This window comes from Lucilia cuprina, chromosome 2 (assembly GCF_022045245.1).
Source record: "Lucilia cuprina isolate Lc7/37 chromosome 2, ASM2204524v1, whole genome shotgun sequence".
In the NCBI taxonomy this organism is placed as follows: domain Eukaryota; kingdom Metazoa; phylum Arthropoda; class Insecta; order Diptera; family Calliphoridae; genus Lucilia; species Lucilia cuprina.
The window spans coordinates 5,022,691-5,153,494 of record NC_060950.1 but is presented as its reverse complement, the minus strand read 5'-3'; the positions used below and the strand labels follow the sequence as shown (position 1 = coordinate 5,153,494).

At 28.3% G+C, this 130,804-nt stretch overlaps 5 protein-coding genes and 1 long non-coding RNA gene across 11 annotated transcripts in view; 3 read left to right on the top strand and 3 right to left on the bottom strand.

The window, feature by feature from the left end:
* LOC111683226 overlaps positions 1–7,371 on the top strand; it is a 16,238-nt gene extending 8,867 nt beyond the window's left edge. The window contains exon 2 of the long non-coding RNA XR_006941573.1: positions 6,527–7,371. This is a non-coding gene — a long non-coding RNA (uncharacterized LOC111683226). The remainder of the gene's footprint in view (positions 1–6,526) is intronic.
* Positions 7,372–9,119: 1,748 nt separating this feature from the next.
* Positions 9,120–15,892, top strand: LOC111676658. Of its 2 annotated transcripts, XM_023437621.2 has the most exons (3): positions 9,120–9,491; positions 11,260–11,331; positions 15,409–15,892. In XM_023437621.2, the coding sequence occupies exons 1-3, from the start codon at positions 9,204–9,206 to the stop codon at positions 15,838–15,840; spliced, it is 792 nt and encodes a 263-aa protein (XP_023293389.2). In that variant the 5' UTR covers positions 9,120–9,203; the 3' UTR covers positions 15,841–15,892. The 2 variants fall into 2 exon arrangements, with proteins under 2 accessions (XP_023293389.2, XP_046810283.1); XM_046954327.1 differs by lacking the exon at positions 11,260–11,331.
* On the top strand, positions 15,857–31,737 carry LOC111676657 (carbohydrate sulfotransferase 11). The gene is made up of 3 exons (XM_023437620.2): positions 15,857–16,602; positions 30,805–31,273; positions 31,344–31,737. The coding sequence occupies exons 1-3, from the start codon at positions 16,111–16,113 to the stop codon at positions 31,571–31,573; spliced, it is 1,191 nt and encodes a 396-aa protein (XP_023293388.2). The 5' UTR covers positions 15,857–16,110; the 3' UTR covers positions 31,574–31,737.
* Positions 31,738–35,025: 3,288 nt separating this feature from the next.
* On the bottom strand, positions 35,026–35,854 carry LOC111676664 (electron transfer flavoprotein regulatory factor 1). Its single transcript, XM_023437628.2, has 2 exons — positions 35,646–35,854; positions 35,026–35,533 (listed from the first exon to the last, which is right to left on the bottom strand). Exons 1-2 carry the CDS (start codon positions 35,685–35,687, stop codon positions 35,321–35,323), a joined length of 255 nt encoding a protein of 84 aa, XP_023293396.1. The 5' UTR covers positions 35,688–35,854; the 3' UTR covers positions 35,026–35,320.
* Positions 35,855–38,360: 2,506 nt separating this feature from the next.
* Positions 38,361–39,150, bottom strand: LOC111676668 (CCAAT/enhancer-binding protein gamma). The gene is made up of 2 exons (XM_023437631.2): positions 38,898–39,150; positions 38,361–38,823 (listed from the first exon to the last, which is right to left on the bottom strand). Exons 1-2 carry the CDS (start codon positions 38,997–38,999, stop codon positions 38,581–38,583), a joined length of 345 nt encoding a protein of 114 aa, XP_023293399.2. The 5' UTR covers positions 39,000–39,150; the 3' UTR covers positions 38,361–38,580.
* A 10,626-nt stretch (positions 39,151–49,776) lies between these two features.
* On the bottom strand, positions 49,777–101,809 carry LOC111676669 (synaptotagmin 1). Of its 5 annotated transcripts, XM_023437632.2 has the most exons (9): positions 101,707–101,809; positions 76,925–77,156; positions 76,594–76,853; positions 76,441–76,536; positions 74,119–74,313; positions 73,823–73,999; positions 61,769–61,883; positions 58,283–58,416; positions 49,777–51,046 (listed from the first exon to the last, which is right to left on the bottom strand). In XM_023437632.2, exons 2-9 carry the CDS (start codon positions 77,142–77,144, stop codon positions 50,840–50,842), a joined length of 1,404 nt encoding a protein of 467 aa, XP_023293400.2. In that variant the 5' UTR covers positions 77,145–77,156; positions 101,707–101,809; the 3' UTR covers positions 49,777–50,839. The 5 variants fall into 5 exon arrangements, with proteins under 5 accessions (XP_023293400.2, XP_046810447.1, XP_023293403.2 ...); XM_046954491.1 differs by lacking the exon at positions 101,707–101,809 and having other exon boundaries at positions 61,769–61,880; XM_023437635.2 differs by lacking the exon at positions 101,707–101,809 and having other exon boundaries at positions 61,769–61,877.
* Between the last annotated feature and the right edge of the window lie 28,995 nt (positions 101,810–130,804).

The window sequence follows — 130,804 nt, the reverse complement described above, 5'->3', positions numbered from 1 at the left end:
AGATAGATAGATAGGTAGATAGATAGATAGATAGATAGATAGATAGATAGATAGATAGATAGATAGATAGATAGATAGATAGATAGATAGATAGATAAATAGATAGATTGATAGATAAATAGATAGATAGATAGATAGATAGATAGATAGATAGATAGATAGATGGATAGATGTGTATAGAAGGAAAGCATGTATATAGAATATGTATGTACACAGAGGAAAAACCCTGTGGAAAGGTACCAAAATTGATTCATCGTCAATAGTAAGCTTTCAACGTTTATTAACAACATAGTGTTGTCGTACTTCGACAACGGATGTTATTGGAAAATTACAAACCCTTTTATTGTTTTTTCCCTCTGTGTATGAATTTAATTATACAAGATTTGATGGGCACTAACGGCTGTTGCCTTCAAATTATGTAGAACTTTTTGTTTTTCTGCAATTTACAATAAAACCACGAAACAAATTTAGTACATTATTTTAATGATTTCTTGTGATTATATATTTTTTTCTACTAAAAAACAAAAAAAATCTCCACTTATTTTGAAAATAATTACTATATGGTCACATAAGAAAAAAAAAAAAACAACTCGTAAAAACCTTAAAATTAAAAACAAGACAACAACGCTTTTAAACACTCGAAAAAAAGTGTTTTATTTAAAAATAGATTTTAAGCAAAATAAAAAAAAAACATCAAGTATGCATTTGCTTTACGTTAATTTTGTGTCGATCATTGTAGACGACAAAACACAAAAAATAGAAGAAAAAATCGTAAATATTTAAAAAAAAAACAAAATACGTACATATATACTAAAGAAAGTCCCTAAATAGAAGAGAACGACATACTGAAGAGTATACGTTTAGCATCTTGTTGTATTTTTTATGAGTTTTTCCTTAATCTTTAATGATTTTTAGACAAAACGAATTACCCTACATAATCTAGGCAAGAATTATATTAGGCCATAGATTAGTTAATAAGAGACCAAAGACTAACCAACAGACTGTTAAATAGCCAAACTAAGCCTTAGACTAGCCAATAGTTAGGTTACCAATAGTGAAGTGTATATAAAAGTGGGCATAGCCGATTATTAAGCTCTTACTTATTTTACCCTACACCACTATAGTGGGGAGGGTACGTTTGTGCTGATGTTCGTAACATACAAAAATATTGGTCCAATATCCACCTTAAAGTATACTGATCGATTCAAAATAATTTTTTGAGTCGATTAAGACATGTATGTCAGTCCGTCTGTCCGGCTGGCTGGCTGTCCATGTAAACCTTGTGCGCAAGGTACAGGCCGCAATTTTCAAGAAAATTTGATGAAATTTTGACCAAGCATGTTTTTTGGCACAGGGACGAAGCCTATTGAAAATGTTTGAAATCGGTTCATTATTTCACCTAGCCCCCATACAACCGTATCTCCCGATTTGAACTTTTTATGCCATAATTACGTCAAATATTCTATTATCTCTCTAAAAATTGGCACAAATACGTTTTATATAAGTATAAATGACACTGCAGATTTTCGTAAGGATCGGCCCTTATTTGAGCCTAGCCCCCATACAAACCCCCCTTCAAAAAATGTCTTAAACGTCTAAAATTGACTTGTAACCATTTGTATCGCTATGAAACTCAACAAAACTAACTGTTATTTAAAAATATATCCTTTTCCCAAATTTACCGAGGATCGGCCCATATTTGACCTATATAAAGCCTCATTTAGAAATTTTAGTTTTTTTTATCAATAAATTGCTTAAATATTTTGAAATTATGGTAATATTCAACATAAAAGTTTCTTTATGAAAAATAAAAATTTTAAAAATATACTTATGGTGTAGGGTATTATATGGTCGGCCATGACCGACTATACTTTCCTACTTGTCTTTTTTATATGTTTTCGTTTAAAGTCAATTGCGCGTCATTGCTTCGGATTTAGGAGGCAAACTACTTAAGTATACTTTTTGCTATATTTTTGTTGTTTTTTCACAACAAAAACAAAATAGATTATATAAATGCATAGGATTACGTATATTTATTTGTATATATGTATGTATCTTTTTTTTGTTGTTGCAGAATTTTCAGAGGAAAAATAAAAGCAATCAACAAAATACAGATACTAACAAACTCATTAATTTCTACATATGTGTGTATGTACATGTTGTGTATCTTGTTTTTCTATCTATATAGACAATTTTTTCATGTTTGGATGTTTGTTTATAATTTAACAACTTCTGCGCATTTTTTTTAAATTTTGTTTTCAATGTAGTCCGTCCGTCGAACTGTCTGTTGTCGTTTTTTTTTTTTTTTTTAATTTTTCTATGTTTGAATGTCTGTATTATTTGTTCTTGTCATTGTTTTTATTATTTTTTGCTTATAAGATCTTTTAGTAAGTGTTGTTGTTTTATTTTAATTTAGTATCGTTGTTAATTTTCTTACTTAAATTTCGATAGTGTTCATCTCGTATTCTATTCGAACTATAATTTTTAAGTGTCAATATTTAGATATTTTAGGGGAAATTACATTTTAAACCTAAAACACGGTTTTATTTATAATAATTTTAAGAGTTTTTTGTTGACAAATTGTTTAACAAAGCTCTATAATATTTTAGGGCGGGTTTCTTACTCCTCAGTTAAACTAGTCTATACATGCTGTAAGATTAAATTCGGAACAAATTTAGGCGGACTTTAACCGATGATTGTGTTTTTCAGTTTTATATTAAAGCTCAGTTAACTTTGTTAGTATTGTCAACATTTCACTCAAAAACATAAACAATGAACAGCTGTTTTTTTTTTTGCAAACATTACTTTTGTAAAATGGAAAATTTTGGAAAAATGTTAAATAAACATTTGAAACAATAATAAATAAAATAAAACAAATCAGAAAATTGCGATTTACTTAAAATATTAAGTTTTTGTTCTTCCGGAATCATTGTTTTATTGTTTTTGTTAATTGTGTTTTCTCGCTTATAACTTGAGTTTAATTGGACAATTACACTCAGATAACCAAGATAATATGTAACTTTACTAAAAAACCCGAAACATATATTAAACCTGGTTTAATCAAAGAATGAAGATTATCTTTATCAGAAAAACTCGCCCTTTGATTTGCAATTTAAAATTTGTTGGTTATACCGACTATGAAAAGAGATATTGCTTTTGCCTTTGTAACTCCTTGGAAAATTGGTTGTAGACCCACATAAGTACATTTACACTTGGACCTTATCCTATTCTAAAACTTCCGTCCATCTATGTACCTACTGATGTATACACATACATACATATATTCTAGTTCTTTATGGGTCTGTTGAAATCACCATAAAGTTAAATAAAGACTTTATCAATGTCCAAGACAATCAAGCTACATATGTCCTTCCATTTACATATTTAAATCATCATGGAATCTAAATTCTTGGCCAGTGGAATAGATCCGTCAGTCTGTTACAGTATATTTCAAACTGAAGGAGTTAAAGGAATATTTTTTTATTCACTTTATCTTATCCTGTCTATTGTAATCAGAATGGGGTCCATAAGTACATATATGCTTCACAGAATAGATTTTTTTGTCTGTTGAAATCTCGATATAGTCCAAAAAAAATAGTTTATAGTGCAACAGTTGCTCATCTTCAATACATAGAGCCCATACAATGTCCTATGAATCGGCCCATAATAGATCCTATCTGCCATATAACTAAACTTATAGAATAAATTTTTACTTTCAAATATGACAGTAGAAAAGTACCGAAATTGATACAATCCGTTGACAAAATTGAGCTTACCATGTTTGTTAATATTTCGACAACGGATGTTTATTAAATTTTGACATTTTGACAATGCATCATTGTGATTGAAACAACACAGTGTTGTTATTTCAACAAAGATTTGTTATCATTTTGTTGAAATTTCGACAACGCATTGTTGTCATTGCGATGATATTTCGACCACGCATCGTTATCATTTACAGCACAGCGTTTTCACCTTGGGTTAAGTCTACATATAGGGACATACATACGTCAAAATTATTAATAGTAGATAATTATTGAAATATTTAGTTTCAATTCTTCTTACGCATAATTCAAAATTTTGAAAAACTTTCATATTAAAAGTTCAAATTAAAATAACATCTGCATCATCTACATTTCCTGCTTTATAACACATACACACACACACACATTTTGCACCTGTTGTCGCTTTTCAAATTATTAGTAAAAATAATATTTTTATTTCTCCAGGGCAAATATTCCTACGGCGTATGATCGATTCTGTCATACTAACACAAACAAATTATAATTTTTAGAAATTTCTTTAAAAAAATCCTATTTGTTATTTTGTTTTAATCAAAACAAAATTTTTTAAAACACTTTTTTCATTTAAATTTCAAGTGAAATTTTTAAATCAACCAAAATTTTAAAATACAGTTGTTTGTCATTTTTTTCTTAAATCCAAATAGACGTTGTTGAAAATTTATACACTTATGCACATGATATTTATAATTCTTCTTCTTCATTTTGGGGAAATCTTCATGTTGATGATATATATATACATTTTTTTTGTATAGTCAGAGTTGGGTATTATGTAAAACATATTATTTATTATTAGTTGTAGACATGTTGTTGATAGAAAACAAATGTTGTCATTAAAATGTGTGACATTCCAAGGTGTGAATATTATAATAAATATACTTTACATTAAAAGAGGAATATTAATATGTTAAAAATATCTTTAGTATAGATGTGTTCTAATTTATGTATAACAGTTCAGAATCTTCTTTTAGTATCCGATCTACATAAATAATCAACTACTTTGATATAAAGTGAGGTATTGCCCAACAATTTATGGATTTAAAACTATTAAGTAATATACAGCTCTGTTATTTTTTTTTTTTTTATTTGTATAAGTTTTTATAGAAAAAGTACACATTTATTAAAATGTGCATCTGTTTTATCATATTTCTTTCATGTGTGCAGATCTTTTCTTAAATAAAAAATATTTTTTATTTTGCAATTAAAATTTTTCAGTCACTTTACAGTTCTGAAGAAATAAAAAGCACATTGTTGGGTTTTAAAATCTGTAATAGTATACGATAACATAATATAATGGTGAAATAGATAGATAGATAGATAGATAGATAGATAGATAGATAGATAGATAGATAGATAGATAGATAGATAGATAGATAGATAGATAGATAGATACCCGCCCTTAGTATACCAATCGTCTTAGTATCATTTTCTGAGTTGATTAAGCTATGTCCGTCCGTCTGGCTAGCTGTCCATGTAAACCTTGCCGCAATTTTCAAGATAATTTGATGAAATTTGGCACACACGCTTCTTTTAGGATGAAGCCTATTGAAAATGGTTAAAATCGGTCCATTATTTCGACCAGCCCCCATACAACCCTTTAGCCTTTGGGCTAATAATTAATTTAAATGATATGTCAACAAAAGTCGACAAAACTTAGTTTTATAAAACTTTAAATGACATACAAAATATTCCATTCAGAAAATGACTTAAAGGTCAAAAATCACATACAAACACTAATAACACTTTTAAATTTTACATAAATAACTTTGATGTGGACTTCCCAGCAGTTCGACAAAGAGTTAATGCATACGAAAAATACAGTAATTTCCACTAATAGTTAACCACCTGGATGATCGTAATTCGTATGTTTTGGGTCATTCATCACGAATGTACCCTTTGTAATCGAGAATGAAGACAGTCGTCACTTTAGTGTCCTCTTTGTAAGCGGAAGCGGAGACAGTCGTCTCTTTACTGTCCTCAAGTAAACTAGAGATTATACTCTTAAAAGTAGTTTTTTTGTACTTCCGAAAGTAATTATTTTACCCATCTTTTGGAGAAATGATTATTACTTTCTACTAATATGCCACCATCTGGTTGACTCAAACTTATATCTTTCGGGTCAATAGTCACATTATTGTCCCATAGTATTCTAGAGAGTAGACACTTGAAATTTTTAAATTTTAGTACCATTAATATCTTACCACCTGGCTGACTCCAATTCGTATGTTTTTAATCTTTCGTCACAAATAAACTCTCTGTAAACGAGAATGAAAACAGTCGTCTCTTTAGTGTCCCCTTTGTAAGCGAGAGCAGAGGCAATCGTCTCTTTACTGTCTTTTTGTAGGGTGTAGAGTGACGATTGACTTCCTCGTAGGACAAGCCCATGTTAAAATGGTTGGTCACCTAGGTAGTCAGGTGACTAAGGGCCACCACAAGTGGTAGGTTAAGTGGTCAGTTCGGGAATGTCCCGTCGAACTGCAGGGTTAACTTCCCCTACCAACATCAATAAGGACAGGACCTACTCTCCTTTGAGCCCTCTTGCAAAAGAGTAAAAATATTCTGAATTTAAGTTAAACAATATATCAAATGCTTTATTTTTTTATATACTGACTGGTGTAGGGTATCATATTCATTCTTGTTTAATTAATAAATTTGTTTTTAATTAAACAACTAAATAAATCCCTTTCTTATTATAATGTTTCTTTACATTTTTCTTTTTATTGCAGTTTTGAACCAACCCCTACTCACAGAGGCAAAGGATAAATAACAACACTCAAACATATATACAAAAGGAATACATAACAACAAAAGCTAATAAATCCTGCCAATCGTCATATATGTACGCTTTGTGGTTTTGTTTTCATAAAATAAAATAAAATAAAATAACAGTATATATATATACATATGTATTTGGGCATATAAAAGAGCTTCACTTATTGGCCTGACCAACCAATAAGAGAAGAGTAGAAAACAAAAGCTCAAACCACCACCGGAAATGCAATGCACTAGAAAAACTCATACACATACAGGAGAATTACAACAGCAGTCGTTTACTAATGAAGTATGAAAGAGAATGAAAGAGATGGATTAAATATTGTAGGAAAGAGAAGTCTTGTGTAAAGAAAGTTTGTTCTTTTTTTAAATATTAACAAAAAACAAACAAATAATACTCATACGCCTTCGTAAACGGCGGAAAAGGAAGAATAACGTTTTTTACTGCATTGTGTTTCTGTGTTTCTAAAAAAAAACAGTTTTTTCATTGGTCTGAAGTACAATAAAGGATTTATTTTTAGCTACCAATGATATTCAAATTACAAAGAAATAAATCCTTAACTACTTGAGACTAAAATGTAAATGTTTTTATAGCTTTTTAAAAAAGAAGCCAAAAATACATTTAACAAACTGTTAAGCTAGTTTTTGGCAAGATTTTAGCTTTTGAAGATAAAGCTTAACCTAAACAAAAAGTAATATTTTACAAAGGAAAAAGAATTATTTTGAAAATAATCACAAAGGCTGAAAGCATTATTTATATCATGATTTAAACATAAATTAACTAAATTTTATTTTATAATATATAAAAAACTAAAAAGAAATGTAAATATATATATAAATTAATCTTTATATATTATATAATTTAGCCTAAAATGTAGTTTTATGGTTTAAAGTAGTTTTTAATTATTTTAAATTTAAATAAAATTTAATAACGAAAAAACAATTGCAGTTCTAGTAGCCTTAATATCAGCTTCAAATTAACATCTTTTTAAGCTTTATTAAGGATTTAAGGAAAATTTACTTGTTAAACATCTTGCTGGTAAATTTTCTTTTTTTTATAAAATATTATTAATTATACATTTTATTATTAGAAATTTATATTTAAAATAATAATATTCATTGCATCTTATTATAAAAAAATTAACATTAAACTAAATTATAAACTTATTAAACATAATTCTTATAAGAATCATCACATAAAAAAATCTTATAAAAATGTGTAAAAGAAGAAAAAAATTTAAATAAAATTAATAAAAACTGTTTAGCTCACTGCGGAACCAAAAAAAGGATTTTTTTATTTTAAGAAATAAGAGTTAAAAAAACAACAACAAAATCACCGAATAGTATAGTTCTCAAAATTTCTTAATCGAATAAAGTTTTTGAGATATCGTAAAGTTAAAAAACAAGTCAGATTTATATATTCGACTGAGCCGAATCTTATATACCCTTCACCAGTTTTTATTTATTTTGTATCTATGCACACATGTCACATACATACACACAAACAAATATAAACTATAGCAGAAAGAAATATTGACCGTTGTACTGCACTACCACCGTCAAACTGAATTACTGCCCTCAAACAAATATGAGCTGTATTACCAACATATTACTTGTTGAGGAAATTTTTAGAGGTAGTCTCAGATTTTTACCCATATCTCAGTTATTTATGGACCAATTTTGCTGATTTTCAATAGGAAACTTCTCGAAAGCATGTTTGGCAGAATTATTGACGATTTGGATCTCGAAAATATCTGGAGTCTTCAGAAAATTGATTTCAACAGACGGACAGACAGACAGACGGAAATGGCTTAATCGACTCCGCTATCTATAAGGATCCAGAATATATATACTTTATAGGGTCGGAAAATTATATTAACTTAAAGTGAAGACGCGTAGTGTGGACCTCCGGCTTTATAATAGTGCGAAGACACCTATTTATAAAATATTTTATCTCAAATAGACTTAAAAATAGGTTTTTTTATAAGTTTTATTCGATAAATAATGATATTTTAACTTAAAAATACCATAAATTGATAAAAAGCGAGTTTTTATACCGCCAAACACTTTAGAGGGGAGAGTATATGTTGGCTTTGTACAACTGTTTATACAGACGACATAAACAATTTCATAAAGTTGTGCTATAAAGTCTTAAAAATTACCAAAAAACGCGGATATTCGAAAATATATGACACTGTATTCCCACTCACATTTAGTGTTGTATGATTGGATCGAAGTATGTCGTTTTTTTTTTTCAAAAATTGTGTTTTAAAATTTTGTAAGATATACAACGACACAAAGCTACGACATCGGTTGTTAATTGAATATGTCATAGAATATGATGTATTGGAAAAATTCTGTACAACTTTTAATCCAAATTATATAATATAAAGTAATTTTAAATTCTATTCAGCGAATAATAATAAAACTTCACTCGGCAACCCTTCAAGTAGTGTGTTCAGTGAAAAAACACGAATCTATTGTGAATGATTTAAAAAATACAACAGCTGTTGCAAAAAAAAACAAAGAAAATTTGTTTACATTTTTTCAAAACAGCAAGCAAATGAACGCTACAATTTTAATTTATCAAGCTTTTTTATTATATTTTAAAATAAATTAAACTTAAGAAAAATGTCACAACATTTGAAAATGTCTCACGAACTCAAAAAGAAACATGTGCCCATAAATTTGGCACGTAAAGCCCAACGAGAACGACGCATACGAAATGGTGGCATTGGTAGAAATCGCAAAAGGAATCGAATGAAACGTTTGCGTAAAAAGAAAAAACAGAATTTTGAACTCAGCGAACTAGAGACATTGGTGAGTGCTACGGAAAATCATTTAAAGGAGATACTGGCGAATGATGAACAATTGTCGGATATACCTTATGATGTTACGCCAGAGGAGTTGCAAGGAGAGGTAATTTGTTGAGAATCTTAGCAGAATATATTAAAATTAATTATATTAAAAAAGTCGTTTTTGGATTTTCCATATTCGGCAAATGTTAGAATCAAAGAATAAGCGCCCTATAGCATACATTTACTCGAAGACTTCAATCGTTTATGGTGACTTCCTTTACACAAATAAAGATATAAAGATATGGTATAGGTTTGGGGAGGAATTTAATAAAGTCATTTGAATGTACATGTTACTTTGATAAATTACGACAGCTATATAGAATCTTTTAGTTTCTCTATTTTGCCACCAATGGGCATGACAATATAACGTAATGCACAGAATGACTATTGAGACAGGTTCCATGTTGAATACAATCATTGTGTTGATGATTATCCTAAATATATACTAGAACCCCTGTACAGAGTAATAAGCCCAAGGTTTAAGAAACAGATGCCATTATGTACGCACTATATCACAATGACACGGGGACTCCACAGGCAACTGTATCGATGAAGAGTTGTCAAAAACAGATTCACTATTACCCGACTCACCATAGACCCCACGTATGGAGTATGAAAAGGATTCATAAAAAATATGTTCTATAAACTTTCACAGATAAGATGAAGGAATGAACTAACTTTTAACGGCAATTAGATCTCCGCTCCGAAAGGACCCGAATCTCAATCGACCAAAGATTGTCAACTCAAGCAGCAGCTGTATCAAGCGGAAGTTTTTCCCCCAGGGAAAAAAATCCAGTTACAGCCCACCTGTTACAACTAAATTGTATTCAAATGAGAAAGATATGACCAAAGCTTGATCTACTGAAAGAAATCCGTTTAGACCTCAGCAGAATTGCTATAATTTTGTCATCAAGATGAGTAATAAAAGGAATCAATTGAACATATTCTATGCCACTGTTTTGCTTAAGGTCACATTATTTTCTGGAGGACACTTGCGAGTTATCTAAAATAAGACTAGAGGCTTAACGTCTTTTAACGCATTTTGTTTGATAAAACAAACTCACCTTCCCTCCTCTAATTTCATAACCCTCTCACTCCGTCAGACCCAACCTCCAAACTTCATCCTTCAGCCTTTCCTTTCTTAGACTTCCTATCTCCATACTTTTTACCATTTTTCTTTTTTAATCTCATAAATCATAAAGGCAACAAAAGGATTCAGGTGCACGTCTTTCGCTGCCTGCTAAACCAACTAACAACAGGACCTTTAAAGGTCTTAATCATAAAATAGGTATCTTTCTATGGCCTTAACCAGGATGTACATCATAAACAAAATGTTATTTTATAAACGATTTCTAAATCAAAATTCTTATGTAAATTTTGTTTTATAAACCTTTTATAAAATAATACGTTGATTATGAATAAGGGAGTAAATTTTTACTAAAATACCATTTTTTCACAAAAAGTTAATAAATTGCCAAAAAAAATTCACCATAAATAATTTCTCTAATTTTGCTAATTGAATATTATATTAGATAAAACAAACTACATATATGTGGTTTGATTATAAAATAGTATTTAATTCAACAATGCATAATGCGTAAAATTCATTCAATTTCATTGGAAAATTTCCATTATTTAAAACCATAACATTTGCGTCATTAGCATGGTGCCAGCATATAAATCACAAAAAAATATATTCTTCATTTACAAAGTAACAATTTGACAAATAAAAACTTTTTCTTTCAAACAAAAGTCTCTCTTATTACTTTAAAGAGAAACTATTTGTATAGGTTTAACGCTAACAACTAATACAACAATATTCTTTTTAGCTGGCTTTGGCTCAAGGTGGTGGCACCACTATCTATATAGAACGTGATGGCCTCTCAACATTAACAGTGGTAGTGAGTATTAATTAAAAAAAAGAAAAAACAAATCTAATGTTTATTTAATATTTTCTAATAGACTTTTGATTGATTACTGATTCCATTTTAAATATTGTTCTCTGTAGGTTTTCTGTTATTGTAAAACTTTTAAATAAATACTTTAACAGCAAATTTTATTTAAATAATGATGAAGTAAACATTTTATTTGCTAAATGCAAATATTAAAACTAAAGAAAATAAAATAAACTTTATTTTAAATAAACATCTAATCGAATGTCAGTCAGTTCAGCTGTCAAGTTCAATATTGTAATTAATACAATACCTTGGGAGTAATTATAATGAGAAAACAAAATTAGCACTTAATTCTTATTGAAAACGGGGAAAATTTCTTAATTCTAAAAAAACTTAAATATATTATCTTCACCGTTATTTTTATGTGACGTATATAACATCAAATGTTTGAAAATTTGTTAAATTTTTTATTTATAAAAAAAATATTTGCAAATTGTTTAAGAAAACATTAAATCTCAAACAAATAAATAAATTTTGTTAAATTATGTCAGTGGGTTAATAACATTTAATGAATGCTAATAATCACTTAATATAATTTAGTTAAAAAAAAATTCTAAAAGAAAATAAAAGTTTGTCACATTTCTTAAAAAATCATTATTTAATTTAATTGGATCATTAATTATTCACACTTTTATTGCAATTTTTTTTATAATTAGACATATGCCTTTGTTAATTATTGCTGTTTTTTTCTTTCTTATAAATGTCATTTAATCTTTTAAGCTAGGGGCGCATTTTTTTGCGAAATTTAATACATGCTTTTGATTATTAAGTAGCTAAGCTGTTTAATGTGTATGAAAATTAAGATTAAAAAAAAAAAACAATAAAATAATATTTATGTGACGTCTAGACTTAAAGTGTTCTAAATTTATATTTTTATCAGCAAAAAGAATTTAGTATAAAAAAAAAGCACAGTAACACAATTTTAAAAAATTCCATCGAAAATATCCTAAATAGCTCTAATGCTACAAAGACAGGAATATTTAGAAAATATTTTCAAAAATGTTATATCCAAAATTTTTATATTTAAAAATATTATAGAGATAATTTTAACAAATATTGGGATATTTGAAAGATCTAAAACAAGGGCTTTAACTAAGACTAATATTATTTTTTAAAGAGTCCCTATGATTTAAATATAATTTTACAGTTTTAAAATTTTTTCGAACATGTCGAATTTTCCAAATTTTTCCAAAATTTTATATTCAAAAATATTTTCAAAATTTTTTTTATTCAAAAATATTATAGAGATAATTTTAACAAATATCTCAAAAAATATCTAAAACAAGGGCTTTAAATAAGACTAAAATTATATTTTCAAAGGGACTCTGATTTATTTATAATTTAATAGTTTTAAGATTTCGAACATATCATCGAATTTTTGTAATTTTTCCAAATACTGGAAATTAGCCTCAAATAAAACGGAAATTTTATTTATTTAGGAGACTAGTATTATATTTTTAAAAGCTCCTAAGATTAAGAAAATAATTTAAAAGCTTTAATTCACAATCGATGTCGTATGGTTGTAGTGTTGTATGTCAAAGAAATTTTTCAAATTAAATTAAAAAAAAAAACAAATCAATAATAAAAAAAAGTTACGACATACTACGATACAACCATATAACACTAATTGTAAATTGTACAAATATGTTTTCGAACATACGTTCAAATTTTTAAAAATTTTCTAAATGCTGGAAAATGTAAGAAATTGGACTAAAATGCAACTGAAATTTAATTTGAGAAATTCCAAAAAAAATTTTTCGAATTTCAAATTTTCAAAAAAAATGCAAAATTTAAGACATTTTCCTCAAATAAAATTAAAAGTTTTAAAATTGTACAAAAATTGTTTAAAAAAAATTTCGAATTTTAAAAACATTTGAATTTAAAAAATTTTTCTAAGTATCAGATAAATGTTTGATATTTAAAGATAATTTAAAAGTTTTAAAAATTTTCAAAAAAAAAATTAGTTTTTAAAAAAATTGAATTTAAAAAAATGTATTTTTAAAAATTTTGAGGAGCGCACAACAGGCCCGATAGAGGCCTAGGTGTATTTCTTCGGATTTGATGTGTATACATCCTCCTTTCAAACTAACTAACTAACTAAAAATTTTGAAAATATTAGATAAATATTAGAAATTGGTTTCAAATTAAACAAGTATATCTTTTCAAGAATCCTTGTAATTTTATGAAATTTTTTACAGTTTTTGTATATTTTCGAACATAAGTTCGAATTTTCGAAAACTTTTAAAAATTAAGGAAATGTATCACTTTTAAATGTCCCCTTCAGAAAATGACTGCTCATTAATGGCATAAAAATACGAGTGTAGCGATGAAATTCGACACAAATAAATTTAATACGAACCAAATTCTGTCTACCAAATTTTATGAGGATCGACCCATAATTGAACCTACCCCTCTATATAATCTTGTATTTTTTAGTTTTTCAAACTTAAGCTCAAATTTTCGAAAATTTCAATTTTATATTCTCGGGGCAGATTTTCATTATTTTTTCATCTAGAAACCAACTTCCAAAATAGATTTTTTGCTTTACATTTCATAAAAATCAGATTTTGAAAAAAAAAATAATATTATTGACTTAAAATTCAACATTGCACTTAAAAATCGCAGTTTCACTATTTTTTTTATTAAAATTCGATTTTTTTTTTAATGTTTTATCTTTTAATAAAAATCCGAAATAATTGAAAAAAATCGAAATTTCACTTAGGTGTAGGGTTCACCTAATTGCAGTCCCGTTGTGTTACCCAGCGGTCGTAGGAGTTCATTTGATTCTTAGTCTTTACTTCCAAATTTAAACAAAATTTAAGATATTCTTTAGGCATATCCCTCATCCTTATCCAAACAAAATAAAGCTGCAATGTCATTGTTCTCTGCTTTCTTTGAATGATGGACAAAAGCAGAGAATGTGATTTATTGTTTCCTCTTCCTCCTCATTATTACAACTTCTACAGTAGTCGTTATATTCGAGACCCATTCCCGTTTTGACTGATGGCAGCATTCTTACTGTTCCCTGTGAAAGCTTTATATTAAGCTTGATCTTAAATCATCGTGTAGAGGCCATATTGAGCTCGTATTGAGACAGGAGGTTTCACTGAACTATCTGATTTGAGCCATCACTTATAGTTCAGTCTGAATCAAAACCTTACAGTTAATAAGAGAGACACCAGTAAAATCGAGATAAGATTTTATCTTCGGGTCATTCCAGTATGTAGATGCGGCTGTCGGGAATTGTCTAGATGTCGTAAAAACACCCGTTAGATTTTAGATCTCAGCTTCCTAATTTAAACTCTTATTGGAGTCGTCGGTGAAAACATTTGTAATACCATCAGTTAAGTATGACTCGTGTACTGAATTCTTATTGGGAAATCGGATGTGAAATCTTCTGTCAAAATGAGGTTTTGCAACGCAATAGTCTACAGTAAGATGTGTGCCCTATACCTCTACTATCAGACCACGAACCACACACGTTTAGTTTGATTACAGAATTAAGGCAAAAATTTCACTTAATACAGTTAAAAACAAACGGATTTTCATTAAATAGTAACAAATAGTAGTTTTGAAGTTATTCGCATTGACAAATGTGCCCCTATGGCTATGATCCCCCTTCTACCATACTTGGAAAGAACTATCGGTCACAGTTGAACTATTACAACAACAACAAACGAATTCTCCAACCTATTGAAATTGTTTATAATATATTGATTAATAATAATTTAGTAACCGAAATTATTATATTTCAAATATGTTTCTAAATAATTTGTAATATTAGGGTTTCTACCGGATATAACGCAACTAACTATAACGTTCTTATATTGCTGATAAACCCTTATTTCTAATTAAATTAAATAATAATCTTTAATAATTTGTAGCATAAAGTTTATCAAACTTTTAGATATACATAATAAAATTCCCCCAATATTTATTTCATACCACTGTTATAAAAACAAGAATATAATTAATTCTATTCTCTTCTCATTTCTTAACCTCATCAATACCTTATTTATATAGCTCCCACAAGAAAACCCCACAATTGCTCAATTGAAAAGAGCCATTGAGGCACAAGCACGTGTACAACAGAAACGAGAGTTAAGAGAACGTTATGAAGAGCGTATACGACGTAGAGGTCTGAGCGGAACAGCCGAAACGATCGTTGAAGAGCATAAACATAAACAAGTTAATAAATCAACAAAAAATAACCTAGGAAAGCCGCAATACGCAACCGGGGAGTTAGTTTGTTCGGCAACACACAACGGACACCAACATCGACCAAATGTTAGTTGGCGTTTCCTATGGCGTGCTTATATTTTATTTAATATCGCAACGCAAACGTTTGTTGAAGATAAAAACGGGCGCAAGTTATTGAAAGAATGCGGCATAGAAAATGCACAAACACTCAAGTTTTATAAACGGGACAAATATTTCGGAAAGAAACGTCAGTGATTGAATTAGTTTCCTATAATAATTAAATTAAATAATTTATTATAAAAAAAAATAAACAAAAACCAATGTTTTTTAAAGATTCACTAAAATCTAAGAAATTTAATAATAATCATCATTCCATGTGCCAATTAATTATAATTTTATTAAAAACCAAAACTAAAAAAAGAAAAGAACCTCTACAGCTATCTAAACGAAAAATCAATTATAACCAACAACGAGATTTAAACGACATTCCGTTCACTTTTAAACCCAGATGATATACGATAGATAATGACGATTTTCAATAAACTGTCATATTTACCTTCAGCCACTACAATCAATTTCAAGTCTAGTACAGCAGCTTATAATAAACTTTTATCAACTGCTTCGTTTTACTCCGCTTCCCCAACATTGTCGTCATCTCTAACGTCGGCATATGCGTCTGCGTCTTCGTCATCAACATTAACATCGTCGCCAACAAGAAAAATGTTCTTTATTCGTCAATCATTGTTAATTTCTTTGGTTGTTTTATTCTTTTTGTGTGCTTTACAAATTGACCTCATTCGTGGAGCATTCGAAGATGGCAACAACAACAATGTTAAAATCACTAAACACAGTTTGGAATTAACACAAACGCTCAACATGCAGAGACAGGAGTATTTGCAAAAACAATGCAATACCCTGGGCTATAGTATGCTGGATATAAACGATCTAACCGATGAACAAATGGATCATATGATTATTGATCAAGAGCATAAACTACTATATTGTTATGTGCCAAAGGTAAGTGCCAAATGATGCGTTTAATAAACTGTTAAGATGTTTCGTTGTTGTGTGAGTGTGTGTTTCTGTGAAAACTTTTAGAGCATTCTTGGTATAAATTAAATAAAAGCAAAAGTTTATTGAACTCAATACTAAATTTGTATGATTTGTTTTTTTTTTTTTTTCTATTTTTCGTTGCGTCTGTCTGTTATTCACTTTTAGTTTTAGTTAAAAGAATTTATTTTACATTTTTTTGCTGCCTTTTGTTATTTAACTTTCTTACTTATCAAATTGCAAAATCTCGTTTTTTTTTTGTTATTTGTGGTCACTTTTTGGTATCGTATTTTTGGAATTTTATTTTTTTGATTTTGCTTTCGTCAATACATATTTATGACACATGTTGTGTCGTTGCGGTTTTTTATTGAAAATAAAATAAAGTATTGTTTTAAACATCCATCTTATTTAAACATTTTGTGCCAAATTTGAACGAGTAAAGCATGTTTTTTTTTTTTAATTTCGCATAGTTTATTTTAAAAGTTGCCTCAAACAATAAACAAAATGTATTAAATAACGAAATATATGTTTATGTTATGTTTGAAATTGTTTAAATAATGTGTTTTAATTAACATATTTGTTATTCAATCGTAGGAAACTATTAATATTGGAAAAAGGCAAATGTTTTTAAAATAATTTTCTACAGTTTTTGTATAAAAATTCAATTGGGTATATATAGTCCCGCCAAATAGACTATTCTATAGTCCAATCTATAGCCGATTCTATAGCTCATCCTGTTCACTATTCTATAGTCCAGATTATAGACTGTTCAAAAGTCTAGACTGTAGACTATTCTATAGACCAGACTACATACTTCTCTGTAGTCCAGAATATAGACTATTCTATAGTTCAGACTGTAGACTAGTCTATAGTCGAGACTATAGACCTTTCTATAGTTCAGACTGTAGACCTTTCTATAGTGCAGACTATAGACTATTCTATAGTGCAGACTATAGACTATTCTATAGTGCAGACTATAGACTATTCTATAGTCCAGACTATAGACTATTCCATAGTCCAAACTATAGACTATTCTATAGTCCAGACTATAGACTATTCTATAGTCCAGACTATAGACTATTCTATAGTCCAGACTATAGACTATTCTATAGTCCAGACTATAGACTATTCTATAGTCCAGACTGTAGACTATTCTATAGTCCAGACTATAGACTATTCTATAGTCCAGACTATAGACTGTTCTATAGTCCAGAATATAGACAATTCTATAGTCCAGACTATAGACTATTCTATAGTCCAGACTATAGACTATTCTATAGTCCAGACTATAGACTATTCTATAGTCCAGACTATAGACTATTTTATAGTCCAGACTATAGACTATTCTACTATCCAGACTATACACTATTCTATAGTCCAGACTATAGATTATTCTATAATTCAGACTATAGACTATTCTACTATCCAGACTAAGTCTAGACTATAGTTCAATCTAAAGATTGTATTGTTCAAACCTTATACTTTCTACAGAGAAAGCTATATTCGTAATTCTGGTCTATACTGCATCTATACTGTAATTTATTCTATGGTCTACATTTCAGAAGAGACTATGTTTTAGTGATTTTTTCAAGCGATCCCCGAAATCTAAATTACTGGGTCACATAAGTATGTTATTAAAAACATATCTTTCCTTGGATCTTAAACACATGATTAGTTTTGTAATCATATTACTCACTCATCTTTAAAACAGTTAAACAATTTTTTGTCAATCAATCAACACACACACAAAAAAATATCGATTAACAGTTTAAGGAACCAAAGGTTATTTGTTAAACACGCCAACTTCTAAGATATTTTTTGTTGAATATTTGAAAAAAAATATATACTTGAAAGAAATTGTTACGTATCAATACGTATCTAAAAACCATATCAATCAAAAGATAAACATAAAAATCAAACAAAAAGTTAAATGTTTATTTCCAAAAAAATATATATATATATATATATTTTTTTGCAAATGCCCAAAAAAAGAAAATAATTTAAAACACATTTAACAAATTCAAATTAATCATATAATTGAATATTTCCAATTATAAAAGGTGTGAAAAGTTTTATGTATAATTGGCCCACAAATAATCCGCAAAAGGTTGTCTATCTCAGCTAAATAAACAACATTTAGTTTAATTTAAAGTATTTATATGTTAGTATAAACATAAATAAATAAAAAAAAATTGTGTACTTTATACTACAAATACAATTGTTTAGTACTTAAATATTTAAGTAGAATAGTTTGTCTTAAAATAACAAACGGTATTGATTGATCTTGAAGAAGTAGTTGTTCTTGTTATTTATTGTTTCTAGTATTTATAATCTATTTAATTTTCAAGACACAATTGACTCATAATTTTAAATAAACGATTATTTGGTAGTTTCTTAATTAGAAACCATTTTTATGTTTTGATAAATATTTTTATCTATATATATAAAATTCTAACGTTACTGACTGACTGACTGACTGACTGACTGATTGACTGATTCATCATCGCAGAGCCTAAACGGTTAAAGCTAAAGAGCTGAAATTTGGACAGGGGGTTGGTCTCCCACCAAATAGATCCACTAAGACGGGATTTTCGGAAATTCGAATGTTTAGGGGGTAATAAAGGGTAAAAACGGGTAAAATCGGTAACCTTATATCTCCTAAACTAGAAAAGATACATAAATAGTTTAAAGCTTATCGTCGTTCATTTAAAAAATAAGCGGACAGGTGTCTGGTACTTTTTTCAATTTCGGCCCCTTTAGGGAATAAACGGGTAAAAACTGTATTTTGGTACTTTTTTGCACCCCATGTATCTTTTAAACCAGTGAACATTCAAACAATATTTTTGACTCCTTCATAACTTGACGAAAATATAAAAATATAAATTTAGTACTTTTTGGTTATTCGGATGTTTAAGGGGTGAAAATTGTACCTATTTTTGGTACTTTTTTCATAAAACATTGATTTTGGTTTATTAACTTATACATATAAATACGTAATAACGGGCTTCCACTACGATGTTGCAACATTTTGGAATAGAATTTTTATTTCGTTAATGAAATTAAGCATGTAGAGCCCGGAGTAAATGAGAATCTATAAAAGGGGACTTTTTGGTACATTTTCGTTCTTCAAAAGGTACTTTTTGGATTTTTGTATAATATTGAACCTAGAAACATGAAATTAAGCATGTAGAGCCCGGAGTAAATGAGAATATATAAAAGAAGAATTTTTGGTACTGTTTCGTTCTACAAAGGTACTTTTTATGAGAATCTATAAAAGGGGACTTTTTGGTATTTTTTCGTTCTTCAAAAGGTACTTTTTGAATTTCCTATAATATTGAACCTAGAAACATGAAATTAAGTATGTAGAGGATGGATTAAGTGAGAAACTATAAAAGGGGACTTTTGGTACTTTTTCGTTCTTCAAATGGTACTTTTTGGATTTTTGTATAATATTGAACCTAGAAACATGAAATTAAGCATGTAGAGCCCGGAGTAAATGAGAATCTATAAAAGGGGACTTTTTGGTACTTTTTCGTTCTTCAAAAGGTACTTTTTGAATTTCCTATAATATTGAAGCTAGAAACATGAAATTAAGTATGTAGAGCCCGGAGTAAATGAGAATCTATAAAAGGGGACTTTTTGGTACTTTTTCGTTCTTCAAAAGGTACTTTTTGAATTTCCTATAATATTGAAGCTAGAAATATGAAATTAAGTATGTAGAGCCCGGAGTAAATGAGAATCTATAAAAGGGGACTTTTTGGTACTTTTTCGTTCTTCAAAAGGTACTTTTTGAATTTCCTATAATATTGAACCTAGAAACATGAAATTAAGTATGTAGAGGATGGATTAAGTGAGAACCTATAAAAGGGACTTTTGGTACTTTTTCGTTCTTCAAATGGTACTTTTTGGATTTTTGTATAATATTGAACCTAGAAACATGAAATTAAGCATGTAGAGCCCGGAGTAAATGAGAATCTATAAAAGGGGACTTTTTGGTACTTTTTCGTTCTTCAAAAGGTACTTTTTGAATTTCCTATAATATTGAACCTAGAAACATGAAATTAAGTATGTAGAGCCCGGAGTAAATGAGAATCTATAAAAGGGGACTTTTTGGTACTTTTTCGTTCTTCAAAAGGTACTTTTTGAATTTCCTATAATATTGAACCTAGAAACATGAAATTAAGTATGTAGAGGATGGATTAAGTGAGAACCTATAAAAGGGACTTTTGGTACTTTTTCGTTCTTCAAAAGGTACTTTTTGGATTTTTGTATAATATTGAACCTAGAAACATGAAATTAAGCATGTAGAGCCCAGAGTAAATGAGAATCTATAAAAGGAGACTTTTTGGTACTGTTTCGTTCTACAAAAGATACTTTTTGAGTTTTCTATAAAATTTAACCTAGAAACATGAAACTAAGCATGTAGAGCCCGGAGTAAATGAGAATCTATAAAAGGGGACTTTTCGTTCATCAAAAGGTACTTTTTGAATTTTTTATAATATTGAACCTAGAAACATGAAATTAAGTATGTAGAGCCTGGATTAAGTGCGAACATATAAAAGGGGACTTTTTGGTACATTTTCGTTCTTCAAAAGGTACTTTTTGGATTTTTGTATAATATTGAACCTAGAAACATGAAATTAAGCATGTAGAGCCCGGAGTAAATGAGAATATATAAAAGAAGAATTTTTGGTACTGTTTCGTTCTACAAAAGGTACTTTTTATGAGAATCTATAAAAGGGGACTTTTTGGTATTTTTTCGTTCTTCAAAAGGTACTTTTTGAATTTCCTATAATATTGAACCTAGAAACATGAAATTAAGTATGTAGAGCCCGGAGTAAATGAGAATCTATAAAAGGGGACTTTTTGGTACTTTTTCGTTCTTCAAAAGGTACTTTTTGAATTTCCTATAATATTGAACCTAGAAACATGAAATTAAGTATGTAGAGGATGGATTAAGTGAGAACCTATAAAAGGGGACTTTTGGTACTTTTTCGTTCTTCAAAAGGTACTTTTTGGATTTTTGTATAATATTGAACCTAGAAACGTGAAATTAAGCATGTAGAGCCCGGATTAAGTGAGGACCTATAAAAGGGGACTTTTTGGTACTTTTCCATTCTTTAAAAGGTACATTTTGAATTTTCTATAATATTGAACCTAGAAACATGAAATTAAGCGTTTAGAGCCTAGATTAAGTGAGAAACTATAAAAGGGCACTTTTTGGTATTTTTTCGGTCTTCAAAAGGTACTTTTTGTGTTTTTTATAATATTGATCCTAGAAACATGAAATTAAGCATGTAGAGCACGTAGAAAATGAGAATCTGTAAAAGCGGACTTTTTGGTACTTTTTCGTTCTACAAAAGGTACTTTTTGAGTTTTCTATAAAATTTAACCTAGAAAAATGAAATTAAGCATGTAGACCCCGGAGTAAATGAGAATCTATAAAGGGGACTTTTTGGTACTTTTTTCGTTCTTTAGAAACATGAAATTAAGTATGTAGAGCATGGATTAAGTGAGAACATATAAAAGGGAACTTTTTGAAACCTTTTCGTTCTTCAAAAGGTACTTTTTGGATTTTTGTATCATATTGAACCTAGAAACGTGAAATTAAGCATGTAGAGGATGGATTAAGTGAGAACCTATAAAAGGGGATTTTTGGTACTTTTCCGTTCTACAAAAGGTACAATTTGAATTTTCTATAATATTGAACCTAGAAACATGAAATTAAGTGTTTAGAGCCTGGATTAAGTGAGAACCTATTAAAGGGCACTTTTTCGTTCTTCAAAAGGTACTTTTTGTGTTTTTTATAATATTGATCCTAGAAACATGAAATTAAGCATGTAGAGCACGTAGAAAGTGAGAATCTGTAAAAGCGGACTTTTTGGTACTTTTTCGTTCTACAAAAGGTACTTTTTGAGTTTTCTATAAAATTTAACCTAGAAAAATGAAATTAAGCATGTAGACCCCGGAGTAAATGAGAATCTATAAAGGGGACTTATTGGTACTTTTTCGTTCTTCAAAAGGTACTTTTTGAATTTCCTATAATATTGAACCTAGAAACATGAAATTAAGTATGTAGAGCCCGGAGCAAATGAGAATCTATAAAAGGGGAATTTTTGGTACTTTTTCGTTCTTCAAAAGGTACTATAATATCGAACCTAGAAACATGAAATTAAGTATGTAGAGGATGGATTAAGTGAGAACCTATAAAAGGGGACTTTTGGTACCTTTTCGTTCTTCAAAAGGTACTTTTTGGATTTTTGTATAATATTGAACCTAGAAACATGAAATTAAGCATGTAGAGCCCGGAGTAAATGAAAATCTATAAAAGGAGACTTTTTGGTACTGTTTCGTTCTACAAAAGGTACTTTTTGAGTTTTCTATAAAATTTAACCTAGATACATGAAATTAAGCATGAAGAGCCCGGAGTAAATGATAATCAATAAAATAGGACTTTTTGGTACTTTTTCGTTCTTCAAAAGGTACTTTTTGAATTTCCTACAATATTGAACCTAGAAACATGAAATTAAGTATGTAGAGCCCGGAGTAAATGAAAATCTATAAAAGGGGACTTTTTGGTACTTTTTCGTTCTTCAAAAGGTACTTTTTTAATTTCCTACAATATTGAACCTAGAAACATGAAATTAAGTATGTAGAGGATGGATTAAGTGAGAACCTATAAAAGGGGACTTTTGGTACTTTTTCGTTCTTCAAAAGATACTTTTTGGATTTTTGTATATTATTGAACCTAGAAACATGAAATTAAGCATGTAGAGCCCGGAGTAAAAAAATCTATAAAAAGGAGACTTTTTGGTACTGTTTCGTTCTACAAAAGGTACTTTTTAAATTTTCTATAAAATTTTTGTGTTTTTTATAATATTGATCCTAGAAACATGAAATTAAGCATGTGGAGCCCGGAGTTAATTAGAATCTTTAAAAGCAATCAGGGACTTGAGGAAATGAAAATAGTGAGAACCTATAAAAGGGGACTTTTGGTACTTTTTCGTTCTTCAAAAGGTACTTTTTGGATTTTTGTATAATATTGAACCTAGGAACGTGAAATTAAGCATGTAGAGCCCGGATTAAGTGAGGACCTATAAAAGGGGACTTTTTGGTACTTTTCCGTTCTTTAAAAGGTACATTTTGAATTTTCTGTAATATTGAAACTAGAAACATGAAATTAAGCGTTTAGAGCCTGGATTAAGTGAGAACCTATAAAGGGTACTTTTTCGTTCTTCAAAAGGTACTTTTTGTGTTTTTTATAATATTGATCCTAGAAACATGAAATTAAGCGTGTGGAGCCCGGAGTTAATTAGAAACTTTAAAAGCAATCAGGGACTTGAGTAAATGAAAATTTAAACTGGAATATTTTCTGGTACTTTTTGAACTTAGGAACATAAAATTAAATAAAATAGGTCCTTTGGTACTTTTTCGTACTTCACTGGTACTGGTACTTTTAGAGCTTTCTAAAATATTGAATATATAAACATAAAATTAAACACGAAAATTGAAAAAGCATACTCTGGTACTTTTTTGTTCTTTTACTAATACTTTTCGAATTTTCTATAATATTGAACCTAAAAACATTAAATTGGACATGTAGCTTCCTGATTGTATAAAAATCTTTATGGTTTTTTTTTTTGGTTTCTGGTTGAAAATTAAACATGCGTCATCCTGATTTAATGAAAATATATAAAAAGGCACTGTCTGGTACTTTTTCGTTCTTCAACTGTTTTTTCTAATTTTCTGTAATATTGAGAGTAGAATCATAAAATCAAACTTAAAGAGTTCTCTAAAAGGGGAATTTTTGATATTGCAGATATATTTTATTCCATTACGATGAGGGTAGCGAAGCACACTGGGTATAGCTAGTATTAAATAAAGTTTTTCCATTCTGTTTTGAAAACAAAAAAAAACTAAATTTATTTAATCTTATCACATATTAAAACATTTTTTTTTTTCAATAAAACCGCTGGTGAAAATTAATTGATAATAGAAATAGAATTTATTACTAACTATACTGCCTGGTGCCAAACATGAGCAGATAGATGATCCTCTCTTTAAAATACTATTTAATAGGGATTTATAGTATTTGTGTAAATTCTATTTGTTGTCTATGTTATCATTCAAAGTGATAATATGTTAAATCATTTGATTTATTTTGTTATTGCTTTAAAATGTCTAATCTGGAATTTTTATTGCGATTTTTCCCACTTCTAGTTAAAGTAATTAAATGAAATATAAATCAAGAGTTAAGAGTTATTTGCGTAATTTAATCTGTCTTATTAAGAGATAATAGTTTTCTTTTCTTTTTTTTTTTGATAATAGGTTTAATTTAATTGCGTCTTATTAAATGTATTTTACGTATTCGGTTTTTTTGATTCCCTAATTAAATAACTCGATATAATCTAAAATAAATTCGATATAAAGTTATTATTAAAAATGGACTATATAATTGAATAGTTTGAAATAGAATAGGCTGGATTATAAAATATATTTTATTCTGAACTATATGTAAACAAGATCGAAATATACAATAGACCATAGTCACCATTATATAAAAGTTTATTTTTTGGACTATAAAATAGTATATAGATTCGTCTATAGTCTGGAATATATATAGGACTATAGAATAGTCTATAGTCTGAACTATAGAATAGTCTATAGTCTGAACTATAGAATAGTCTATAGTCTGGACTATAGAATAGTCTATAGTCTGGACTATAGAATAGTCTATAGTCTGGACTATAGAATAGTCTATAGTCTGGACTATAGAATAGTCTATAGTCTGGACTATAGAATAGTCTATAGTCTGGACTATACAATAGTCTATAGTCTGGACTATAGAATAGTCTGGACTAAAGAATAGTCTATAGTCTGGACTATAGAATAGGCTATAGTCTGGACTATAGAATAGTCTATAGCCTGGACTAATAAATAGTCTATAGTCTGGACTAAAGAATAGTCTATAGTCTGGACTAAAGAATAGTCTATAGTCTGGACTAAAGAATAGTCTATAGTTTGGACTAAAGAATAGTCTATAGTTTAGACTATAGAATTGTCTACAGTCTAGACTATAGAATAGTCTATAGTCTGGACTATATAATTGTCTATAGTCTGGACTGTTGAATAGCCTATAGTTTGAACTGTAGAATATTCTATTGTTTGAACTAAAGATAAGTATATAAACTGAACTAAGGTTATTTGTCTAGAATTATAGTCGAAACTTTAGAATGACTCAAGTCTGGCGTATAAAATATATTATAATTTGTACTCAGCTAATTGGAAAAAGCAACTCAATATCAGGCTTTACATTTATGTATTATAGCATCTTTAATTTTAAACAAATAAAAAAACAATCGTTAAGTATTTATTACACATTAATGGCATGTTCAGTACATATATGTAAAATATTGGAAGATACTAAACCACTGTTTACTAGTATTACAACTACAAATATTATCTGCAATAATTAAATTGTTTTTCTATTTTACAAAATCTTAGTAACTTGTTTATTGCTTTTGTATTGCAAACAATTTGCAACAAGTGCTAATTGTTTTGTATTTCTACTAAGATCAGAAAGTTCATTGAAATTTCCAGTCGTTATCGAAGGAAAATTATTGAAACTATTTATATATAAAATGATTTTTTTTTTTAAATGCAGCTGTTATTTTGAAATGTTGGAAAAAATGTAAATTTTCTTATAGTATTTGTTTGTTTTCTAGAGCAAAACAATAAAATTTTATTACATATTTCATTTTAATTGCAGTAGATTAAAAACAAATTAAAAAAATCAATTGCGAGTTGTTTCTTGTTATTTTAGTTTTTTGATAAATTACACATTTGATAAATATTCTTAAAGCATTTTTGTAAATTATTACAAAGATATCCTTTAGTGCTCTTAGATATTAAGAGATTAAGCTTTAAGTCAACTCTTCATATTTTATATTCAATTAAGAGAAAAAACCAAAAAAAAATTAATTTAATTTCCTTTAACTTAAATTTTTTAGTTAATAACTTTTCGAGGAATAGCTGAGATTATTATTATTTCAATTAAAGTCTCCACAAATAAAAACTTAATGTAAAATAGTCATATTCATTTAAATAATAAAATAAACAGGTTATGAAAAACTCGTACGATTATTACAAAATTTGTTTACGATGAACTTTAAACACAAAAAAAAATAAAAATAAAGAAATAACAGCAAAATGAAATTACTTAAGCGAGTGAATAATATAACTAAAAGTAATTAAATCTAGTAATTTAAAAAGCAGAGATCTTGACCATTAAACATTTGTAGTCATCACTAGAGTACAGCGATTTCGAAACAATATTAAGTTACATTTACTAAAAATATTAAAATTTTAACTTAAAATACTCACAGGTCTCTTAATTCTATTGATCATTTAAAGTGTCTCGAATATAAATTCTCTTTTGTATTTTTTTACACAATAAAAAAAACCATAATTGGCATACAATACAATACAAAGAAATAAAATATGTTTTGAATGCAAAATCTCGAGCATTCAGCAAGGTGAAATCTTTATGTTCTTTTATAAATATGTTCATAGACATTTTTTACGCGGAACAAGTGACAAGAAAACAAGTTCAAAAATCTAAATAAAGTGAATGAATAGAATGCAATGATATATCTTGATCACTTAAAGTGAATTGTATCACAATTATTATTATTATTTTTGTTATGCCGGGGTGTTTGTAACATTAAACGTCTGTGTGTCAACTCTACAGTACAAATAATAGACGACGGATATGATTAAGTTTAAGTCTATGAGAAATTTGTTAGTTTGTTTTCAGTGTAAATCTATTAGCACGATTTCTGTTCATTCAAAGAAATATTTATATTATGACACACGTGTTAAAAAATAGTACTATAATAGTACTATAATGTTTAGTTAGAATCATTACTTTTCAATTGAATGTTTCATAAAATTTATTTAACCATGTTTTTTTTTCTTATCAAATTGTCATAGATTTTCTTTGGGAGATATTAAAGCAAAACATTTGTTAGTTTTTGCACGTAATTTGACAAATTTTACGATATGCTTATAAAAACATTTGTAATTAATCATAGATTTTTTTGGGGATTTTTTTTTCATAATGTTAATGTTTTCTAAATTTTGCAAAAAAGGTATGCAAAACATTTCATAACACCTTGAGATAAAAAATAGTTATTTAAGCTATATCTTACAGTTATCCCTTACCAGAAAAAGATTACAAATATTAAAATTTACGTTCACAATGCTGGAGTACTCCACACTTTAGCAAACTGTATTTCTTTCTTTTTCATACCAATATAATTTCAAATTTGACTATTTCGTTTTCCAAAGTTAAACAATTTCTACTCCAGAGTGCAGATTATTTTCACTCTGGAGTTAACATAAAAATCTTAAAGCTAACATGACAAATGTTAATTTAAAAGAAAACAGTTTGCCAAAAATAATAGAAATTATTTTTAATTTTTTAAAAAAGAGATGATGCCTATTTTGCAGGAATAGGATATGATATTTTGCAGAAAAGGGGTTCGGTTGAGCTGAAGGAACTTAGATACATACAGAGGACAATTTGAACACTATTTTCGAGGGACGGGTTGCAAAGGAATAGTGCTGGACAGATCAGGCATTGTTTACGGCAAACTGTTCTTGGAGGAACATGGAGTAATTGGGAAATTTTCAAAACTGGGAAATGCCAAAAAAAACTTTGGAGAAAATGAGCAGTGGATTCTATTCCTTAAATTGTAAAATGCTATAGAAATGTGTTTGTGTAATAAGTGATTAGTGGTTAGACTGTTAGATATTAACAAAAAACTCTAAACATCTTTATATGCTTCATCTAGTTTTCACTTTAACAAATATGAACTTGACCTTTTTGCATTTGTTAAAAATTATATACATTTGTTTATTTTTTGCTATAAAATGTTTACATTTGGTAAAAAAATATACAAAATTTAAAATAGTTTTTAGATTTGTTATTGAAAATCCAAATTTCGTTAGAAATTTAGCTCAATTATAATTGTTTTTTACTAAATCTAGATTTCTTGAGAAATTCAGTTCATTTATATTTTTTTTTACTAAAAATGTGTTTAAACATTTAGTGAAATTCTAAAGAAAAGCAAGCTATACCGAATCTTATAAACAATTTATACCTTACCAAGATCTTGGTAACAAACAGGCAAAGAAAGCTAAAAGGTGTGTCTTTCTGGGCATTACAGCTACACTACAGTTGGTCTTGGATATCCTACTATATTTGTTCGCTATTGAACATTAGGTAGCGAGGAACCTTTTTAGGCTTAATAAGGTTTTTTTCTATTGGTTATGTCAGACCTTTATCACAAAGGGCATGTTCATCTAAATGCGAATAAGTATTATCTAGTTTTATATTAAAAACAACAAATAAATTTGACAAATTTTTATTTTTTAATAATACAAAAGAAGAAAGAAATGTTCGTTCGCATTTAGACGAACATTCAAAAAATATACCAAAAGCCTGATTTTTCAATAATAGAGAACAGATCTCTTGATTTAAATCAAAACTGTGCAATTTTGCAATAATAAATTCCAAACTCTCAATTCCCTAGTTCAATTTCCTAATAAAATGAGTGTTTTAAATCTGTCTTAGCAAACTCTGGTAAAAAGAAACTTCGCAAAAGATCTAAGACAGTTAAAAGGGACGTTAAAAACAAAATACCATCTAAAGCCGGCATTACACGATCACAAAAGTAATATGATCAGTCAAAAATTTGTGTAGAAGTGTACGGATGGGTTCGTCTAAACACAATATGTAATTAAAACAATCACACATTAAGAGAAAATACGGATGGAAAATTTGACAGTCGTATGGCTTCAATCATTTTTAAAAATGATTCAAAAAACAAGCAGGTCGTATTAGATCAGGGATGTATTTTTATATTAACACATACGAAAACAGTGAAACAGCTGTTTCCATCTTACTTTGTTATTGTTTTTTTACTAATCGTGTAAACCAGAGAAGATCAAAATTGCCATTACATAGCACGCGTGATAGGGTAAGAAATTGCTAATCACCACTTGTGGAAGCAAGGTCTGTGTGCGGCGTTTTTAAAATACACACAGAAATACAACAAAAACATGTGAGAAAAGTTGATAGTTTTTATATATAGACTTTGGATATACGCTGGCTGTCAAAATCCATAATAAATATTTAACATTTAGCATATACTTTATAGTTTGTAGTCATTTTATTAGTATACTTTAAATTTAAATTGAATTTTATTCTCTGCTGCTTTACCAACACAAATAAAACTATGATAGTCTATGGTAGTATGTGTTTGAGCAACACTGGTGTAAACACTAAAAATATAAATCTTACGACTTTTATTTTCTTTTTTGTTAAACGAATGAAATTTCATTTTACTTTTTCATTAGACTTTACGTACGTAGAGTGTTATCGTGTGAAGTGCCCTTAAGATATATCACCATAGTTATTTTACACTGTTATAACAACTGAAATATGCCGAATTCGAATTCGCCAAACATAAATATATCTATTAATAAATAGATATATTTATGTTTTCAAGATTTAACGAAAACTTAATTTGATGGTGAAATTTAAAATTTTTACATTAGAAGAGTATAAACCACAGACAAAATAATTTATTAGATAATAAACAACAAATTGCTGTAGGTCAAGTTTTGTAGCACATGAAAGCTAACAATAAAATTAACCGCATTCAGAAACCACTGTATTTTACAGCATATTAAATTTTATATTCTTAAAAAATGTGTAGGTATTTAATTCTTCAAAATTCTCACAATAAATTATGATTTTGTTTATTTTAACGCTTGCATAAATACACATAAAAATCCCTACATGATATTTTAGTTAAGCTAAACAAAAGAAAACTTTTATTGTAAATAAATAATAACTCAAATAAATTGGGTCATAAAAATATTCCAACAATCACTGTTATTATCTTTTGAAGCACACACTAAAGAAACTGGAAACTGCATAAACATACACTTACAGATAAACAAACTAATGATAATAGTTGTATTAATGACCATGATGTATGCATACATACAAACATATATCATTAAATTGCAATGAATAATTTCCTAGTGAAAACAAACTTATTAATTTCTCTTTTCTTTTTTCATTTATTTGAAAACTAGGTGGCCTGTACAAATTGGAAACGTGTTTTGATGATACTTAATGGCAGCTGGAGAAATGGTACTGATCCTTTGCAAATACCCGGCTCATTGGCCCACTCAACAGGCATGTTTGATAAATTTAGTTCATTAAATGAAACGGAAAAACAAGAAGTTCTTTCGGATTATACCAGATTCGTATTTGTAAGACATCCTTTTGAAAGATTATTATCGGCTTATCGCAATAAATTAGAGGGTGATACCGCCAGTGCTCGTTATTTCCAGAGAAGGGTGGGAAAACAAATTGTAAAAGCATTTCGTGTAGATGCTAGCAATCATTCTTTGGAATTTGGAAATGATGTATCATTTGCAGAATTTGTACAATATCTACTAACACCAGAAGTTAGTTTAAGTAATCAATCATCATACAATGAACATTGGGAACCCATTTCAAAACTATGTAATCCTTGTGTCATGAAATATAATGTAATAGGTGAGCTTTGCAAATTTTAAAAACAAAATTTTGAAAACCTTTTTATCTCTTTTTTTTTCTTTGTTTTTAGGCAAATATGAAACCTTATTGGATGATTCTGCATTGGCTCTCTACTTAACCGGTGCCGAGAATATGACATTTCCCACCGGCCATAAACCCTCGAATACTCGTGCTCATTTACGAGAATATTTTGATCCTCTACCCATAAGTGCCATTCGCCATTTGTACGAAGTTTACGCCGATGATTTTAAACTATTCGATTATGGTTTAGATGATGTTTTAGGTTTCGAATTTGGTTAATGAAAGCTTTTAATTGTAAATCAACCTAGTGTTTAATTGAAGTTTAATGAAATTATTTTTATATTTAAGTTTTAATTTCTTTAAAGTACATTCACGTTTAGTGTTAATAATTAGTTTTTAAAATTATTTATACATGACACTTTTTTTTCTAATTTCATTTCTTATTTTGTTTTAATAAGTTTGTGATGTATTGTTAGTGCTTTATTTTAAATTTAATTAATAAGTGTTTATATTCTTAATTAAAATAATTGGTAAAATTTAATGTACATTTTTTTAAATATAAGTATAGGGTAAAGCAATAAAAAAGTTTTATATCATGTTTATAAAATTGATGAATAATTTTATTGACAATTAGGTGAACAAACATGGCTGATGGAATTCAGTTGAATATTATTTATATAATAGTGTTTTTATACCCTACACCACTATAGTGGGAAGGGGATTATACGTTTGTGCTGATGTTTGTAACATACAAAAATATTGGTCCAATACCCACTTTAAAGTATACCGATCGATTCAGAATCATTTTTTGAGTCGATTAAAACATGTCCGTCCGTCTGTCCGGCTGGCTGTCCATGTAAACCTTGTGCGCAAGGTACAGGCCGCAATTCATGATAATTTGATGAAATTTGGACCAAGCATGTTTTTTGGCACAAGGACGAAGCCTATTGAAAATGGTTGAAATCGGTCCATTATTTCACCTAGCCCCCATACAACCGTACCTCCCGATTTGAACTTTTTATGCCATAATTACGTCAAATATTCTATTATCTCTCTAAAAATTGGTACAAATAAGTTTTATATAAGTATAAATGACACTGCAGATTTTCGTAAGGGTTGGCCCTTATTTGACCCTAGCCCCCATACAAACCCCACCTTCAAAAAATGTCTTAAACGTCTAAAATTGACTTGTAACCATTTGTATCGCTATGAAACTCAACAAAACTAACTGTTATTTAAAAATGTACCTTTTCCCAAATTTACCGAGGATCGGCCCATATTTGACCTATATAAAGCCTCATTTAGAAATTTTGGTTTTTTTATCAATAAATTGCTTAAATATTTTGGAATAATATTCAACATAAAAATTTCTTTATAAAAAGTAAAAATTTTAAAAAATATACTCATGGTGTAGGGTATTTTATGGTCGGCCATGCCCGACTATACTTTCCTACTTGTTTATTGTTAATTTTTGAAAATACAAAAACAATTTATATGATAAATGAAGTGCAGTGATTGGAAGGGATTTACAAAATAACCTCCATAGGGGGCTGTTCTATTTTAGTTTTAGTTTAGATCTAGTTTAGTTGTAGTTCAGTTCTAGTTAAGTTTTAGTTCTTTTTCTTGTTCAGTTCTAGTTCAAGATCATTTCAGGTTCACTTAAGCTTCCTAAATGAAGATTGTAGGATTCTCTTAAAATGTAATGTACTCACCTCTTATATATAGATTTACTGATCACTTTCACTCATGAAATGTTTCACTTAATATATTTAATAGTTTATATTACACAAAATAAAAATGTTTTTTTACAATACAATTCACAGTAACATATTTAGCGGTACTTTAAGGAATGCAAAGTGTTGCCATGTCGACGTCAAAAGTGTTGACAACATTATTATCTAAATAGAATGTAGAAAACAAGAATATATAACGAAGTTAAATTAATGAAAACCAAAATTTTCAATTGTTATGAAAAGGGCAAGGATTTTCATGCACTATAAAATTAAAAATATTCGCTTATAATATGCACTGTAAAATAGGAAAATATGCACTAAAATTTAAAAAATATGCACCAAAAAATATTTCCTTGTGAAGGTATATATTAATAAATATTCAGATCTTATGTTTTTGACAACAAATATATAGGTTTTTAAGGACTGCTTTATGTACTATAACGGAACCACGACCTCGACAAATATAAAAAATAAGAAACAACTTTAAATAGTATATATTTAGTTTCTGAAAGTGAAATTTGTGGAATGAATGTATTTTTGTGTAAATTATATTTCTTTCGAACTTTATCGCTTGGTAACGTTTTTAAGTAAATTATGGACATGAGAGAGATGTAAGAACAACATTTTATCAAGTTATAGTTTTATCTGAACGCACAGATGGACAGACATAGAAATAGATACTGATCCGATACTTTATGGACAAATATTTTGGAAGTTACAATTAGTAGCACTAACTCAAAATACCTTCCGCACTATTGTGGTTTTAAAAATTATAAATAAAACTATGAACCTGTTCCTTTAATTGCGAACGAACAAGTATTTACTACTTTTATATTGACAACAACAAATAAATTCGAAAAATTGTTATTGTTTTCAATATAAAATGAGAAATATATAAATGTTCGTTCGCATTTAGAGGAACAGGCAGTATGTAAAATTGTATATCATAGAACCTAGTATTGTTGAATTAAAATTTGTTGATATTTTTTATTTAAAAAAAATCTAAATATGAAAATATCAAATTTTAGGTAAAAATGTTAAATACACAGAAAACAAAATAATTTGTTTTAGAAAATTTAAAAAATATTCAAAATATACTATAAAAAAAGTTGGAAATATGCAATTTAAAGCAAAATATGCAATTTATGCATTTATAACAAAATATGCAACAACAAATCAATGTCATTTTGTAGCAAATTCTTTGATTCGAAAAGAAAACTAGTTAAAAGTTATTTCAAGTTACTGACTACAAACATGCGTAGAAATCCTGGTTATGAAAAAAATATCACATGAGCAAAATAAAAGGCAAAACAATTCAATCCCCAAATATCTTGTAAATAATATATTACAATTAAACATGTTAAACGAGAAATCAAGAAGATCGTTACCAAACAAAAATTAATTAAATCATCATCATTTGTTAATGATTAGAAAATTTAGTAAAATTTTATCTTTATAGAAAGTTTAAATTTTTTTAATATGAAAAGGAAATATAATTGGCTTAATTTTTTGTTAACAGTCAGGAGATTCCCAATTAAATCTACTATTAAAGAATTACAATTTTTAAAAGTGAATTAATTTTTACTAAAAAAAAAACGAAAAAGAACGATTCACTTAATTAAAACGATTTTTTACGAAAAATGCTAAAATACACATTAAATAATTTTTCACCAACAATTCGGCAAAAAACTTAAAATATTTGCACAATATATAAAAGCCTATTTATTTTTGATTTGAATTTTTAATATTTTATTGTTTTTATTTTTTTTTGTAATTTTATGTTTAATATACCGGAAATATGTAATAAAGGAAGCACGTTCTAATAATTTTAACTAGGTTTGTTCTAAAATATGTCCATATTTTTATTTAGGCGTTTTTCTAACTTCTATTCTCCAGGTGGCAATCTTTAAATTCTATTCACAATAAATTGAACATATGATAAGAAAACCAAAAAAATATTCTTATGACCATGATGAAATTAAACAAAAATGTTGCATGTTTTTTTAATTTTGTTCCATGATGGAAGATTTTAATGGCCCAAATATTGGCGACTAAAAATTGTTAATTATAAGACACTCTAAAAATCTAAACAATATGTATGTATGTATGTATGTGTGAGTCAACAAAAAGTTGGTGTGTGGGTTGAAGAGTAAAATAACAAATTTAGATGAATAAAATGCAATAATTTTTTTTGTCCAGTTATTGGCTGCAACAAACAAGTCTTTTCCGCATTTCTTTTCATTGACCTTGGCCTTGAATTCGAGTTTAGTAAGCAGGCTGCCAGCATTTAAAATTAATCTTGTGAATAACGTTGTTTTAATGTACGATATTTCTTTAGTGAAACTAAAGCCTCCACTTCTTTGGCCACATAGCGTCCCTGGGCGAGTAAAGCCTTTACTTTTTTGGGATCAGTTTCATCTTTGTTCTTTAGAAAGGCATCTCTAACTTGCTGCCGGAATTTCTGGGGTCCATTAACCCCAGGATATTCACGTCCCAAATATTGCAGCTGCAAACAAAATGGTCAAAAAGTCAATTTTAAGTAAATTTTGTAACAATCAGGTTTCGCAAGTCTCATGACTCATGCGACCGGAGGCAACACTTTTTTTCATTTAACTTACATGTTTATATAGTTGTATAACTTTCGAGCGCAGCTCTGACATTACACGTATATATTCTTAAAAATTAACACTGGCAATTGATAGAAATCTATTTATAATTTTCGGTTATTTTTTTTCTCGTTATATTAGGCAAAATAAATTGCGTATTTCGTTTCCTGAACACAAAATATAAGTATGTACTTCTCTTATTTTTTTTGCTTCTAAAATAAAATCAAAACAATAGTCGAAATGTCATAAGGGCAAAGCAATCACAATAACATTTATACAATTCACAATAACTAGAAATCTTATTAGAAAGTCTGGTAACTTGAAAAGTAACAATGAGCGCCATTTCCTTAGTTTTTCGAGTTATTTGTAATTGGTTTCATGTAGTGTTAATAATTTTATTAATATAACGGGTTTATTTAATTTATTGTGCAAATTAATTATTGTAAAAAGTTCTCTAAGAATATCTGATGTAAAACTTCTACTTCGGTCGTTTATAATTTCGGTTTTTACTAGACATTCTAATAAGAAAGGACTGTAAATTAAAAAGCAATGAGCGCTATTTCCTTAGTTTTATCGAGTTACTTGTAATGAGTTTCGTGTAGTGTTATTAATATATATAAAATGACGAGTTTATTGAATTCATTGAGGAACTAAATTGTTGCAAAATATTCCCTAAGAATTGTTTATGTAAAACTTCTCGGACGTTTATTATTTCAGGTTTAAGGCTGTTGTAGCCGGCAAAGGGAAAAGTTGTTGTGAATTTATTAAAAAAAATATAAAGTGCATAAAAAATAAATGAAAGTTGTAAAAAATATAAATAAAAAATAAAATTTCATTAAATACATATTGCTATATGTATATTTTAAAAAGTGCTAAAAAATGTTGTGTTTTTATAAAAAAAATATGTCTACCTATTATACCCTATAGCAATATATGGAGAGGATTGAATCATAACCATGTAAGTTTTCTAATTTAAAAAAAAAAATTTAAAAACAATTGTCTATAGCGTAGTTGGAGGTTTACTTAATCGTTTAGTATAGTTCATGGACTAGTCTATGGTATATAATATAGTTTAGTCTATATCATGTTATAAGTTTATAGTCCATATATTCTAGTTCATAATCTGGTCTATACGCCTGGCAAATAGTAAACTTTATAATATAGTTTTGATTATATGTATATAAGACTAAAGTCTAGTTCTGATTTTTACTCTTTTCTATTATTTTTATAGTCTAGCATTTGAAGTCTTTTGATAAAAGTGTAGTCCATGATGTTGTTGCTTTTGTAGCAGCTTAAACTATACAATTTTTAATTCGGGGGTTCTGAATGTAGGCCCAAACCAAGAAATTGGGCTATTTCAATTGGGTTAGTCCATAAATCCTTTGGGATAAGTGAAGTAGGGTGGGCTGGACAGTTGAATATGTCGTGGGTATCATGGGGACTCTGTCCACATGCTGGACATATATTGGGGAAGGCACGGTCTATGTGGGACCTGTAGGCATTGAGCCTGTTGCTCCAACCCGATCTCAGTTGTGCCAGTGAAACTCTTGCTTTCCGCGGCAGGTTCTTCGCAATTTCTGCTATAGGCGTTGGGCGAGCTCTGTATAAATGTCGTTCAAAGATGCTTTATAAGAATCCCGATCTAAGGGAACATGCTCATACATTCGTATGCTCTCCTTGTATACACGAAGGTCCTTTCTCACATGCCTTGGAGGGAGCATCCAACTGTGGGTATCATGGGGACTCTGTCCACATGCTGGACATATATTGGGGAAGGCACGGTCTATGTGGGACCTGTAGGCATTGAGCCTGTTGCTCCAACCCGATCTCAGTTGTGCCAGTGAAACTCTTGTTTTCCGCGGCAGGTTCTTCGCAATTTCTGCTATAGGCGTTGGGCGAGCTCTGTATAAATGTCGTTCAAAGATGCTTTATAAGAATTCCGATCTAAGGGAACATGCTCATACATTCGTATGCTCTCCTTGTATACACGAAGGTCCTTTCTCACATGCCTTGGAGGGAGCATCCAACTGTGTGATGTCAAAGTTGGAATGACTCCTCCGGTGACATCCCAGGAGGAATTCTATAGTCAGCATGACATTATGTTCCTTGATTGTGAGGAATTTTGTTTCCTCCGTTAGAGTACTAAGGGCAGCATTTTGGCAGCTTTTAATATTTCTCCCTTGGGTATCACTCAGCGAAGGAGACTATACTGCAGCAGCATAATTGACCACTGACCGGCCAATTGCTTTATAGCTAGCCAACAAGGTTTCTTTGTATATTCGCCAAGTGCTGCCGGTTAGCGCTTTGAGGCTGTCAAAGGTGAGCCCCAAAATCTTTGGGTGGTTCACAGTCGATATTTGGTTTCCATCGACTACGGCGCCAAGGTTCATGTTTACCTCCTTCGTCTAGTTCATGGTAGTCTTTAGTGATGGCTATAGCTTATGCTGTTTATTTAGCAGGATTTTTATTTATAGTGTATCAAATAACATTTAATTTAAAAAATATATCAGATTCTATATTTTTTGATTCTTATTAATCTGTATATTATAACAACAAATTGCTATTAAGAAAATACATATTTAATTCCATTCTACATACATATGCATGTGTATTAGGATGACCCAAAATGGAAATCGTTCAAGGTCACCAGCTGACCAAATATCAGTTTTGGTAGAAACATCAGTATTCTATCTTTTCTCCACACAAACAAAATTCAAACAGCTTTCATAAGAATAAAAAAATCTCAGAGTTTATTGTTGCAGTTAAGTCAAATTAATTGTTGTCTATTTCTGTATTTGGTCGAGAATGACATATAAATTATAAAAACGACGATCTAGTTAATAAAAATATTTAATAAATTTTAGTAATTGTTATAATTTTACATCTTAAATTATAAATGTTTCTTCTTATTCGTCAATTTCAGTAAGTTTGTTTTATTCTAACGTTTTTACACTGGTGCAATATCTTTATTCTCTTCTTCGTCTGAATCCTGTTCAAGTATCTGTTGAATAACTTCACTATGTTTAGATGAATCGACTTTGTGCAAAAGTGCATTTTTTAAATATTCAATATTAGATTTAACCTCAACGATAGTGGCTTCCAACTCCTTGTTCTTTATACGTAAATTGTTGACATTATCTTTACGTACTTGGGCAGTTTGTTTAGATTTTTCACGGGTTTTCTTTACGGCCTAAAATGGAACGGGAATAATAGATTGCATTTATATTTATTGATAAAGATTTTTGTGTGTATGTATGTATTTACGTCGTTGTTTCGTTTTCTTTTCAATTGATAGGCTTCTGTGTCTTTATCAGTGTCATCGGATTGGGGGCTTTGGAGACCACTAGCTTTTCTCCTGGCTGGCATGATTATTGATTTTTTATGTTTATTAATTGATAAGAGAAACTTGTTGTTAGTTTATTGTTTATAGAAATTTGTTTTCAACGTATTTTTAACTTTCCTTATTTTTGTTTTTAATTTCTACTTTAATTTTTTTGGTGTTTTTGTGATGAAATTGTAATAAGAACTTGTAGTCAAAACAAAAAAGATTACGTCAAAACATTGCAATGAAATCATTCATAATAAGACATTAGCTATTGTGATTGATTATTGTTGGTAAATTATATAGGTGAAACAAAAAGTCGACTTTCCGACTTTTACAAATTTTAATATTGTGAACTTTTCAAACCCTATTATGAAAATTTCGTCTTATTCAGCATTTATTTTTATAAATAATTTTCATCAATTATCTTATAAGAAAATCAAATTTTAAAATAGTCTGCTACTACTTAGGGTTCTATAGTTGAAACGAAAATTCGACTTTTTGCATTTTATGAAAAGTCGATTTTTCGACTTCTAGACTTTTTTTTGACTTTTTGAATTTTTTCGACTTCTTTCGAGTTTTATCGTCAAGTTTAGAGTTTTTACTTCTTTCCACTCATTTAACATTTTCGACCTTTTGACTTTTTTGAGTATTCGAATTTTTTCGAGTTTTTCCGACTATTTTAGAGTTTTTGACTTTTTCCATTATTTAAAGTTTTCGACTATTTTTGAATTTTTTTCTACAATTTTCGAGTTTTTGACTTTTTCCGACTTTTTGACTTTTTTCGACCTTTTCCGACTTTTTATTTATTTTTGACTTTTTTCTACTATCATCTTCGATTGTTCGATTATTCGACAGTCGATTTATAGAACCCTACTACTTGTTTCGGACAATAGTCTTTTATTCAAAATTCGAGTTATAGATCCAAAACCCAAACAAAAATAAATCAAAATCGGCTGAAGCCAAAAACTTAGATATTTTCAATAAAAATCGCTTATATATCCAAAAATTTAAAATCGGCCATAGATTCTTATATAACGCTGCTATTGACTACATCTCTATGATCACTCATATTTTCAAAAACCGATTTCTGTATAAAATTAATGATCAGTGATCATTCGATAACCTAAAATCGGCTGTAGATTTTTAAATTACGCCCCTATTGAGTAAATCTCTGTGATCACTTATATTTTCTATCATAATCCGATTACATTGAAATTTCCATTTTTCTCACCCCTTGGATCCGTGCCTGATGGTGGGACTACCAATCAAAACTTATTTAAGATTTTCCTATAGGAAGGTGTAGGTCGGAATGGTAGTTCTTGGACGAGGCTCTCTAAGACATAAGCCGTAATTGGTTATAGCTTTATAAATATTTCAAGGCTAAATAATTCCTCCTTAAGCCGCCTTTACACGATCAAACATGTAATATGATCTGTCAAAATTTTGTGTAGAAGAGTAGGGATGGGATGGTTTAAACGCAATATGTAATGAAACCATCACACATTGAGAGAATACGGATGAAAAATTTGAGAGTCGTATGGCTCTGTTCATTTTTTGAAATGATTTAAAAAACGACCAGGTCGCATTAGATCAGGATGTGTTTTTATATAAACTCATACAAAAAAAGTGAAACAGCTGTTTCCATCATACTTTGTTATTGTTTTATACTGTCAAATTTCCCATTTGTATTCTCTCTCAATGTGTGATGGTTTCATTACATATTGCGTTTAGACGATCCCATCCGTACTCCACTACACAAATTTTTGATAGATCATATAACTTGCGTGATCGTGTAAAGGTGGTTTAACTTTTTCATTAGACTTTAAGTGTGATCGTGGTATCATACTGAAAAGGAACAAACTTAAAATGAAACCCAATTATCAGATAAATGTAAGTTCTTAAATAATGTCCTTACCCACTTTATGGAATTTGTATCACGTACTACCACCCTAAACATTTACTTACCTCCATTTTTACTTTCCGAAATACAAAATTTGTTTGTCAGAGTGTATGTTTTTTCAGAAATATTTAGTTTCAAACATATTTTTATTTTAACTTATATAAATTTTGTATTTCATTTAACTACAGATGTCTGTTGGTTTCTTCTTCTTCTTCATCATCATCATCATCTTGTTTTTGTTGTTATTATTTTTAAGTTCTCATATAATTATTTTTTTTTTGTTAAATTTATTTTTAAATCATTTTACTTAAATTCATTTATTAATTTTTTCTTTAATCATTTAAATAAAATGTTTGTTGTTCTTTTTGCTGTTTGAATACAATTTAATAATTATATTTTTCTTTAATCAATTTATTTAATTTTCTTATTTTTTTTTAATCTTTAAGAAATATGAATAATATATTTTTTTTGTTTATTTATTTTTTTTAACATTTAACAGTTTTTCGTTCTTGTTTTCTTTTTTGTTGCATTTTTTTTAATAATAAATAATTTGTTAAATATAATGAATATATACGGGGGAATTGTTTTTTTTTGTTTTTTTATTTATACTTAAAAAATATATTTGTAAAATTTATACAAAGAACAACAAAAAAATCATTATTTAGTTATTTTTTTATTTTGCTTTTTAAATTTTTTATTTTAATAATCTCAAAAGGTAAATTTTATTTAGGAATAAAGGGGGAAGGGGTGGTTTTGTAAGAAAGTTACAGAAATTACAAACTGTAGCTTTTTTATTTCCAGTAGTTGATTAATTTTATAAAAGTTTTTGTATTTTCGGGGAACCTATTGTAATATTTATATCAACAAAACTTATAACAATAAATAGTTAAACCAACCAATCCATGTTTACGAGTTAATTTTAAACTAAATTTTGTTTTTTTTTTTTTGAAAATGTTATTGAGTGAAAATTGTTTTTCCCCTTAAAGGCTTCGTTTAGCTCTAGGATTTATTTTTTTTAGTTTAGGTTGGTTTGTCTTAAGCCTTTTAAAGGTTATGTTTTATCGTTAATAATATTATTACTTTTGAAACTTGGTGCAATTCTATTTTATTTAACTTATTTTAGGATTTGTTTTTTTTCCAATTTCATTTCTTATTTTTCTTCATACTATGTGGTGCTGATGATTATGTATAAATGATTTCTTCATACGAGATTATACGACAAATATTGTTGTAGATTTGATTAATTTAGTTTGGTAAAAAGGGAATTGTATAATTTAGTTTTTGTTTTTTGTTATTTAATTAGTATATTGTGAATATTTTTGTTGCTGTTGTTTCATTTTCCAATAAATCCATGCATATTGTTGTCATTATTATTATCGTTTTCTTACTATAAATCTAAACCATATAAAACACTTACAATACAATCAATCATTTTTCTATGTCGTACAGAGTTCTTGTGCAGTTGTGCTATATAATTTTACTATATATATATGTATATATTTTTATTATTATTAAGGCCTGAAATCTATTTACATACAAATAATTTATTTCACAATTGAGCTTTATTCTGAAATTGAGAATAGCACGTAGATAGCAAGTAGCAATAAACATTGCAAATGTTTCTTTAGTTTCAACATAAAAAAAACATTCGTTTTTGACTTTGAATGTTTAGTTAAAAAGGAGCATGTAAGTTAGATTAGAGGCAATGAAATACATAGCGTCTGTTGTGATCTCCTTTACCACAGCCTTTGCTGGTAATCAAACACACGATCTCCATATTGACAGACTACAACGCCACCAACTAACTTACGGAGGTATGTATTTGCCAAAAGCAAATTCAATATTTTTTAGTAATAAAATAAGTTTATAAAACTGAAAGACCACTTTTGAAATCTAAAATAGCTTTAAACTATAATGCATTGATCCTCAATATCTTGAGAAATATAATTTTACTAAATCCTCAAATTCTATAAAATCGGATAATCGAAATAAGTATCATGTTACTATTATGAAGATTTTAATTACTAAGAGATCGGAGCATTTCTCCCTAAATAATATGCTTCTAAGAAAGATTGCCACGAAATATTGATTCAAAATTTAAAATAAAACTGATACTGAGCTATCAGTATTCAGTTCTCTACAGATCAGCTAAGTCTTAATGATCTTGTGTTTTTTTTTGGAATTACTAAACATGACGTTACTGTGCAGTACGATCAAATGTAGATTTAAAAATAAGTTTCCAATTTAGTGATCGGTGATCATTGAATAAACCTAAAATTGGCTGTAGATCCTATATAATTGTATCACCAGGGCAGGTTTTGTGTTAATTTCATTATAATGAAAAATTTCTATTAGATTTTAACTAATACGAGATCGAAGCACTTGTCCCTAAATATGCTTCAATTCGTTTTATTAAAACAAAACTGATAGTTTAGTTCTTTACAGATCAGCTAAGACTTTATGATCTTGTGTTATTTTTTTTGAATTATTGTAGAGGACGTTACTATACAGTACGATCAAATGTAGATTTAAAAATTAGTTTCCTATTTAGTGATCGGTGATCATTCAATAACCTAAAATCGGCTGTAGATCCTGTAAAATTATATCACCGGGGCAGGTTTTATGTTATCTTTTAGATTTTGACTAATAAGAGATCGACGCACTTGTTCCTAAACAAAGCACGTCGATTCGGTTTATTAAAACATATCCTCATAAGTGATACTTCGAATGATCTCCACAAAATTTTGATTTAAACAATTAAGCTGAAAGTTCATTTCTTTAAAGATCAGTAAGTAAGTCTTAATGATCTTGTGTTTTTTTTCTTTTAATTTTTGAACGGAGAGAGAGAGAGTAGAGATTTGTTTCGTATGCTTCGAAAGATCGCCACAAATTTTTGATTAAAGCAAATATCTAAAACAATGCAGCAATTAAATCTTGTATTCATTATGATCTACTGATCAATACCAAGAAAAGGAGATATGGTACTCATACAAAAAAAAAATGTTATAAATAAAGAAGACAATGATTTAAGCGATACAAAACTTGATCACTAACTCACATGATGTTACTGTAGAGTACGATCTACAGATCAATACGAGTTAAAGGAGATATATTTCGCCTAATCCAAAAAAGTCGAAGTTTAAGAGATGAGAAACTTGATCTTTATGTTTTTATATGTATTTCATTAATTAATTGAAGACAGTTGTTTCATTTCGGTTCAAATGTTTGTTAGTGATGCTTCGTTAGATCGCCATGAAATATTGATAAAAACAAAAATTCAAAAACTAAGCAGCAACTATCAGTCCAGTTCTTTGTAGAGCAGCTAAGTCTTAGTGATCTCGTATACTTTCCTTTGGGAACATTGAACTTGAGCAATATCTACTTGTAGAGCAGTATCCACTGATCGATACGAGTAAAAAGAGAACTAAATCTAAAGAAATATTAAACATGACCTTAGAGAATCGTAAATTGATCTTTATGTTTTGATATCTCATAAACTTGTTAAAGAGTGTTGAGAGTTACTTTTTCGGTTTATTAAAATAAATTCTCGTTAGTGACACTTCAAACGATCGCCAGGAAATATTGTCTAAAACAAAAATTCAAAAATTAAGCTCCAACTGATAGTTTAGTTTTTTTTATAGACCAGTTAAGTCATAATGATCTTGTGTTTTTATGGATTAATTGAACATGATCTTAGGGTAAAGTACGATCTATTTCAAGGGCTAATTTGGCTAGTCGTTTGCTAAGGATATCACAAGCGATCTTTGATATATAAGATCAAATCAGTGTCTATTGAATATCAATTTTTTTTGTTAGATATTTCAATAACATAGAGTTGAAGCACCAAGATATTGATGATTACAAAGTGATTTGAAATGCGCGTTAAAACCTTTTTAAATCACTTTCTATTAATAGGCAATCTGGACATTTGAACTCCCTTATTAAGTAACATGCTTTAGTAGGGAGCTTCAAAATAATATTTTAACTTATATTAAACATCAAATTGTTTAAACTTTAAAATGACCTTTTAATATTTTATTGAGTGCTTTGTTTTCCTACTATTTTGTTCTACAACATTTTGTATGATTTTATCCCAATGTCTTCCTTTTACAATATCCTTTGGAAAGTTGACAATGTCATCATCAGGTTATACTTTATTATATTTATAAAAAATTTTCAATATCAAGGATATTTAAGGGCTGAGTATAAATAAAGTTTATTTAAATATGTTTTGTTTTAATTAAATTAATGAAATGTTTGGTCATTTTGAGGGAATTGTTTCCTATTTATTGATATATAATAATTTTCCTAAATGTGTTAGAAAGAGAGAGAGAGAGAGAGTGAGAAGAGAGGTACTTAAGTTTTTATGTATTTTGTGTAATTTATTGTTGTTAATTTTCTTTTGTATTTAACAAATGATATGAGAACTTAAATTTTTGTTTGTTTGTTAAGTTTTTTTGTTAGTTAGTTAATTAAATAAAATAATAAAAAAACAGCATAAACAATTTGAATAGTTTTATTTTTTTTTGTTAAATATAAGTTCATTTATTTTTTGTTTCTTTATAATTTTTTGGTTTTTAATATATATATAATTCAATTTAAATCATCAACATTGTATTACTTAGATTTTGTTTTTTTTGGGGTTTTAAGTATAGTTTTTTTAGTTATAGATTAAATGGAATTTTAATAATGTTTATATGTATATGTGTATAGTTTTTGTTTGTAATAATATGTGTGAATGCATTGTGTGTGAATTTTGAGTTTTGCCTTAAAACTGTCAACAACAATTGCTAAGAAATGCTTAAGAAAATTTCCTTTTTTTTAATTCTCTTAAAATGTCCTTTTCTTAAAACTTTTAGCTTTTAGCTGTTAGGACAGTGTTAGGGCTTTGTTGTTGCAATATTTGAAAGTTGTTATATTACATGTTTTATTTTATACTTAAGTTTTTTTTTTGTTTTATTATACTGGTAACTGTTTAACAAACTAAAAAGAAAATCATTTAAAGGAATTTAAAATTTGTATTTTATATTTTACATATTTTTGTTTAAAGTTTCATTTAGTTGTTTTTTTACTTAATTTAGTTGCATTTTCTGTGTGGCCTTTTTTAAGATTTTTTTTATTTCATTGAATTCTTTTTTTATACAGGACAAAAAACATCTACATAATAATAATAATTATAAAGTTGATTTTTTTTTTGGTTTTTAATTTTTATTAAAAAGAAAAAATAAAATATTGTTTAGGGTTTTCTGTTTTATATTAAATTATTTCCTTTACTAATTTTGAGGTTTTTTTATATATATTATAATTTTAGCTAATTAATTATTTATATTATTATTAATATTATGCACATTTATAATATATTTTGTTGTTTTTTTGGTTTTTGTAAGATTTGTTAATAGTTTTTTTTCATTATTATTATTATTTTATTATAGGTATGCTAGTTAAGTTAATTTATATTATTTATATTTTTATTTATATTGTTATAATATGCATATAATATATAATATAAATAAGTAAGTAATAACTATTATTGTTCTTAATAATTTCTTTAAATATTTGTTATTTATTTTTTTAATTATTATATTATTTTTATGTATATATGTATGTATATGTATTTTAAATTATATAAAATTATAATTTTTTTTTTTTGTTTTCAGGAAGTGTTCTATAAATAAATAACCAAAAAAAAAACAATTAATTTTTGTTCTTAATAAAAAATCAGTTGGTTGATTAATCGCAAGGAAGTATCAGATTTAAGCATAATATTATGTAGAAATTTTCAAATTGTTATCTTTTGATGAAAAGCAACAACACACTTATATAGAAATCCTGTTGAATAGAACTGAGATCCGTTGCAAATTATAAGTTGAGTTCCTGTTTGTTGTAAATTATATGATAAACTTATAAATAATGCTATAATTATAAACTAATTACAAATTATTTAATTAAATTAATTATTTAATTAGTTGTTCTTGTTAGAAAGTAAAACTCATGATATATGTATAATTTCCATTTTTTTGAAATCACTAGGTGTTAAAGTTAAACTTTTTTTAGTATTTGCTTTTAAGTATTTAATTATCATTTTTTTTCAATAAATTTGTTTATTATTATTATTTTATTTACGGTTTGCGTTTATGTATTTAAAACCCTATAGCTAGATTGTAAGTAGTTAGATTAAGTCCGTATATATATTTTTATAAATTCTGTCTGTTAGTTAATGTCGTTTTAAAAGACCAGCTTTTAAAATAGAATATCTTTACATATGTAATAAGAATCGGACAAAAGCTATTGGAAAATTCTAAAATTCACTGAAAATATTTCATAATCAGAACAAATTTTTCTACACATGTCCTTCAGTTGAAAGTTTCAACTCCGTTAAGGCCAAGTTCTTTTTAAACTTATCAAATATAATTACTGCTCATTTATATGTAATTTATACGAATTCCCAAACGCCATAGGGTTTTACATAGTCGATGTAGACCGACCAACAAATTTTCATTGTTTTTTTTTTTTATTTTATATAAATTAGATAAAGTTACATTTGTTTGTTAAATATATAAGTACTCATTAAAAATATAATAAGTTTAAATAATTTACATAACAGTATTTTCCTGGTTATTATTTATTTTTTTTATTAGGGACAAGGTTTTGAAGAATTTAATTTTTTTGCAATGTATATTTATACTTAATATGTTCGTCTGCTTTATTATTAATCTTAGTTAATATGTGTATTATTTTATTTGTATAAACATTAACAATAACATTTTTTTAATAAAAATTTTAAACAGACTTTTATATTAAATAAAAAGAAAATTAAAAAAAAAAAATAAACAAAGTAAAAATTATAAAGTCGGTTAAGGCCGATCTTATGATACCCTACACCAGTGATTGTGCTAATAAAAGGGATTTCCTAATAGAGGGGTTATAAAGCCCAAAAACTTTGGTAGTGGTATTTACATACGTCTTCCTTAAAGTGAAATGAGGACCTCTTGAACATTTAACATATATATGAGCTCACAAGCTCTATTCGGAGATACGAGCCTATGCGATATAATGGACCAATCTTAACAATTCTTCGTTCTAAAATATATATTCCAAATTTTATCAAATTATCTTGAAAATTTCTACCTTTAGCGTGCGCACAAGGTTTACTGACAGATCGACTTAGAAAATCGATTTAGGATCGTTTGGAAAACTTTAAGGCCAATATTTTTGGTCTTACTGTAGTGGTGGTCATTTGTTAGAATCAAGAGAGAGAGAGTACTATCAATTGTGTTATTCGGAAAAAGTGTTCGGCAATATGATCAGAAATCGGACAAAATATAACTTTCCACTTACCAACCAACTGGTTGACTCATAGCGAAGACAATTCACATTTTTGTGTATCCATGTTAATGATTACTTTACTATCCTCAAGTAATCTAGAAAGTAGACGCATTAAACTTGAAAATTGCAACCAGTAGCGTGCGCACAAGGTTTACAAAGAGACACACGGACGGAAGAATTCCGTACCGATTGGTATACTTTAAGATGAGTGTAAAACCACAAAATAGTACAATCAATTATATTATTCGGAAAGAGTACTCAGCTAATGTTTAACCAAACGGTTGACTCATTTATCACGAGTGTACAATGAAACAATTCACATTTAAGTGAACTTAAGTTAATGGTCACTTTACTATACACAAGTAATCTAGAAAGTAGGTACATGAAACATGAAAATTTCAAACCTGTTGCGTGCGCACAAGGTTTAAATGGAAACACAGACAGAAGGACATTACTAAATCGATTCAGACAGTGATTCTGTAACAATTTGTATAAGACGGACGGAGGGACATTGCTATATCGATTCAGACAGTGACTGGTAGACTTTAAGGAGGGTGTAAGACCAAAACTCTCAGAATTTAGACAAACATTACTTTCCTCTAATGTTCAACCAACTAGTGGAGTCATTTATCACGAATGTACTCATTGTAATGCAGAGCGAAGACAATTCACATTTTAGTGCAACTCCAAGTTAATGGTCACTTGCTATACACAAGTAGTATATGAAGTAGGCACATTAAACTTCAAAATTGAGACAAATAGTGTGCGCACAAGGTTTACATGGACAGAGGAACGGAAACACGTACATAGACAAATCATCTCAGAAAGTAATTCTGAGCTGATTGGTACACTTTATGGATGCTACAAACATTAACACAAATACATTATAGTGGTATAGGGTATTATTAACAGAGAAAAAAATTCAATACAAATAGTTCTTTAAGTAGTCTTGCAACAAAATCTGAATAATCTTGTGATGCACAAGGATCAATCGTATTGTTTTCATTATTTTACAAAATGTATTTCAATTTTCGAACTATATAGCTATTGAATTTTTTTCACTGTATTTTGAGAAACCAATAAAAATGATTTACGAATTCAAAAAAACGAGCTTTTTGTTATAATATTTTATAATGTAAAAAATTTAAGCTTTTGTCTTAAATAACTTTTATAACTTAAACTTTTGCTGGGTTATTCATAATAAGTTGACAAAGGTTTATAGAACAAAAAATGTTTTTTGTATTAACATTTTTTTATAAACCTTACATAAATTATTATGAATAAGGCCTTTGATCTTCTATAAATTTACAATTACAAAACAATTTAGGAAAAAAAATTTACAAAATTAATATTAATATTAAAATTCAAAAATTTTTAATAATATTTAACATTTTTTATATAGTTTTTCTAGACATTGTTGTTTTAGTTTTTTTTCTTGTGATGTTTTTTTTTAAGTTTAAGTTAAGAGTTTTTTTTTTTAATTTCTTTTATATGGTTTTGACTAAAATTTAACAACTTTGAAATTGGTTTTCAATATAGATAGATAATCAATATTAATTTAAATTTGTTTAAAATAGTTTTTTTGTCTTTTCTTTTATAATTATATAGAGAGATCTGTAAAGGAAAAGCTGTTAATATTTTTTTTTAAATTTTACTTTACGTTTAAGACAAGTTGTTGTTGTTTTTTTTTTTTTGCTAATAATATTTCAATGAAAAGTATACTGAAAATATTATATTGTCTTTGAAATTTTGTGGGGTTTTTATTTAAGATTTTTTTTTTAAAAAATAAAAAAAGAATATTTTAAATTATAAAGTGAATATTGTAAATACTTGCGGCGCGGCTGGAAAATATTCAAACTTATATTTTTTTCTTTCTTTTGAATACTCGTAGATAAGTACAAATATTTTACAGTTTCTTCTTTTATTTTTTTTTTAATATTTTCTGTTGTCTGTTGTAGTATCTTGTATATATTTGATTGTATTTCGTTATTTTGTTTTATTTTTTTTCTTTTTAATGAATGGTGGCCATCTTTTTTTTTTTGAAACTTTTTGTTTTGTTTTGTCATGTTATGCTAAATGTATGTACGTATGAGTAACATAGACTAATGTAAATATGTATATTTTATTTAAATTTATTTTGTTATTAATAATTATAACTACTATAAGATGCTGGTACTATTTGTTGTTTCTTTTGTTTTGTTGTTGCTGTTGTTGTTGTTGTTTATTGATGACGGTTTTGATGTGTGATTTATATAGTTTGCTGTTTGTTGTATTGAACATTATTTGTTTGGCGTGAAAAGCGAGACAAACGAAATGAAAAAATAAATTGATTGATATCCTTAAATTGTAAGAAAGTAAGTTATTTAGTTATGTGTGTGTTTGTGGATGTATGTTGATATATATTATTATGCGTATAAAATTTGTGAAATAGCAAACCTTTTTTCATGTTGTATTTTTTTGGTTTCTTGCTTACTTTATTATAATTAACTCTTTAAGTAATAATATCAATCAATTTTTTTTCTCATTCTCATTCTCTCGACTAAACTTCACGTTTTCATTTGCATTTCCCATGAATATTTGTGTGGTTTGTTTTTGCTGTTGTTGTTCTTGTTGTTGTTGTTGATGTTGTTGTTAGTTTAGTTTAGTTAAAACTTCTTACTTCATATTTTTAAGAATTTCATCAGTTTCCTCAGGATCTTTCAGAGTATGCCACTGTGCAATAGGTCGTCGGGGTGAGGCCAACATATCAGACCAATGTCGCAATTCAGTGCCGGTGGCCATACAGCCAAGTATACAACGTCCAATGGGCTCAGAAGTACCAATACGATCATAATCCACGACAGTGATAACCAAACAGATTTTCTTTTTGTAAAAAATTAAATATACAGAGCAAAATGTTAGTTATCAAAGTTTATGGATTAGTTTAGCAAAATAATATAAATCAGTATTTTATTTTTGGTTTTTTTTTAGATTTCTGTTGTAGATTTTATTTCTGTTGAACGTTTATTTCACTGGTTTAAGAGTGTTGTAGTGGTTCTGGTTTTATTATTTATTTATTGAAGAATAGTCTGTTGAATATAGTTACATTTATATAAAGATATTTATTGAAGGTAAAGTATTTCTAATTCCTCTGTGGTGTTTAACAAAAAAAATATATATATATAGAGGTAAATAAATATATATTTATGTACATACATACTCGGGATTTTGGTGCCAAGTTTTTTTTTTTATAATAATAACACTTAATAAAATTAAAATATATTGTTTTAAATTAAATATAAATAAAATCGAAATGTGTGATGAGTAATATCAAGTGTTTTAAAAGTGATAAACAATATGATCATTCCATGGGCGATGTAAACCGATTGTACAAATTGTCCACAAAATGTTCTGGACAGCATGCCAAAGCAGTTCCAATATTCTAATTGAAGATAACCTTTTGAGGACTACTGGAAGTACTCGTACTTGTAAGAATGTAAAAAGTACTATCAATTATTTTAATCGGAAAGTGCGTTCGACAATATGACCAAAAATTCGACAATGCATTACTTTTCAATAAAGTTTAACCAACTGGTGGACTCATTTATCACGAATGTACTCTTTATAATGCAGATCGAAGACTATCCTCAAGTAATCTAGAAAGTAGGTACAAGAAACTTAAGTTTAAGAAGAAGTATCTTCCTCTTGTGTCTCTACTCTAAAGGGACTATAAACAGGTGTTATCATGTGACTTCTAGGCATTAATTGAAATCATTAGTTTCGTGGTCGAACCTTTGGATATATCTTATCTGATATGATGGAAAACTGTAGTACACTGTCTCCATTTGTAATCAAAGCTATGTACTTCCTTTTAAGAAAAACAAATCTTTCCCCATTTTGGTGTTATTGATCATCAAGCATTCACTATCGTATACCATGCCAGAAAATTTCCTACATGCTGGAAGATTGCTAATGTCACGCCTTAAAAATGATCACATAATTGCAATTTGTTCTGCACTGCCCAAAGTTATGGAAAGTATGGTAAATTTCCATCTTGTCAAATATCAAGAGACCAAAAATTTACGTAACGAACGCCAGTAGTGCATTCGTAGAGGTCGCTCTACAGGAGACCTTCCGGCCTTTGTTTCAGAGAAATAGTATCATTCCATTCACTATTTTGGAGAAAGTAAAGCGGCGGCTTTAGATATTTCCAAGGCGTTTAATAGAGTGTGGCATGGTATCGGTAATAACTTCACTCAATTTATTTCGAACTTTCTTAGTGATCGCACTATACGACTTTTTAAAGATTGGATCTCATCAAACGAGTTTAAGATTAATTCAGGAGTACCGCAAGACTCCTGTTGTTGTTTTTTAACACATAAACGTATGGCAGGTATTGTTAGTCCATCTATAATAAGGGGCGGTATAAATATTAAGGAATCAGAAACTCTTGATGTTCTGGGCATGAAAATGCAGTGCTATGTCCGATTGACTAAACACATTTTCCAACTGTCGAAAAAAGCTTTTAAGTGTCTCTTCACTATAACTAATCTTCTTACTATTTATATCCGACCGAAAATGGGATACAACTGCCATGTATGGACCGGAGCTTCGAAGTCTATTTTGGAGCTACTCGACCGCATACAAGAGAAGGCGAAGGTTATCGTTATCGATGACAGTAGGGTATCCAACTCTATTGATTCACTGGAGAACCGTCGTAACGTGTGGTGTATTTCACTGTTCTATCGATACTATAATGGAATGTGTTCCTCTGAAATAAGGAAACATGTTCCCGATACTCGTATATTTTTATGTGGCACACGACTGTCTTCAAGAACACACCCATTTGTGATCGATTGGCCAAAGGACCGCACAACACATTACAGGGAAGATTCATTCTTCAGACGCACTGTTCGTATGTGGAACAAACTTCCTATAGAAGTAATCCCCGCCACTTTCTTTTGGAAGAGGTTTAAATCAAACCTTAATGGCGGAGTTTAATAGTTTCATTTATTAAAGATTTAATAAACAAATGTTTATACGACATTTGTTCTATAAACCTTTCATAAATGATGATGAATAAGATGCTATGATTTTACAACTTACAACTTTAACACTTGATATTACTCAAAATAAAAATTTAAAAATTGCATGAAATTTAAGAAATAAAAATTGTGTAAAAGAAAATCAAATTGAGAAGAAAATGTTTTAAAAAATAAAAGCTAAACAACTACTTAAGGGCGTTTCTTAAATACAGCCGCATACATATACATAATTATTTATAATGTTGATTGTTTTTTTTTTAATATTAAATAGATAAATTATTAAATATAAATGTTTACTCTAAGTGAAAGTGAGTGTAATTTAGAGTAATGATTAGTGGTGATTGATATTTTTATTATTGATTTTATTAGGTACACAGCATTAAAAACAATATACAATATGAATCTTGAATTAAAACGGTGTATGTATAAGGTGGCAAGTATAAGTTTTAGCAGTGTAGTGGTATAAAATTTTGAAGGATATACTTTAACATGCAGATAATTCAAATTGTTTTTTGTTTAGACAACTAATGAGATATAATAGGTTTATGTTGTGTTTATAGTAGGTTTGTGTTTTAGGTGTTTAAAGGAAAGTTTTGAAGGTGAAACTAAAACGAATGAACTGAGTTGAGTGTGTATGTTTTGAAGTATTAAGGAGTAATAAATTTGATGTATTTTTGAGAGAGAGAGAGATAGATTTTTTTTTTCAATAAAATGAACAATTTTCTTTAACTTCTAAATTTTTTCGAAATTTTGAAAAGAATATTTTAATTAATAATGAATTTTAGATTTTAAACGAATAGGTTTGTGTTTGTTTTTTTTTCTGTGTAGGAGGAAAAGAGGGGCGAAGAAAAGAATAATGTTCATTAAATACTGGTAAACGAAAATGTATAATATTCAATCCTAAATTTCAATTTAAGTTGTTTGTTATCTCTATACCCTAAGAGGTTAAAAGAGGTTCAAAGCCTACTAATTATATAAAAGGTTTATAGTAACTGTATATAGTATAAAGACTTTTCCAAAATCACCATTCCTTACTGACTTGACAGGGTTCTGAACGTTTCAAATATTGGTGATGGTGTTTCGTTTCATTGTTGTGTTATTTTTTTTTCTTCTTGAGCGTTTTTATTTATTTGGAATTTGGTGTTGTTTTTGTTGCATGTTTTTTTTTATAAGTATCAAATCAGAAGACAGTGTCAAAACAACGAACCCTAGGGCTTGTTAATTTCAAGACGCTGTAGCAAGCTTTCCTGGTCCAAAAAGAGACCAAAAAAGTACTCACTAATTTGCTCGTTAAATTATTTCTGAAGTATTTACTACTCTTTGTTAAATTTTTTCTTTTTAATTTTTTTGTTGGTTTCTTATTGAGTAACTTCAAAACTAAGTAAACGAGTGTTGTTAATTGCATGTTAAGTGTTTATTTGTTGTAATTGTTGTTGGTTAAAGGAGTTGTAATAGTTGTTGAAATTTTTATTCAGTGTATGCTTAAAATAGTGTTGCATTTTAAAGCAAAAATTTGTTAAATTCGTTAGTTTTCATTGTTTGTACAACTAAATGGTGTAGTGTTTTTCATAACTACAATACAATATTAATAATGCTTTAATTATTTATTGCGGGGGCAGGTTTAAATTGTATTTTATACTATAGATTTTTTTGGTAATTTTAAAATTTTGTTTTGTTTTTTTGTAACTGCAAACTAAGTTTTGAAGTATATTTATATAAATCATAAAAAAACCTTTGCTTTATTCAATTGTTTTTAAAAATTTTTTTGGTTTGTTGAAAATTTTGCAAATAATAAACACAAAAAGTTTGTTAAACATAAAAGCACATCAATCAATATATTCTTTTTGTAACTACTTTAATAATTTGTTTTATTCAAACAAAAAAACACAACGTGTAATTATTATAATTAAATTAAAACATTTAAAACAGAATAGTTGTTTACACAAATTTACAGTAATTCATATTTTTATCAAACGAAATTAAAACGGATATTATTAAAAGTAGCATTGTGTGTTGAAAATATTACCAATACCAATACTAAATAGTATTAGATGCAACCTGTAGCTGTAATATAACTAAGTATGTCTTTAAGTCTAGATCCATATAAATAAACGAGGTTGGATTTAGTGTAGTTAAAATTAAATTAATTTCTTTTCGTGCTAAGTCTGGACATTCTAGGAGATGGTTGAAGAGCACACAAGTAGTATGATCTGTCAAAATTTTGAAGAGTACGGATGGGGTTGTCTAAACGCAACATGTGAATCAGCTGTTTCCATTTTATTTTGTTTTAGCTTTTTACTTTACGAGGGAAGTGACTTTACTCCGGCTAAGTATAACTTTATGTAGGTCTTAAAGTCTACACCTAGATAACAAGATGGGATATAGTGTAATTACAACGGAGTCGATTTCTCTTAGCTGTACTAGTCGTTAAAAGAAGATAGAAGACCCTTTCATCTATTGCGATATATACCGACTATTACTGTCAATAACTTGCGTAGTGCTTTTTTCACTTGACCACTTTGCATGCATTAAAGTTATTAGACCTATTTTCTCCCTTTTGAAGAAAGAATCTAAAGATACAATTTCTTAAAGTACCCAATGAAACTGCAACTGAATTCTTTGCATAGAGACATTGATTTGATATCAAAATCCATAAGGATGATTGAATCACTTACGGATGGTAGTGTAAAGAATGCACTTATATCATTTTGAAGTACATGTTTAACTTCTGGATAATATTGCTTTCGAATTTTTATCATGTTGTAACATATCGATTTTTATTATTATCTTAGTCACTTCTAGATGATAGATGGAAGATAGTACATATTTATAAAGATGTTAGCAGACACTTAAAGGTGTCGTTCTACGACAAATAGTACTCCCGCAACTGCAACTAAATTCTTTGCATAGAGACATTGATTTGATTTTAAACCTTGACATATCATTGTCAGATTTTCTGACCCATAAGGATGATTGAATCACTTACGGATGGTAGTTAGAAGAATGGACTTTAAGCATTTAGAAGTACATGTTTAACCTGGATGTTGCTTCTCAATTTTCATTCATATGTTGTAACATTTTCAGTTTAGTCACTTCTGAATGATAGATGGAAGATAGACAGATACTTAAAGGTGTCGCATAGGGGATGCTTCTACCGATGGAAGATCAGTATAAAAATATTTCGGTTATTTCAATAATTTTGTTGTATATAACTTAGTCACTTCTGCATGACAGTTGGAAGATCATTGTTAATATTAAGAAAACTGTTGGCTGTTTTTAAGCCGTCAGTTCGAGGTGACTCATAGAGGACGGTTCGACGAGAAATAGCTCTTCCAACGGAAGATCTGAATAATAATATTTCGGTTTTTTAATTGGAAGTTGGAAGATTTAAAAACGGTTGTATATCTTTTAGCAGTTACTTAGAGGTGTCATATAAAAGCTTTACGGGAAATAGTTCTCCCGACAGAAAGTTAGAATTATAATAATTTCGGTTATTTTAATAATTTTGTTGTGTACAACATAGTCGCTTATGAGTTAGTTGTTAATTTTCAGAAAACAGTGTGTTTTAGTCGTCACTCCAAGTTGTAACATTAAGGATGCTTTCACGCAAAATAGTTCTTCTGATAGAAGATCAGAAAAATAATACTTTTCTTATTTCAGTCATCTTGTTGTGCACAACTTAGTAACTTCTGCATGACAGTTGGAAGGTTATACATATTTGGAAAACTGTTGGGTATCTTTTTGTCGACACTTCGTGGTGTCCCGTATAGAACGGTTCAGCGAAAAATAGCTATCCCGACAGAAGATCAGATTAGTAATATTTCGGGTTTTTTTAATAATTTTGTTGTGTACAACTGAGTAACTTTTGGATGATAGTTTGACGATTGTTCATATTTAGAAAACTATTGGTTTTTTTTAAGCAGGAGGTATCTCATAGTGAACGGTTTCACGAGAAGTAGTTCTATCCATGGAAGATCAGTATAATAATATTTCGTCTATATAATGCATAACAGGGCGATTAAATGCCTTATCGGGTGGATGATACTTTCGACTGATTATCACAATAAATAGTTCTCACGGCACAAACTATTTGATCGTCTTATAGGGTGGAAGATACTGGGATAATAGGAATTGTTAATCGCGCTATTAGAACAAAAGTGATGGAATATTTTCTAAAGGAATTAATATCTGAACTTTACGATTTCATTTAACGTTTTCAAACGCAAACGAATGCGGATAGCTGTTGGTCTGAAATTGTTTATTGGATTAAATTATTTTGATTTCAAGATTCATTCAAATTCTATATCCAGTAAAAACTGCTAAGTAAAGTTCTAAGCAAATTGTTGAAAAGATCGAAATAATCAGAAGCTCAACGGTTGCTCAAATTTTTCGATTTGTAAATAATTGACATTTAAAGATCTTAAACAGGCCTTAAGATTTGTAATTTATCAAAAAATATAGTTTTTTTTCTTAACACAAAACTAACATTTGGCTAAATTCAACACACAGTACTTACATATATATTTAAACAAAAAAAATATAAACAATTATAAACAAATACATATACAAATAAAATATTCATATTTTTTTTTCATAATTTCATTGATAAAACACAACATTTAAACATCAATTAAAGGAATTTGAATTTGTCTGGTGGATCAATGATAAAAATAGGTTTTTTGAATTGTTTATTAAGTCACAATTTCCACATTCAAAAATATGTATATTGGATAAGAGTATTATATAGAAAAGTCGGTCAGATAATAATATATAGATATATATTTAAAAAAACACTGGAGTCTAAACAAAGACAACAATAACAAATTGTGTGTAATAAAGGTGAGAGACAGAGGGGGGGATTGAAAAAGTCTTTAGTAAGTAAAAAGTAATAGGTAGTAAGTAGTATTTAATAATGTTAACGTAACAAGGCGTAGTAGTAGTAGTGGTTGTGTCGTTATTAGTAATAGTAGTTTGTAGGTTAGTGGTAGTAGTAGTAGATAGTATTATTCTTTTTTGTTTTTGTTTGTTTCGTTTTTTTTTGGTAAATAGGATAGTATAATACATTCTCGCATACTTGTATTTGTTCAAATGGTACTTCAAATGAGAACGACTCATTATAATAGGGGTTGAGGGTGCATTTTTTGATACTTGTCTTCTTCTTTTTCAAACGTTTTCCATTTTGCATAATGGCAATTTTCACATATGGATCTATAAAAGAAAATAGAAATAAATAAAAAAAGAAAGAAGAATAATAAATAATAAAATTCTCCATATTTTTTTTCATATCTTTTCTTGTAACACTTATTTTTTTTTCGTTTTAAAACAAATTGGTTATTTTTATATAATAATTTTTTTTTGCAAGTTAAATACGTTTAAAATATAAACATTGAACTTTTTTTAATATAAATATTTTTTCGATTATATGGATAGTAATAATAGTAAATTTTATAACTCAAATTAAGGAGTACAAAAAAAACTATAAAAATAAAAATCACACTTTAAACCAAAATATTTAAACGGGAATGTAATAAGTTTTTTTTCTTTTATTTTCATAACAAATATATAAAAAAATATTTGTTGGATATTTCTCATTTTTTTTCGTTTGATTGTTTGTTTGTAAAAGCCTAGAAGAACTTATTTAAAGGGCGATATTTTTTGAGGCAACTCGGTGGTGTGGGGTTTGGCAAAATGTCTTAAATAAACTTAACTGAAAATGTTTAAATGATTTAAAATTTATAACTGAAAACTTTAATAACAAGCAATAAGAAAAGCTACTGGCTACTTTGTCTATTATAAAGTATTTATTTACAAGCAAATTTTTTAAAAAAATTATTTTATATACATTCCAACTTAAAATGCAAATGTTGTGTAATTCCAAAATAAAACAAAAACGAATATAACAATTAACACTTAAGAGTTGCCTTCAAAAAATATCTAATATTTGATTTGAATTGATTATTGATTTTTTTTTTGGTTTTAATGAAAAATTATGTAAAAATAGTATAAAAAATCATAGGCTTTAGTTAAGAAAGATATTTAATAAATTAGCTTGTTATATGATTCAAGTTTAATCATCATTAGCATCATTAAAAGCTTTATTATTTTTTATTTATTTTTTAATTATAATTTTATAAAAGTTAGATTTCAAAAATGTTGTTTTTTTATTTAAAGAAAAAAATTTAAGAGAAATAACTAAAAATAAAATTGAAGTTTAAAAAAAGTATAATTTTTTAGCATAAAAATAGAAAAGTTATAAAAAAGCCATAATTAGATGTAAAGCTTTTTTATTATAATAAAATACCCAATATTATTGATTTAATCGTTTAGCTAAACTTAATTTGTAAATAAAAAGCAGTTTTAATTGCGGTTAAACTATTCTTGCAAACGACACTTTTTAGACACTTATGGTGGAAAGTCATACTTCAATAAATTTGATCTACTAGAAGTATAATATTAAGTCACTACTGTAAGGCAATTTAAAGATTGTAGAAAACTTTTAAAATTGCGAAAGAATTGTAATTATCTGGAAGTATACTTTTAATACAATTTTGGCTGATAGTTAGAAGAGATTGAATTTTTTATAAAAACCAGTAAATATTGCTTTCGAATGCTTATCATCTTATTAGGAACGTTTAAAACACATCTGAATGACATTTACAAAAGTTTGAAAGTCTTTTTGAATTCACTTTCAATTGTTATTTTTTTTTGGAAATATACTACACATCTAGATGATAGTTAGAAGAGACTGGACATTGCTTTCACGTACTCAAGTCACTTCTGTATGGCAATTTACAGATTATACACAATTATTAAAATTGGGAAAGAATTCTTATTATCTAAAAGTGTGTTTTTTAACCACTTCTAGCTGATAGTTAGAAGAAACTGTACATTTTATAAAAACATTAAATATCGCTTTTTATCATCTAATTGCAAACGTTTATGAAACATCCGTATGACATTTATAAAAAGTTTTATAGTTCTTTATAATTTACTTACTTTCAATACAATCTTATAAAAGTACATTGCTTTCGTGTACTTATCATATTTTTGTTTAAGTTTAAGTCACTTCTGTATGACAATTTAAAGATTGTTTTTATCTGGAAGAATACTTTTAATACACTTCTGGCTGATAGTTAGAAGATAGTGTATTACTATCGCTTTTAACATCTAATTGTAAACGTTCAAGACACATTTGGATGGCATTTGCAAAACTTTGGAAGTCTTTTAGAATTCGTATACAATTTTTATTATTTGGAAGTATACTTTCAATACACTTCTAGATGATAGTTAGAAGATACTAGACATCTTACAAAAACAAAGAATATTGCTTCCACTAATTTATCATCATCCTGTGTACATTTATGTCACTTCTGTATGAGAATTCAAAGATTGTGGATAATGGTTATTTTGTGTAAAGAATTGTTATTTGCAGGAAGTAAACTTTCAATACACTTCTGGCTTCTATCGCTAATCATCATTTAAATGTGATGATACACCTGGATCATATTTACAAAAACAAAGCAAATTTCTTCCACGTGCCTTTTATCTTGTTGTGTACGTTTCTGTCACTTTTATGTGACATTTAGAAGATTGTACACACTTTGAAACAGTTTGTAAGACTTTACGCAATAATTTCGAAGTGTTTCATAGAGAACGCTTTCTCTAGAAACTGTTCTCCAAACGGAAGATCGGCATAATATATCTGCTATTGAATGAGCAAACAATTTGATCGTCTTAATGGGTGAAAGAGTCTTCCAACTGATTACTGTGATATGAAATATTTGCAGAGTTTTACGAATTAATGCCCACGCGATTACTCGTTGTTATTTACTATCGCTTAAAGATCTTTTTAACCTTTACTTTAATAGTAAAATAAAGGAATAAATTCAAATTAAATGAAGATGAAAATATTGCACTATTATGTGTCTTTTAGCAGTCACTTTTAAGTGACTCATAGAAGAGACTTCAACTAGAAACCGTTCTTTATGACGCAATATTGAAATCTGCGATGTTTGAAGATACTTCCGACTAATTACCTCCATGTTGAGATTTACGATCGTTTTTGATCGGTTTCACAAGTAAAAGAGATGAGAGATACATGTTTATATCATCTCAAAATGAATAAAAATGTTAAAAATATATAGTGTTAAACCTGAATAGAAGAAATTTTTATAACTCTAATGAATTTCACAATATAATATTTCTAAGCGATAAAGTATACGAAGATGAATATGTATATAGCGCTAATTTAATCACCTTAAACTAATTAAAACTTAAATTAATTAATTACACATGAAACAAACCGATCGCGTTTCAAAATAATATTGGATATAATAAATTATATAAAAATTAATCAGAAAAAAATAATTAAAAAAATATAACAAAAATGCGATATTTATCATAAATAAATTGAAACCATTTACCATAAAACAATAAATAATTAAATACAAAATTAAACCAAACAATTAGTTACTTATTTGTGACAACACAAAACATTGCGCAAAAAAATATAATTGTATATAAGGAAATTTCACAATATTTCGGTTTCCAATTTTATTACCAGACAATCCACCAACGTCCATCTTTTTCAAGTTTTTAGCTTCCAATATGACAACGGTTAATTTGCCAGCGGTCGGTACATAACGTAATGAGAAACAGATATCGCCAAGCTTTTCCTAAAGTTATGAAAATAGTGGAAAGAAAAAGATAGTAAATAAACTAATTAATAACAAAAATATTTTATTTAAAAATTTCGACATGTAAATAAACACAAATTATATATTGTATTTTATTTCATATAAATATATTTGAAAACATTTATTTGTTACATTGAAACTACAACCATATTGTTTAATTATTTTAAAATTGTAAAATACATACATTTAATTATACAATATTTTACAATTTTTCTTTTGGCTGTGTGCGATTTATACTAATAATTGCTAATTGTTTATTTTTAAGTTAATCATTTAAACACACAAAATCTTGTTACTTTGTTACGTTAAATAAAAAAACACAAAAAAACTTAATAACATTTAAAAGCTTTTAGATTTTGTTTGTTACATAATTTTTGCTTTTATAATTGCTGGTTAAATATTCAATTCCGTTATTTCTTCTAACTTAGACTTTTTCAAGAATTAAAGATCTTTTAAAGATTATTGGTTGTTTTTGAAAATTTAACTAATATTGTCTTCTATTCCATCCAATAACCAATGTCTAGCCCATGCACTACTTCCCAGTCTAGTTTATAGACTAGTCTCTAGGCCTTCATCTTTTTTAAGTTAATCTCATTTCGAATTTTCGATATTTTATCCCAAATATAGAAATAAAAGAATTTATAGTCCACATTTGCGAAACATTGCAGTTTTAGTTCAAACCTACTTCAGTTTTAGTTCAGTTCTAGTTCAGTTCTAGTTCAGTTCTAGTTCAGTTCTAGTTCAGTTCTAGTTCAGTTCTAGTTCAGTTCTAGTTCAGTTCTAGTTCAGTTCTAGTTCAGTTCTAGTTCAGTTCTAGTTCAGTTCTAGTTCAGTTCTAGTTCAGTTCTAGTTCAGTTCTAGTTCAGTTCTAGTTCAGTTCTAGTTCAGTTCTAGTTCAGTTCTTGTTCAGTTCTAGTTCAGTTCTTGTTCAGTTCTATTTTTAGTTCTAGAGTAATATCGTCGAAGGTAAAATATTTTTATGTTTCAGAAGGATAGACTTAAAATTCTCCAACCTTAACAAAGCATTTAGTCAAATGGCGCACCCCTGTCGATAATGCTCTTTCTCTATGCTGCTGACATACATATTACTCTCTAAGGCATAAAGTCAGGTGTTTCAACCCACTTAGAACTACACATCAGCGGTAAATTACTTAATTATTTTTTCAGTTAGTACAACAACAATGACAACATTAATTTTAGGATAAAAAATAAAAACAAATAAATAATCACAAACACAAATAAACAAATTACATTTGATTATTATTTAACTTAATTAAATAAAATTAAAAATTTAAAACAATTATAAGTAGATTATTTGTCATTTATACACATACATTGAATAATACTAGAAAACAAGCACATTAACACATTGGAAATTGTTAATATTTTTATTATTTTATTTTTTTCAATACTGCACGTCCGAGAGCTTCGATTTTTATTAAAAAAAAAAATAATTTAAATAAAATGGAAAAATTTAAAAGAAATATAATTCATACAAATAAAAAATGGTTTTTGTGTGGAATTGTTGTTTTGTTTTGAAAAACTTACATTTAACATCATTGTTTAATTTTATTTTATCAATTCAAAAAACAATGCTGTAAAAATATAATAATAACACCCAGCTCAAAATTAAGTATTTCAATTTTCAAATACAATGTCTTGACAAAATTCATAAAATTTGTCAACAGATCTTAAAACAACGTCTTTATTTAACGTTTTTTTTTTCTTTCTTTGAAGTGTTAAGTAAATTATAGTTAAATAAATTAGGGGAAAAACTATACTATTTTTATATTATAATGAAATTATATTTGTATAATGAAATAATGGTAAAAATGTATTGGTTTCAAGCTATTATTTTGTTCTTAAGAATATTTTGGAAAGAGCAATAAATGTTTACAGGAAAATATTAATTTTATAAGATATGTTGGAAAAAATTATTTTAAAAAGATAGAGGAAAAAATTTTGTAAAGTGTAAACCCTTGGCAGGTTAAAAAATTTAAAATTTTGATTAATTTGCAAAAAAATAAATAAAGACCAATTTAAAGAACTTGCACAACCAAGAATTTATGAAAAATGTTTGAATATTTTGTTATTATTTAATTGGAAGAAAAAGTTGTCAACTACTTTATTTAAAGTATAAAAAATTTATAAAATTCGGTATTATAAAACTTACCCCTCTGTTATGAACGAGTAATAAACTGTAAGTGTTATGTTTATAATGTTAAAAATTATAAGAAATTAAAAAAAATAAATTAAAAAAACTAAAAAAGAAATTAAACTATTGTTTTTAAGTTATTAAGAAATATTTTAGTTTATCGAAGCTCCTTTTACAATACAGCTTTTGATTAAGGCGAAATTATATATTTATAAATAAAAATAACATCAAATTATTGAAATTATCCTTAAATTGGTATTAAATTGATTAAAAATTTTGTTTAGCAAATAGATAAAACTGAAAAAGAATTAGTTTAATAATAATGAGTATATATTGAAAATTTTAGTTTATTTTGGAGTTTCTGGCAGTCGATGATACAGTTTGTATATGAAGCTAAAGTATTTCCTTTCATTTGGAATGTAAACAAAAACAGGGTCACTCACATTAACTCTTTCACGTATACGGGCCCCCTGTGTCCCAAAATTTTTTTTTTAATTTTTCTCGATTAAGAGCGTAATTTTGAATTCACATCTACATTTAACGGTTATTTATAAAGAAAAATAACATATTTGTTAGAATTTTATGTCACTAAGGATCAGGAAGGATGTCCTGCCATATCCTTGAAACACACTTTTTCCAATTTTTATTAAAAATGATCAATATAAGTCAAATTAAGGTGTGTTGTGAAGTTATATCCACAAAAAGTTTAGCGGTTTAGTTTTGTGCGTGAAAGGGTTAAAGAAAGCTTGAAGAATACAAAACTGTTTGAATCGAAGAAGACTGATATGATACTAAGGAAAAACCATAGAATCGAACACATTAAACGACGAAATTGTAAGGTTATATTTTAAATTTGTAGTAAGAAGTAGAAGTGCTTTCCTTTTTTTTTATCCATAGGTTGAGCCAACGCCCATTGGCGTAGTAATTTGTGCACATAGTTATGCCGGTCCATGTACTAGCACTTTTCTTCCAAGATGCAAAAACATTTCTTCCATTTAGAAGCAACAGCAGCTACAAACATAATAGGTGAACAATTCGAGGACTTCTTCATTTTCACAAGATCATGTCGAAATGCTTAACGTGAACAGTTGCTTTGACGGCCTTGTTTTACGGAGGCCTTTCTCATCCAAAGGGTGAGCATCTTTAACGACTCATACATGTACATGGTTCTGTTGGTTCATATACAAGTACTTTAATCAAGTACTCCAGAAGTTCCAGAATTACAAGTATCATGAAACAAGTTCTATACGACAAGGAAAAGGCATCCAGCCCAGCAATACGTTCGGAAAAGTCCAAAGTACCTAGTTAACCTACCACTTAGGGTAACCCTAACCACCGTCTGTACAGGTGACTAGCTATTTAACATGTGTTAGTCCTACGAAGAAGTCAATCGAAGAAGTCGATCGGATGTTTTAACTCTTTGTCGAACTGCTGGAACACTACTGTGTTTACTCTATGGTTTCGATAGAAATAGGAGCGATTTTATAATTAATTGAGAGACTTTTTTTAGCTTCCAAAAGGACTTAAGCTATGTATACACGGTTGTTAGATCTTACAATGTTGTCAGAAAAGTGTTCAGAAATTGTCTAACTACCGTGTCAACTGACAATTTTTTCTTGCATTTTCGGACAACGTTTCCAAACAAAAGATGTAAGTTCACAAGGTTATTAGTCATTTTTTGAACATTTTTCTACCAATACTTTAAGATCTGACAACCGTGTATCATCATGTTTTTAGAGAAAAATCTAAACACAGACGAAACAATGAAACACAAGTCCCTTCTCAGGAATTTTGTTTTAAAGCCAGGATAAAGTTCTGTGAGCAACAGGCCACACGTAGTACAAAATTGTTTAATGCTCTGTTTCGGCCCCGTCATTCCAAAAAGGGCCGGGTATACCTTTTAAAATAATATATTTCTAGTCTTGGCAGACTAGATGTATTGGTAGCACATTTCTCTTCTAGGAATTGCAATAATATCAAGCTAACAGGTCCCCGTAGTTGTAGCTTAGGTGTTTTGACAACTAGGCATGACAGTTACAGGCTATGCTCGATCAACAGACGCCGCCAATACAACAATTATTTCTGTTTCTTATTAAGATTTTACCGTAGAGCCCTCATGCGGTGGTATTTACCAATAGGCATTGAGATTTACTCTCTTTTTTCAAAAGCTGAAAGAACTGTAATATGTTATGGGTCATATTCCCCAATTGGTCACGCCTACCACCAAAACAAATATTATATGTTTGGGACAAGATCAATCTTAATACTTGTATATTTAGTTTTATAACTGGTTTATTGTTCGTTTACTACTGATATTAATGTGTATTACAAAACCATGCCATAAGTTTACAGAACCAGTTAGAATATTGAAGTAAACTTGAAAATCTAAAACTTTCAATAAAATTTCTTTGCACGAAAAAGAAAACAAATTAAAAACTGTATTAATAATAAATAAACAAGCATTTTAAAATATTAATATTTAAATTTTATAAAAGCACATAGAATTTGAGTTTAAAAAAAAAATAAGAAATTTTTCGAGACGAAATTAATTTAAAATAAATCGTATATAAATTTTTCTATAAACTTTATATCACTTGATTTCACAACATCAATTTAATATATAAAAAGAAAATAATATTTATTTAAGAATAAAAGCCAATTACAACAATTTAGTTATTAAATAGTATTTAGTAGTTTAAGTAATTAATTGCATTTTAAAAAAAAAACAACATAAAATTAAACACAAATTATATAATAAGTATAATTAAGTATTAATATGAAATTCTGAAATTGATTTTAAGAAAATACTTACGTGCAATTGTAAAAATGTTCATTGTCCCCAAAAACACAGCGCAGTAGATTAACGAATTATTGTACATTTTTAGAGGGATGAGTTTCGAATCGAGAGTATTTTATTTTTTTTTTATTTTATAAACAGATTTGTTATGTTTTGATATGATTTGTTTGTTTTTTTTTTATAATTCGAATATTTAAAGTTGATTTTGGATTTATATTTATAGCGATACATTACGAAATTAGAAAAAAAATATATGAAGATATAAAAAAGATTAAAAATTGATACTTTATGTATGGTTATATAATTTTTGTTGTTATTGAATTTTTTTTAAATATGTTTGTTTAAATATAAGAAAAAAAATAAAATAAAATATGTTATTTAATTTTAAAAGTTGATTCTTAAAAAAAAAATTATGATTTTTAATTTTTCTCATCTAAGAATTTTGAATATATTTTTTTTGCAAAACAGTTTTTTAAAAAAAGTTTGAAAAAAACTTAAAGCTTGGCATGCAAGATGTCGTATTTTAATTTAAAAAATTTTTTGTTTAATTATTCCAATTCATTCTAAACTAAAATTTTTAAAAAATAATTAAATTTTTTTGTATTATTTAATAATTTATTTTTTAAGTTTGTTAGTTTTTTTTTTTGATTTTTAACATTCTCAGGCTTGAAAGCTTTTTAGTTTTAAATTAAATTTTGTTTTTTTTATTTTATAAGTGGAGAGTTTGTGTTTGACAGTAGGGTAGTTTCGTGTGAGTGAGAGAGAGAGGGAAAAAAAGTAGTGAAATAGTGTGTTTGTAAGGATACGATTTGTTTTTAGTTGTAAATATGTTGTAAATGTTTTTTTTGGGGGGATTTTTAAAAACCGATTTTGTATGCATGTATGTTTGTGAATGTGTATTTTTTTTGAGTTTTAATTAAGTGCTGTTTAAGTTTTCTATGATACAAATGTTTATTTATGTTGTAGGGTGTTTAATAAAAAATAAATTTGGTTTTAAAAAATGGAGAAATTTTTTTTATTTTAAATTGTGGTGCAATAACAAGTTTTAACTACTTTATTTTAATTGGTTAAATGTTTTGAATTTTTCAGTATAGTATATATTATTTGATTATTTTTGATTAAAAAAGTGCAAAAAGTTTTTAAAAAAAAAATCAAACAAATAATTAAACACAAATAAAAACGTTAAACAAAAATCAAATTAAATTTAAAAAAAACAGCCAATTTTGTGATTTTTTATAATCATTTTATCAATTCAAGTAAAATGTCAGTAGAATTTTTAAAGGAAAAAAGATTGTTAGTTTAAACAAATATAACAAAGTCGTTATCTTTTGTTAATATGAGTTTGATCACATTAAGTTAGTTTTTTTCATCATATTAAATGATCTAACAGCTTGAATGATATTCTACTCTTAAAGCTGCATAATCGTCAGAGTCTGTTCATGCAGCATTATCTGATCTGTTAAAGCTAGGATCAGTATAAAATATATTTAGTACACGATCCTTTGTGATCTTTGATATTATTGCAAACAGGTGTTTCAGATGGGAAAATATCAAATTTATTACAATGCATCGATAGAGAACTTTAAAAAATTAACCATCATTCCTAGATATTACTTTGGTGGCCAAAATGACTAGTACAAAATATTGATAGTAGACGATCTGACATGATCTTAAAGCTGAGATCAGTATAAAATATATTTCGTACACGATCCTATATGATCTTTAATGATGTTGCAAACAGGTGCCTTGGTTGGGAAAATATCAAATTTATTACAATGAGGATAAAAATGCATCGATCTAACAATCTTTCGTTGATATTACTTTGGTGGCCAAACGACTAGTACAAAATATCGATCGTACAAGATCTAACATGATCTTAGTGTCATTACAAAAAAATTTTCCCTAATGAAGACGAAGAATTTCACAAAGGCATCGATCGAGCATGGATTTCACAATTCTAGCAAACTGGAGCAAATTGGAGTCTTTAGAGAAAATTTTATACTTTCTTAAATGTTCAAAAGTTCACACATGCTGCGATCGTATATGGAGCTCACTATTTTTTGCAAACTTTATCAATCGGAAAAAATGCTAAATTAAAGTTCTTAATGATTTAAAAGTATACAAATTTATTCAAAATCTTAATATTAAATAATTTTTGTTAATGGATTCGTTCCCTAACAACATCGATCGAGTATATATTTTTTTTTTGAAATCAAACTATCCCTTACATCTATCTTGTAAAGTTTTTAGTTGTGAACCACTTTTAAATCTACCTAGTCTGTCTAATTTAGTAAGCCAAGCCTCTGCTCAAATGATAACTTTGGTAGCAAAATTGGTTTAACAGCAGTGAAAAACAACGATCGTACATGGTCCGACGTGGTCTTATATGTTTAAAACGAAATCACAAAGGTATCGATCATCACACGTGGAAAATTATATTCATGCAAACTGAAGACATGAAGTACGATCAACAGTGATCGAGCATTTAATGAAACCAAGCTACTTCCTCCTTGGGATTAATTATGATAGATTTATTTTTAAACATATCACAATCATGAAGTTGTTCTTAAGCTCTGTAAACTTGGATCTTGAAAATTTCATTCTCTGATCTTATATTATTTTAATATTACAAAATCTGATCTTATATAGATCTAGAACATACTGTTAAATGATAACGAAATGGTTGTGATGGAGACTCACTTATATTTTTCAAACATGACTCTTAGGTAACTATATTGTCTGATCGTGCAGTTTTTGCTTCTTATAATGATCAGTTCTCCATACACATTATACAGGATGATCATTTGAAAATCATTGTGCTAGAGACGTTCTTAAACATAGCACACTTGGTTTTTGTAAACTTCAGTGTTTGATCTTATGTAAATATTTAAGTCTACAGTTCATTAATACTGCCAAATGATAACGATCAGTTCTAACTTTAAATATGATTGTGATGATCTTAAATTTTACAATTTTGGCTGTTGGAAAACACCATCGTTGAGCTTTTACCTTTTTTATGTTTGATTTTAGTTTTGGATAACAACAAGATCTTAAATATTGGACAAGATCGTTAATATCGGATAAATATACTACTCTCATATAGGACGTATGTCGAATGTCTGGGTATCGCGATAGACTAATAGTTTATATTCTACTGACATTTTAATTACATATAAATATTGATCTCGTGCAAACTAATATTGTAGCAAAAAATATTTTTTGTTTTATACGTAAATTTGAAAAAATTTAAACGAAATACTTTTAAATTAACAAACTGCATAACATGAAACATAACCAAAGGTATGGTGAAAATATTACACAAAATTAGCGTGACTTGAAAATACAAATTATTTTTTATGCTGCTATAAGATTTTTATTAAAAATGTCACATTTATTTCGTTAATATTTGCTTAAAAAAAAAGACCACACCATTAGAGACAATTTTTTTAAGAGATCGATAGGCTTTTTTTAAAAAGTTTAAAAAGTAAATTTAAATTTTTCTTAATTAAAATTTAAATTTCGAACTTTACCTATCGCTCGATTTATCGAAAGTCTCCTTAAACGAATAGGCATAATATAACTAAATGCAAATACACAAATGTGTAAAAATTTCAATTAAAATTCATCATTCAAGTTTAGTGATAATATTAAAATATTAAAGTAATTTTTAAGAAGTAAATGCTTTTATAAAACAAATTAAAACACAAACTTTCAACTACAATATTAGTGATGCTGCGAGTATTTAATGCGAGAAAAACAAAAAAAACTAATAAATATTAAAATTTATAAAAAAATAAATTATTTTAAATTATATAAATAAAATGATAATTAATGTTAACAGTGGTTTAGAGAAAGTTTATAAAATTTGATTTATTTTGTTGTTATTTGGAGATTATAAGAAAAAAAACTTAATATGTTTAATATATAATTTGTTTTTTAGGATATTTTTTTTTTTGATTCAAATGCAAAAATGTGTTAAAATAATTAAAATAAAAATAAAAAAAAATTAATATATATATATAGAATATATGGAGAGCAAAGTTTAAAAGAGTTTGATTTTGTACAACATTTTTTGTTTGTTTAATATTGTTAATTTGTAATTAATTACCTTCTAAAAAGGTTGAAAAATCAAGGGAGTTTTTTTGGGGGGAAAGGAAATCAAGAATTAGAAAAGAAAATTAGTTTAAAAATAGAATTATTTGTTGTATTATTATGTCTGTTTAAGTAGTAATAAGTAGTAATAAATAACAAAGTTTAAAAAAATAATTAAAAAAAATAAAAACAATTAAAAAAAAAATAAAAATTAAATTAACAAACTAAAATAAAATATTAGTGTTCTCTTTTTTTTGTAATAAAATAATTCTTTTGTTATTGTTGTTGTTGCTGTTGTTTTTGAAATTCCTTGGATTTAGTTGTAACATTGTTTAATTTTTAGTTTTTTTGAATTACTACAATGTTATTTGTTGTTTTAATTGTTGTTGTTTACTTATTTATTTTTTTTCAATTCACAAAATATAACATAATTTTGATAAATATGTTTATTTTTAGAATAAATGTTACATTTTGAACTGGGTGTGTCAAATAGTTTGATTTATTTATTTTTTATTAAATTATTTGTTTTTGTTGTGATTGTTTATTTTATTTTTTTTTTAATTTATTAATAATTTTGACTTGATTTAGTTTATTATTAAACATTTTTTTATGTTTAATTTATATGATAGTTTGCTTAGGATGACATTTTGTTTAGAGGTGAGTTGTTTTCGGTCTAAAACTAATTTGGGTAAACTAAGAACTATATAATCCATAATTAGTTGTTGAAATTTAAAGCAATCGAATTGCAATGCTTTTTATACATCTATCGTACCTAATGGTCATTACATTGAATCTCATGTGCACCCTATCCTATAAGAATCCACTTTTCAACTTGATTGTAATGAAGATTTTTCCAAGTTTGGCTCTTGGAAAACTTCATTGTCTGATCGTTCAACTTTTTCTCTTGGACTCTGCAAAGTTGGTTTCTGGTAACTTCATTGTCTGATAGACACTAAACCTGTTTTTTGAGAAAACGTGATCTTAAATTCTGTAAACATTATTATTGTCTGATATTTTGTAGACACTACCTAAAATCTTATGTTAATCTACTACCAAATGATGGCGATCAGTTTTATACTTTTACTCTCAATGTCTAATATGTTTCTTACATTACTCTTGAGAAACTTTACTGTTCGATCTTGCAGTTCTTATGTAGCCACTATATATCAATTCTCAATGATCTATATTTAAAGACGTTTCTGATGGAGATGATCTTCAATTATTTAGAAGCGACATGATCAATAACAGATTAAGCCTCTTTTGCTCTTTTCTCTTGCAATATTCGCTTTTGGAAACATCAGTGTGTGATCTTAATTTAATCTTCTATAAATTTTATACTTTCACATTTAAGGATCTAATTTTAACATGGTTGTGATAGAGACTTCTGTTATATGTTTCAATCATGGCACTTGGAAAACTTTTCTATCTGATCATACACTTTTACTCTTTGTTGTCTGATCTTATGTGACAGAAATGTGATAGAGACGTTATTAAACTCTGATTTCTGGAAACATCACTCTCTGATCTTATGTAAAGACTACAAATAGTCTTATGTTAATCTACTATCAATTCTATACTTTCACTCTCAACGATTTCATTTTAACATGGTAGTGATGAAGACTATTTTATATGTTTCAAACTTAGCTTTTTACTCTTTGTTGCACTAAAACAAACTTTGCTATAGGAAAGTTTATTGTCTGATTCTCTGTAGACACTATTTGTCAATTTTCAATGATCTATGTATCTTTTAACAAGGTTGTGATGAAGATGATATTAACATATTCTAAAGCGATCATGATCATTATCTGATCATGCTGTTTTTTGCTCTTTTTTCTTTGATAACTACAAGTTCTTTATTCATCCAAGATATAATTTCGAATATTCTTGTACTAGGGACCATCTTAAACTCTGTAAACTTGATTCTTGTAAACATCATTGTCTGATCGTGCAGCTTTTACTTTTTGATGCTTTGATTTTTTCGTTTTTAACAACAATATGGAAAGAATCTTAAATTTCTTGTAAACTCCATTGTCTGATTATGCGAAGCTCGGTTGCATTGCAACCGGGTTCTGTGATCAATAGATCGGTACGAGTTTATATAGTCTCCGCCCCAAACCAAATGGAAGTTCATGCCCAAATGCATTACTTCAATTCTGGCATTTCTACATCTACTGTCGTTATTGTATTGGTTGTGTAGGGGGGTGTTGGTCGACGCATTGTATTCAGCCGGTGTTAAGATCACCGTGAACTTAAACCGCCAGGATAAAAGACAGACAAATTTGTCTGACTATGCAGCTTTTAAGCTTGGATGCTTCTTTTTATCTAACAACGGTTAGTTGTCTATAGAACTAAATTAAAAGAAAATGATCTCAAATTCTTCACGATCATTGTGTGATAATGTCAATTTTACTCTTAACTCTTTCAGACAATAAAAATATTATATTTTAATCATAATTATTAAGTGATCTTCTAAATGTATAATCTAAAACTAATAATTAATTATAAGGAAAAGATAACCTTGAATAAATCTAACACTTTCTTAGAGTATGATTAGTTTTAGACCATAACGAACTCACGCACGCACGCAACATGTTTTACAGACAAGCAAATTAGTGCCAGCCTAATTTTCTTTTTTAAAATTTTAACATTTATTATTTAAAATACGCACACAAAACATTCACACATTCATTAAATCTTTGTTTTTGTTCATGAAGAAACTTTTATGGTGTTACCGCAAAAAAAATTAACTTAATACACACTTTTCTTAAATCTTGACTAAATTCTTGTAATTAGTATTGCAGATAAAATATATGTTCAAGTTTCTGTTTTTTAAAAGACGTAAAATTTATAAAAATAAATAAAAATTCTTCTTACCTGACCGCCTTCACCTTCAACGCTAACCAAATCACGCCACTCCTCAATTGTTTGCGCCAAATCGATTGTGCACAGTGGTACCTTAACTTCACCAATTTGATCGTGCTTTGAGAAACGATCAAAATCAAAGATGGCAAATACTAAAGTCTTATTCATGGCATCAGCGTAGGGTAAACTCTTTTATAATAATAAAGAAAATAAATAAATTTAAATTTAGTATTTGTTATTTATAACAAATTAATTAACCACTTTTTGTGTGTATATGTGTGCTGGTAATTTTTGTTGTTGTCACCCACCTTAAATGTAAATGTTTCATTAAAAACTGGACTTAGTGTCTTACGATGTACTTTTGTTTCGAATTTCTTTTTCTTATCTGGCAACAGATAAACTTTAACATAAGGATCTGAGGTACCACCCATATCTAAAGCTGGCAATTCTTCAGCTTGTATAACAGTTACGGCTAAACTGTTCGAATTGAAATCATATTCAAGCTGTTTTCGAAACGAGAAAAGAAATAACAAAAGAAAAAAAATGGATAACAAAAATAATATTTATAAAACAAAGATCGTTATTGTAATCCATTAGTGGTTTTGTTTAGAAGAAAATTTCCAAGGTTTAGCATTTTAGAAAGGAATAAAATTAAAAATTTAAAATTAGTTTATAAACTTCAAAGGTTAATTTTAAGTTTAATGTATTTTAAAATGTGTGAATATTATGTTTGAGTTGTATTTGTCTTTATGTTTTCGCTGTGAATTTAAAAAGTTGTGAATGAAGTACATATTAATGATCGCGTGTTTTTGTGTTTAAAACTTTTAGATCTTTAAGTTGGCCAATAGCAAGTGTTCTTATTAAGCCATAAATTGTTAACTTAATAAATCGTTACATCAACAAGGTTTTATCCTCATTAATACAAAGACAATTCTGTCTGTTAACCTTTAGCATTATAATGTAATAATAACTGCTTCTTGTTGGATAATTAATCACCAAATTGCAACTTTTTTGATTTCATTTAATAACGTGAAACTTTTTCCGCGATCAAATACTTCTAAATGATCGGCTTGATAAATTATTAATATTTTATTCAAAATATCAATCACAAATTGCTTTATTGGGAAAATAGATCAGAAGAACTATTCATAAAAGTTTCTTTCAGAAGTGTCGCAGTGTTGGGACAAAATGATCGGAATGTTTCTTCCGACAAAATGATCATTTAAATATGATGCATATGATCATTTTCATCATATTACACTGTCCGACACTCAAAATTAGACACGAACCGGATGATATACGTCTGAAACTATAAATTTAAGGGAAAAAATTTGCGTTTTTAGTTTTTCATTTCGTGATCCTGTGTACTTTCAAAAGGACTTTAAAGTTTTAAAAAGTACATTTTTTTAAAAAAATATTTTAAAATACTTCCACTGATTAAAAAACGCCAAATTTGATGTCAAGCTAACAAAAAGAGTTGTAAAATATTTTGTAATATTTTTAGTTTATACTGTCATGATCTTAAAATCTTTAAAAAGTTTATTTTAAAAAAATAATATTGAAAATTTTAATAGATTTTTAAGGATAAGAATGACAGATTTTCATCCTTACAGTATAAAATAAAAAATAATACAAAATATTTCCCGACGCTTCTTGTTGGATTGACACTAAATTTGATATGGTTTGATTAGTAAATTCATTTTAAAATAATTTTTGATAAATGTACTTTTTAAAACTTTGAAGTCCTTTTGTAAGCACACAGGATCACGAAATGAAAAACTTAAATTGATAGCATCAGAGGTATATCATCTGGTTCCTGTCTAACGAATTTTTCGTCTCTTTTTTTGGACAGTGTTATATGATCGTTAATGACTCGAATGTAATAAAAAATTTTAAAATTTTTATGGGAAGAATTTAAAATTATTTTTTTTTTTAATTTTGAAATACAACCAGATCACTTGGCTTCTGAGATCAGTAATATGTAAAGTATTTAAAAAGTTATTAAAAATCTAAAAATTTGGATAAATTCAATAATCATTCCAAAAATGTCTTTAAATTGTTCTTTTAAAGTTCTGCATAAAGCAGTAACGAAGAAACAATAATGCCCATAATTAATACATTTAGTATTACTATAAAACACATAAATTTATATTCAAGACATATTATGATAATTATGTAAAATTTGTTTAACATTGAAAACCAATTGAATTAATGTGGTGGCTGGTTGGTACATGAGATTATGTTTTATGTACGACTGACTGACTGACTAACTATAAAAAAGAATAAAAATGTTTTTAAAGAAATGTGCCATGGAATTATTGATATTTTCTTAAGGAAAATAAAAAAACAGGAAAGAAAAACCTTGTGTAATAGATTTCTTATTACCCTTTTCGTACACATACATTGTTATTATTATTCTTCTGTACATGAACATATTTAACTGTAAGTATGTTTGTAGAAATTATTGTTCTTGTAATCAAGTGTCTTTTTGTTATAAATATTCAACACATAGTATTTTTATACAACAACTTCATCATCATCATTATAATTATCATACATTAAGTTATAATAGTAAATAGATAGTATGAGAAGATTCTGTTTGTAAAATGTACTTTAACTATGACAATTACCTTAAAATTCAGTCTGCCTAATTTTTGTTCACTTTCTTTATCCTCTTCGCCGCCTTCTTCAGCATTTTCGGTGAGTTCCTCCATATCAGGCTGAACCTATGACATACCAGAACCCAATAACTATTAAGATTTAATAGCGCATTTGATACTTACTTTTTCTTTGTACGCTGATCCTAACAATTGTACCGATTTCATATCAACACCCTTCTTACCCTTACCATCTTTAGTTCGTCGCTTCTTTAAGAATCTTCGTACACAGAAGAATATAATGCCGAAGACAACCAGGAATACCAATATAATAATGGCCACCACACCCCATGTGGGTAGACCGGTTTTATCAGCAATTGCAATGGTAACACGTTCACCAGCATTTTCGACTTTTTGTAACACTGAGGTCTTAGTAGTAGTCTCTTCTGTGTTTATTAAAAAGGATACAATAAAATAAAATATTTATTTATTTATATTATTTATTATTCGTTTTAACCTGGTTCTCCTTCTGTTGTGCCTAGTGGGGTTTGTGTCGTTTCTATTATGTTGGGTATAATTTTTTGATTTTCTCCAACTGGTTGATGTGCATTTTCTCGAAATATTGAATGCTGTGTTGCTTCTTCGGCTTTTTGATCTGCTGTTTCCAGTTCTGCAGTCGCTGATTCAACTTCAGGCGCTGGTTTTGGCTCATCGACTGTCACTTCATTTGGTGGCATGATGATCGTTTACTATTTGTATTAAAAAATGTTTTAGTCATAATTTTAGATGAGATATATATTTAAAGTTTGTGATATCATTGAAAGAATTTAGTAGTAAATATTGTATGTGTATCAGCATAGTATTCACTATTTTTAGAAACGTTATCAGAATTTTACTATCTTTAATATATTTCTGTATATATAATATATTCTATATTAAAAGGAAAATCGGGGCTTTATAATTAACGAACATCATATTACTTATTACGAAAATATAATTTTTCTATAATAACATCGACTTTGTCAGGAAGTTATTAGAATTTTGGACTTCTATATCAGTTTTGGGAAAACTGGACTATGGACTATAGTCTGAACTATGAACTATAATTTAGATTATAGACTATAGTCTGGACTATAGACTAAAATCTGGATAATAGTCTATAATCCGGATCATGGATTGCAGTCTGAACTACAGATAGTCTGGACTGTGGATTATAGTCTGGACTATAGATTATAGTCTGGACTATAGATTATAGTCTGGACTATAGATTATAGTCTGGACTATATATTATAGTTTGGACTATAGGTTATAGTTTGGATTATAGATTATAGTTTGGACTATAAATTATAGTCTGGATTATAGATTATAGTCTGGACTATAGATTATAATCTGGACTATAGATTATAGTCTGAACTACAGATTATAGTCTGGACTATGGATTATAGTCTGGACTACAGATTGCAGTCTGGACTATAGATTATAATCTAAACTTTTGATAATAGTAACGACTATAGGTTGCAGTCTGGACTACAGATTATTGTCTGGACTAAATATTATAGTCTGGACTATAGATTATAGTCTGGACTATTGATTATAGTCTGGACTATAGATTGTAGCCTGGACTATAGATTGTTGTCTGGACTATAGATTGAAGTCTGGATTATAGTATGGACTATAGATTATAATCTAAACCTTTGATAATAGTAAGGACTATAGGTTGCAATCTGGACTGCAGATTATTGTCCAAACTAAAGATTATAGTCTGGACTATAGATTATAATCTAAACTATAGATTGCGGTCTGGACTATAGATACAGTCTGGACTATAGATTATAGTCTGAACTGTAGGTTATAGTATAGACTATAGATTATAATCTGGACTTTTGATTATAGGAAGGACTTAAGATTATAGTCTGGACCATATATTTTAATCTTGACTATAGATTATAGTCTAAACCTTAGTTTAAAGTCTTGACTATGGACTATTGTCTGGGCTCTAGGCTATAGTCTGAATTATTGACTATTGTCTGGACTATAGAACTTTAGACTATTGTCTATTTTTTAGACTATTATCTAGACAGTAGATTATAGTCTGTTTAGATCTATAGTTTAGACTATAGGTTATTATCTACACTTTAGGTTGTAGTCTGGTCGATAGTGCAGACTTCAGACTATAGAATAATATAAACTATTGACTATGTTCTGTACCATAGGCTATATTAAGACTTAAAACACTACAGTTTGGACTATAGACTAGAAACGAATTCCGTTAATTTATTACAAATAACTGTATATAATTACAACTATGTCTCGTGTAGTGATATTATGTCAAGCATTATTGTCAAACTGAAAAGAAAAACTTATTAAGCCTTTTGTTGCCAACTTAATCAATTAGTTCTTTTTAATTACATTTATTGCTTTTGTTGTTTTGGATTCAAACCCAAAAACTCAATTGATTTAATTGATTACATTTATTTTGCAAATTTCTTCAATCCTTTAATTTTATATAAAACAACAAATAAACTTTAATTTATTTTAATGGAAAATTTTTCATTAATTTAATTTCATAAATTAATTTTTTCATATTATAAAATCATTTGGACAAAATACTTGTCACTGACATAATATAAAAAGAGAAAAAAAGAATGTGTCTTATAAAATCAATTATTTAAAGATTTGTTTAACATGACTTGATTGTCATATTTTTATAATAAATATAAAATGTCTTTAAAGACCTTTCAGAAACAGATTCATAAGAAATATTTTGCTGTTGTTTTTCCTTAAAAAACACTTCCTAGGCAAAATCTGTGGTTTCTTTTTTTCTAAAATAAACTAGTTTAAATGTAAATTTATTTTATTCGATGGTTTAAGGCAAGTCATGAACAGTTGTTTAAGTATAAACACATATATGTTTACATATGTATATAAATATTTAGTGCGTATTAGTGGTTGAAGTATATATGTGTTGGTATAATTTATATTATTTATAGTTTTACATGCGAGTGCATTATTTTAATTGTTAGTTTTATTATTATTATTATTTAGCAGATGTTTGGAATTTACTCTTGTATATTTTTCTATCATTCTGTATCTTTTGTCTTTACCCTCTCCTCTCTCTGACACACTATGCTCTTAAAGGTGTAAATTTATTTGCAAGTTTAAATACTTATGTATATGTAAGTGCGTGGGTGTTTGAAGGCTGTTTTTTAAAAAGAAAATTAAGTTTTTTTGCTATTCTTCATTTTCATATTAATAAGTTGGTATAATAAAATAATAACTGTTACAATTATTTTAATAAATTAGATTTAGATTAAAAAAAATCATTTTGATTTTTTTCCTATTTAAAACGATTACGCTTCCTGTCTTCTTAACACTTTTGCCAAAAAAAAACAAGGATATTCATTATGCAAAAATAAAATAATAATTTTCTGGAAACATTTCTTTTTATAATTCTGGCATAAGATTTAATATTTGCCTTGACAAATATTTATTACTTCATTTCTACTAACTAAAAGAAGTTTATTTGTGAAATAAAAAAATAATTTTGTTAAATTCCTGATAACAATGATTTTTTCAGTACGTGCTGTGTATTACAACACTATTTATAAAATTTATAAATACTTATGTAAAACAATAGTTTTGTAAATCTCTCATTTTTGGTACTTACTAAGTATGAGTTATATATTTTGGAAACACACCCACATATATATCAAAAATCTATTGTCCTTGTATTACAACAAACTATATATAATATAATTATTTTCGGTTTATTTTTTATGTAATTTATATAAATAATTTTTGTTTTCATTATTATTAAATAACATACAATCGTAAATTTGTAGGCAAAATATTTTTCCAACAGAACGTATGATTTATGTAATAATAGAAATATATGTATATATTACTAATACGCTCTAGTAAATTTGCTGTTTATTTTATCTTAATTAGTTGTTTAATGATAAGAAAACTGTAATCAGTTTAATAAGTCTTTTATTGTTAATTTTTAATATACATATATTTATTACAAGTGATTTGTGTAATTGTTAAGTTTCATCATCATCATCATTATAGAAAAAATACACTTGTCACATTCAAAGGAGTTTCAATCAATCACAATGGGATTTTATTACAAATATCACAACAACAATGAAAAGGAAATCGTATTTTTCTGGGTTATGGATGGTTTGCACTGTTGTTAAATGATTAGTAGTTTATTTAACTACTATGATTAAGTATAAAATTAAAGTCTCGACTGTTTTTTAGTAAAATTTTTGCTAAAAATTTGATATTTTGTCAATAAAAGGACTTTGGACTGCAATCTAATAGTCCGCACTTTATACTATATTCTGTATTATAGTCAATAGACCGGAGAATAGATTATCAGGATATAGACTATAATCTGCATTATAAACTATAGCCTGGACTGTAGACTACATTCAGGACTTAAGTCTGGATTATATTTTATATTTTGGATTATATTTCTATATTTGGCCTCCGTTTGGTTAGTGGTTAGTGTTCTAGTCTGGTAGAACGAAGGTGGTGGGTTCGATTCCCATCCGTGGCACTGGTTGAGGAGCGCACAACAGGCCCGATTGAGGCCTAGGTGTATTTTTCGGATTTGATGTGTATAAATCCTCCTTTCAAACTAACTAACTAAATTTTACACTATAGACTATGGTCTGCAGTATAGATTATAATCAGCACTATAGTCTGTATTATAGACTGTAGTATACAGCATACTTTGGTCTGGACTACAGTCTTTAGGCTGCACAATAGACTGTTATCTGCACTTTAGACTATAGCTTGAACTATAGATTATAATCTGGACTATAAACTATGACGCGTACTCTAGACTATAGTTTGTACTCTAGTTTTTATAATTGTTAATTAAAATTTTATTCTATAAAATAAAAGAAAAAATCCATTAAACTTATCTTTGTTTTCAAAGTGCTGACTAACATAATTACAACAGTAATTTTAAAATAAAATCAATACATGAAAGTTTAATAAATTGTCTCGTTTTTTCCAAAATATTTTCCCCAAAAGATAAAGTATCTACTATACGTATGAGTAATAATATTATATGATATACAAAACACAACGTATACGTATTCCCTTATGTACATACATAACATGATCAAATTTCTTTATAATATTTGAGATTTTGTAAAATGTAAAAAAAAACATCTACAAGAAAACACATGAGTCTGTGTAAAACGTGTGTTTGTTAAAAAAATGATATATTAACCTAAAGGAAAAATACCACAAAAAAAGAGTCAAGAAAAAGATTAATCTTTTTAACCTTATCTTTAACATAACCTCAATATTGTTTTGTAAAACTAATAAACATTTTTGCGAAATATTTGTTAAAGATTTTTGTTATAATTTTGTCTCTTACTATGTATCATACTTATTATAACATCTTTTGGCGTTGAAACTAAAACATCTGTTACTCATACGCCTACAGAATTTTTAGATTGTATTTTATACAAACAAAACTGTTGCTATCCTGCAGCCATGATTCATTTATTGAGCTTTTAACTTTTTTAATAATATGATTTTGTTTTATGACATTAAATAATATTTATTGCTATACTGCTTGAAACACTTAAATATAAAAATATACTTATTAAGTATGTACATAAGTCAAAGTGTTTCATGAATAAGTAATATAATTTCTGATGAAAGTTTTAGAATTTTAAGTAAAATTAAATATTTAAAAGACTAAATCAGGAATTATGTGAAGATTGATTTCTAAGAAATTGCTAATTGTATCATTAATTCAAATTAGTTAGCAATTGCTTATACTCTTTTATACTTATATTAGTAGCTCTTGATTTGGCTTTAATTAACGTGCCTGATATAGTTGCAGGAAACGGCAGAGATATAAGTCCTGAAACGTCGACCGTTAAAAATTCTGTAAACAGTTTTTCATATCGTCAGAATGATCTGATTGTTTTGGTATCTTGGCTCAAAAACGAACTTCCTATAGTCGAGATTATAGTCAAAATTATGGACTGTTCTATAATGAAAGCTTATACACCGTTCTTTAAGTCATGCTTATACACTGTTTTATAAGTCAAGCTTATAGACTGTTCTATAGTCCAGACTATAGACTGTTTTATAGTCCAAACTATAGACTGTTCTATAGTCCAGACTATAGACTGTTCTATAGTCCAGACTATAGACTGTTCTATAGTCCAGACTATAGACTGTTCTATAGTCCAGACTATAGACTGTTCTATAGTCCAGACTATAGACTGTTCTATAGTCCAGACTATAGACTGTTCTATAGTCCAGACTATAGACTGTTCTATAGTCCAGACTATAAACTGTTCTATAGTCCAGACTATAGACTGTTCTATAGTCCAGACTATAGACTGTTCTATAGTCAAGACTATAGACTGTCCTATAATCCATACTAAATATTGTTCTATAGTCCAGACTAAAAACTGTTTTGTGGCACAGACTACACCTTTCATAGAACTCTATATAAGGGCATAAACTGAAACAACTTTAAAAATATTGGATAGTTTTTTCTATCTCTCTCTAATTTAATAATCCTAGTGTACTCGATAAACCACAAGCTTTCCACTATCCAATTAAAAAAAGTCTCTTTGAAACACAAGATGAACATATTAGAACTGTGTTCATTGCATAGCAAAAGGAATCATAAAACCAATCAAGAACCCACGCAAAATTTCCTAACTCACGCAATAACCAACAAAAAAACGTAACTTTTGTAAACCCCTTTTAACTGAAACTCCTCAACAATCTACAATGGAAACCACTGAACTGAAACAACATCATTATGAATGCAATCATCATTACAAAGGCAGCAGTAAAAAATAAAAAAAAACTATATATTAAACAAGTAAATGCAGTAGTAGCACCATGTGTCATTAACTAGACGCCAGTTATACTCGGTTTATCAAGTATCATTCTTCTTCTATAGTTGGTATAAGTTTCACAAAAATAAAAAAAAAAATGAAAAATGAGCAAAAAAGTAGGATAAAAAATACATGAGTATTATAAGGAAAATAAATGAAATCATTGAAGTAATACGCCATTGAGTTGGCAAAAGTTTTGTGTCATTCATTCAGTTTTTTTTTGTTTTTCATTCATGTATGTTAACGTTTTATTTCCCGTATTGATGTTCTGCTGCACAATTTCTTTCAACAACCTTGACTTAAAATGAACTTTAAATTAGAGATAAAAGAATGAATAAATTATATATTCATATTAGAATTTTATATAACTCACGCACTACTCTTTTAGTCGTTTATATATATATTTTTTAATAAGTGTCCCTTTTTTTAGGTTATCACGTTTTATACATTTGTTAAGAAAAAATTTTCTTTAATATTTCCTTTATTATATTAACGGGTAAAAGTTTTGCTATTTAAAAGTACATATTTTTTTAAAATAACATATGTTAATAAAAGGAAATGCAATAAAGATTTTATACTCAATATATAGTTGTTTACTGTCAACGAGATTCATTAATAATGACTAATGATCTTTTAGCTTTTTCCTTTTATAAAACGGATACAATACGTATTTATATATATTTACGTTGCTGGTATAAAAACACAAAATAAAATGGGTAAAAATAGAAACATGGAAAATAATATAGAAAAATATTCTTAATGGGATTTACGTCATTGCATGTATACATTAACCGATATTAAATGGGGGTTCACTTTAGTACAGCAGTCGTGGAAAAACTTAAAACTTTAAACATTTATTTTGGGATTAAAACCCAAAAATCTGGGGACTCGGTACATCTCTATTTTTTTTCCATTTTAATATAAAACTTTCATATTGTTTAATTGCACTTTTTCTATTAACGACACCTGTACGTATACGTGTTAATTATTTATTGGTTTTACAAATATTAAGTATACGTCTAATATCAAGAAGAGCTTGAAATATTTTTTTTAAACGTTCTTTATAACAAGAGCTGCAACTTTGCCTTAACATCCGTTTTTTTGTTAAATTTTTATTTAAATTAAAAATAACAAGCATCATCATTATACACGCTTTGATCACAAAATTTATGTAAATAAATTTTTCTTTCATTTACGACACTTGTTATTTATTATTTTTAAAGTTAAGTTGTGTTTATTTTTTTACATTAAATTTATTTTATTAAAAATTGCAGTTAATATTAATGGAGATTTTCTTAGAAATATAAAATTGTCATAAAAGAAAGTTAAAAGTATTATAAATATTTGATTGAAAAAAAAAAAAACTATAAATAAAAAACAAGGAAAATCTGCAGGATATTAAATATGATTGAATTCATAGGAATTTATATATTTTATATAGTTAGTATAATAAATACCTTAAGGAAGCCATATTTTAAAATATCCTACAAAAATAAGACAAGCAACTTAATTGAAAAGTGTTTTTTTTTTTTTTGCTCAAGATGGATATGACAGTGACATGATTCTTTTGGATTTAATAATGTTTGAAATATATATTAGCTATTTTTTATGATTCAGAACTTCACAACTAAATACGTACTTTTATGCCAACAAGGAGCGTTAAAGTAATATTATGTAGATTTCTTTGTATAGGGACTAGGATCAATTATGGGACGAACCTCATAGAACTTGATAGAGAGATGTTGGCTTTTATTAAAGTTGTTTATGTCAAATTTAATCGTATCGTGTTCTTAGTTTTAAGGCGTTAGTTAGTTAGTTAATTAGTTAGTTAGTTAGTTAGTTAGTTAGTTAGTTAGTTAGTTAGTTAGTTAGTTAGTTAGTTAGATAGTTAAAACTGTCCCAAAGTCCAGATGATAGACTATTTTATAGTCCAGACTAAAGACTGTTCTACAGTCCAGACTATAGACTGTTCTATAGACTAGACTATAGACTGTTCTGTAGTCCAGACTATAGACTGTTTTGTAGTCCAGACTATAGACTGTCCTAAAGTCCAGACTATAGACTGTCCTATAGTCCAGACTATAGACTGTCCTATAGTCCAGATAATAGACTATTCTATAGTCCAGACTAAAGACTGTTCTGTGGTCTGGACTTCTAACCGTCCAGGCCAGAATGAAGACTGTAATTTAGCGCAGACTGTTCTATAGTCCAGAATGTAAACTGTCTTATTTTCCAGGCTATAGACTGTTATATAGTCCAGAATATAAAGTTACCTATAGTCCAGACTAAAGGCTGTACTCTAGGCCAGACTATAGACCGTCCTAAAGTCTAGTTAATTAGTTAGTTGGTTAGTTAGTTATTTGGTTGGTTGGTTGGTATACATGTTTTCTTCTTCACATAACTGAAAGTTAATGAACCTTTTACGATCCGTAATCGATGTCCATCCTATTCAAGCGCTCTGCCATAGAACAAAACTTCAGTTTTTGAAACAAATTCTTAAAACAAAATTCACTTTTTTTTAATAAAACAAATTGCCTCCATTCCTCAATAAAATCCCTAACATAAAATAAGAAAATAATAATTTGTCATTTTCTACAAAATTCCATTGTATAGACAGGCAACCGCAGAGAAATCTTAAAAAAAAAATATTTTTTATATAAAAGAATACTGACAGCCATAAAATAAAGATAACTTTGTAATTGTGTCAATTGTTGTAGTAGAACACATTCGAGTACATAACTCTTAAATACTTGTTATTATTTCAAATGGTTTTTCTTTCACACACAAAACAAATTTAATGATGCTTAAAAACACACACTTTTGCTTAAGTTTATAAATCATAATTGTGTAAAAGAGTTTTTAAGAACGAAAAATGACACTCCTGTTGGTTTTAATTTAGAAAATAAAGTTTGGCATAAATGTTTGCAATTTATTAGCAACCTACATAAATAATGAAGAATTTGTTTTTTTTCCTGTAATACTTTCTAAAGTATTTAATAGTAAACCAGCAATAAATGTGTCTTGTCATGTTGCTGTTTTTTTTTTTTTTAATTTAATGACTTGAAAAAAGGACACAATTCCTTAATAAATATGTCACTTGGCAACATTAAGACAATTTGGAAAAATTGTAACCATTTTCCTTTTCTATACCACAATACTATGTCACCATCATTATTATCATCATCAGCAGCACTAACACTCTAACATCATTGTGTATTGGTCATATTTGACAAATGCTATCTCTGTAGTTCATCTGGACAGAAAGAAAATTTCACTCACAGCTTTTTTCTTTACACACTTACAGAAATTCTATTTCTATATACAACTTTGTCTAAGGGAGTTTTTTTTAGTTTTTTGTGCTAAATTGTAATACAATGAAAATAGTTGCATAGTGTGTATGCATACATATGTATGTATGTACATATAAATTAGTTAAGTGTGTTAGTGTTATTTTTATTTTACTTGTTTTTTTTTCTATTTATTTTATTTTTTTTGAGTAGGTATTCTTTTTATTATAGAACAAAAATAACAACAACAACAACAACAACAACAACAAAATTTACTTATTTCAATGTAGACAAGTAGTCTCCGGCATACTTTGAAATGGGCCGTAGAAAATTGTATACCCTAGTGTATAGAAAATATAAAAAGGTAAAAATGTTCTACATTAAATAAATATATCTACACATACATTTATACTTATACTTACATACCTATACACGTTAAAGGTATAAATCAACATACACGCTTTGTAGTAAAGAAAAAAACAAATACCGTTTTTTTTATAACAATAAATAAACAAATAAAAAGTTTTTCTACAGAATGTAGAAAAATGAATGAAAATGTTGAAAAAAATGAATAAATGTTTTTGAGGTTAGATTTTATTAAAATTTTATAAGACACACGTGTATGTATGTAGATTTACTTAAGTTGGTAGATAATGTTTTTATATCCTCTAAATCTTTTAAATCTATTCTTTGTAGTAAAGTCAATTTTATGTTTTTCTTCATGCAATAGAGAAAAAATCCCTTTAAATGAAATTTTGGTGATCTATGTGGGTGTGTATGTATTTAGATGTCAATAAAGTTATGTCAAAACAACCTTTTTTAATTAAAGATTTCGAGCATATTTGATCTCACTAGATTAATTTTTTCTACTTATTTAACTTGAAAATAAATCCTTAAGAAATTTATAAAATTTACATGTTAATAGAACATTGTCACGGATACCTTTTTCGAAAGTAGGTAGTCAATAGAGTGAATATAGGTTAATATAAATGTTAGCAGTAGAAGATTGACTTAACTTGTGTTACTGTGCTATTTTTGAGTCCACGGATTGTCAGATGATATGTTTAAACTTGTCAGATGGTAGGTTCGAACTTGTTTCCATTTCCAATTAAGAGTTGGTATTTTTACAGATTACCTATTAATATTTATTAATAAAATTGTAAACTACTACTTTGTAAGATATTTAAACTTACTGACACTTGCCTTTGCCCAGTGGGGTGCACCAAAAGGTATATGTCTACTTCATATTAAGTATATATGTACATTAGGATGTCCCGTGGAGCACTTTTTTGAAGGAATACCTCACAAACGATGCGTATTAATGTACTAAATACGAAAAGGCCCTCAGCTTCCTACCAGCGATTAAAATATTGATCTCAGTACAATATGCAAAAAAAAAAAAAAAAAAAATTCTGCGATCTTTTCGAAATGGTTTTAAGAAATTTCGGCTTATCGCGGGAAAATAATTAAAAATTTTTTAGTATATATATTCACTATTTTTTTTAACATTTTTCTGTAAAAACTAAAATTTTAACAATTTTGACCCCTATTTCGATTAAAAGCGCAATAATAACAACCCACTAAATATTATTTTATGAACCAAAAGTATTTACAAAAATTTTCAAATTATTTTTCCTTAATCAGTGTAAAATTACTGACTTTTTAAAACCCATTTCGAAAAAATCTATAATGTTTCATTTTTCGAAAATTACACTGAGTTCAGGATAGGGTAGGATGGTAGGAATCATTAGAAAAAAATATTTTCTATTTTTTTCGTGTTCAGTACATTAATACACATCAATTGAGAATTGAGTAAAATTCTTAAAAAGGCTGTTCCTCGGGACACTCTAATGTACATGGAGAATTTCATGTCAAGTTACCAAACTTTAAAAAAATTAAAAATAAATTTTTTTTGGGGACAATTTCTTCATTGTAGCTTTCTGAACTTTTTTAAAATTTTTTTTCCAATACCTACAGTTAAAAAAGTTACACTTATTTTAATAAAACCCTGTAAAACCAAAATATCCAACTTTGAAATAACTGAAATTTTGAGTCTGGCCTTTTATCTAATAGTACTTAGCTTCGATTTTTTGAGTTGGGTCTCTTGACACGAAATTCAGAAATTCGTGTGTTGTTATCCGCTTCGTTTTGTGTTTTTGAAGGCAAAAAAAAAAAATAATCAAAAACTTCAACACGAACAAACAAATATTTACAACAATAATGATAACCTTTGACTGTTTTTTATATTTTTCAAAATTTTAAAAAGGGGCGTGGTCAATACAATATTTTAGTTATATTTGTTAAGCTTATTCGCTTTAAATTTGTATTTTCATAAAATTTTGTTTAAAAGAATCAAATCATTTTGAAAATACTTAAATCAAAACTACTAAATCAAGTGGGCGTGATCATGATATTACCGCCCCTGTTTTTTGTGGGTTATAAACAAAATTTTGTTTTAAACAATAAGCAAAAGGGGAATTTTTGAAATTCATAATAGAAATATGTTTTAGCGAATGCTAAGTCCGACAATCAAACCAATTTCAAAAGATGGTTGAAATGTTAAGGTAACAGTATTAACCATAGGGTCCACACATCTCTCGGGTTTTGAAAATAATTTGTATATATAAATAAAGTTTTCCATTTTTTGACTCCAACATATGGTTTTAAAAATTTAAATATTGATAAAGAAATTGGTTTATTTCGGAACATTTTGATATAAAACGAACTTATTTTGTTACCAAATTTTTCCTATAAAAATAGCTTTTAGAGAAACATATATTCTTTTATATAGCCTTCTGTAGGATTTGAGGAGTACATTTTCAAAACCTAAACTCCTTGCTACAATGTCCATGTTAAATTTTATCCATATCGGTTCAGCCGTTTAGCAATGCCACATTTATTTACAAAAAACTTCCATTCTGCTCTACTATACAGTTGAATTTAGTGATACTGTTAAATTAATAAAAATTTTTCAGCAGTTTGATTTTAATTTTTCAATAAATTATTAAGTGAATTTATGAAAACGACATTCAAAGGCGTAAAAATCTAAAAATCATTAAATTTATTGCATTTACATTTTTTAAGTTTTAAATTCAAATCAAGCAAAAAAAGTTCTTAAAACACAGTTTTGGGCATTTATGTTGGGATTTAACCTTTTGCATATTAAATTACGTTCTTTACATACAAACATACATAGGTAAACAAAATAATCCCTTTTAATTAAATATTAAAAAGAGTATAATATAACAATTATGAGTACACAAAGAGTTGTCATTTAATTTTTTATAACTCATGATTCGAATTTAAATCCTTTGATGTAGGATGATCATTTTTAAATAAAGAAGACATATTTAAATAAAAAAGCATTTAGATTGAAAATAATGCATGTTTTATATATATGAAAAATTTTGTACATTGTATGAAAGTTTATTTTCAGCACGAAATTTTTTCGTTATATATATGAAATAATTCTTAAATTATATTTTTAGTTCAAATTTTATCAAAATATATTGAAGATTGAGGGCCGTATGGACGGACATGTCTGAATCGTTTCAGAGAGTGATTTTGAAACGATCGGCATACTTTTGTTTGTTACAAATATAACTAAAAACTCATAATATCCTCCCTATTATAGTGATGCAGGGTACAATTAATAATACATTTTACATAAGATAATAAACATATTTTTGACATAATTATGTTAAACAGATATAAAAATATGTTGAATTTTACAATAAATATAAAAAATATGTTTTTTGTGCATGGAGGCGAGAGCATAAACTTTTTCAATTTAAAATTAATAAGTCACAGCTATAAGTATATACTTTGTTATGCAAAATTTGAATTCCAAAGAAAAAATCTATATAAAATGTAAAATTCCTTTGTCAAGCATTATTAAATTATTCTGACAAGCCATGTCTTCCTCTCTCTCAATCGCTGATGTTTTATAAATTGAATTGAATGAATGATACATAAGAAAATTGTCTAAACAAATTTATTTTATTTTCTGTAACTGTGTAAGTGTGTAATGAAAATAAATATTTAATTTGTATATTACTAACCTAACAACAACGAGAAAAATAAAATTTTTTATGGCATAAATTATTTGAGATTTATTATGCTTTTCTAAAATTTATAAAATGATTGTAGCAATTAAATGTGCAAAATAAATATAAGAGGGATAGATAGAGAGAGTGAGGGAGGGGGTATGTTGTGTTGACCTACGTATATACTTAATAATGTTTCACCTTGTTTTTGTGGCTTAAAAATATGAATGACGGTCGACGCTTAAAAGTATACTATACATATTATTTTTGCTTTAGTTAAGCTCACATATACATTAACATAAATTCATATTGTACATACGCCTACAATTGTGTAATTTCGTATCAAAAAGAAAAAAATGTTTATTGTACTGCGAAATATTTGTGTGTTTTCTTGTTTGTTTGAGTGTCATTCATATATTTGTATGGACGCAGTTTAAGTCCATGAAATTCTTTTTTTTTTGACACTTAAATTGTCATTTATTTCGCTTTACTTCTCTGTAATTTCCTTTTTTAGTCTTTTTATTTTCTGTTAAATTTTTGCTGTAAATGTAATATTTTGACTTCTGCGCATTTAGTCAACATTTTAAATATTTCGCCTAAAGTAGGCAAAAAATGTATTTTAAAAGTGTATTTTTTTTTCTTCTTGGCCAAGACAAAAAGGCAAAAAAAAAAAAAACTACAACCGAAAAAGTTTTCAACAAAATGCTAACCTAATTTCTGTGCAAGACTACACAAGGGTTGTAACCCACACACAAAGACATCAGCACTCATACATGGAAAACAAGCAATACTTTAGTCTGACACTTGTTTTTTTTGTGTTTTTATCCATATATGTATATCTGCTGTTGGTATAAAACTTAATTTTAGTGAATTTATAAATTTATTTATGCATACGTATGCATGTACATATATATGTATGTATCTTCCTTAGTCATTATTTTTTATCTTATCTAACTTTATTTCCAATTTGTGTTCTATGATAATAGTTTGTTTATTGAATTTATTAATAAATATGCTCGAATGAGTCTTTGTACTGGGAAATAGAATTTGTTTTTTTTTTAGGTGTCTAAAAAAACAACAATATTTATCTCTGAAACGTCATCACACTTGTAGTAGATGTTGTTTTTTCCTTTTTAGCTTAATAAACAGCAGCTAAGTATTCAATAATGTATTTAGTTCATTAAAAGGAAAGCAAAAAAAAAAAAAAAAATGAAATGATTAATGTCCTATTTACGTATAGGAAAACTATTTAAGAGAATCGATTCGTTTATAGAACATTTTATTAATCAATATTCGACAAAAATTAGGAATTTTGCAAAAGAATTTCGAATATCTTAATCGAACTTGGTGTATCTCAATCTTTTCATAGCATATACTTTGGTAAATGGATTGAAAACTGTATTGTCATTATTTCGTTGTTGCATTACTAATGAAATTGCATTTCTCTGTCGACCAGTGTATATGGAATTAGTCTTTAAAGTAATTTTATCCTGGAAATAGCAGAATCTGTCAGATTTACTACTTCAAATTAAATAGTAAAACAACCGAAGTTATTGCAAACGTAGATCGAAATCAATTAACAACTAAAGTTAAATAGTAAAATATGGAAATTTCATCAGACGTCGCATTGTGTTGTTGTGTCCTAAATCAGGTTCACTGAAGTTCACTTCATCTATTCAGAGGTTTGGAAGAAATGCTTACTGAAGACATTCAATAGTTTTGTTTTGCAATGACAAATGTCCTGATTTTGTTGTGTCAAATTTGTTTAGAGCTTACTGCGGGAGCTACAGGTCTGTAGTAAAATGAGCTATAGGTCTGTAGCAGTGTCATTGCTTTATAAGGACTTTAAAGTCATTTTCTAAAGAGGACCTTGTATGGGGGGTAGCGTCAATTAAAAACCGATACTAATACAAACTATACCTATACAAAATATTTGTGTGAAATTTTAACACTCTGCCTCTTTCCATTGGTAGCCAATAATGCTTTTAAAAGACATATAAATAGACATGGCTAAATCGTCATAGAATTTAATAAGGACCCAAAATATCCTTTAAAATGTTAAGAGATACAAGTTTTCTTTCAACTCTTTGGTCTATTGTTCTGCATCACAATTTGGTGATCAAACGAAATCAGCATTACTCATTATCTCGAACTGAATGTGTCTCTGAGAGGAAGTCAATGAATTTATTTTTGAGGTTCTACTTAAATATGTAATTCTAATGTATTCTAAATGTTTGCAAACTTGGGGACTAGTTAATGTCTAACACTTAACGTGTTAGTTCACTGCACCCGAACTGTCAAGTAGGGTCGGAGAGACTTCGTTTTAATCAAGTGATTGACATACTCCTTCCGTACGCATCCAATACGGAAAGACGGACATGACTAAATCTTAAAAATTAATAAGCACCTAAAAAATATTTGTATATGTATCTAGGTACCCATAGAAAAGAGGGTTTCAGAAAGAACATACCTCTGCGGGATTCCCAAATTCAGGAATTTTGTAAAGAAAGTTGGAGATAAAAGAGGAAATTTATTTCCAAAACTAGAATAGTTTGAATACCTTTACATCATGCTATACTCAAACAAATACCTTTGAAACGTTAAGAGATACAAGTTTTCTTTCAACTCAAAACGATTGACATACTCTTCGCTTATTTTGAGTTCACTTGCAAAGAACATATTTGTACAACATAGATTTTTCTATCCTCATATTCGTTACGCAATAGTTTTGACAGCGTAATTTCCGCTCAGAGCATGCTGCTCTTGTAAATACGTTTCCTTTTTCTACCAAATACCAGCAAACATAAATGTTAAATGAAATAACTATTAACGAATTAATTAAAGTTTAGTACTGCCTTAAGGAGGTGTTGTTGTTTATTAAAAGCTTAATCAGCTTAACGGCGTCATTGGTGGGTGGTTCTTTTATGTGTCTATTTTGTTTACTTAAACTGTAGATTAAACGAAACTATATTTTATTCTTTGTTTTTTTTATACTTTTCCTATTTATAGTTTATGCACTTGAAGAAAAATCCGGATCAGTTTTTGAAATATTTTAAGTATGGTTTTACTTAAAACAATTACAAATGACATAATGAAGGTTAGATTTAAGCTCCAATGCTTAAATGATTTGTGATAAAAATAAGATTGGTTTAAGATTATCAAATATTGCACTAATTCCAAAATGAGCTTAATTCACACTCAATTTACAAAAGATTTCAGTAAATTGGTGGGAACACTAATAACTAACCTACCGGATGCCACTAATTAGAAAGGAACAAGTAATAAAGGAGTAAGTAATAAAAGAGATAAAAAATGATTTGAGTAATAAAATCATTAAGTTTTAATTCTGAAGTTGAGAAAAATAAAGTTGAACTTTTCTATGCGATTTTTCTTTCGGTGTATTTATTTATATCTTATTAACACGCCACAGTTCAACGTAATTGTCAGTGTCAAATTTTGAAATGTTATTAATGTTAAACTATGGAAATTTTTATTACTACTGAGTCAGATAATAATTTATAAGTTATTTTGATATATACATATATAGGACTTATTAATGGCTTTTTAATAATGTAAATATTTCTTGAACTTGTATCGAGAAAGAAAATTTCATAAAAATAAAAAAACATGTTTTAAAAACAAACGTGTTACGAGAAAACATATTAGTGAATGATAACTAAACTATTAAAATTTCACTTAACAAGGCTTGTAAAATATTTTTAAATCGATATTTGGGAATCAAGAGCCTATATGTGATGTACTAATGTCATGTACTAATGTCATGTACTACTGTTCTCTTTTTTTAATGAAATTTTTAGAGGTTGTCCCGGATTTTTGCTTATATCTTCGTTATCTTGCAGATTTTATTTGTATAAAAGGGAAAGCAGGTCTGACAGAATTGTTAAAGATTTGGATCTCGTAGTTATCTGGGATCTTCATAAAATTGAATTCAACATACACACATAAGGACAGCAGATAGACAGACAGACATACAGATATGGTTCCCTGAATCATTCTATGAAGAACTCAGGTGGCATTTTTTCTACATGGATGTGCCTGTCTCTGTGCTCGAGCTGTCTTATCTCTTGCCATAGTAGCCCCATTACAGAACGACAGGCAGCATGTGCTCAAGCCTAATGCACACCCCGACTAGAAAAAAACAATCATTAGCCTAAAGCTAATAGAACAGGAATAACCTCAACATCAGGTGAAATCAATCTTCCGGATATACCGAAAGATGACCATCCTTATGATGCCATGAAAGTTTGCATTATTGAAAATGCAATCCCCATCATCTAATGACCCATTCTAGTGCATGCCTTAACCTCTTAAAGCCCGCGCAACCACACTATTGAAATGGCCCTGTGTTTCGGCAACAGCACCTAGAGTTGTATTTGGTAGGTCGAAATACCGAGCCAATAATTTAGGATCTTTCTTTATGTCGAGATAATATGATAAAGGATGTATAAATTTTTAAAGTTAATTCAAATCCAATAATTGCCCCGACAAGTTGAGTTGACCAATATGAATCCTGACAATATGAATCCTGTTGAGAAGGCGACAGTACTAAAGAACATCCCTGAAATAAGAGGTATACTAGTCTCCTAGAGGGCAGGGGAGACATTCCCGATAGTTCACCAAACTTACATCAGCAGGCATATATGGCATGGATATATCAGTCCTTAAACCAACATTGTCTCCCTGCCTTTTTGGGTATTAAACCACTATGTGGATCCCGAAAGAACCTTAACCAACTGACCAGGACCAGCTCTACGGACAACTGGCCACCATTAGTACCAAATTATTTGGTGCTCTGCTTAGACTTCATGCCAAATCATTCTAGGCCGAAAACGAGGATACATATGACTTTACTACTTTATAGTCCCGGCAGACTGCAGGCAGACAGTTAGATCGACAAGCAAGTAGACAGCTGGATAATAGATTCCGGAATCTATAAGGATCCAGAACTTTATAGGATCTGAAAATTACAAACTGAATGATAAACATCTATATATCTCCCTCACGAATGTGAGAGATTAAATCGTATTTTGGGGGTATTTCGATCTTTACATGGGGAGTGCTATACGTTAGTTTTAGGGCCCTTGGACGAAACTAAAGCCGTACTTTAAACCAAATTCTAACAAAAAGATCTTAAACTATAAATATTCCCCATAATCAATTTAACCACAATTTAATGATGTCAAAATCTATTTGAAATTTATTTTCGCTTAATCGCCTTAAGGGTCGTCAATGCCTTGAGTCTAAGAAAAATGGCATACATTAAATAGACACCCACTTATCAAGATTGAAAAGTAGCGACAACAGTATTAAGAAAACTAATTTTCCACATGATAAATTTTTTTTTTGCAATATCGAAGACACTTTGAACACAAACTCTACTCCCAAAAGACATTTCTATAATATATATACTTATATTAAAAATTGGAAAAATGCATATAAACGTTAAATTGGAATGACTAACTAATCGTCTAACTGACTGACTGACTAACAATGGACGGTATTTTTGAGGTCATTTTCAAGAGTTATTCTGTTGAATGTTTAACTAATCTTTATTGATTGCTTGCGTTTAGTTTCAATGTTTTGTTGCTGTTGTTGTTGATGAGCTTTATTAAATTTGTTGTCTTTTTTTGTTGGTTTATCTATTTTATACTATTATTTTATTATAGTTGTTATTTTATGTGACTATAAATAATTTGTTATAAGATTATGATGTGTGTTGTGCTGTTGATTTAATAAATTCGTTCATTGACTGTAAAAACTGAAATGTTTTATTTTTTAGAGTTTTCCTTTATCAAACTTATATGAGTGATTATATTTAGTAAGTATGTATGAGTATGTATGTGTTTGTGTGGGTCTGGTGTGTGAAAATAATATGTAAAGTTGTTTTAGTTTTGATTTGATTAATTTATGAGTAAAAATAAACTTTAGTTTTATTATAAATAATTTATGGTTGTTCAATGTTTAAAAATAGTTTTTTTTAGTAAAGAAAAAATGATATGTTTAATAAAATGCGCATTAGATTTCAAATTATGTTAATTGACCCTACCAATGACCCTTCATTGCTAATCCTTTTAAAATTTGACCGATAAAACATGTTTATGTCGAAGTTTTAAACGTTAAAGTAATTTTCAGAAGAGGACCTTGCAGGGGGTAGGGTTATTGACGTTAACGTCTTTTTTATATAAGATTGGGGTCAATTATCGACCTCTAAAACTTTTTAATGTTGTCCAATATTGCACATTCAACGTTTTTAGTATCAAAAAAACTGCATTAACTTAATTTCAAATCTCTAGATCGTCCTGTTTGGACTCTTTCATGTTTTCAACAGATAGACAGACGGACGGACGGACATGGCTATATCGCCTTAAACTCCAATAATGACAATTTTGTGGTTCTTAGACCAATATTTTGATATGTTAGAAACGGATGACAAAATCAAATTAAAGAAAAACATTAAAATTAATATTTTCGTCTTGATGTAAGACGAATAGCTATAAATTTTGTATAAAAATTTGATTTATAAACCTTTTGTAAAAGTTTATAATTAAAAATTCTTAGGATTTTATTTATAACAATTTTTCATACAAAAGTTGTTCAATAAGCCTTTGATTAATTGTTATAAATAATGCAGTTAATATATAAATATTGGGAAATTAATGAAAGATTTATATAAGCAAACATTTATTTTAAAATACTTTTTTTTAATTTTATTTAACGAATTATTATCAGCACGAATTTTTTTCTTTTATGCTAAGAAAATAATTCGATTTCTAAAATTTTATCAAAAATTATATCACGTTCAATTTCGCTTAAATTTGTGATAATGCTTTGTAAAATTTCGTAGTATATATGACATTTTCGTAAATATTATGAAAAAATTACATAGTTACAATTTTTATTGTAAATTTTCAATGTTTCAAAATATTTTTTTTTACTTAATTTAAGTGACCAAAAAGGACTCACTATTTGCTTATAATCTTTAACACTTGCAGAATATACTCTTTAAGGAAAAGTTCTTGATAGAAACGTGTAAATGTTTCTAAATGAACACTGTATACTTGAATGCTTGTCCAATTGTATGGGATACCCATATAACAGTTTCTGCAAATGAAGAACAATCGGTACAATATCTTCTATGTGAATACTCCGCTAAAATATTTTGCTAAATACAAAAGCCTCTTTCATGATCAAAGGCGTGTCACTAAAGATTTTAAGAATATAAGATTCATCTTTTGGCATTTTTAACCGTTTCACGGGATAATAGGACAACTGTGCCTTTAAGTATTAGCTATTTAATGAACTACTTAGTGTTAATCCTAGCCATCTTACTACCGAGGTAATTAGCTATTTTAACATGCCCTAGAATAAAGTGTAGATTACTAAAAGATAGACAATAAGCTAGTCAAACATTTACTCTTAAGTTTTATTTTTAAGAGTCTACTCTATAGATTACAAGGGGGCAGTAAAGTGACAACTTTCTCCGTTCTTGCCTAAAAAGGGGATACCAAAGTGAAGTTGTCTTTACGTTCTTGTACAAAGTGTACATTTGTAATAAAAGACGAATTACAGCCAAGGGGTTAGTGGAAATTACATTGACTATTAGTCGATATGATACCCTACACCTGTGGGTATATTTAAAATGTTTATATTTTTCTAATAATAAAGCATTTTAGTTTAATTTCCAAATGTTTTAAGTTCTTCTGAAATGTTAGAGATTTTCTTAAAAAGGGGTTAAATGGGGTCAAAGGTAAATATGATCCTATTCGTATAAATTTTGTTAGATATGCAAAATTTCATGGTGATACTAATGTTTAAAGTGCATTTTTACCTTTCAGTCATTTCCTTAACGGAACTTTGTAAAATGAGGCTTGATTGTGATGAAAATCATCAGTATCAGTTAGATTTATATTAAACTAAGATTTCTGTAGAGATTAAACAACATTAAACATACATACAACGCTTTTCGGAGGTTACTATTTATGGGGGCTAGGCGTCATAATTTCGCCGAATACAAAAATTTTCAATAAGCTTCTTCCTTGTGACTAAAAGGTTGTGACAAATTTCATCAAATTATTTTGAAAATTGTAACCTGCAGCGTGCGTACAAGGCTTACATGAACACACAGACGGACGGACGGATGGATGGACAAGTAATTCAGAGCCGATGCATGTTACCCTCGGCACTATAATAGTGTAAAGTATAATAACCCTTTCGCGCACAAAACCGCTGGACTTTCTGAGGATATGACTTCAACATACACTTTATTTTAATATTTATGATAATTTTTGAAAAAAAACTGGAAAAAGTGTTTTCAAAGGATATCGCATAATATTATCCTTTTTAGCATGTAATGACATCAAATTTGAAAAAAATAATTTATTTGTCTTTAGAAATACTGTCGCTACTGTCGCTTTGAAGTCACAATTACGCTCTATATCACCATTATGCTGTGGTTTAGATGTGACATTACATTGTGACGTATGTAACTTCGTTTACTAATAGTTTTCCAAAATTTTTCAAAATATGCTTAGTAAAGGTTAAAGGTGATAACTTAAAATTTACAGTTTTAAATTTTCATAAATATTTTTATGGAATCTAATAGTTTCTGTTTGGTTAAGAATTTCCATAAATATTAGTTTTATCCAACAAAGCAATCGAATCAATTAGTAAAGGATTATTGTAGCTATCAAAATGTACATTTGATATGTAAATTGTTTTTTCATTAACCGTCACAATAATATTAAGAAATTGCGTGATTAACTTTTAAGTTTTCTTTTATATTAATATTTTTTAACAAAAAAGATAATAAACTTTATATGTTTATTTATAAGTTATATATGTATGAATGTAGTTGCAGTTTTATTTGTATTCATTTGTCCATTGTTATTTGTATAATAATTTTGCACAAAACTACGTGTATATAAATAATTAATTTTTAAAAATATCCTTATTGTTTCCCTATTGTTGTTGTTGTTGTTGTAGACAAAAGTAAGTTTGTTCTTTGAATGAATGAGAACTACCACACACACACACATACATACTATTACTCTCCCACTCACCTTTTCTAATGACATGAATACACGATACGTGTATAATATAGAACGAAAAAGGACTTTGTTGTCTTTACGGAAAAAAATATTGAAAATTATGTTTATTTTTTTTTTGTTTTCAAATAAAAATAAAATTGAACAAAGAACACGTTTTTAGATTAATTTAAACGATAATTTTGCACGATTTGCGTTTATTTAACTTTACGAACCACAACGAATTTATTTAATTTTAATTTATTTATTTCTTCTTCAGCTGTATGTAGGTATTTTCTCTTAAATGTTGTAAGAAACACTCAAGGCAGCAGAACAAAATTTTATTGACTTTGTCCCAAGAAGGAAGAAAAGAAAAGAATTAAAAAGAAATGAAACCAAAAAAAAAAAAAAAAATCGAAAATAAAAAAACAAAGACGTGACTGTAAACGTTTACGAAGGCGACAACGGCATCGAATATGCTGATGATGATGTAGTTATTGTTGTTGTTGTTTTAGATAACAATAACAACAGCAACGTCAACCTTATGAAATCGATACAATTGGCAAAAAGAAAAGCAGAACATTTAAATAAACGAACCACGAATAAAACTCTCCCCCCTTCCCCGAAAAAAAACACTGAGAAAAAAATTTTACAAAAAGAAAAATATATTGTTATGTATGTATGTATGTGTGTGTTGGTATGTGATTTCTTTTATATATTTTATTCGTTATTTGTTTTTGTATTGTAGTACTATTACAAGTTTTTTGGGGTTTTCTTTTCTAGTTTTGCTTCAAACTATTTATTTTCATTAAGTAGTTTTCTTTTTTTTTGTTGAGTGTAAGTTGTTGTTGTAGTTTTTCTAATATGTATTTGATTTGTAGGGGTTGTGTAAGCTAGTGTGTGTGTGTGTATACGAAAAAGAGGAAGTAGTGGTTAAAAAAATACATCATGGGTTCTTCTTCATTCGTTTTTAATTGTAAAATTCTCTATTTGTATTAGATACAAAATGTGTATGTATATGTTTTTAAGAGAGCAAGAGAGTAAGAGTGGAGAGAGTAAATAACACAGATTTAAAAGAGCTAAAAGTAGAGAGAGAGAGGATTTTTTACATGTTTTATTAAGAGTGAGAGTAAAGCCAAAAAAAGCTTTATACATTTCAAGTGTTTATGTTAAGATTTATAAAAAAAAATGATTTTTTTTTGCCCAAGTACATACATATGTATGTACATATGTCTGTTTGTGTGTGTGTGTATGTTTCTAGAGATATTGGTAATTTTCTTAAAATGGATGACTCTTCCTTTCAAAAGAAAAACTTAAGCAAAATTTAAGTATAAAATCCTTTACAGGATATAGGATACTCATATACTATTTTCTCTAAAATTCTCCTATTAAAACAAATAATTTATTTTAATTTAAACAAATATTAAACAATTTAAATTAAATTAATCTTACTACTTTTTTCAACTTTTATTTGTTCTATTTCAAAGGATTTTTTTGTAATTATTTTTTTTTTTGTATTATATAGTTATATCATTGCTAGTTGTATGGCAATTTGTAGAAAATGAAAAAATCAATATATTTATTTTAAATGTTAAAGATATTGCTGTTTTTTATTGTTGTTAATATAAAATTCACTTTCTTTAAGTTTAAGCCAAATAATTACTTATACGTAGTTTTTTTCATTTCATGTATTTTTCGGTTTGACTTCAAGTATTATTTAACCAAAAAAAAAAAAATTGACCAGAATTCCTTTGCTTTTGTATGGCCCCGTTTTGATTTTTTTTCTTGTATTCGTTAGCATGTATCCCCCGAATATAGAAAAATGTAGCCTTTTTGCTATGCTGATACACAATTTTTTTCTTTTACTACCAAATTCTCACACTTGTTTTTTCACAATTTCTTTTCTTTTTCTTTTTAATATTCAACGTATTAGTTTTAAATTTCTTTAATAATTTTTATTTAATTTTTTTTGCTATATTTTTATTAATTAATAAAAATTTATTAACACTTTTCACCAATATCATCTAATCACCTTTTTTTACAGTTAAGTGCAGCAAAAATTTTATTTAGTTTCTTATATTAAACGTTCACGGTCGATGTTCATAAGCGTTTGTAGGTAATACAGCCAATGATAGTCCTACTGAAAAAAAGCTTCAAATATTCCTTTTTTGCAAATAGTTATCACAGCGCATGTGTGTGAAAAATATATAATGAAATCGATTTATTTCTTCTAACTAAAAGCTTTTTATTTCAACAGAGTTGTATTTAATTTGAAAATAATGTTTAAGTAAATAAAATAAAAGTTATTCTCTTAAAAAAAAAAGAAAAACTTTTAACAGTTATCATGTTTTTATAAAAATCGTTTAATTATATTATGTTAAGTTACTTAATTTTTGTTAAATCAATCTTTTTTACCTTTTGGCAACCCTATTAATTATCTATTTTGTGACATTCCTTGACATTTTCGTTTAAGTTTAAAACTTCTACTTGTCTGTAACTTACATGTGCTTTACATTTTTAAATACTCTCTCTCTCTCTCTCTTTAACACATTAAATAATCCTTGATAATAAACTCTCTGGGTTTCCTTTTTATATGTCTCTTTTCTCATTTTGTAGTTTAAACATGACTTTTTATTTATTTTATTTATTACAACTTTCGTTAAAAGCACTTTTCTTATCTTTGTAAATAAAAAGCTTTAAAAAAGTTCGAGAGTAATTAATTACTAAATATGTAAATAACAGCATGTTATTAAAGTAGAAGCATATGTTAAAAAGTTTCTATAAAAATGTTTTACTTAAGAGCTTTTAAATGTTAAGTTTAACTAAAAGCTATTGAATTTGTAGTAGTTAGCCTCTGGAGCTTTTGTTAAGTTTTAAAGGTTTTTGTCTTTACTGAAAACAACAAATAATTGTAGTACTTTTTATATTGTAAATAGAGGGTATTTCTTTTGTAAAATTTGTGAACTTAATATCATATAAAGTGGTTGGTAATTCTCGACCTTTAGTGGTTGATGGCCAATTACCTCGAATTCTTCTGCACATACTGCACATTAATGAAAAACGCTTTTAATATGAGATAGAACTAGACGACATCATAGAATAAAGTTGTATTTATAAATTCTGTTGCAGAAAATATTCACTAAAAGAGTTGCCATTGTCATATCAATATCCAACCGGATAAACTTTTCATCTTACTCCATAAATTATGTTTTACAACTTTACAACAACATAAAATCTTTAATTGGGGAAGGGCGGAAGTTATTCATCATTGGATATTCCGTTTTTTAATTTCCAGTGGAACATAGGGCCACAACAAATGTTTTCAGTTCGATTTATCACAGCATATCTTTATCTCGCTCCATTAAACTCCAAATGCCTGCCTACTGGTTTTCTATTTATTTGCAGGTCTTCACTCTTAAGGTCTCTCATATATGGTTCACAGTATATCAAAAGCACGTTCAAAATCCACCGACATTAACCCTTAAGCTGTTAGTGTGATCAATATATGACCTGTTCGGTCTTAATCCTGTTTGCTCACGCGCTGTATATGGGCCTATTTAGGCCTCACCGTACAATTTTTCGTTCACCCAAAAGTTCAGAATTAGCGGTTTTAGTAACCTCGGAGTTAGGATTACATCAATTTCGGGTGGAATTCTATCAGTGCATGAAGATCTAAGGGATTTTGAACATGCAATAGCATCACTTAATAATTCTCCCATAACTTCATTTGTTGATCTTTGGCAGTTGATCTGCCCGTTCCCCAGTTCCTTGGATCGACCTGTTTCACCGGCTATTTTGGCTTCTTTGGTCAAATTGTAAGCTACGGGTGGCCAGTTGCCCGCAGGACTATGTCCTGGCTGGTCAGTTGGTTGAGGTTCCTTCGGAATCCACGTAGTGGCTGTGATTTAAACCCAAATTCGCGGGGAGAGTAAGTGACTGTTAAAAGACTGATGCATGATAATATTCAATATTTCGGGAGAAGTCCGGCGCTGTTGCCGAAAACAACAGATACCCCACAGTGTCGTATAAATGAGATGAGTACTGGGTTGAATGATGATGGATGAATGGTATCATATACATTTGATACCATTGAATTTTCCTTCCATGTCCAGGTATGTTCAGAGTTTACTCTGTTCATATCAGAATTACCACAGTGTGTCCCTGTGAGTAAGAACAATGTCCACGGCTTATTGATGGATCGTACTTCGGTCTATCGGTTACGTTTCTAGGTGCTGTTGCAAAATCAACAGAGGCCATCCAATGGTCAAGAGATTAGATAGCTCAAGTACTCCAGCAAAGTACTTGTCCATGAACCGGTCAGAACCAATGTACAAAAATTGCCATCTGCGTTCTTCATTGAAGAACAAAGGGGCGATGGTAGACCGTTCTCAAGTCTACCCAATGGATGAAAAGACCACCGTGGGATAAGGCCGTCAAGGCAGGTGCTCACGTTAAAACTCTCGACATTCCTGTCTATCCTTGCATTTCTCTTAACCTTTTGACTTCTCAACTGATATTCATGCTTAGTAATCAATCTGCGCACGTTCCAAGATCACATTCATCGATCAAATTGTCGTCAACGCTGTGTGTTCAGTGAATATCTGAGGGTCTAGTTTTTGTCTCGAATTAACAAAAGTTTGATTTTAACCATTTTCAATAAACTTCGTCTTTGGCAGAAGGATTTAAGTCTCACTAATTTAAAAATTTGACAGACTGTTGACAGGAAAACAGACAGACAGGCAGACGGACGGACAAAGCTAAATAGATTCAGTAAATGATTTTGAGTCGATTGGTACACTTTTTTGTAGCTGGTGTAGGGTATAAAAATCCATATAAATATGGATAAAATACATACAAACGCATAACTTAAATTGTACCTCCAACATTATTATACTTTTCTATTGCTTTTAATTTGAGTTTCATACAAACTTACTTCAAACTCTTCCTCTCCTCCTTCAACATTACATACAGGCCATTTAATCTAATCAAACAAACGAAAAAAACTGCTTATATAAACCAAAAATATAGTAATTCTACTGAAATGACTTATAAACCAATATTCAATAAACGTTTTACATTTATTAACTTAATTCGATATAAAGTAAAAGAAAGAATGAAAGAATACTTATACAAAAGAAACAACAAAATGACAAAGAATAAAAAAAGATAGAAAACAAAATGGTAACAAATCTAGTTTCTATGTTAATTAACTTAAATCCCTAAATCCATTTTCTTTTACAGCATAAAATTTTCCAAATTATATTCCACATATTGTGTGCTTAAATAAAATGTCACCTACTTATTATTACCTCCTTACAACCAATACAATGTCATCGATAATTGAATTTAAGAAAATCGACCACAAGAAAAAAAAAATAAGAGAAAAAAAAAACAAAATCCGAAATAAAATGATAAAAAGGACCAAACAGCCAGTTAGACAGACACCAAAAAACGACATGTCTTAAAATGTTGAACCAAATACCAAATGATATTTCCGGAGAAAAGGAATTCATACAACTGCACATACATCTACATACACACATTCGCATACAGAAAACAGTTAAGGGATTCTCTTTGCTATGTCAGTTTTTTGTCCTTTTACTAAACCGACCTGAATTAATGTATTAGAAACCTAAATATAACACATGCTGGGACCACGTGTGTATGTATGTGGGCGTATGTGGGGCACTCAGTATGTTGGAATATTTGTGTGTGTGTGTGTGTGTGTAGCTTCCTTTGTACATGTGTTCATTATTGTGGACAAAAAGACAACCAACCTTCTTTTTCTTGGCTTTGCTTTTATAGAGATGATGACAAAAATAAGCATCCACGAACAAAAATGAAAAAAAGTGGAAGCAAATCAAACTAAATGAAAAGAATAAAAATATACACGATACAGCATCGTAGTCATCAGACATTCTGTGTTTTAGTCACGTATTAAAGTATTTTGTTTTTATTTTCTTCACAAATGCTTAAGTGTATAAGTGAAAGAGTGTGACTGTGTGTGTATAAATTCAAAATTACTGGAGGCTTTGATTTTTTCCGTTATTCTTGTGTCGGGATTTGTGTATTATTCTTGGTTTAAAGACATATATCTTTTCTATTTTGAATCTATAGAAATATAAGAGCACAATCCTAAAAGTTGCTTTATTGGGACGTGAAAAATAAAACAGAAACTGCCATCATCTAGATCCTAGCGCTTTTAGATTGGTCAAAAAAAATCACTTTTATGTTTTTCCTTAAAATTAAGTTTTAGCGGAAATAAAACTGGTCACAAATTTTTACCCACCTCAAGTTTGTCCAGAAAATCAAAAAACAAGTTTTTTTTTTAGGAAAGTGACCAGAGATTTTAATCCTTAAGGCTCTAGCTGCTTTAGTTTGGCCAGAAAATGGAGTTTTATGTTTTCACTAAAAAAGCAAGATTTGGTGAAAACATGATTTTTGAATGATAACATAAAAGTGTTTTCACTCAAAAATCAAGTTTTGGTGGGAAATAAAAGTGATCACAGATTTTCATCCTTTAGGACATTTCGCCATAAATTTCATTAAAAATCAAGTTTTGGTGGAAATAAAAGTGATCACAGATTTTAAAAATAAACTTTTATGTTTTCACTAAAAACTCAAGTTTTGGTGGAAAATAAAAGTGATCACAAATTTTCATCCTTTAGGTCCTAGCGGCTTTAGTTTGGCCAGAAAATGGACTTTTATATCTTCACTAAAAATTCAAGTTTTGGTGGAAAATAAATGTGATCACAGATATTTATCCTTTAGGCCCTAGCGGCTTTAGTTTGGTTAGAAAATGGACTTTTATGTTTTCACTAAAAACTCAAGTTTTGGTGGAAAATAAAAGTGATCGCAGATTTTCATCCTTTAGGTCCTAGCGGCTTTAGTTTGGCCGGAAAATGGACTTTTATATTTTCACTAAAAAATCAAGTTTTGGTGGAAAATAAAAGTGATCACAAATTTTCATCCTCTAGGCCCTAGCGGCTTTAGTTTCGCCAGAAAATGGACTTTTATGTTTTTACTAAAAAATCAAGATTTGATGGAAAATAAAAGTGACCAGAGATTTTCATCCTTGGCAGCTTTAGTTTGGCCAGAAATTGGACTTTTGTGTTTTCACTAAAAAATCAAGTTTTGGTGGAAAATAAAAGTGATCACAGATATTCATCCTTTGGGCCCTAGCGGCTTTAGTTTGGCCAGAAAATAGACTTTTATATTTTCGCTAAAAAATCAAGTTTTGGTGGAAAATAAAAGTGATCACAGATTTTCATCCTTTAGGCCCTAGCGGCTTTAGCTTGGCGAGAAAATAGACTTTTATATTTTCGCTAAAAAATCAAGTTTTGGTGGAAAATAAAAGTGATCACAGATTTTCATCCTTTAGGCCCCAGGCGGCTTTAGTTTGGTTAGAAAATGGACTTTATGTTTTCACTAAAAACTCAAGTTTTGGTGGAAAATTAAAGTGATCACAGATTTTCATCCTTTAGGTCCTAGCGGCTTTAGTTTGGCCAGAAAATGGACTTTTATATTTTCACTAAAAATTCAAGTTTTGATGGAAAATTAAAGTGATCTCAGATTTTCATCCCTTGGACCCTAGCGGATTTAGTTTGGCCAGAAAATAGACTTTTATGTTTTTACTAAAAAACCAAGATTTAGTGGAAAATAAAAGTGACCAGAGATTTTCATCCTTAAGGCCCTAGAAGCTTTAGTTTGGCCAGAAAATGGACTTTTATATTTTCACTAAAAATATAGTTTTGGTGGAAAATAAAAGTGATCACAGATTTTCATCCTTTAGGCACTAGCGGCTATAGTTTGGCCAGAAAATTGACTTTTATATTTTCACTAAAAACTCAAGTTTTGGTGGAAAATAAAAGTGATCACAGATTTTCATCCTTTAGGCCCTAGCGGCTTTAGTTTCGCTAGAAAATGGACTTTTATGTTTTTACTAAAAAACCAAGATTTGGTGGAAAATAAAAGTGACCAGAGATTTTCATCCTTAAGGCCTTGGCAGCTTTAGTTTGGCCAGAAAATGGACTTTTGTGTTTTCACTAAAAAATCAAGTTTTGGTGCAAAATAAAAGGAACAGATATTTATCCTTTGGGCCCTAGCGGCTTTTGTTTGGCCAGAAAATGGACTTTTGTGTTTTCACTAAAAAATCAAGTTTTGGTGGAAAATAAAAATGATCACATATATTCATCCTTTGGGCCCTAGCGGCTTTAAGTTGGCCAGAAAATGTGTGTTTTCACTAAAAAATCAAGTTTTGGTGGAAAATTAAAGTGATCACAGATTTTCATCCTTTAGGTCCTAGCGGCTTTAGTTTGGCCAGAAAATGGACTTTTATATTTTCACTAAAAATTCAAGTTTTGATGGAAAATTAAAGTGATCACAGATTTTCATCCCTTAGACCCTAGCGGCTTTATTTTGGCCAGAAAGTGGACTTTTATGTTTTTACTAAAAAACCGAGATTTAGTGGAAAATAAAAGTGACCAGAGATTTTCATCCTTAAGGCCCTAGAAGCTTTAGTTTGGCCAGAAAATGGACTTTTATATTTTCACTAAAAATCTAGTTTTGGTGGAAAATAAAAGTGATCACTGATTTTCATCCATTAGGCCCTAGCGGTTTTAGTTTGGCCAGAAAATGGACTTTTATATTTTAACTAAAAAATAATGTTTTGGTGGAAAATAAAAGTGATCACAGATTTTCGGCTTTAGTTTGGCCAGAAAATGGACTTTTATGTTTTCACTAAAAAATCAAGTTTTGGTGGATAATAAAAGTGATCACAGATTTACATCCATTAGGTCCTAGCGGCTTTAGTTTGGCCAGAAAATGGACTTTTATATTTTCATTAAAAAATCCAGTTTTGGTGAAAAAAGTGATCACAGATTTTCATCTTTTAGGCCATAGCGTCTTTAGTTTGGTCAGAAAATGGACTTTTATATTTTCACTAAAAATCAAGCTTTGGTGGAATATAAAAGTGATCACAGATTTTCATCATTTATGTCTTAGCGGCTTTAGTTTGGCCAGAAAATGGACTTTTATATTTTCACTAAAAAATCAAGTTTTGGTGGAAAAAAAGTGATCACAGATTTTCATCCTTTAGGCCCTAGCGGCTTTAGTTTGGTCAGAAAATGGACTTTTATATTTTCACTAAAAAATCAAGTTTTGGTGGAAAATAAAAGTGGTCACAGATTTTAATTCTTTAGACCTTAGCGGCTTTAGTTTGGCCAGAAAATGGACTTTTATGTTTTCACTAAAAAAATCCAGTTATAGTGGAAAATAAAAGTGAGCACAGATTTTCCTTTTTTAGCCCCTAGCGGCTTTAGTTTAGCCAGAAAATGGACTTTTATGTCTTCACTAAAAATTCAGTTTTGATGGAAAATAAAAGTGATCACAGATTTTCATCCTTTAGGCCCTAGCGGCTTTAGTTTGGCCAGAAAATTGACTTTTATATTTTCACTAAAAAATCAGGTTTTGGTGGAAAATAAAAGTGATCACAGATTTTCATCCTTTAGGCACTAGCGGCTTTAGTTTGGCCAGAAAATTGACTTTTATGTTTTCACTAAAAAATCAAGTTTCGGTGGAAAATAAAAGTGATCACGGATTTTCATCCTTGTGGCCCTAGCGGCTTTAGTTTGGCCAGAAAATGGACTTTTATGTTTTCACTAAAAATTCAAGTTTAATGGAAAATTAAAGTGATCACATATTTTCATCCTTTAGGCCCTAGCGGCTTTAGTTTGGCCAGAAAATGGACTTTTATATTTTCACTAAAAATCCAGTTTTGGGTGGAAAATAAAAGTGATCACAGATTTTCATCCTTTAGGCCCTAGCGGCTTGAGTTGGGCCAAAAAATGGACTTTTATGTTTTCACTATAAAATTAAGTTTCGGCGGAAAATAAAAGTGATCACAGATTTTCGTGCTTTAGGCGAAACTAAAGTCCATTTTCTGGCTTTAGTTTGGCCAGAAAATGGACTTTTATGTTTTCACTAAAAAATCAAGTTTCGGTGGAAAATAAAAGTGATCACAGATTTTCATTCTTTTGGCCCTAACGGCTTTAGTTTGGCCAGAAAATAGACTTTTATATTTTCACTAAAAAATCAAGTCTTAGTGGAAAATAAAAGTGAACACAGATTTTCATTCTTTAGGTCCTAGCGGCTTTAGTTTGGCCAGAAAATGGACTTTTATATTTTCACTGAAAAATCAAGTTTTGGTGGAAATTAAAAGTGATCACAGATTTTAATTCTTTAGACCTTAGCGGCTTTAGTTTGGCCAGAAAATGGACTTTTATATTTTCACTAAAAAATCGAGTTTTGGTGGAAAATAAAAGTGATCACAAATTTTCATCCTTTAGGTCCTAGCGGCTTTCGTTTGGCCAGAAAATGGACTTTTGTGTTTTCACTAAAAAATCAAGTTTTGGTGGAAAATAAAAGTGATCACAGATTTTCATCCTTTGGGCCCTAGCGGCTTTAGTTTGGCCAGAATATGGACTTTTATATTTTCACTAAAAAATCAAGTTTTGGTGGATAATAAAAGTGATCACAGATTTTCATCCTTTAGGTCCTAGCGGCTTTAGTTTGGCCAGAAAATGGACTTTTATATTTTCACTAAAAACTCAAGTTTTGGTGGAAAATTAAAGTGATCACAGTTTTTCATCCTTTAGGCCCTAGCGGCTTTAGTTTGGGCAGAAAATGGACTTTAATGTTTTCATTAAAAAATTAAGTTTTGGTGGATAAAAAAGTGATCACAGATTTTCATCCTTTAGGTTTTAGCGGCTTTAGTTTGGCCAGAAAATGGACTTTTTCACTAAAAAATCAAGTTTTGGTGCAAAATAAAAGTGATCACAGATATTCATCCTTTGGGCCCTAGCGGCTTTAGTTTGGCCAGAAAATAGACTTTTATATTTTCGTTAAAAAATCAAGTTTTGGTGGAAAATAAAAGTGATCACAGATTTTCATCCTTTAGGTCCTAGCGGCTTTTGTTTGGCCAGAAAATGGACTTTTGTGTTTTCACTAAAAAATCAAGTTTTGGTGGAAAATAAAAGTGATCACAGATATTCATCCTTTGGGCCCTAGCGGCTTTAGTTTGGCCAGAAAATGGACTTTTGTGTTTTCACTAAAAAATCAAGTTTTGGTGGATAATTAAAGTGATCACAGATTTTCATCCTTTAGGTCCTAGCGGTTTTAGTTTGGCCAGAAAATGGACTATATTTTCATTAAAAAATACAGTTTTGGTGAAAAAACTTTTATATTTTCACTAAAAATCAAGCTTTGGTGGAATATAAAAGTGATCACAGATTTTCATCATTTATTTCTTAGCGCCTTTAGTTTGGCCAGAAAATGGACTTTTATATTTTCACTAAAAAATCAAGTTTTGATGGAAAAAAAGTGATCACAGATTTTCATCCTTTAGGCCCTAGCGGCTTTAGTTTGGCCAGAAAATGGACTTTTATATTTTCACTAAAAAATCAAGTTTTGGTGGAAAATAAAAGTGATCACAGATTTTAATTCTTTAGACTTTAGCGGCTTTAGTTTGGCCAGAAAATGAACTTTTATGTTTTCACTAAAAATTCAAGTTTTTTGGAAAATTAATGTGATCACAGATTTTCATCATTCAGTTTTGGTGGAAAATAAAACTGATCACAGATTTTCATCCTTTAGGCCCTAGCGGCTTTAGTTTGGCCAGAAAATGGACTTTTATGTTTTCACTGAAAAAAATCCAGTTATAGTGGAAAATAAAAGTGATCACAGATGTTCCTTTTTTAGGCCCTAGCGGCTTTAGTTTAGCCAGAAAATGGACTTTTATGTTTTCACTAAAAAATCAGTTTTGATGGAAAATAAAAGTGATCACAGATTTTCATCCTTCAGGCCCTAGCGGCTTTAGTTTGGCCAGAAAATTGACTTTCATATTTTCACTTAAAAATCAGGTTTTGGTGGAAAATAAATGTGATCACAGATTTTCATCCTTTAGGTCCTAGCGGCTTTAGTTTGGCCAGAAAATAGACTTTTATATTTTCACTTCATCCTTTAGATTTTCATCCTTTAGGCCCTAGCAGCTTTAGTTTGGTTAGAAAATGGACTTTTATATTTTCACTAAAAAATCAAGTTTTGGTGGAAAATCACTAAAAATTCAAGTTTAATGGAAAATTAAAGTGATCACATATTTTCATCCTTTAGGCCCTAGCGGCTTTAGTTTGGCCAGAAAATGGACTTTTATATTTTCACTAAAAAATCAAGTTTTGGTGGAAAATAAAAGTGATCACAGATTTTCATCCTTTAGGCCCTAGCGGCTTGAGTTGGGCCAAAAAATGGACTTTTATGTTTTCACTATAAAATTAAGTTTCGGCGGAAAATAAAAGTGATCACAGATTTTCGTGCTTTAGGCGAAACTAAAGTCCATTTTCTGGCTTTAGTTTGGCCAGAAAATGGACTTTTATGTTTTCACTAAAAAATCAAGTTTCGGTGGAAAATAAAAGTGATCACAGATTTTCATTCTTTTGGCCCTAACGGCTTTAGTTTGGCCAGAAAATAGACTTTTATATTTTCACTAAAAAATCAAGTCTTAGTGGAAAATAAAAGTGAACACAGATTTTCATTCTTTAGGTCCTAGCGGCTTTAGTTTGGCCAGAAAATGGACTTTTATATTTTCACTGAAAAATCAAGTTTTGGTGGAAATTAAAAGTGATCACAGATTTTAATTCTTTAGACCTTAGCGGCTTTAGTTTGGCCAGAAAATGGACTTTTATATTTTCACTAAAAAATCGAGTTTTGGTGGAAAATAAAAGTGATCACAAATTTTCATCCTTTAGGTCCTAGCGGCTTTCGTTTGGCCAGAAAATGGACTTTTGTGTTTTCACTAAAAAATCAAGTTTTGGTGGAAAATAAAAGTGATCACAGATTTTCATCCTTTGGGCCCTAGCGGCTTTAGTTTGGCCAGAATATGGACTTTTATATTTTCACTAAAAAATCAAGTTTTGGTGGATAATAAAAGTGATCACAGATTTACATCCTTTAGGTCCTAGCGGCTTTAGTTTGGCCAGAAAATGGACTTTTATATTTTCATTAAAAAATCCAGTTTTGGTGAAAAAACGTGATCACAGATTTTCATCTTTTAGGCCATAGCGTCTTTAGTTTGGCCAGAAATTGACTTTTATGTTTTCAATAAAAATAAAGTTATGGTGGAAAATAAAAGTGATCACAGATTTTCATCCTTTAGGCCCTAGCGGCTTTAGTTTGGCCAGAAAATAGACTTTTATATTTTCACTAAAAATTCAGTTTTGGTGGAAAATAAAAGTGATCACAGATTTTCATCCTTTTAGGCCCTAGCGGCATTAGTTTGGCCAGAAAATAGATTTTTATATTTTCACTAAAAAAAATCAAGTTTTGGTGGAAAATAAAAGTGATCACAGATTTTCATCCTTTAGGCCCTAGCGGCTTTAGTTTGGCCAGAAAATGGACTTTTATGTTTTCAATAAAAATAAAGTTATGGTGGAAAATAAAAGTGATCACAGATTTTCATAATTTAGGCCCTAGCGGCATTAGTTTGGCCAGAAAATAGACTTCTATATTTTCACTAAAAAATCAAGTTTTGGTGGAAAATAAAAGTGATCACATATTTTCATCCGTTAGGCCCTAGCGGCTTTAGTTTTGTCAGAAAATGGAATTTTACATTTTCACTAAAAAATAAAGTTTTAGTGGAAAATAAAAGTGATCACAGATTTTCATCCTTTAGGCCCTAGCGGCTTTAGTTTGGCCAGAAAATAGACTTTTATATTTTCACTAAAAATTCAGTTTTGGTGGAAAATAAAAGTGGTGACAGATTTTCATCCTTTAGGCCCTAGCGGCTTTAGTTTGGCCAGAAAATGGACTTTTATATTTTCACAAAAAAATCAAGGTTTGATCAGCTTTCATCCTGATAGTTTTTTGTGATTTGGCTTTAGCTTCCCTTGTTTATTATTTATTATTTATTAATGAATTAACTAATTTGAAAGATTTTTCAGTCAGCCTCCAATATGTGTTATTTTTTTATAACTAGTGGAGTAATTGTTTGATTGATTCTTTTGAACTATATTTGATGTACCCAACTTACGTTAGCTATAGAAAGTAATGAAAATTAAGAAATACAAGTAAACTTCAAAACAATATTCATGGTAACTTACAAAATATGCTAATATATCTAATGATAACACATGCATACAAAGCGACATTTGTACCTCTGAGTTTTCCCCTGGGTCCGTTCTTCGTTGCTATTATGTGTTTATACGATTTTTTCTTAGACATATAAGTATCTTGGAAATTATTTTTGGTTGTTGTAACAATCTAATTTGTATTCAATTTACTTTAAGTTACTTTTTCTTTGTCATTGTTTTATATCTGTGTGTGTGTGTGTTAGTGTGTTTATGCTGTCTCGCTAAATCAAATCCCAGAAAATTACTTATTGTTTACATCTTGAAGAGATCTAAAATTGTTTTATTTTACTTGCTTTATTGTTCTTGTTGTAGAATGTAGTTGTTTACAACTTAGGAATAAAATAGAAAAACTTATCCGTTAGTCTCTATTGTGAATTGAGTAATTGACGAATTTATTGTTTGTATTGATTGAATTTTCAATTTTGTGGATATGTAAGTGTCAGCATGCATGTGTTTGTTGTTTTTGCTTTGGTGTCAGTGTAACACTTAGAAAAATTAAGTATGTATATAGATAGATATGCAATAAATTTGTAGAAAGTACTATTTTATTGATTTGTTTTATATCAATGTACAGTGGTTAATGAATACAAAGTTAAAACTTCATATTACATTTTTAGTCATATCACTTTATATTTATGTATGTATCTGTGAATATAACCAATATCCGTCTAAGTCGTCTTTAGAATGATTTGAAAAAAAAAATTGGAATTCCATCATATTCACTATATTTACAATACTCTACATCACGTTCAACTTTTATAACTTGTCCGAAGATTTGCAGGACCACTGTAACTGAATACATTTTCAAACTTTTTCAGACATTTTTCTTTGACATTATTAAAGAAACTGGTATACTTTTACTGCTTTATATTATCACATATTGTATTGTAGTTTCTACTTTGGGTATTATGCGTTTATCATAAAATTGGTGACATAGTGACACAAAATGCTCATATATATTCTGTAGAGGCAGTTACGAAGTTAGGTGACATCGTGACACAAAATGCTCATATATATTCTGTAGAGGCAGTTACGAAGTTAGTTGATAGATAGATAGATAGATAGATAGATAGATAGATAGATGGATAGATAGATAGATAGATAGATAGATAGATAGATAGATAGATAGATAGATAGATAGATAGATAGATAGATAGATAGATCGATAGATAGATAGATAGATAGATAGATAGATAGATAGATAGATAGATAGATAGATAGATAGATAGAAAGATAGATAGATAGATAGATAGATAGATAGATAGATAGATAGATAGATAGATAGATATTTAGTTAATTAGTTAGTTAATTAGTTAGTTAGTTAGTTAGTTAGTTAGTTAGTTAGTTAGTAAGTTTGTAAGTTAGTAATTTAGTAAGTTAGTAAATTAGTAAGTTAGTAAGTTAGTAAGTTTGTAAGTTAGTTAGTTAGTAAGTTAGTAAGTTAGTAAGTTAGTAAGTTAGTAAGTTAGTAAGTTAGTAAGTTAGTAAGTTAGTAAGTTAGTAAGTTAGTAAGTTAGTAAGTTAGTAAGTTAGTAAGTTAGTAAGTTAGTAAGTTAGTAAGTTAGTAAGTTAGTAAGTTAGTAAGTTAGTAAGTTAGTAAGTTAGTAAGTTAGTAAGTTAGTAAGTTAGTAAGTTAGTAAGTTAGTAAGTTAGTAAGTTAGTAAGTTAGTAAGTTAGTAAGTTAGTAAGTTAGTAAGTTAGTAAGTTAGTAAGTTAGTAAGTTAGTAAGTTAGTAAGTTAGTAAGTTAGTAAGTTAGTAAGTTAGTAAGTTAGTAAGTTAGTAAGTTAGTAAGTTAGTAAGTTAGTAAGTTAGTAAGTTAGTAAGTTAGTAAGTTAGTAAGTTAGTAAGTTAGTAAGTTAGTAAGTTAGTAAGTTAGTAAGTTAGTAAGTTAGTAAGTTAAGTTAGTAAGTTAGTAAGTTAGTAAGTTAGTAAGTTAGTAAGTTATTAAGTTAGTAAGTTATTAAGTTAGTAAGTTAGTAAGTTAGTAAGTTAGTAAGTTAGTAAGAAAGTGATCACAGATTTTCATCCTTTAGGCCCTAGCGGCTTTAGTTTGGCCAGAAAATAGACTTTTATATTTTCACTAAAAATTCAGTTTTGGTGGAAAATAAAAGTGGTGACAGATTTTCATCCTTTAGGCCCTAGCGGCTTTAGTTTGGCCAGAAAATGGACTTTTATATTTTCACAAAAAAATCAAGGTTTGATCAGCTTTCATCCTGATAGTTTTTTGTGATTTGGCTTTAGCTTCCCTTGTTTATTATTTATTATTTATTAATGAATTAACTAATTTGAAAGATTTTTCAGTCAGCCTCCAATATGTGTTATTTTTTTATAACTAGTGGAGTAATTGTTTGATTGATTCTTTTGAACTATATTTGATGTACCCAACTTACGTTAGCTATAGAAAGTAATGAAAATTAAGAAATACAAGTAAACTTCAAAACAATATTCATGGTAACTTACAAAATATGCTAATATATCTAATGATAACACATGCATACAAAGCGACATTTGTACCTCTGAGTTTTCCCCTGGGTCCGTTCTTCGTTGCTATTATGTGTTTATACGATTTTTTCTTAGACATATAAGTATCTTGGAAATTATTTTTGGTTGTTGTAACAATCTAATTTGTATTCAATTTACTTTAAGTTACTTTTTCTTTGTCATTGTTTTATATCTGTGTGTGTAAGTGTGTTTATGCTGTCTCGCTAAATCAAATCCCAGAAAATTACTTATTGTTTACATCTTGAAGAGATCTAAAATTGTTTTATTTTACTTGCTTTATTGTTCTTGTTGTAGAATGTAGTTGTTTACAACTTAGGAATAAAATAGAAAAACTTATCCGTTAGTCTCTATTGTGAATTGAGTAATTGACGAATTTATTGTTTGTATTGATTGAATTTTCAATTTTGTGGATATGTAAGTGTCAGCATGCATGTGTTTGTTGTTTTTGCTTTGGTGTCAGTGTAACACTTAGAAAAATTAAGTATGTATATAGATAGATATGCAATAAATTTGTAGAAAGTACTATTTTATTGATTTGTTTTATATCAATGTACAGTGGTTAATGAATACAAAGTTAAAACTTCATATTACATTTTTAGTCATATCACTTTATATTTATGTATGTATCTGTGAATATAACCAATATCCGTCTAAGTCGTCTTTAGAATGATTTGAAAAAAAAAATTGGAATTCCATCATATTCACTATATTTACAATACTCTACATCACGTTCAACTTTTATAACTTGTCCGAAGATTTGCAGGACCACTGTAACTGAATACATTTTCAAACTTTTTCAGACATTTTTCTTTGACATTATTAAAGAAACTGGTATACTTTTACTGCTTTATATTATCACATATTGTATTGTAGTTTCTACTTTGGGTATTATGCGTTTATCATAAAATTGGTGACATAGTGACACAAAATGCTCATATATATTCTGTAGAGGCAGTTACGAAGTTAGGTGACATCGTGACACAAAATGCTCATATATATTCTGTAGAGGCAGTTACGAAGTTAGTTGATAGATAGATAGATAGATAGATAGATAGATAGATAGATGGATAGATAGATAGATAGATAGATAGATAGATAGATAGATAGATAGATAGATAGATAGATAGATAGATAGATAGATAGATAGATAGATCGATAGATAGATAGATAGATAGATAGATAGATAGATAGATAGATAGATAGATAGATAGATAGATAGAAAGATAGATAGATAGATAGATAGATAGATAGATAGATAGATAGATAGATAGATAGATATTTAGTTAATTAGTTAGTTAATTAGTTAGTTAGTTAGTTAGTTAGTTAGTTAGTTAGTTAGTAAGTTTGTAAGTTAGTAATTTAGTAAGTTAGTAAATTAGTAAGTTAGTAAGTTAGTAAGTTTGTAAGTTAGTTAGTTAGTAAGTTAGTAAGTTAGTAAGTTAGTAAGTTAGTAAGTTAGTAAGTTAGTAAGTTAGTAAGTTAGTAAGTTAGTAAGTTAGTAAGTTAGTAAGTTAGTAAGTTAGTAAGTTAGTAAGTTAGTAAGTTAGTAAGTTAGTAAGTTAGTAAGTTAGTAAGTTAGTAAGTTAGTAAGTTAGTAAGTTAGTTAGTTAGTTAGTTAGTTAGTTAGTTAGTTAGTTAGTTAGTTAGTTAGTTAGTTAGATTGTTTGTTTTTTGTTTGTTTGCTTAAAAAATATCTTGTGCAGGGTATCATCTAATCGGCAATACTATTATTCTTTTGTATGTGTATGCATATTTGTTTGCAATGAAGACATTTTTGTATCAATCAATGTTCAGCATAGACAGTAGGCAGTAATATTTTCGCTTGAATAAATTGAATAAGACAAAAAAATTGTTTCTAAACATTTAAGCAATTTCTGTTTCATTTTTTCGGATTATTATATTATTTGTAAATGGGTTTGCAAACGTTATGTTTTTTGTTGAATGTTGAGAAATATTTTATTTCAAATCTGTTGCACATTAAAATTAAGTTATTTAAATAAATTATCAAAGTCTAGTCAGTTCTACTGAATTGTTAATAAAAGCTTTAGGGGTTTAATGTTAATTAATTGATTTAAATTAATATTAAGTTTTAATAAAGAATTTAAGATTTAAAATTCTACCAATAAAATTTTGTTTTTTTTTTTCTTGCAAACATTCATTGCCAACAAATATTATCTTTAAAACGATCCTAAACATGTTTCTAAATATTTTGCAAATATCAACATTTAAGTCGAACAAACTCTTAAATCCACTTGACAAATACCAAACGTGCCAATAATGATGCTTGAAATATTTTGACAGATATCATACGTTTTATTTTCAATTCTGTTTTTTTTTTCTTTCTCTCTGATTGAAACTACTTTTGCTTAACATGAGTGCCTGTGTAAAGAAAAAAAACATAACAAACTATTCGAACGCAACTACTACAAACAGTTTACCACACTTTTGATGTGTGTCGTACACGACAGGAGCAAAAACTGAACAAAAAAATTAAGAAGAGAATAAAGAAAAAATAAAAGAATTTTAGATTTGTTGTATAGGTATTGAATAAATATTGAAAATATAGAGCTAGTAGTGTCTGTATGTATAATTTGATTTTTTCAGTCATAAATTTATATGAATGATTGATGAGTTAAATTCAATGGCAATGCCAGGCAATGTGGACGTTCGTCTATGTTATGACATCCATAAAACACTCTTGACAATCGCTAAATCCGCAGAACCATTCACTGGTAGACAGGTAAAATTAAAAGTTGAGAAAATATTAACAATTGTATGTGTATATGTTTAAATTTAAAAAAAGTTTATAACGTGGATGGTGCATTTAATTTATAAGTTAATGTTGTGGGTTTTACTTAATTTTTTTTAAGAAATAAGTATGTGTAATTGTATACGTTCTTTGCGGTGCACTTAACTGTATTTTAGCATTAAAGGATATTTATTCCTACAAAAAAAAAATCTCTCCATGATGACAATTTTCCATTTTAACTTTAAAACAACATTAATATTAAAAAGTTATATATTTTAGAGAAAAGTCTTTAATAAAAGGAATGTTTTTTAGAAATAATATTTCTGTAGAAAAAGTGTCTTTAAAAAAAAATTTTATAGGAAATTTGTGTCTTTTAAAATAAGGTTTCCTTAGAAAAGTTTTTTTGTTTAAAGATATATAGAAACGTTTTCTCTTTTAGCGAATACTGTTTTATAGAAAAGCTACTCTCTTAGCGTCAATTTTTGTCTTTTAAAATAAGTTTTCTATAGAAAATGTTTCTGTTAAGAGATAAGTTTTCTATAGAAAAGTTATATAAAAACGTTTTCTCTTTAAGAGATAAGTTTTCTATAGAAAAGTTGTCTCTTTAAGAGATAAGTTTTCTCTTTAAAGGATAAGTTTTCTCTTTAAGAGATAAGTTTTCTATAGAAAAGTTGTCTCTTTAAGAGATAAGTTTTCTATAAAAAAAGTTGTCTCTTTAAGAGAAAAGTTTTCTATAGAAAAGTTTTCTCTTTAAGAGATAAGTTTTCTATAGAAAAGTTGTCTCTTTAAGAGATAAGTTTTCTATAGAAAAGTTTTCTCTTTAAGAGATAAGTTTTCTATAGAAAAGTTTTCTCTTTAAGAGATAAGTTTTCTATAGAAAAGTTGTGTCTTTAAGAGATAAGTTTTCTATAGAAAAGTTTTCTCTTTAAGAGATAAGTTTTCTATAGAAAAGTTTTCTCTTTAAGAGATAAGTTTTCTATAGAAAAGTTTTCTCTTTAAGAGATAAGTTTTCTATAGAAAAGTTTTCTCTTTAAGAGATAAGTTTTCTATAGAAAAGTTTTCTCTTTAAGAGATAAGTTTTCTATAGAAAACTAAGTTTTCTATAGAAAAGTTTTCTCTTTAAGAGATAAGTTTTCTATAGAAAACTTTTCTCTTTAAGAGATAAGTTTTCTATAGAAAACTTTTCTCTTTAAGAGATAAGTTTTCTATAGAAAACTTTTCTCTTTAAGAGATAAGTTTTCTATAGAAAACTTTTCTCTTTAAGAGATAAGTTTTCTATAGAAAAGTTTTCTCTTTAAGAGATAAGTTTTCTATAGAAAAGTTGTCTCTTTAAGAGATAAGTTTTCTATAGAAAAGTTGTCTCTTTAAGAGATAAGTTTTCTATAGAAAAGTTGTCTCTTTAAGAGATAAGTTTTCTATAGAAAAGTTGTCTCTTTAAGAAATAAGTTTTCTATAGAAAATTTGTCTCTTTAAGAGATAAGTTTTCTATAGAAAAGTTGTCTCTTTAAGATATAAGTTTTCTATAGAAAAGTTGTCTCTTTAAGAGATAAGTTTTCTTTAGAAAAGTTGTCTCTTTAAGAGATACATTTTCTATAGAAAAGTTGTCTCTTTAAGAGATACATTTTCTATAGAAAAGTTGTCTCTTTAAGAGATACATTTTCTATAGAAAAGTTGTTCATTATTTTTTTTTTAAATTACCTCTACATTTCATATACCACCCTCGCCTCACTGTTAAATGATTAAATGCAAAGTGTTGTACTAGTTTTATTTTCTAATCATAGTGCCTGACATCGCATTGAATGTAATTTTTCATTTTTCTATTTTACGACTAAATTTTATGTACATATATACTATATAGATACACATGCGACTAATGTTCCTTTTGTTTTTGTAGTTTTTATCATCTACAACTGTTTTTGATTTGTTAGAGAGTTCATGACGTTTTAAAACGTAATATTGATTTTCGTTACAATTCAATGGACGTATGTACGTATGTGTAGTATCTTGTGGCATACAGAATATTTGTAGAAGTAGTAGTTTTAGCAGCCGCAATCGCTGTTGAAAATTTTGTTTGATAAATGAAGCTGTGTAAATGCACACGTCCGTCTGTGTGTATTCGTGTGGTTTAAAGTCTATATGTTTGTGTTACGTTTCCTAAACAAAATGTTTGTTAACTTTTGTAGTCATCGTCACAGGCGCTGACTAATAACGCTGATTTTTATGGGTTTGCTGCAATAGAAGCAATAATAGTGAGATGGCAGCAGTAGTACAAGTATGAGTCAGTTGTAGAAAACATGCAAATCCTTACATTTAACATGCCAGTCACGCATAAAAAAAGAACAACAACATCCATAAAACATTCTACAGATCAGGAACTGGAACTCTAGTATAGCACAATGATTGTAGTGTGTATCGATAAAATGACATCATTTGGTTATTATTCTATAAGATTTATGACTGTTGTCTTGATTTTTTTCATGCACATTCATTTGTTTTTGTTTTTTTTTTCGCAATTTCTCTTTTATTTTTGGAAGATATTGAAAAAAAAATCTTTTAGGTAAATATTGACATTGTATGTATGTTATTACCTCTTGTACCTGTATTTAGTGGGTGTAAAGATTATATAAGTATTTTTAGTTGTCTGGTTGTAGTGGGAGAGCGTGTATCTATTTATGTAAAAATGTCTGCCAGACATATTTTTTTTGAACGTTTTCTGTTTTTTTGCACACTTTTATATTATCCGCCATTAGTTAAATCCTTGCGTATAGACGAGTATTATTTTGTATATATCTTTATATGAAGGTGTATTTTTGCTCGTTTATATAACTTTTTTTATTCTTTAATGGTATTAGGAAATAAATATTGTCTCTTTTTTCATGCGTCTGTCTATAAATCAATAAAGGTATTCAATCGTCATTGAGTCAGATTGAAATCAACTTGATGATAAATTAAAATGTAATAGTCTTTTTAAATTGTAGGAAATAAAGGTAAAACTTTAGACTGATTGATATTTTAAACACAAACGCATATAAGACTTTTAAAGTTTTTCTCTTAATGTCATAGAAATTTTCTTTTTTATAAAGTTTCATATAGAAAAATTGTCTCTTTTAAAAATAAATTTGGTTAGGAAAAGTTGCTCTTTTGCATGCAAGTCTCTTATAGAACATATGTAGAGACAATTTTCATATAAAAAAAGTATTCTCTTATAGACTTAATATTTCAAATGAAATGATGTTTCTTGTGTATATAATTTTTTTCTCTTTTGCATGCAAGTATCTTATAGAAAAAATGTTTTCTTTAGAGGCAATTTTCATATAGAAAAGTTTTCTTTTAAAGACTCAATATTTCAAATGATTTATACAATTTTTCTCTCTCTCTTTTGGAAATTTGATTCATTTGCATTTAAGTCTTGTATAGAAAAGTCGCTTTATTTAGAGATAATTTTCCTAAAGATAAGTTGTCTTTTATGGAAACAATTTTCCTATATACAATTTTCTATAGAAAAGTTTTCTCTAATGAATACATCTCTCTATTTTTTTCTCTTTAGCAAGTCTCTTTTAGATGTAAGTCTATTATAGAAAAGTTGTTTAGAGAAATATTTAAAAAAAACTCTTGTGTATACAATTTTTTCCTCTCTTTTGAAAACGATGTTGTTTCGACAACTTTGCTTCTTTTGGATTCAATTCCCTTATATAAAACTTGCTTCATTTAGAGATAATTTTCCTTAAGATATGTTGTCTCTTATAGAATCATTTTACCTATAGGTATATAGATAATTATCTATAGGAAAGTTGTGAATGCTCTTCATTTCTCTCTTTTGTAAGTCTATTATAGAAAAGTTGTTTCTTTTAGAGAAATATTTCAAGTGAAATGTTGTCTCTTGTGTATGCAATTTTTTCCTCTATTTTGGAAACGAATTTGCTTAGACAAAATTGTTTCTTTTGGATTCAAGAAAAGTTATTTATTTTAGAGATATTTTTCTTATATAGAAAAGTTGTACATATGCCTCTTTTAGACATAATTTCCTATAGAAAATTTGTCTCTTTTATAGACAAGTTTCTTATAGAATTGTTGTCTTATATATTTTATTTATAGACAATTTTCCTACAGAAAAGTTGTTCCTTTTAGTAACAGTTATTTATTTAAGAGACAAAATTATTCTTTTTGGAAAATATTTCCTATAGAAAGTGAACTCTATTAGATACAATTTTCTTATAGAAAAGTTATCTCTTTTTTGGGGACAATTTTCCTATAAAAAGTGAATATTTTACAATAGAAAATATGTTTCTATAATCTACAAAATTTGTGCTCTAGTTTATCTATAAAAAGTCCTCTCTTTCAGAGAAAATTTCCCATAGAAAAATTAACACTTTAAAAGACAAGTTTCCTTTAGAAGAGTTGTATTTTTGAAGTTTCTTGTCTTAATCTTCCTGTGTTAATAACGATTATTTTTAGAAAATCTCATAAGCTTTTAAAGTGTCCAAAGGTATTTAAGGCAATAGTTTCTAAGGGATATAAAAACAATCTTGAGATTTAGCTTTTTGCCAATTATCCATGTGTGGGCTCAAATATAAATTGCATAAATCTTTACTAACAACATTACTATTTTCACACTAACTTCAAAAGGTTTATTGAAATTGTGATTATCTTTTTGTTCTGGGTATATCATTATTTCTGGTTTGATTTAATACCTTCTGGGACCTGTTACGGTAGACTCATCTGACCGTCATATACAAACAGCAAGTAACTTCAATTTAAGCTTTTGGTGAATTTCATGTATTTGTTTTTTCCACACTTTTGTTTGTTTTTCTCGTATGTCGTCAGAGGGAAAAAAATGTCGCTACTTTGTCTCGTTAGAAGCGGATTAGTTTTGTGGTTATTTTTCTTTAAGCTTCTGTGGGTGATTTCATTCAATTCTTTTTTTTTTGTACCAAAACTTTTCCGGGTAATCTTTAGCAATAGAAGTAAATAAATAAAGAAAAAATAAAATAAAGTATAACATGATTTTTTACAACTGTTAAAGGCATAAATACAGACATAAGAAATAATAATATAAATAAAAAATATATATTTAACAAAAATATATCATCGTCTTTTTATATATACGTACGTATGTATATGTATGTGGGAGTACGTGTGTAATTTGTTATTTTGTTTGGCGTTCAATGTGTATTAGAGATTAAAGAATTTTATGTTCAACATTTGATATAAAAAGTATCAACCAACAAATTATTTTTTTTAAATACCTACATATTTGTTGTAGGGATAACGGTATTTCTATACTCGTGTACGTTTTTTGCCGGTTATTGTAAATCTTTTCATTAGAATATATTTTTTTATTTTTATATACGTTTTTTTATTGAAAAATTTGGTAAACGAAAATATCTTTGAAATTGGTTACTTTGAGGATTAGATGAATGAGTTTTTTTTTGGAACAATAAAAAAAGGAGAAAATAATAAAATGACAGTTAGGATTATAGTCATCATCAATATAATGGTTGATCGAGGACAACATCATTTTAGAATTGAAGTTTAGTTAAAAATTTAATCAAACTGTAAGAGAGACGGTGTTTTTTTTTTTACTGTTGACGGAAAAAACAAAACTGACGAACATTTTGCAAAATTTTTTATGTTTGATTATTTAATACCGAAACATAAGAGATGTAATCGCTTTAACAAAAAATTTACCTTCAGAAAAGTTATTCCATTTATCGATTTTTTATGGAAATGTTGTCTATAGAAAGGTTGTAACTTTTAACAATAATTTTTCGTTAGGATAGTTGTTATTGTTAACAAAATTTGTAAGTCTCTTATGCAAATCACAATCAGCTACAAATTTTCCATAGGAATGTTGTCCTTTTCAGCGAAAATTTCCTTTCAGTGACAATTTTTCTATAGAAAAGTAGTCTCTTTCAGAGACAATTTTTCTATAGAAAAGTAGTCTCTTTCAGAGACAATTTTTCTATAGAAAAGTAGTCTCTTTCAGAGACAATTTTTCTATAGAAAAGTAGTCTCTTTCAGAGAAAATTTTTCTATAGAAAAGTAGTCTCTTTCAGTGACAATTTTTCTATAGAAATGTAGTCCCTTTTAGTGGCAATTTTTCTATAGAAAAGAAGTGCCATTCAGTGACAACTTTTCAATAGAAAAGTAGTCTCTTTCAGTGACAATTTTTCTATAGAAAAGTAGTCTCTTTCAGTGACAATTTTTCTATAGAAAAGTAGTCTCTTTTAGTGACAATTTTTCTATGAAAAAGTAGTTTCTTTCAGTGACAATTTTTCTATAGAAAAGTAATCTCTTTCAGTGACAATTTTTCTATAGAAAAGTAGTCTCTTTCAGTGACAATTTTTCTATAGAAAAGTAGTCTCTTTCAGTGACAATTTTTCTATAGAAAAGTAGTCTCTTTCAATGACAATTTTTCTATAGAAAAGTAGTCTCTTTCAGTGACAATTTTTCTATAGAAAAGTAGTCTCTTTCAGTGACAATTTTTCTATGGAAAAGTAGTCTCTTTCAGTGACAATTTTTCTATGGAAAAGTAGTCTCTTTCAGTGACAATTTTTCTATAGAATAGTAATCTCTTTCAGTGACAATTTTTCTATAGAATAGTAATCTCTTTCAGTGACAATTTTTCTATAGAAAAGTAGTCTCTTTCAGTGACAATTTTTCTATAGAAAAGTAGTCTCTTTCAGTGACAATTTTTCTATAGAAAAGTAGTCTCTTTCAGTGACAATTTTTCTATAGAAAAGTAGTCTCTTTCAGTGACAATTTTTCTATAGAAAAGTAGTCTCTTTCAGTGGCAATTTTTTCTATAGAAAAGTAATCTCTTTCAGTGACAATTTTTCTATAGAAAAGTAGTCTCTTTCAGTGACAATTTTTCTATAGAAAAGTAGTCTCTTTCAGAGACAATTTTTCTATAGAAAAGTAGTCTCTTTCAGAGACAATTTTTCTATAGAAAAGTAGTCTCTTTCAGAGACAATTTTTCTATAGAAAAGTAGTCTCTTTCAGAGACAATTTTTCTATAGAAAAGTAGTCTCTTTCAGAGACAATTTTTCTATAGAAAAGTATCTCTTTCAGAGACAATTTTTCTATAGAAAAGTAGTCTCTTTCAGAGACAATTTTTCTATAGAAAAGTAGTCTCTTTCAGAGACAATTTTTCTATAGAAAAGTAGTCTCTTTCAGAGACAATTTTCTATAGAAAAGTAGTCTCTTTCAGAGACAATTTTTCTATAGAAAAGTAGTCTCTTTCAGAGACAATTTTTCTATAGAAAAGTAGTCTCTTTCAGAGACAATTTTTCTATAGAAAAGTAGTCTCTTTCAGAGACAATTTTTCTATAGAAAAGTAGTCTCTTTCAGAGACAATTTTTCTATAGAAAAGTAGTCTCTTTCAGTGACAATTTTTCTATAGAAATGTAGTCCCTTTTAGTGGCAATTTTTCTATAGAAAAGAAGTGCCATTCAGTGACAACTTTTCAATAGAAAAGTAGTCTCTTTCAGTGACAATTTTTCTATAGAAAAGTAGTCTCTTTCAGTGACAATTTTTCTATAGAAAAGTAGTCTCTTTCAGCAACAATTTTTCAATAGAAAAGTAGTCTCTTTCAGCAACAATTTTTCTATAGACAACTCGTCTATTTCAGTGACAATTTATCTATAGACAACTAGTCTGTTTCAGTGACAATTTTTTAGAGAAAAGTAGTCTCTTTCAGTGATAATTTTTTATAGAAAAGTAGTCTTTTTCAGTGATAATTTTTCTATTGAAAAGTAGTCTATTTCAGTGATAATTTTTCTATAGAAAAGTAGTCTCTTTCAGTGACAATTTTTTAGAGAAAAGTAGTCTCTTTCAGTGACAATTTTTCTATAGAAAAGTAGTCTCTTTCAGTGACAATTTTTCTATAGAAAAGTAGTCTCTTTTAGTGACAATTTTTCTATCGAAATGATGTCCCTTTCAGAGACAGTATTTCCAAAATTGTTCAATTTATCCAAAATATTAGTGCAATAAATAAAATGATCTTAATTCTTACATTTGATGATAATAGCAAATTAAATCCTCTAAATGCCCACAAAATCCGTTAAAATCTTACACCAACTTTTATTTTAACAATAACAAATGTTTTAAACAATCTAAGATAAACTTAAAGACTTAAGTCTTTACTCTAACATAAATTTAATGATGGTGCCACCAAACAACTTTTATTCTTGTTGATTAAAGAAAATCTTATAACTAATTTTGTTGAAAGCGAATATAATGTTATCAGCGGTACATAAGCGTATATACATATAATCTTTATATAATGTTTTGATTAAAGTGACTTGTTGTTACACTTGTTGTTGTTGTTCAATGTTGTCCGTTAAGAAGGATAATGTTCATCATCTATTGTCTGTGTATGTTTATAATTTCAATGTGTTTAAAGTATTGTGTGTGCCTGTTGCCAACGAAATCTAACGAGTGACATGATTTGGTAAATTTTCTTATAATTCCATTTACTGAACCATATGTATGTATGAATGTATGTACGAGTAAGTAAAGTACATATACAGCCATTATGAGAATTTACCAAATGTTGACACCAAAGACATCAAAATAAATCTTAGCAATTGTCCTAAACGATCCAAGACCACAACAAATATGCCAATAATTAGCACAATTAACAATGTTACGAGTACACAGATGAAAATGAAGGCAATGAACATAGAGAGAAATATAATACTAAGGAAATACGACCGTGAGCGAGAGAGAGAGAGAGAAAGAGAGTAACAGCTTTATTTCTACGAAAAATATAAACATACAATGTAACATATACTGTCATCTCTAGTTATAGTTACTTGAAGTAGAATGAAATAGAAATTGAAAGAATTAAAGAACATGTTGCATATTTACTGGCTATAACAAGGACTAACAGACATAGTAACTATACTTATCTAATGCACGCACACACCAGTAATTTCATTCTCAATTGAGCACATAAACTTTTGAGTCTCATACATTTCTACTGAAAGTTTAGTTGGTTGCGTATGTATGTTTGAGTGTCTGAACTACAGTTATTTGATAAGCTATGAGTATATAATTAGTTGAATCTACTAGTTTTGGGGGTTTGAGCAGTCTAGATTAGTAGTTGCAAACGAACGAACAAGCATTAGAACATTGTTGCAATTTTGTAATATTTTTTTTTGTAAATTCCACTATAGGTTGAAGGGTATTTTGTGCTTATTGTAATGTTTGCATCGATATAAAAATCGTGATTCTGTTCTATTTCGAGATGATATAGGTTCCACGACATCTTTATATAAATTGTTTAGGGAAATTGAATTGCCCACAAATGCCCAATTGAAGTTTCCACCCTGACGAAGATTTAAAGTATTTACTGGGCTGTGGTATCGATGGAAAAATGAGCGATAGAATAATTTAAACTCAACGTCTTTATGAAACTGTAACTAATCTAATAAACTGAATCTAAATGAATAACACTACGACCTAAAGCCGGCTTTACATGATCACACAAGTAATATGATCTGTCAAAAGTTTGTATAGAAGAGCACGGATGGGATCGTCTAAACGCAATATGTAATGAAACCATCACACATTGATACAGATGGAAAATTTGACAGTCGTATGGCTCTCTTCATTTTTTGAAATGATTCAAAAAACAAGCAGGTAGCATTAGATCAGGGATGTGTTTTTATGTAAACACATATAAAAAAGTAAAACAGCTGTTTCCATCTGACTTTTTTATAGGTTTACTACTACTTTTATTCTCTTTTTTGATATACGGATGGAATTTCATTTTACTTTTGCATTAGACTTGTCGTACGTAAAGTGTGATCGTCTGAATGCCCTTTAAGTGGTCAAAATGTTCTCGGAGGCCATTTTTTTACATCGGTCATACTCTATTCTGTAGATATCGATCCATAGTTAAGCTTCTATCAAAAAGTCTTTAAATTCAAGCAAAAATGTGTTAAATCAATTGTATAGGACACGTTAGGGCCGGACCAGATGGACTTATATTTCTCATTGTTTTTCTTTTTTGCTTATTGTTATTAGGGACTCTAGTGATTGTAACGAGCTACATTGCTAATAAATATACGGTGTATATGTATGTATATAAATACACACAAGTTATGTATGTATATAAATTACGAAAGCAACCTGAAAATTTTAAGTTAAACTTACAGCATGTTCATCATATGTTATAAACTCTATGTTTCCAAACTATAAATAGAAGGATTCAAAAAAAATTAGAATTAATAAAGATATACTCAATAAGGAAACCCATTATTCATATATGTATTTTTTTTTAAACACTTATCATTCCACCTACCTTTTGTTTACCTGTATGTGAATATATGTAAGTGTAAGCTACAACAGCAACTAAATGTTCATGTACTCACAGACATTACTGTGACTGCTGCACCTAAGCTGGCTAAAATATAACATATTAGTGTAGGTGTGTATGCGTGTGTGTGTTTGTGTGCACAAATGCGTTTATATCATCGTATGTGTATCCAACGTATAAAAGGCAATTTCCGGAACTCATGTGACAAACGTTATTACATTCCTAGATTTAGTTGCTTGCTTGCTGCACACATACAAAAGGTTAGTTTTTGGTTTTGATGCAATATGACATTGCTGGCCAACAGTTGTGTTTGTAAGTGTGAATATATGTTTTGGTGTGCGTGTACATTTGAACGTTATTAAATAAGTCTCTCTTACTAGGGATTTTTTTGCAATAAGCAACAGTCGGTATGGTTAACAAAAGGGAAAACGGGAATAGTTAATACCTCATAGGAATAAAAACATTTTAACAAGTATTAAAACTATTTGGATGTTTTCTAATGTTTGTAAAGAGGATTTTAATACTTACATATCACTGTATGGAGATAATAGGAATTGTATGTAAGTTGTATTGATAATTTAGAGATAAAATATTTTTTACATCGGAAGCAGCTTAAGCCTTCTTCGATTTTTAATTGAGGAAATTTACTGAAATTCTAATATCTCAAACTGTGCTGAAAAAATTATCGTTGCTCTTAACATAAGAGCTTCCAACTAAATTAACTTAAGTGTTGGTCTAAAGTATCTTGAAATTCCTATTATCGGAAATATTTATTTACAACAACTTCATTGACTCTCACCAAGTGTGAGTTTAATAAAACGTATGAGTACTTGAGCAACTTCAAAATCTATTATAATGTCAAATTGACAAAAGCAATTTTAACGTGCATGGTCTTGCAAAATTCATGAGCTAGCAGCTATTAACCACTTGTTACTTCCTTCTTCTATTATATGTTAGTTTCTATATTGTATGTACATATGTATATAATTGTTGAATTAAACTTAAAGTTAAACACGCACACCAAGTGAAAGCATAAAATTTACTCAAAACATTTTTCTTTCTTGGCATTTTTAAATGTAACCAAGTTTAAAAAGAAACACGATTGTATTTCCTTCCTGTCTGTGTACATGTGTAAACTTACAGACAATGAAAGCTTGTCTTTATGTTTTACTATATGTAGATGTGAGCAGCAGATATGTTATGAAAGGAATACATATCGGTGAATATATGAAATCAATGCGTGTATTTGCCATTACTCTTTTTCACGAGAATGGCACAGTGGAAAAGGAACGTTTTTTATTTGTTTTCTACTTCCTTTTCATACATAGCAAACATTTACTGGTCATTGTTACAATAAATCTGTTGCATTTTAAG

Bases quoted from the DNA above. Each gene is read 5' to 3' on its own strand.
- LOC111676658 (XM_023437621.2), top strand. From the start codon at position 9,204: ATGTCACAACATTTGAAAATGTCTCACGAACTCAAAAAGAAACATGTG. The intron at 9,492-11,259 runs GTAATTTGTTGA...TATTCTTTTTAG, and splicing joins CAGAGGAGTTGCAAGGAGAG to CTGGCTTTGGCTCAAGGTGG. The intron at 11,332-15,408 runs GTGAGTATTAAT...TTATTTATATAG, and splicing joins TCTCAACATTAACAGTGGTA to CTCCCACAAGAAAACCCCAC.
- LOC111676657 (XM_023437620.2), top strand. From the start codon at position 16,111: ATGACGATTTTCAATAAACTGTCATATTTACCTTCAGCCACTACAATC. The intron at 16,603-30,804 runs GTAAGTGCCAAA...TTTGAAAACTAG, and splicing joins TATATTGTTATGTGCCAAAG to GTGGCCTGTACAAATTGGAA. The intron at 31,274-31,343 runs GTGAGCTTTGCA...CTTTGTTTTTAG, and splicing joins CATGAAATATAATGTAATAG to GCAAATATGAAACCTTATTG.
- LOC111676664 (XM_023437628.2), bottom strand. From the start codon at position 35,687: ATGTCAGAGCTGCGCTCGAAAGTTATACAACTATATAAACAT. The intron at 35,534-35,645 runs GTAAGTTAAATG...TTTTGTTTGCAG, and splicing joins TTATACAACTATATAAACAT to CTGCAATATTTGGGACGTGA.
- LOC111676668 (XM_023437631.2), bottom strand. From the start codon at position 38,999: ATGCCAGCCAGGAGAAAAGCTAGTGGTCTCCAAAGCCCCCAATCCGAT. The intron at 38,824-38,897 runs GTAAATACATAC...GTTCCATTTTAG, and splicing joins AAAGAAAACGAAACAACGAC to GCCGTAAAGAAAACCCGTGA.
- LOC111676669 (XM_023437632.2), bottom strand. From the start codon at position 77,144: ATGCCACCAAATGAAGTGACAGTCGATGAGCCAAAACCAGCGCCTGAA. The intron at 76,537-76,593 runs GTAAGTATCAAA...GGTATGTCATAG, and splicing joins GATCAGCGTACAAAGAAAAA to GTTCAGCCTGATATGGAGGA. The intron at 58,417-61,768 runs GTAATAAAATTG...TTTCTTTTATAG, and splicing joins GGACGTTGGTGGATTGTCTG to ATCCATATGTGAAAATTGCC.